The 135345-nt window shown below is 56.1% G+C and overlaps 7 protein-coding genes across 12 annotated transcripts in view; 3 read left to right on the top strand and 4 right to left on the bottom strand.

Moving 5' to 3' along the window:
- ULK3 (unc-51 like kinase 3) overlaps positions 1-3298 on the top strand; it is a 4589-nt gene extending 1291 nt beyond the window's left edge. The window contains exons 2-16 of the mRNA XM_064157276.1: positions 40-180; positions 428-548; positions 874-978; positions 1070-1213; positions 1309-1391; positions 1498-1653; positions 1730-1835; positions 1971-2011; positions 2135-2237; positions 2345-2409; positions 2529-2607; positions 2686-2726; positions 2804-2851; positions 2930-2984; positions 3195-3298. Of these exons, the coding sequence (XP_064013346.1) occupies positions 40-180; positions 428-548; positions 874-978; positions 1070-1213; positions 1309-1391; positions 1498-1653; positions 1730-1835; positions 1971-2011; positions 2135-2237; positions 2345-2409; positions 2529-2607; positions 2686-2726; positions 2804-2851; positions 2930-2984; positions 3195-3211 (1305 nt within the window). The 3' untranslated portion in view covers positions 3212-3298. The remainder of the gene's footprint in view (positions 1-39; positions 181-427; positions 549-873; positions 979-1069; positions 1214-1308; positions 1392-1497; positions 1654-1729; positions 1836-1970; positions 2012-2134; positions 2238-2344; positions 2410-2528; positions 2608-2685; positions 2727-2803; positions 2852-2929; positions 2985-3194) is intronic.
- A 5712-nt stretch (positions 3299-9010) lies between these two features.
- On the bottom strand, positions 9011-13360 carry CPLX3 (complexin 3). Its single transcript, XM_064157275.1, has 4 exons — positions 12818-13360; positions 11958-12193; positions 11557-11644; positions 9011-10185 (listed from the first exon to the last, which is right to left on the bottom strand). The coding sequence occupies exons 2-4, from the start codon at positions 12116-12118 to the stop codon at positions 9961-9963; spliced, it is 474 nt and encodes a 157-aa protein (XP_064013345.1). The 5' UTR covers positions 12119-12193; positions 12818-13360; the 3' UTR covers positions 9011-9960.
- A 12528-nt stretch (positions 13361-25888) lies between these two features.
- On the bottom strand, positions 25889-41898 carry CSK (C-terminal Src kinase). The gene is made up of 13 exons (XM_064157273.1): positions 41746-41898; positions 34181-34259; positions 33233-33346; positions 32585-32697; positions 31503-31722; positions 31016-31109; positions 30870-30935; positions 30634-30733; positions 30347-30437; positions 30001-30074; positions 29702-29897; positions 28849-28935; positions 25889-28733 (listed from the first exon to the last, which is right to left on the bottom strand). Exons 2-13 carry the CDS (start codon positions 34193-34195, stop codon positions 28551-28553), a joined length of 1353 nt encoding a protein of 450 aa, XP_064013343.1. The 5' UTR covers positions 34196-34259; positions 41746-41898; the 3' UTR covers positions 25889-28550.
- Positions 41899-51783: 9885 nt separating this feature from the next.
- LOC135182809 (cytochrome P450 1A5-like) lies at positions 51784-59553 on the bottom strand. The gene is made up of 7 exons (XM_064157271.1): positions 59480-59553; positions 57533-58399; positions 57023-57149; positions 55704-55793; positions 55483-55606; positions 54241-54327; positions 51784-52197 (listed from the first exon to the last, which is right to left on the bottom strand). Exons 2-7 carry the CDS (start codon positions 58376-58378, stop codon positions 51891-51893), a joined length of 1581 nt encoding a protein of 526 aa, XP_064013341.1. The 5' UTR covers positions 58379-58399; positions 59480-59553; the 3' UTR covers positions 51784-51890.
- Positions 59554-63743: 4190 nt separating this feature from the next.
- Positions 63744-71228, top strand: LOC135182810 (cytochrome P450 1A4-like). Its single transcript, XM_064157272.1, has 7 exons — positions 63744-63774; positions 64692-65557; positions 65797-65923; positions 66466-66555; positions 66646-66769; positions 68301-68387; positions 69687-71228. Exons 2-7 carry the CDS (start codon positions 64712-64714, stop codon positions 69991-69993), a joined length of 1581 nt encoding a protein of 526 aa, XP_064013342.1. The 5' UTR covers positions 63744-63774; positions 64692-64711; the 3' UTR covers positions 69994-71228.
- A 2411-nt stretch (positions 71229-73639) lies between these two features.
- EDC3 (enhancer of mRNA decapping 3) lies at positions 73640-109366 on the top strand. Of its 5 annotated transcripts, none has more exons than XM_064157263.1 (7): positions 73640-73765; positions 79609-79790; positions 81253-81566; positions 87018-87353; positions 101072-101225; positions 103680-103897; positions 106018-109366. In XM_064157263.1, exons 1-7 carry the CDS (start codon positions 73718-73720, stop codon positions 106350-106352), a joined length of 1587 nt encoding a protein of 528 aa, XP_064013333.1. In that variant the 5' UTR covers positions 73640-73717; the 3' UTR covers positions 106353-109366. The 5 variants fall into 5 exon arrangements, with proteins under 5 accessions (XP_064013333.1, XP_064013336.1, XP_064013334.1 ...); XM_064157266.1 differs by having other exon boundaries at positions 73748-73765; positions 79587-79790; XM_064157264.1 differs by lacking the exon at positions 73640-73765 and adding an exon at positions 75361-75425.
- A 193-nt stretch (positions 109367-109559) lies between these two features.
- Positions 109560-129620, bottom strand: CLK3 (CDC like kinase 3). Of its 2 annotated transcripts, none has more exons than XM_064157269.1 (14): positions 129523-129620; positions 128886-129037; positions 122069-122276; positions 119414-119507; positions 118984-119050; positions 116849-116965; positions 114705-114871; positions 114472-114566; positions 113311-113440; positions 111697-111779; positions 111307-111386; positions 111071-111161; positions 109911-110108; positions 109560-109738 (listed from the first exon to the last, which is right to left on the bottom strand). In XM_064157269.1, the coding sequence occupies exons 2-13, from the start codon at positions 129035-129037 to the stop codon at positions 109923-109925; spliced, it is 1470 nt and encodes a 489-aa protein (XP_064013339.1). In that variant the 5' UTR covers positions 129523-129620; the 3' UTR covers positions 109560-109738; positions 109911-109922. The 2 variants fall into 2 exon arrangements, with proteins under 2 accessions (XP_064013339.1, XP_064013340.1); XM_064157270.1 differs by having other exon boundaries at positions 129528-129620.
- Between the last annotated feature and the right edge of the window lie 5725 nt (positions 129621-135345).

The following is a 135345-nucleotide window of genomic DNA, read 5'->3' as shown; positions in this document are numbered from 1 at the left end:
GGGGTATGGGGGTGCTGTAGAGTTGGCTGCTCCTGGCAGAAGGACACACGTGAGGTGGTGGCCATCAAGTGCGTGAGCAAGAGGAGCCTCAACCGCGCGTCAGTGGAGAACCTGCTGACGGAGATTGAGATCCTGAAGACCATTCGGCACCCACACATTGTGGAGCTCAAGGATTTCCAGGTGGGGCCCCAGGGCTTCTCCTGGGGTGGGAGGTGGGGGATTGCCTGGTTTGGGTCCTGGGGTCCATGCTGGCTCTTCAAGGCTGGTTTGGGTTCTGGGGTCCATCCTGGCTCCTCAAGGCTGGTTTGGGTCCTGGGGTCCATGCTGGCTCCCCAGGGCTGTCCCTGCGGGGCTGCGTGAGAGCGGCTGGGCAAACCAGTCTAGGCAGGTACTCAATGGGATGGGCATGGCTGGCTCTTCTTCACAGTGGGACAGCGACCACATCTACCTGATCATGGAGTTCTGTGCTGGGGGGGACCTGTCCCGCTTCATCCGCACGCGCAGGATCCTCCCCGAGAGGGTGGCACGCATCTTCCTGCAGCAGCTTGGTAAGGCCCCCCTGCCCTGTTGCCCCTTGCCACATAAGATCACAGAGCTGTTGGTGGTTGGGAGAAGCCTTTGAGGTCATGGAGCCTGCCTTGAGCTCACAGCCTCACCGATGCTGCTAAGCCCCTGCCACTAAGCCACGTCCCTCAGCACCACATCCGTGCATCTTCTAAACACCCCCAGCAATGGTGACTCCACCAGCTCCCTGGGCAGCCTGTTCCAGTGCCTGAGACCTCTTTCAGTGCAGAAATTTCTCCTCACACCCAGCCCAAACCTCTCCTGGCACAACTTGGGGCCGCTTCCTCTTGTTCTTTTTTGCCCGCCCAGCCTGTGCCCTCAAGTTCCTCCACGACCGCAACATCTCCCACCTGGACCTCAAGCCGCAGAACATCCTCCTGAGCGCCCCGGAGAACCCCCAGCTGAAGCTGGCAGGTCAGAGCAGGTCCCAGTGGAGGGGCTGAGGCTGGCCACTCCTTCTCCCCCTGCTCCCTCCCTGAGCTCTGCTCGCCCTCTCCCCGCCCAGATTTCGGCTTTGCTCAGCACATGTCTCCGTGGGACGAGCAGCACGTCCTGCGGGGCTCCCCGCTCTACATGGCCCCCGAGATGGTCTGCCGCCAGCAGTACGACGCCCGCGTGGACCTGTGGTCGGTGGGAGTCATCCTTTACGGTGGGCTTTTGCTTTTATCCCCCACCCCAGGGCTTGGCCAGGGGCTGGTCTTCCCCTCTCCATCTCCCCCCACCGCTCCCTTTCCCTCCCTGCAGAAGCACTGTTTGGGAAGCCCCCTTTTGCCTCCCGCTCCTTCACTGAGCTGGAGGAGAAGATCCGCAGTGACCGGGCCGTGGAGGTAAGGTGGGATGGGTGGGATGGGATGGAGCTGGGTGGCTTCTCAAAGCTTGCCCCCGAGCCAGTGCTGTGATGGTGCTGGTGGTCTCATGTCCATCCTTCCCCAGCTGCCCAGCCGGCCCCTGCTGTCCACGGAGTGCCGAGACCTCTTAGGACAGCTCCTGGAGAGGGACCCTTTGAAACGCATCTCCTTTGAGGGCTTCTTTGCCCACCCTTTTGTGGATATGGAGCATGTCCCTGGCCCTGAGAGCCTCAGCAAGGCAGTGAGTGGGGTGCTGGACCCTGGGGGCGTGAAGGGGCCCAGCTCTGAGCTCCTGAGCTCTCCCTCCTCTCCCCCAGACCAACCTGGTGGTGGAGGCAGTGAAGAAGGATCAGGAGGGGGATGCTTCAGCTGCCCTCTCTCTCTACTGTAAAGCCCTGGAGTATTTTGTGCCAGCTCTGCACTGTGAGTCCACCCGGGGGGGGGACTGTGGGCACCCCAGCTGGTGCTGCCTTGCTCTTTAGGGGAATGGGCAGCCCCCCGAGGAAAGGCCAGTTTGCAGCCCACCCCCGCTAGCATCGTGTTGCTCTCTTCCACCAGATGAAAGTGACGCTCGCCGCAAAGAAGCCATCCGGGTCAAGGTGAGCCCCAGATCCCTGGGGAGGTGGGCAACATCATTCCCCTGGCTTAGCTTGACAAGGTGCCCTCCTTATCCTCTGTCCACCATGGCAAGGGTGTTCTCACCCACCCTGTGCTTTGGGCAGGTGGGGCAATACATCTCCCGAGCAGAGGAACTGAAGGCGCTGGTCACTTCCAGCAGCAAGAACCTCCTGCAGCAAGGGAACCCAGCCAGAGTGCTCCTGAGAGGTACTGAGTTTTGGGGACGTCCCCTCTGCTGTTGGTGGAGGAGGAAAAGAGGACCTGGTGGGATTTTGGGCTGAAGGGATCCCCTGCTCAGGGCACTCTCCTTGCAGAGATGGCCAAGGACAAACCTCGACTCTGTGCTGCACTGGAAATGGCTTCTGCTGCCATTGCTAAGGTGAGCCATGGATTTGGGGGTCACTTCTTCCCTTGAGAGGAAGGAAAGAGCAAATCCTGCTGAGGAGAGAGACAGAGTACATCCCCCAGCTGCAGCCCAGCCCTTGGGCTCTCTTGCAGGAAGAGGACGGCAAAGACGATGGTGACACCCTGGAGCTCTACCAGCAGAGCCTGGGGGAGCTGCTACTACTCCTGGCCGGTGGGTTGGGACTGTGGTGGGTGCGGTGGGGCAGGCACAGGTCCTGCACCCGATGCTGATCCCCTGTTCCCTCTGCAGCGGAGCCTGTGGGGAGGCGACGTGAGCTGCTCCACGCCGAGGTGAGTGCCAGCCCTGGGGCAGCAGTGTGTGTCCCTTGGCACGGCTTTGAGGACCCTTTCTTTTCTCTCTCCGCCAGATCCAGACCTTGATGGCCCGAGCCGAGTACCTGAAAGATCAGATCAAGGTATGGCTGCTTGGAGGGTGCTCTGGAGCATGCCAGGTGGGGTTTGCAGGCTGGAAAATGATCCTCTTGCCCTGACAGATGCGGGAGGCACAGTCCATGGGCAAGGAGGCGCTGGCAGAGCCTGTCCGGAGCAGTGAGTCCCCATCCCTGTCCCGCCTTGTCCCCATCAGAGGGCCTGGGGAATTGTGTACCCCTGCGGGGGTAGTCCTGCCCATGGGTTACCCTGACTCCACACACCCTCCTTCCCCTCCAGCATGGGGTCATCCGTGCCCGGGAGCATACCCAGGCTGGGTGACAATGATGTGTGCAACCACGTAACGCTGCTCTGTGCCCTCTGGCACAGCCTGTACCTTGCAGTGATGCCCAGGAGCCAGCCAGTGGGATGCTGCTTGCCGTCATGCAGACAGATGCCATCGGCAGGCTGGAGGAAGGATGAGGCTTTCATCCCTGACCCTATCGGAGTAACCACCTTAGGGAGGCCTCACCCTTGGGCTCCCACCCCAGAGGGTCCCACGGGTGGCTCCATAGGGTGATCTGTCCCTCTCCCTGGCCGTCTGCAGCCATCGCTGCCGGCGCCGGGCAGGTTATTCCACTCTAATTCCCTCTGCTGGCTGCGCCAGGCTGGGTATTTTTATCCTGGCACCAGGCTCCGGCAGAACGTGCCCCCTGCCAGCCTCGTACGGCTCTTGCCTTTTCAACTGGCTGTTCCTGCCGCCTCCCAAACGCTGGGGGAGCGTTTGCACAGACCCACGGAGTCGCCCCACAGCAGCTCCAGGCTCTTGGTGATGACAGTGGGCAGGGGGTCGAGGACGCTGCCTGTGCCTGCCCTCACCGTGCCTTTCTCACCTGGCAACTACCTCTGGGCGCCCACCGCTGCTTGGGCAAGCCTCCAGCACCCGGTTGCACTGGCCCTGCCCGGCTGTACCCTCCCGCTTGGCTGCCGGCACATCATGGGTGAGGCTTGCGCTTCTTAAACCTGCCTGCGCTGGAGCCTGGCGGGTGCTGACTGCGGTCCTTACTTGTGCCGCGAGGTGTTCCCGGTGCTCAGCGGGGATGAGTGGCTTGTGCGCCCTCCTCCGCGGGTCACCGAGTGAAAGAGAGGAGCAGAAACCGATCACCTCCAGGGCCAGTCACAGGACTGCAAACGGCGATACCTCCCCAAAGGCAGAGCCCCGGTGGCCTGCCGGCTCTGCTCCTCAGGGCTCTTGACAACCTGGACATCTCACCTAGGTTCCCAGGAGCACCCCTGCCCTGCAGCACTCACTGACCCAGGCTGGCGAGGGCCACCCCTGTCCTGCAAAGCATGGGGCTTGTCTCAATCTCTACTGGATGTCAAAGGGAATGTAATTTATTGTCTTTAATATTAAACTCTTTGGTTTCTGCGATCATTCCAGTCTTGGCTTGCTGGTTTAAGACCCAAGAAGGGTCTCCAGGCAAGCTCAGCACCAACAGCCAGGCTGGGGTGTCTGGAGCCATCAAGGAAGACTGAAGACCTCTCATTTCTGTCCTCCTGCCCAAGCTGAGCTGGAGGTGTGTGTGGGGGAGTGTGTGTGTGTGTGTGTGTTCCTTCCTACCAGCGCTGGCTGGGAGTGCCCTACCTCCCAGTCTGCCCTGGGGACACAAGGCAGCCAAAGCAAGCTTTGACCTTGTTTTCCCTTCAGATCTGTTTATTTTCCTCCGTGTGTGTGTAAAACATCAGGCAGAACAGCACAAAGGATTATGTAAAATCCCATTTTCTCCACTGGATTTTTGTGGCAGGTGGGGGACAGCCAGGCAGGAAGGAGGCTGTGGGGGAAGGTGATGGGTCGACTCTTTAATCCAACCAAAGACCTCAACGGTCTACTCCAACCCAAACAACTCAGCGATTCTGTGACGTGATGGAGTGATTTTGAAGGGGCTGTGGGGGTCCCTCTGAGCTGTGACCCCAGCAACGCTCCTCCTGAGGCCGCCTTCACCCCACACCTTGCCCTCGTAAGAGTTTCTCACTGCCACCACTCTGCCGCCAGCACCTTAGGCAGCTCCAGCCTTCGGTCCTTTGCCAGCTGCTCCGTGCCAGAGCCACTGGAGAGCTGCTGGGGGGAGATTTCTCTGTCTTTTATTATTATTCCGAGCAGAGATTATATCCGGAGGCTTTAAAGAGCTTTGAGAGCCCCTGCCCTCCCCTGGCCCGTGGCTAGCGCGGAGCCGGCGGGGCCGACTGAGCCGGCTGGCCGCGGCAGCCGGCGCGGATAATCGCATCTTGCCTTCACGCTCTGCCGAAGCCGCGGCTGGAGCCGCAGCCTTTTGAAGCTGGGAGATGCTCTGGCTGTCTCCCCGCTGAGGGGAAGGGGAGGGTGGGTGATGAAGCGGCTCGGGGTGCCCCTGCTTTGTGTCGGAGGTGAGTCGTCTTCTGCGTCGGGGTTGGCAGCCTCGAATGTCGCCGCGCTGGCGGAAGGGAAGGAGGCGCAAAGAGAGCGGCCCCCAGCCTGGCAGCGTGGCGGTGGCCTCGGTCACTTGGTGTGCGGCGTTGGCTGCCGTGATCTGGCCACCTTTTCCCTCCGGTGTCACGGCAGAGCCTTGCGGGGACGTGTGCCACGGAATCGCAGAGTGCCTGGATCCCAGTCCAACCTGGATCATCTGCTCCAGCCTTTCCACGGAATAGTATGGTTGAAATCATAGGATGATAGGGACTGGAAGGGAACTTCAGAAGATCCAAGCCTCCTGACAGAGCAGCATCACCTAGGGCAGGTCACATAGGAACATATCCAGAGGACTTGAAATTCTCCAGAGAAGGAAACTCCACAACCTCTCTGGGCAGCCTGGTCCACCACCCTTGTAGTAAAGAAGTTTCTCCTCACCTTGAGGTGGGACTTTCCACGTTCCAGTTTGTATCCATTGCCCCTTTCCTTTCACAGGACATCACTGAGCAGAGCCTGGCCCCTTCTGCTTGCCCCCCACCCTTCAGATATTTACAAACATTAATAAGCTCCCCCCTCAGGTTGCTCTTCTCCAGGCTAAACAGCCCCAGGGCTCTCGGCCTTTCTTCCTCAGACAGATGTTTCAGTCCCTTCATCATCCTCACAGCCTCTGTTGGACACTCTCTAGTGTATCCCTGTCCTTCTTGAACTAAGGAGCCCAGAACTGGACGCTATGCTCCAAATGTGGCCTTACCAGGGCAGAATAGAGGGGGAGGGGGGAGAACCTACCCTGACCTACTGGCCACAGTCTTCTTAATGCACCCCAGAACTGAGCTGGCCCAGGGCCCTGTCAACCTGAGTCTCAAAACTGTCTGCCACTTCCCTTGGGAGATGATTCCAGTGTCCAACTGTTCTCGTGAGGGAAAATTGACTTTTGAAGTCCAGTTGGAATCTCCCCAGGATCCTGCCTCTTTACACCACCCAGCACGTCTCAGAGGGTGGCTTTTGAGTTGGGGTTGTCACCTGGAGAGGGACACGGGGCTAGCAGATGGGTTTGTCACCTTCCTTGTGTCAGCCTGCGGGTTACTCGGTGATGTGAGTTCAACCACTCAATGGGCTTTGCAGCAAGGGAGGGCTGGGGAAAGCTGGGTCAGTGTGCAGAGCCTATCCTGGCCTCTCCTCCGAGCTCTTTAATCTGGATTAAAGCCACTCTCTGGACCAGTGATGCTGGGGCAGGAGGCATGGGGACATCCCTTCCCTCAGCAGCTCCCAGGGAGCTTTAATTGCCTGCCAAAAGAAAACCAAAGCACTCAACGGAGTCAGCAGAGATCTCCCACCCTTTGGTGGCCTCTTGTTTGCCTCGGTGCTTTAGCAATTACTCATTTAGGGCTTGTAGAGAAGGGTTATTGGTGGGACTTGGTGATCCTGAGGGGCTTTTCTGACCTGAGTGCTTCTGTGATTCTGAGATTGTCCTTTTGGAAAGCCACTGACATCATTCCACACCCACCAGTGGAAAGGGCATCTGACCCTGCGCCTAGGTACTGAGAGAGTTGCTCCATGGCTAGTGCAGGAGGGCAGGAGCTCTGCCCACCCACAGGCCATCTATTTCTAAGCTCCAACACCCAGCAAGTGCTTGCTTGTACAAACCTCCCCCAAACCTGGCCCTGCAGGTGAGGGAATGAGATAAAGGGTGGTGGGGGGGAAGTGTTTGGGATTTTTCATTTGTTCATTTAATTCACTCAGCTTCTCTAAGTTGTTTTAGGTCCTCTGTTGATGCCTGGAGCAGTTGTGTGGCATGCAGGAACTGGGATGCTTGGCTGCAGGGATACTTAGCTGCAGGGACACTCCACTGCAGGGATGCTCAGATGCAGGGATGCTCTGGTGCATGGATGCAAGGATACTCAGATGCAGGAATACTTGGATGCAGGGCCACTGGATGCAGGGATGCAGGAATACTCAGGTGCAGGGATACTTTGATGCAGGGATGCATTGGTGCAGGGATACTCGGATGCAGGGATGCTCAGATGCAGGGATGCTCTGATGCGTGGATGCAAGGATATTCAGATGCACAGATACTTGGATGCAGGGATACAGGAATACTGAGATACAGGGATACACTGGTGCAGGGATACTTGGATGCAGGAGTGCTCGAGGATGCAGGCAAACAGGCTGCCTATCCTTTATTCCACTCATCCCAACCTCTCTTCCCAGTATGGGGTCTGGGGCAGAGAAGGGAGCAGGAGCACAGGCTTGGAGCTTCCTCAGAGCTCCCATCACTTTTCCAGGGAGGCTTTGCTGGGAATGCTTTTCCAGGAAGGCTTTGCTGAGGCTCACCACATTGCAGAGCCGGGTGGGGGGAGTGTGTGCTGCTTGCTTTTCACATGCCTGGGGGTCATGGAGCCTCCTAAAATAAACCCGCCAAGCTTCACGCGGCCTTTGCATGGTGGCACGTGGGCCAGGGAGGAAGCTGAAGGGGAGCAGGGGTAAGGATGAAGCAAGGGGAGGGGGTCCAGGCTGCGTGCTGGTGGGGTTCTATTGGTTATGGGTGGGGATGACCCAAAGGACTTCTTCCTTGTGCCTCGTATCCCATCTCCCTCCCTGCGCTCTGGCTGGCGTCCCACTCGCCCGCAGGGTGCTTTATTGATCGTGCCTGGCCATCAGCTGGGGGATTTAAAAGCCAAGCCAGACTGGAGGGCTCAGCTTGGTCAGTGCCTGCTCTCTGCTATCCCTTTCCTGGTGGGGGATTAAATGAGCTTGGGCTGATCCTCATCAGGTATGATCTCCTTTCAGAGCTAAAGCTGCTTCTGCCAATCTTCCCTTGCCTTCCTCACCAGCCTTCAGTGCCTTGTGGGGCTGGGTTAGGGCTCTGCCTGAGACAGATGTCCCCAGAGCTGCTGGTGAGGTACCACGGGGACAAAGAGCAGCTTGCTCCCTGGGGCTGGAGGGTTGGAATGAAGGATGTCACCATGGGTGGAGCATCTTGTGAGGTTCCTCAGGACTACATGGTCCCAGCATGGTGTTACTATCTGTGAAAGCAATCTCCTTGCTGTAGCAGGCTCAGTGTGACCTCATCCAGCATCCTCGCTCTAGCAGTAATAATAATGGTAATAATAATGATGATGATGATGATAACGATGATAAAACAATTGAAAATATGATAGCAGCAGCTTCCTTGCAGCCTGAGTTTTCCTGGCTGACCCAACTCACCTGCAAAAGCCAATCTCACACTCGATCTGCTCCACTGGGATCTGGAGCAGTTCATTCCCAGCATGTGCCAAGTTTTCCCAAGAAGCCTCACCACAGGAGCCCGCCAGGATGCCGACAGGCTGCTGGAGCAGCTTCGCCTCGAAGTCTCACCTGTCCTTAGCACAATCTTGTCCCCAAAGAGACTTGTCCTTGCTCAGGGCAGGGCTGGGGACACCCTGCAGTGCTCATGAGACTGAGAGGCAAGGAGTTGATGAGGGAGTTGAAGGCTTTGGATTAAAATATCCCCCAGATCTGTGAGGGGGGTGTGTGTGTGTGTGTTTGCTTTTAAAGCCGTCTGGTGACAAAGAACAGCTCCTCACGTCCCTTCGGTCCCAAACACAGCAAAACACCTGACCACGGCTGGCCCTGCCGCCTTCTTCTGGGTGATGCTGCAAGAGGCTTGTCCTGTGAGCTCCCATCATTGCTCCACGCTATCCCCCCTGTAAAGGGGATGTGCTTGACCTGCCTGCACCCCAACACCTTTCTCAGGCAAGGACTGCTCGAGGAGAGAAATGAATGCATAGACATCTCCTGGTATTTATTCCACCGGTTATAACAGTACCATGACACGGGGACAGCATAGGAGGTGGAGAGACACTCAGCTGAGCACAGCACACAACCACAGCACGACAGTCGAGGAGGAGGATGAGATTTCCCCCCCCCCCCCCCCCCCCCCCCTTATGCCTTTGTTCTTCTCCCAGAACAAACAAGGATGCAAGTGGAACCCACCTTGGGAGAGGGCGAGTGGTGCCACAACTGCTCTGGGGAAGGGCTGGAGGAGGTCAGATCAGCACCCAGGGAGGGGTTTTATTCCTCTCAGGCTTCATCCCTCTGGTCCTCAGCACCCCCCTTCCTGCTGAGCTTAATGGGATCAAGTAGCAGGTCCTTTCTGGCTGGCTCCTTGGAGAGGGGGCCTCAAGGGCAAATTGGTTGGTGTTCCTTGCAGGGACGGGATGTTATTTCTCATGTGATGGGTATGGGGGACGGGGGAAGAGCATTTCGTGTCATGCCTCATCCTTGCAAAGCGAACTGGAGCCTCCCTGTCGCTCTCAGGAGGCAGAGACACGGCGTTATGGCTGTTGCCTTCTCATGCTGACACGGTTCAAGAACAGTCCAAGGTCACTCGAGGCTTTTCTCCCCTGCAACCCACCCTCCTCCAGCTCTTGCTGCCCCGGGCACAGGAGGAGGCGCTGGGGTATGGTGGTGAGGGGGGGAGGGGATGGGGACATGCTGGCTCTCTGCTCTAACCTCACACCGGAGAACAAAACAAAAACCACACATCAGGGACATCTGGGTCGGGGACTTGAGGCTTCACGCGGCTCAGAAGGAGAACCCGACTCACACAAGGCAAGGGTGACAACATCAGTGGGGTCCCCGCTGCAGGCAACAGCCACCGCCAGACCCTTGGCCGCATCCCCTCCCTGCTCCCCCTCCGTCAGGCTGACGGGGAGGGGAAGTTCCGCAGGGTCACATCACGGCGCACTTCTCGGCCGATTGCTTCAGGTCCTCTAGCGTGGCTGAAGCTTTGTCTTTCAAGGAATCAAGGTCCAGGTTCTGGATGTTGCTGAGCTGGCCGATCACTGAGTTCTTCTCTTCCTCCTCCTCGTTGTCCTGCTCGATCATCTTGGCCAGCTCTTTGGGCAGCTCCACGTCACCTCCCACCAGCTGGATCTGGTTGTCGTCTGTTTCGTTCTGAAACGGGACAGGAGAAGATCAGGCAGAGGAGGGGGATGCTGCAGGTGGGAAGGGGGGGTTCTGGAGACACGAAAGGCATGTGAGATCTTCACAGTGATTCCTGCACGGCCTTGTGGCTGTCTTCTCATGTTAAGGTCCATGAGGCTCAGAGGTACGCTCACGCTGTGGGCAGGATGCTGGGCCAGAGGGGACGTGGCTCAGCAGAGCCTGGGCACACACCAGCAGGCCCTCAAGAGCTGAGATGAAAACCTGAGCGTGCCAAGATGGGTAGAGATGGGCGTTCAGCTCACATCGGGGTGGCTGCATGCAGCGGGGGTGGGGGGCAGGTTAGATACCCAACGAAGCTCCGCATCTGCCTAACGACTGCGCCCACCAGAGCTGGGGGTCAGCTCTGAGCTAGAGAGCCATAGGGAGACTTTGCTGCCAAGCAGGATCAGTCATGAGCAGAAGAAACTTGTCGAGAGATGAGAAGGGACAACTGAAGCATGAGAAAGCAGCAAAAGGATCGAGGGGGATGCGTCTGAACAAATCCCCTTTTCCCCTGGAGAGAAAAAGAAAACTTAATTCTCCATCTCTTCCCTTTTCTTCCTTTTTTGATGCTTTTTGGCAGGGGGAAACAACAGCAACAACAAAATCTCCAGCTGTTTATTCCCTGGCAAGCAAAAGAGGAGGTGGGGAGCAGTGGGGTGTGCATCTAGGCTGGCTGAACACTCAAACAGCATGCAGAACGTGGCTTGGCTCTAGCTGACTTTTCCCAACTAATATTAGCCCTGCTCCAATTTAGACCATTCAGAGCTGAGAGAGCTGCTGAATGAGGGGTGGGCTCGGGGTGGTGGTGGGGGGAAAGAGCTTGTGGTGATTCCAAGAAATGAGTGAATTGCCTCTTGATGAAATTGTTTCTAGTGAATCACTCATCCGGAGGAAATTCCAAAACTGGAGTTTTAGGTAGGAAACCTTTGCCAAATAATCCAGGGAAGAGGAGCTGGCTAATCCAAGACGAGAACTCTGGCTCTGCTCCCAGCTGCGGGGCTGAGAGTCTGGGATGAAGGTGGCTTTCCCTCCTCCAGCTCCAGGCAGCAAAGGAGGGGAACAGTGGGATCAAGCAAGGCAGAAAGGGTGTGTCTGGGGTCTCGTTGTTTGGGGTTCATGGCTTATGGTGCTCAGGGGTGATGAGAAAGGGTGAAGATTTGGGTGGGAGGGTGTTTTTAAGGGAGCCGATTCGCACTTTGTAGCTCAAAACCTCACCCAGCCGAGCAGGTCCGGTGCAGGTCCCCTCCCTGCAAAGCAGGGCTGTCGATTGTGTACCCCATGGCCCCATCCACCAAGCCTCCCCGTGTGCCCCCCCCACCCAACCCAGCCTGGCCGTACCTTAGGGAGTCTGTACTTGTCTCGGAAGTGGGACCTGACCGTGGCCCTCTCCGCCTTGCGCTGGGCAAACTGGGCATCTCTCTCCATCCTGTGAACCACATCGGGCAGTTACCAGCAGCTGCTGCCCACCCCCACCCTGGGGTTTGGCCGGCTCTCCCAGCCCTCCTCCCCAAGCCAAGGACCCCCCATCTCCTCTGTTTCCCCACATTTTCCTCCCCCCCAGGGCAGCCTGAAAGGAGAAAACAGTCCCATCTCCCTGGCCAGGAAGCGGATTAAGGGATTAGGGGGTTCATTAAACTCCCTCATGGCTCGCAGCACTTGTTCTCCTCCAGCATCCCATGCATGAGACTGGGGATCCCAGCATCCAGCCTGTCCCGGTACCCGGGGCCAGGCACACTCACTTTTCCTCCACCAGCTGCCGCTGATACTCCTCGTACTCCTCGCGGGTCATGCCCTGCGCCTCGGCCGGAGACTTCTCACCCTCGCTCTTCTCCTCGCCGCCCAGGCCACCCGTCAGGTTCTTCAGCTGTCCCCCCACCATGCTCTTCACCATGAACGCCATGATCGCGGTCCCGAGGGGCCAGGAAGCCCGCGGACTGTGGTAGCCGGCGTGTGGGGCTGCTGCCGAGCTGGGGTGCTGGGAGAGGAGGGGTTAGTGGGGTGCTGGGAGGGCTGGGAGAATGAGGGATGGGGTTCTGGGAGAATGGGGGGAAAGGAGATGCTGGGAGAAGCGAGGTTAAGGGGAGTTGAGAGGGCTGGGAGAATGGGGACTGGGGTTCTGGGAGGATGGGAGGAAAGGGGGTGCTGGGAGAAGCGAGGTTAAGGGGAGTTGAGAGGGCTGGGAGAATGGGGACTGGGGTTCTGGGAGAACGGGGGGAAAGGGGGTGCTGGGAGAAGCGAGATTAATGGGGACCTGGGAGGGCTGGGAGAGTGGGGAATGGGATTCTGAAAGAACTGGGGGTTATGGAGAATGGATTTTAGGGAAAACTGGGTTTATGGAGAGCTGGGATTGTGGGTTTAATGGGAAGCTGGGGTGGTGGAGGAATCAAGATTCCCGAGGTTCTGTGAGAACCAGGGTTAAAAGGAGAGTTAGGGTTTCAGGCGAACTGGAGTTAATGAGGAATGGTGTTCGGGGTACCAAGGAGCAGGGAAACGGGAATGCTGATTTACTTGGGAGCCGCGGAAATCAGCCTAAGAGCTAGCTGAAGTGTCGGGGAGCAGAGGCATAATCGGTGCCGGGGTGCTGCTAGCAGGGAGTTACCGGGAATCAGGAATGCTGCCGGTGTGAGTTCCTGGAGAGCCGGAGCACCAGGATATCGAGGAGCCGGCGTCAGCAGAGCCGAGTTCCCGGGATGCCGGAGTACCGAGCTCCCAGGGAGTCGAGATGCTGAGAGGTGAATTCCCGGGATGCCGGGCTACGGAGATTCTGGGCAGCCGGGATGCAGGGCAGCCGAATTCCAACGGAGAGGAGGACAGCGGAGAAGAGTTCCCAGAGAGCTGGGATGCCGTGGAGCTGAGTTCCTGGAATGCCTGAGTAGTGAGCTCCCGGGAAGACGAGATAGGGTGGAGGTGATTTCCCGGGATGCCGAAGTACCGGGTGATGGAGGAGTCGGGATGCTGCTGACCCGAGTTCCCGGGAATCAGGGTGTCCGGGCTGCCGGGGGCTCAGCGCGGCCGCGCAGCCCCGTTGTCCATGGCGGGAGCGGAGTAGAGCGGAGCGGAGCTGAGCGGAGCGGAGCGGCGGGGGCTCTGCAGCACCGGGGCACGGACAGCTCCGGGGTGTGAGCGGCGGGAACCGGCACCGCCTCCCGCCCGGCCCCACCGCCCCCCGCCCGACAGAGAGGCGGAGCCGCCGCCGCCGCCCCAAGCCACACCCGGGGGCACGGAGGGTCCCTCGGCTCCGATTCACCCCAGAACACTTCTGGAGCCCCCTGGGCCCGCAGGCAGCAGCTGCAGGCGGCACCCCACACTTCCAGCCCCGGAGCACCAGCGAGGGGTGGAGGGATGGATGGATAGGTGGAAGGAGGGAGGGAGGAATGGATGGGGACTGCTGTGAGCATGGACACCACTGTGCCATGCTGTCTGGGGACAGCTAGCGATGACCCAGAGAGTTGGACAAGATGACCTTTGAGGGTCTTTTCCAACTCGATGCAATCTGTGAATCTTGTGACCTCGTCTGCTTTATCCCATGGAGAGGTTGTACTGGAGCCAACCCCCAGAACCCTCTTTTCCCCAGCCCCTCCTGTGGGTCTGGCAGGAGGAAAAGCCAGGATTTAGCCATATGGACCCCACACGACTCACAACTGTTGTTTGCTCGTCGATCTCAGAGCTTGCTCCTCTCTTTCCTAGTGACATTAATGATATTAATTAGTATCTAAGCTGCTCTCAGCCCTCAGAGGCACTGCCTCACTGATGTGCCAGAGCCGGCCCAGTGACCCACGCCTTCATCCATTCCCTAAATCAGTGGGCTGAGGAGGGAGCAGGCACCGAGTCCGTTGCGTAATGCCTGCTCTCCTAGCTCCCATCCTACCCCCGCTCCTACCGTTTCCTCTGACTGCAGCCATGAGAGAGGGCCTTGGGGAGGGAGCAATTAATGGCATCAGGAATGCACCTCCCTTCCAGATGGCCAGCCTGGCTTTAACAGGCACTTCTCCCTTTTTGCTCCTCTGCTGGTGAAAGCCCAGCGTGGATGCAACCCACCCACCCCCACTCCCAATCCCAGGATTGTGGGGAATCGTTCCATTTCTGAGATATAAAGACAATCTCTGCAGATTAAAATGATGGAACAGCTGTGAAGAGACAGAGAAAAGTGAAAAGAAGGTGGAGGAATCAGCCTGTCTTCTCCACTCTCTGCCCTCTCCCCCTCCCATCACCCAAGGTAGCATCAGACAAACATTTGCTGTTAAAAGAACATTAAAAAGAATTAATCCTGTGGGCTTTTTTTCTTGGATAACAACCTAGTCAGCAGGTAGACACTGAGCCCTGATGTCAGGGATCACAGCCTGCTTTTGGAAGTCTCTTGCTTGTTTTGAAGGCACTCACTCCAAGCAGGACGCTGAGATGCTGGAACATGGTCAGAGAAGGGCAATGAAGCTGGTGAAGGGTCTGGAGAACAGGGCTGGTGAGGAGCAGCTGAGGGTTGTTCAGCTTGCTAAAAAGGAGGCTGAGGGAAGAGTTCTGGCTTTCTACAACCTCTGAAAGGAGGTTAGAGCCAGGTAGGGGTTGGTCTCTTCTTCCCAGGAGCAAGTGACAGGACAAGAGGAAATGGCCACAAGCTGCACCAGGGGAGGTTTAGGTTGCATGTGAGGAACAGTTTCTTCCCTGAAAAGGTTATCAAGCCCTGGAACAGGCTGCCCAGGGAAATAGTGGAGTCACCATCCCTGAAAGGGTCTCAAAGCCATGTAGATATAGTGCTGAGGAACATGGTTTAGTGCTGACCTGAGAGTTAACATCTGTGTTTGATCTGAAAGGTCTCTTCCACTCTAATCCATTCTATGATTCTATATCTGAACTTGAACTTCTGGCAGCTGAGCCTTTTGATGGTCCAGACCAGGGCTGGGACTCTCCAGACCAGGGCTGGGACTCTTCAGCCAAACTGTGTTCCTGCAAGGCCCCTCTGCATTTCCCTTCCCAGGTTCCAGTGCTGCAGATAGCTGCATCACCTCCCTGGAAGGGCTTAAAAGACATGTAATGAGGCCCTGAAGGACATGACTTAACAATGGACTTGGTAGTGTTGGGTTAATGATTGGACTCACTGATCTTGGAGGTCTTTTCCAGCCTAAATGATTCTATGACTCTATGAATGAGGATCTGTCCAGGTGAAGGCTCTCTGGGGCTCCAGCTAAGCCTTAGTGAATCAGAGCCCCTCAAACGATGCCAACAGCTTCCCTGAGTTCATCTGAACGTACAAACCACCTTTGCACACAGCCACAGGGCTGAGAAAGACCCATGCCAGGCACAGACAGCACAGCTCCAGCATCACCTGCAGCGTCTCCCCGCAGCTCAGATACCCCCACGGCTGCTGCTTGCTCAGGAGCCATACCAACTGTTAGAACCAGGGACTTTTGCTTTTCACACCCATCTGCATCCCCCCCCCTAAGCGTTTTCCCATGGCCAGCCCATGGAAAATGAATTTTGACCCAGAGGGAGTTTCCACAGCCTGCTTAGAAACAGGCTGAGAGCCTCAGGCACTCTGCAGATGTGCTGCTGCCAACAGCGTGGCATTCAAGCTCTGCCTGTCAGTCAGGCGAGGACTGGATGAAATGAGGGGCAGAGAGAAGGAAAAACATCCCTGACTGAGCAGATCTGCCCTTGGATGCCGGGCAGGTTGGAGCCTCGGGTGGGTTCAGGGCTGACTTTTGATGTGGCTGGTCCTGGGAGCTTTTCCTCGGTCTGGATTTCTGGCTGAGCATTCACTAACAGCAAGAGACTCGAAGTCAGGACCGATTTTTTCCAGCTGGGTTAGATGGGTCAGCTACCATGCAGCCTCCCTGTCTGGGAAACGAGAGAAAACAGCTCCTGATGAGCAAAAGTGCTTGGCCAAAGCAGCTGAGGTGAAAACAAGCATGAGGATACTGGCAGCGACTGGCACCCAGTCACTCAAGGCAGGGATGCTCACTCACCGGGAGACAGGCGTGCTCCACAGAGGAGGGCCAGGAAAGTGACCTTTTGTAGCCTCTTGCTGCCCTGGGTGCTAGGAAAACTGATTTTATAGGGATAGGGCAAAAGGCAAAGGCCCTCGGGTGAGGTTTGGCAGCTGCTGGAAGCTCCTCCTATCCCTTTGGGACCTCAGGCTCTTCCCAGAGAGACAGGCGCCCCATCTGGAAGCAGACAACCGGAGGATGTGGAATGCTGCTGATGATCAGAGCCCACCACGATGCATCGAGGTGGTTGATTCCCCACTTGCTTTTTCCTTTGGGCAGCAGAACTGCTCCTTATCCCCGAAATATATTCAAGTAAGAATGACTCATCCTCCCTCCCAGGACTCTAACCTGCGGTAATGAGATGGAAATCCTTGCATGACCTATTATATTAGCTTATGCTATATCACACATCTCCGTGGATTAGACAGGAGGAAGATGAAACGTCCTCCAGTCGCAGGCAGCCTCAGACAAGCCAGTGGAAGTTAAGCAGATCCTCTCTCAGCCTTGACACCTGATTTGAATAGGACACAAGCAATTCGGTTCCTTCTGCCACGCTGAGAGGAAGCGGTTCAGCTATTCCTTCCAGGTGATGGGAGAAGTGGCTCCAAAGCCACAGCTGGAAGCTCTCCCCTCCATTCATGCTCCAGAGAACCCTTCAGGGAGCCAGAAGTGGGAGGGATTTCCTGGTGTTATCCCCATAGATTGCACTGGGCAGGGAAAGGGACTGCGACCTTGAGCTGCAATGTGACAGCTTGAAGGCCATCAAAGGGCAGCGACCTGATCCCTGTCAGCCTGAAATCCAGGGGGACAAAGAGGTTTAGACCTCTGAAGAGGAGGTGAGTTAATCCTGGAAAGACATCTGTGTGTGTGCTGAAGCCGCGACGGGGGAGGACAGGAGAAGGCGTTCCTGAAGAGAGCAGCAGCCTCTCTGCCTGCACTTGGCAGCTGATTGTCACTTCTTGTGATGGGGACAGGCACTGCAAACGCAGGGACCTCCACGCTCAGCTCTGACTCCGGGCACAGAGGAGCAAGGTCATCTTTGCTCTTCCCACCTGCTCCTGCGAATGATCCAACGGGATACCAGGCTGTGCCCGTTACCTGCCACTGTTGCGGGCACATGGATAAGGCAGGGTGACATCTGTCCCGTGGTCTGAGTGCCCTCTGGGCAGGGAGCTGCAGCCAGCTGTGGCGGGGCTTTTGCCTCGGGGGTGGTGAAGGACGCCTGCCTCCTTTCTTTGAGGTCTCCATCAGCAAAAAAAGCAAGAGAGCAGCCACAGATCAAACCTTGGAGTGAATTAACCTCTGCTAAAGCATCTTTTTTTCCCCCTCCTAGAGCAGCTGATGAAAGTCTGTTGTGTATTCTCACAGCTTCCTCTTGGCCGTGGGAAAGTAACCATTGCTCTGTGACTGCTCTTAAGAAGTTAAGAAAACGATGAAGTACTGAGACCTGGAAGGGGAATGCAGAGGGACCTTGCAGGGACTCAGCTTGGCTGGAGAGTCTCAGCCCTGGTCTGGACCATCAAAAGGCTCAGCTGCCAGAAGTTCAAGTTCAGATATAGAATCATAGAATGGATTAGAGTGGAAGAGACCTTTCAAGATCAAACACAGATGTTAACTCTCAGGTCAGCACTAAACCACATTCCTCAGCTCTATATCTACATGGCTTTGAGACCCTTTCAGGGATGGTGACTCCACTATTTCCCTGGGCAGCCTGTTCCAGGGCTTGACAACCCTTTTGGGGAAGAAACAATTCCTGATGTGCAACTTAAACCTCCCCTGGTGCAACCTGAGGCCATTTCCTTTTGGCCTGAGATACTGAGCACAACATGCCTTCAAAGGGCAGTGGCTTCTCTTCTGCCCAGCAGTTCTTGGGGTGAAAGTGGCACTGTGTCATTATCAGAGGGAATAATGAAAGTTTAGAGTAAGTGTGCTGTAAAGCATCAAATAAAATCACTTTCTTTCGTGTCACTTGAGTGTCACCAAAGCTAACCATGTCTGCAGCTGCTCTTGGCTGAGCAAGATGAAATGGCAATGACATCAAAGCTGCCTTTTTGTGACCCAGGGAGGCCACTTCACTGTAAAGCCTTCCTGCTCCAATAGGAGCTGGCCTCTGAGGTCCCAAAATCTCTCATAATTGCCTGAGGACAAAGAATTCCTAAAGGAGGAAGTGTCCTCTCTGCGCTCATTTGATTTTGAGCCTTGACAATACTCAGAGTGATGCATCCCATAGGCTATACATTGCATAGGTTGTATGACACACAGGGTGTATGTCACATGGGCTATGTGGCACACAGCTCACATAGCACACAGGTTACATGCCATCCAGGCTATGTGGCACAGGTGCTTGATATCACAAAGGCTATATATATCACATAGGTTACCTGTCAGGCAGGTTATACATCCCATAGGTTATATATTACATAGGCCATATGGCACAGAGGCTCTATATCACATAAGCTATAGATCACACAGGTGTTATATATATATATATATATATATATATATATATATATATATATATATATATATATCTCACATAGATTATATATATATATATATATCACAAAGGTTATATGGCACACAGGCTCTATATATCACATAGGTTCTATGTCACACAGGTTATACATCACACAAGATTATATATATACCACATAGGCTATCTATGTCCCACAGGTTCTATATCACATAGGCTATATATCACTAAGGCTGCATATCACACAGGTTATATGTCACCTAGGCTATACATCAAAGGTTATATGGCACATAGGCTCTCTATATCACATAGGTTATATGGCACATAGGCTCTATATATCACATAGTTCATCTATCACACAGGTTACATATATATCACATAGGTTGTATGGCACATAGGCTCTGTATATCACAGCGGTTATACAGCACTTAGGAGCTGTATATCACATAGGTCATATGGCACATTGGCTCCATTTCTTACACAGGCTATATAGCACACAGGTTATAGAGCACATAGGCTCCATATATCACACAGGTTCTATATATCACATAAGTTGTATGGCATATAGGCTCTATGTATTACAAAGGTTATATAGCACATAGGTTATATGGCATATAGGCTCCATTTATCACACAGGTTATATATCACACAGGTTCTAAATGGCACATAGGCTGTATATATTACAAAGGTCACATATAGCACATATGTTATGTGGTGCATAGGCTCTATATATCACATAGGTCACATATAGCACACAGGTTGTATGGCACATAGGCTCTATATACCACATAGGTTACATATAGCACATATGTTATGTGGTGCATAGGCTCTATATATCACATAGGTCACATATAGCACATATGTTATGTGGTGCATAGGCTCTATATATCACATAGGTCACATATAGCACACAGGTTGTATGGCACATAGGCTCTATATACCACATAGGTTACATATAGCACATATGTTATGTGGTGCATAGGCTCTATATATCACATAGGTTACATATAGCACATATGTTATGTGGTGCATAGGCTCTATATATCACATGGATCACATATGTTATGTGGTGCATGGGCTCTATATATCACATGGATCACATATAGCACATAGGTTATATGGCACATAGCCTCCATTTATTACACAAGTTATATATCACATAGATTGTATGGCATATAAGCTCTATATATCACATAGATCATACATAGCACATATGTTGTGTGGTGCATAGGCTCTATATATCACATAGGTCATATATAACACATAGGTTATATGGCACATAGCCTCCATTTATCACACAAGTTATATATCACATAGGTTGTGTGGCACATAAGCTCTATATATCACATAGGTCATGTATAGCACATATGCTATGTGGTGCATAGGCTCTATATATCACATGGATCACATATAGCACATATGTTATGTGGTGCATAGGCTCTATATATCACATGGATCACATATAGCACATATGTTATGTGGTGCATAGGCTCTATATATCACATAGGTCACATATAGCACATATGTTACGTGGTGCATAGGCTCTATATACCACATAGGTCACATGTAGCACACAGGTTATATGGCACATAGGCTCTATGTATCACATAGGTTACATATCACATAGGCTCTACAGCAGGTTCTATACCACACAGGCTCTACGGCACATGCCCAGTCACCTAAGGAGTCTTTAATTGAATCAACCACTGCTGCTCAGCTGCACCCCGAGCTCTGATGTGTCTGAGTGCCTGCAGAACAGCCCTCAGCAGGGATGCTGCTGCCTCTGCTTATGGCAGGGCAAGGTGGGGCTGGTGGGGAGAAGCCACAAGGTCTTTCACAGGGCCATGCCCATCTCTTCTCTTTCCCAGTATGTACCAGCTACATGGGTTGCTGTGGCTAGCATTAACTGGCTAACAAATGCCCTGCACAGTCCTGGGTGGTGTCCCACTTCAGGCTCTGTTCTGGGTGTGGACACTTGGGTCTACACCACCCACACCGTGTGTACAACAAGTTGCTCTCTTCATACCCCTGCATGCTGAATACCCTCAGAGTCCTCCATGCCCAGGTGGGTTTCATGGCAGCCCATGGAAAGGGTCAAGCCCTCCCCATTTATTTCTAGGCAGGGGCAGATGTGGCAGCCAGGTACCCTGACAAGCCCAGTACATCTGGCTGGTTGTCCTTCTCCTCACCCTAGGGTGAGCAGGAGAACATCCCCTGGGAGACCCTAATGAAGGGAAGGTAGGACTAGGAGCCCTTTTGAGATGGCCCCTCAATTCTCTCTGAGGCTGCTTGTCCCATCATGGGGTTTGGCTGAGCAGGGGGATGGAATTAGGACTTTTTTAGGGGAGGGTGAGTTGAGTGGGATGGGCATGGTCCTCCTGGAGCTGTGTGCTGCCTCTTTCCCAGGGGATGGGGGAATGGGGCTGGGTGGAGTGGGATGGGCAGGGTCCTCCTGGAGCTGTGTGCTGCCTCTTTCCCAGGGGATGAGGGAATGAGGCTGGGTGGAGTGGGATGGGCAGGGTCCTCCTGGAGCTGTGCACTGCCTCTTTCCCAGGGGATGGGGGAATGGGGCTGGGTGGAGTGGGATGGGCAGGGTCCTCCTGGAGCTGTGTGCAGCCTCTTTCCCAGGGGATGGGGGAATTTGGGAATGCTGTGAGTGCATTAGCAGCAGAGGAGGGTAAGGAGGCAGGGGAACAGGTCAGGGCACGGAGCAGGGTGGTTATCCCCACACGTGCCAGGCAGAGAGAGATGCTGTTGGAGGAGTGAGGAAGAAGAGGGACACGGTTGGGGTTGTGAGTGGGCTCCCAGGGCAGAGCCTGCACCGGAGCAGTGACACAAATACAGCCGGACAGACACACAGAGCATGTAAACAGGCACATGGGGAGGCCATGTGCTGCTCCGCTGCCGGTGGTGGAGAGCAAGCCCGGAGCAAAGGCACACGCCAGCTCCGCCACACTCACACGGCCACACGCACGGGTTTGTCCCACGGGGGATCTTTCCAGCCTTGCCTTCATTTCCTGGAGTGCTCCGAAGGAGGAAGGGGGGAGGGGGGGAGAGAAAAAGCCAGAGAGTGGAGCTGGAGAGGTGAACGGCACCGAAGGGTGACGGGAACGGCTTTGTACATCACGCTAAAAATAGTCCTGGTGATAAAGTCACTGGTGGAGGGGGAGGAGGTGCAGGCAGAGCACAGATGCTGGCGAGGTCTGCTGGGGCTCCGGGAGCCCGCACAGCGAGGATGGAGCAGAAGGAGCCTTGCTGGGCCCTAATTAGAGCTGGTAATTTGCTCCAAGCAGCGCCAAGGGAATTAAACAGCGGGCAGCTTGGGAAGGGGGTAGGGAAAGCCTTTCCGGGCACATTACACCCCCTCCTTTTGGGATGGATGCTTTGCGAGCCTGGGAAACGGGAAGAGACAAACAGATTGCTGCAGCTGGAATTGCGCTGGGAGCAGATGGGAGCTCTGGTTTCCTTCGATGAGAGCCTGGGTTTGTTGTTTGGTTAGGGAGGGGAAGGGTCTCTGCATCACTGGGGATACTCGGGGGAAGGCAGGGGCTGGGCTGCGGGGAGGGTGCTCAGGAAGAGCCGAAGGCAAAGGGAAGGTCCCCAGTGGCAAGGTGACAGCTAAGGAACGGCAAAGCACTTGTGACTTCAGAGCTTGTCCTCTCACCCCCTGCACACCAGGTCAGCACTGCTTCCAAAGCACTCTCTGGCTCAACTGGTCCCTGCACTAGCTGAGGGTCACAGAGTCATAGAATGGTTTGGTTGGACCTTACAGATCACCTCCCACTAGCCCAGGTTGCTGAAGGTGTTGTCCAACCTGGCCTTGAACACCTGCAGGGAGGTCGTGGAGCACAGAATCACCCAAGGTGATCTTTGATCACCTTGGGTGATTCTGTGCTCCACGACCTCCCTGGGCAGCCTGTGCCAGTGTCTCACTACCCTCAACCTGTGCCAGTGTCTCATCACCCTCATCCTGTGCCAGTGTCTCACCACCCTCACTGAAAGGAATTTCTTCCTAACATCCCATCTAAATCTGCCCTCTGCCAGCTAAACTCCATTCCCCCTTGTCCTCTCGCTGCCAGGGGGTTGCTGAGCTCCAGCCTGAGCTCAGTGGTGCAGAGGGACTGCTGGAACTGGAGGCTGGATTTCTGGGAAGCCTTTACAGCCCCGTGCCTTGGTTTTCCTTGCACACCATGTGTCCAAGGCACAGGGACAGGCAGGATCCAGGGACACCCTGGCAAGCAGGAATCGCTCCCTGCCTGCTGCTCCCCGTGATGATTCACGCCACGAACTGGAGGCAGGATGGGAGCTGACACAACTGGGCCCAGTGCCTATCGCCTTGTCGCCGACGGGAGGAGGAGAAGGAGGAGGAGGAGAAGGAGGAGAGCCAGCCCCTGAAAGCCACAGTAGCCCCTGGGTGTCACGCAGGAGCCAGCAGCTTGTTCCCTCTGCCCACGCTGGCGCGCCAAGTGCTGAGGGTTTAGAAACAGCCCCCAAATCCCTGGGGAGAAATATCCTGGTGGGATACAGGCTGTCCTTGGCTCTGCACCACTGGGCAGCAGCCCAAAGTGGGGGTGGACCCAGAAACAAGAATCAGGAGCAAAGCAGCCCTCGTGTGGGGGAAACTGAGGCATTGGGAGCAGGAGGGGCTTGTCAGGGTTACACTCCCATCCTCCCGGGAAAGGGAGGGATTTCTTCCCACAGTCCTCTCTCAGCAGCCTCCAGCCGCATCCTGGAGGATGCTGAGGATGTCGGTGTGACACCAAGCATCCCCCAACCCCCACCTTGCTGCCCATGAGGACTGGGCACAGCCCCAGAGTTGGACAGCTCAGTGCTATTGCAAGGCAAAGCAGAGGTCTTCATCAGTTTTGGTCGAGGGGACTGGAGGGGGTGCTCTGGTGGACCAGACCAAACCTCCTCCCTGCTGGCTGCTGCCTACCATCACGTGAGGGTGCTGGATCCTTCTCGCCATTTCCAAAGCTACGTTTCTTGCTGGCTTTGCCTCTAAATGACTTTAATCTTCATAAGCCCAAAAAGTAAAGCTGCTTATATGGCTGGGACTTGCTGGAGAGCTAGGAGGAATGGGAGGGGGGAGATCTGGAAAAGAGGAGAGGGATGCATCCCAGAGGAAATGAAGCCCTACAGCGGGTCAAGCTCCACCGCATCCCTGTCCTGTCCCATGGACACCCTGAGCTCTCGGTGCGAGGCCACCAGGAGCACTCTATCTGCTGTCCCTCTGCACCAAAGGGCTGTCTCTCCATCCTCCTCCGTCCCACCTAGACCTGAGCTGTTCCTGCTCTCCCAGCGCTTCCTGCTTTTTCCCTCTCCTCCCAGGAGGAGCCTTGGTCCCAAAGCGGAGCGAGAGCTGCCGACAGCGGCTCGCACCCCAGGCAGGCGGCGCCGCCGAAGCCCTGAGCATCGCTTAACGCTGAATAATTCCCCACGGATGAAGGGAACTATTTTAAACCTGCCGAGCCCTGCCTGCCAGACACCACCTCCACCCAGCACCCTTCCAGACAGCTGGGGCTCCGTCAGGATACCTCCTTTAGGGTGAGGGAGTCCAGCAGGATGTGGTCCTGTTGCACAGCTCCTTGGCCAAGGCAAGCAGGGTGAGGAAATAAGGTCCACAAAGTCCATGGATCATTCCCAAAATGCATCATCAGACCTTCCCCTGCCTAGTCCAAGCCAAGAGTGGAAGATGAAGCCTGGTTTAAAGGGGAACTTAGCCACCACTTGGCAGGTTCACCACTGTCACAGCCTTGCCAGTTCTCATGCATGGCATGGAGAGAAGCAATGCCCAGTCTGCTCACCCTGGAGGGGGGAGAGACAGTCATAGAATCATCGGGGCTGGAAGTGACCTCGAGGATCACCTAATTCCAACTCCCTCCCTGCTATGGGCAGGGACCCCTCACATTGCTCAGAGCCCCTGCCCTTACCTCATATGCTGACAAGGAACCCCAAGGTGCTGTGTCCTCCCAGCCAGGGCTGCAGAGTCTAGCTGGAGACCTGTAGCTTGTGGTGTTCCCCAGGAGTGAGGACTGGGTCGAGTCTTGCTCCACATCATCAGCCACGTGGTTGAAGGGACAGAGTGGAACTTCATCTGCTTTGCTGATGGTACCAAACTGGAAGGAGTAGCTGACACCCTGTCAGGCTGTGCTGCCATCCAGCATGACCCGGACAGGCTAGAGAGTAGGATGGAGGGGAACATCATGAATTTCAACAAGGGCAAGTGTAGAGTCACAACATGCCCTGCAGCAGGACAGGGGAGGAGCTGACCTCCTGGTAAGCAGCTCTCTGAAACATCTGGGAGTGCTGGTGGACAAGCTCCTCATGAGCCAGCAACGTGCACTCATGGCCAAGGCCAGTGGTCTCCTGAGGTGCACGAAGAAGAGTGTGGCCAGCAGGTTGAGGGAGGTTCTCCTCCACTCTGCACTAGTCAGGCCATTCTCCTCTCCCTCTACTCTGCCCTAACCAGGCCACAGCTGGGGCAATGGTGCTTAGTTCTGGGCTCCCTCTACTCTGCCCTAACCAGGCCACAGCTGGGGCAATGGTGCTTAGTTCTGGGCTCCCTCTACTCTGCCCTAGCCAGGCCACAGCTGGGGCAATGGTGCTTAGTTCTGGGCTCCCTCTACTCTGCCCTAACCAGGCCACAGCTGGGGCAATGGTGCTTAGTTCTGGGCTCCCTCTACTCTGCCCTAGCCAGGCCACAGCTGGGGCAATGGTGCTTAGCTCTGGGCTCCCCAGCTCAAGAGAGAAAACAAACTACTGCATAGTCCAGTGGAGGCTACAAAGCTGCTAAGGGGCCTGAAGCATGTCTGTGAGGAGCAAAGGCTCTGGGACTGGTGAGCCTGGAGAACAGCAGTCCCAGAGGGGATCTGATCAGTGCTCAGCAAGAGCTAAAGGATGGGAGGCAAGAGGATGGAGCCAGGCTAGTGGTGCCCAGTGACAAGGAGCAAAGGAGACAAGGAGGTAACATCAGAACAGGAGATTCTTTGGCGTGAGGGTGCTGGAGCTCTGGAGCAGGCTGCCTGGAGAGGCTGTGGAGTCTCTCTCCTAGAGAGATTCCAGCCCCCACAGCTGGGCAAGCTGCTGTGGGTACTCCTGGCTTTAGCAGGGGGGTTGGAGCGGACGAGCTCCCAATCTCCACCACGCTGGCATTCAGGGAACAGCAAGGCAGGCAGAGGTGGGGGCAGGGGGAGGTGAGGAAGGCTGCAAGCGGTGGTGGCTTGGTCGTCTTTATTACAGTTTTAATCTCACAGTCGGTAGCATTACATGAGAATAAAGCACTGGACAGGACTGGAAAAAAAGGCCTCTGGAGACAGCATGCAAACATTGCAACGAGTTTAAAGCAAAACGACTCCATCCCACCCCTTCCCCTCCCCCCCGAAAAAAAAAAAAACAAACCCCAAAACAAACCAAAACCGAAACAAAAAACCACCAACAAAACCCAAACCCATAATAAAATAAAATAGAAAAGCATCTGGCAGGGCCGCGGCTGCGCTGCCCCCAGCAGGCAGCCAGTCCTGCGTCTGCCCTGGAACCATCACTTCTGTCGCTGGGGTTTCCTGTTCCTCTGTCCATTTCATTGGCTTCTTTAGTTTTGCTATTATTCTTCTTCTCCCTTTTCTCTCTCTCTCTCTCTCTTTTTTTTTTTTTTAACGTTTTCTTATTTTTTTCTCCTTTTTGTCTCTTTTTTTCCTCATTTTTATCTTTTTTTTTTTCCTTTTTCTTCTACTCTTTTTAATTTTTTTTCTTTTTTTTCTTCTTTTTTTTTTCCTTTTTCTTTTTATTGTCTTTTTTTAACCTTTTTTTCCTTTTTCTTCTCTTTTTTCTTTTTTCTTTTTTTTTCCTTTTTCTTTTTTTTTTTTCTTTTTCTTATCTTTTTTTCCTTCTTTTTTTTTTTTTTACTTCTTCTTTTTTTTTTTTTCCTTTTTCTTCTCTTTTTTTTTTAATGTTTCCCCCCCCACACACCTTTTTTTTCCTTTTAATTACATTAAAAAATAAGATTCGTACTTTTTAGTAAAACACCCAGAGCTTGGCTGGGTCCTGCTTGAAATAAAACAAACAAACAAAGCCTGGAAAAGAAAATAACAACAACGACAACGACGACGACAAAAACAAACCAAAACAAACCAAAACCCAACCCCCTCCCTGCAAAAAAAAAACCAAACCCAAACCCCCAAAACTGAGAAAACTAGAAACAAACAAAAAGAAATCACCCAAAAATAAAACAAAGAAAAAGAAACCACCCCAAAATAAGACAAATGAAACCACCCCAAAATAAGACAAAAGAAACCACCCCAAAATAAGACAAGAGAAACCACCCCAAAATAAGACAAATAAACAGAAACAAACCACCCAAAAATAAAACAAACAGAAAGAAACCAGCCCAAAATAAAACAAATAAACAAACAGAAACCATCCCAAAATAAGACAAAGAAACCACCCCAAAAGAAAACAAATAAATAAACAGAAATAAACCACCCAAAAATAAAACAAACAGAAACCACCCCAAAAGAAAATAAAGAAAAAGAAACCACCCCCAAAAGAAAACAAACAAACAGAAATAAACCACCCCAAAATAAAAGAAACCACCACAAAACAAAACAACCCCACCAAAAAAAAACCCCAAACCCCCAAAACTGAGAAAACAAAGAAAGAAACAAAAAGAAACCACCCCAAAATATAACAAACAGAAAGAAAACAGCCCAAAATAAAAGAAATAAACAGAAAGAAACCACCCCTAAATAAAAGAAATAAACAGAAAGAAACCATCCCAAAAGAAAAGAAACAAAAAGAAACCACCCAAAAAATACCCAGAAACCACCCCAAAAAAGCTCAAAAAGAAACCACCCCAAAATAAAACAAAGAGAAACTACCCCAAAATTAAAAGCAAGCAAACAAAATCACCCAAAAAATAAAAGTAAGCAAACAAACAGAAAGAAACCACTCCAAAATAAAACAAAGAAAAAGAAACCACCCCAAAAGAAAACAAATGAATAAAGAAACTACTCCAAAATAAAACAAATAAAGAAACCACCCCAAAAGAAAATAAAAAGAAACCACCCCAAAGTAAGACAAATAAAAAGAAACCACCCCAAAATTAAAAGCAAATAAACAAAAAGAAACCACCCCAAAAATACCCAAACAGAAATCACCCCAAAAACCCTCAAAACCACCCCAAAATAAAACAAAGAAACAGAAACTACCCCAAAATAAAACAAAAAAGAGGCCACCCCAAAATAAAACAAAGAAACAAAGAGAAAACCACCCCAAAATTAAAAGCAAACAAAAAGAAACCACTCCAAAAATACCCAAACAGAAACCACCCCCAAAAAAAAGCCCAAACCAGAAAGAAACCACCCCAAAAGAAAACAAAAGAAAAAGAAACCACCCCAAAATAAAACAAAGGAAAAGAAACCACCCCAAAATAAAAAGCAGACAAACAGAAAGAAACCACCCCAAAATAAAAAGCAGACAAACAGAAAGAAACCACCCCCAAAATAAAAAGCAAACAAAAAAGGAGCTTGGGAGAGTGGAAAAAAATAACCCAAACCAAACAAACCCAAACAACAGAGCTTGGGAGATAGAAAAAGGGGAGCCTGGAAGGGCCCCTCCCCCCCAAAAAAAAAGGAGACCCAAAAGAAGTCCAAACCCTTACAATCTGGAAAATGAAACCAACCAACCAAAAAAATTGATTTGGATGTTTGGAAGCAACCAGGAGAATTTGGGAGGGGAGGAAACACTCCCCCGAGGGGTTCCCGTCTGGTTGCTTCTGGTGCTGGGGTCGGGCAAGAGGGGGATGCTGCTCACATCCCTGTGCCCTCCCCGGTGTGGGTCCCCTCTGGCTGCTGGGGTGGGTGGGTGGGTGAGCCCCCCCCTCACAGGTAGAGCTCCTTCTCTTTGATATGCACTAGCTGTTCGCGGAGCTGGTGGAAGGACGGCCGGTGGCCGGGGTCCAGGGTCCAGCACTTCTTCATCACCTCGTAGACGACGGCAGGGCAACCATCGGGAGCATCCATCTTATAGCCCTTCTCCACGCGGGGTACCACGTCCTTCAGGGGCTGGGGAGGAGGGGAGATTAGGGATGAAAAGGTGTGGGCTCACCCCCTCCCCCTCCTCCTCCCCTCCCCGCTAGAAGCAGGCCGTGCGGGGGGAGGGCTGGTGGCTGTCACTCACGATTCTCGGATAAGGCACTCGCCCGAAGGAGTAGATTTCCCAGAGGAGGATCCCGAAGCTCCACACATCCGACTTGGTGGAGAATTTCTAGTGGGAGGGGAGAGAAGCCCTCTGTAAGTGAGCTCAGGCCTGGTTGGCATGGCCCTGCAGATGATGCTCCATCCATAAGCTAACATCTCCCTGCCCACATCTCTAAGCTCCTCATCCAAACAGCTTTTGAAGGCCTGCAGGGATGGCGACTCCAGCACTGCCCTGCACAGCCTGCTCCACTGCCTGATGACCCTTCTGGTGCAGAAACTGCTTTGAATGGCCAACCTAAACCTCCCCTGGTGCAACTTGAGGCCATTTCAAAACCTGCCTGCATGCATTCCTGGGAGGACTACCTGAGGGGATCCTGCCTTGGTAGAGGGGGTTGGACTTGATGATCTCTAGAGGTCCCTTCCAACCTCTTAAGGTTTTATGACTCTCTGATTTCCTCTCATCTCATCACTTGTTCCCTGGGAGAGGAGGCAGACCCCCACCTCACTACCACTCTCCACCTCACTACCACCTTCAACAATGTCTTCCTCATCTTGAGGGTAGCTGGTTTTGGAGGGGGAAGGGCTGTCAGACAGCAGCAGTTGGAGCTCCACCATCTCTCTCTCTCCACAGGCAATTCAGGGCAGGCATGCTGGCATGTGCCCCTTCCTCCAACCTCTACCACATCCCCAAAGCCCAAGTGGCATCCCAATCTCTACCATATCCCCAGAGCCCAAGTGGCACCCCAACCTCTACCACATCCCCAAAGCCCAAGTGGCACCCCAATCTCTACCATATCCCCAGAGCCCAAGTGGCACCCACTCCACTCCCTCACCTTTTCTCTAAGTGCTTCTGGTGCTGTCCACTTCACTGGCAGCTTCCCTGTGTCCTGTGTGGAGGAGGCTTCCTTGGTCAGCCCAAAGTCGCTGACCTTGGCGATGTTGTCCTCTGAGACCAGCACGTTCCTGGCCGCCAGGTCCCGGTGGACAAAGTTGTTGGCTTCCAGGTACTCCATGGCTTCACAGACATCTCTGGTTGGGGTGGGAAGGAGAACTGGGTTAGCCAGGTGTCCCCAAAAGGCTGCTGGGTGCAGGACAGGGTGGGCAGAGCCCAAGGCTTGGCCGCTGTACTCACAGGGAGAACTTCAGCAGGCAGTCTGCGCCCAGGACCGACCGCCCGCGCGACCGCAGGTAATCTACTAGGCTGCCCTGCAGGGATGGACAGAGATGGTGCCACCAGGGCCAGCAGCTCACCCACCTCCCCCTCCCACACTCAGCCACAATGCCACACCCCGTCGTGGAGCCAGCGATGCCAACCCCAAACACCATGGTGGCCCCAGGGTGACATCACCTGAGCTCGGATGACCCGGCTGAGTCTGCCAGGGTGAAGCCCTGGGACCTTGTTGGGGGTGCTGAGGGCTGCAAAGGGGGTAGAGCAGGACGGCAGGTGCCCAGGCTTGGGGGGGTGGGGTGTGTCTCACCTTGGCCATGTACTCGGTGACGATGTAAAGGCCACTCTTCTCCTCCACGATCACCCCCAGGAGCTGCACCAGGTTGCTGTGCCGGAGCTGCCTGCGTGGTGCGGGAGGGCTCAGGGCATGGTTTTGGGGAGAAGCCAGCGAGGGGGCAGGAGGTGGGGCGAGGGGGGGGGGGGGGTTGGGGGGGGCCTATGGTCCTTGCAGGGCATCAGGGACCACCCACCTCTGCTCCTAAGGACAGAGGTGCCCTCTCCCTTGCAGTGTGTCCTCCCCCCCCGGGGAACACTCACGTCATGACGGACGCCTCGGCCAGAAAGGCTTGCGCTGTGGCGTCGTTTTTAATGCACTTCACGGCGACTTTGTTCCCCCGGTAATCCCCCAGCATCACGTCTGTAGGCCACGAGAGATGGGCGTGGGAGGCACTGGGAAGCATCCCAGCCTCCCAGCCTTCACCCTAGAGGGGCTGCAGAGGAGCTCCCCTCCTCCCCTCAGGGTCACTGTGGTGCTGGGGGGACGCGGTGCTCACCTCCAAATTCTCCTTTGCCAATGATCTGCAGCAGCTTGAGGTCCTTCATGTTGAGGGCCCAGCCACCTGTGTGGGGCAGAAGGGAGAGTGAGGGGGTGCTGGGGGGGGTGGTTCCCAGGAGCAGGAGGAGGGACAGGGCCACTCACTGCGGGAGAACTCGTCCTGCGCTGCCACCGTCCCCTCCATCACCTTCGGTTTGATGAGGCGGGTGCAGAGCCCGTCTGCGTCCGTGGTGTAATGCTGGGGGAGAGACAGGGAGGAGAGGTGGTGGGAGGTGACACCCTGGCCTTGAGGGTCCCCACCAAGGCCATGCCAGACTCTGGGACCCCACCAGGTGGCAGCACGAGGCCACGGATGGGCAGGATGGGGGCGCTCAGGGGTCCCTGTCTCCTTCACATTCCGCCCTGTCCATTCGGCCACCTCCTTTACCCTACCCCTGGCTCACCGCCTTACCCCAGGGTTCTGTCCCCAGCAGCCCAAACCCAACCCACGGGGTTGGCAGAAAAGGTCCCAGCACCTCCTGAGCTCCAACCCGGCAGCCCCACGAGCTCTGACCTCAGCCTGACCTCAAACCTTCGGTTCCCAGGCTGCCTTGGCAACCACCAGGTGCGGTGGCAGCAGGCGAGACCTCACCTCCACCAGCTGCATGAGGTTCTCGAAGTAGACCTCCTCATCGATGCTGAGCTTGCTGGAGGAGTAGATGATGCGGTAGTGCTCCACCTTGCCCTCGCAGCTGACACAGAGGGTGTAGTCCCCAGGGTAGTTGGTGCTCTCCCGCACCAGGAACAGCCCCGTCTCGGGGGGGTACAGCAGCCGCTCCGCCTGCTCCCGCGTGATCTTCCCGTGGAACCACCTGCAGCGGGCACGGAGGGCAGCTCAGGGGCTGCCCATGTGCTGGCTGGGCCTCCACGGGGCTGCCTCTGGGGCTGGATGGGGATGTGGAGCAGCCTTCACCTCTGCCTGCACTGGGCCAGCTTGCCCGTGCCCCCTCCTTGCTGCTCATCCACAACCCCATGACACAGCTGCTGCCAGTGTCCTGCTTCTCCTGGTCTCCAACCCAGGACTTGGCCTCTCTGCACACCTGTGGAGGACTTCCCCGTGGCAACCCTGGTTCCTCCAGACCCTAGCCTGGGTCTCCCCAGGGACCCCAGGGATTGCTGGTGGCTCTGGGATGCAACAGGTTCATCTAAACCAACCAAACATCCTTGCTTGCTCCCTCCCTCCCTCCCTCCCTCCCTCCCTTCCTTCCTTCCTTCCTTCCTTCCTTCCTTCCTTCCTTCCTTCCTTCCTTCCTTCCTTCCTTCCTTCCTTCCTTCCTTCCTTCCTTCCTTCCTTCCTTCCTTCCTTCCTTTCCTTCCTTCCTTCCATCCATTCATCCATCTGCCTGTTCCCTCCAGCTCCTTCTCCAACCCCTCTTCTTTCTCCCAGCAACTTTGGGTATGACACCCACTCTGGACTGCAGTCCAACCACCCAGCATCTTCCCAGCTCTGCAGGCAGCTCCAAACAGGCTCAGAGCTTTCCCCAGCAGCACTGAATCCCAAATCAGCACTGCTGGGAAAGCTCCAGCCCCTGCCCCTTCTGCCTTTCACTCTCACCAAGCCCTGCAAGGGATGTAGCTTCTGGTGGGACACGAGGTCAACTGGATCCTTGTTCTAACTCCGTGGGCATGCTCCAGACCAAATCAGCTCCCACCAGGTTCACCTTGGATACTCACGGCATGAGGCTGAGCTTGATGCCAGCTTTCACTCCTTCCCTCTTCTGCACATAGTTGGCAGGGATGATGCCCTCCCGGCCCACCTTGTTCTTTGCCTTGTACCAGTTGGGATCCTGTGGGGACAGCAGAGAAGCTACAACGAGCCTATGGCTCCTGGAGGTGACAGCATCCCACCAAAGGAGCCCAGGCAGGTGTCAGAGCTGTCCCTCCTTTCCCAGGCACACCACCACCCTGGCTGCAGGCAGGATGAGATGGGCAAGGGAAGAGAATCAGTGCTGAGGCTACCAAACACCAATGCTGGTGGCACCGTAGGGGTCACCATGATCCCCATCCCGGGCTGCTGGGCATCCCAGTGCTTCCCAATCCATCTCTTTTCCTCCCCTGGTGCTGCACACATCCTTGCTGCCTGACTGTGAGCCTCTCCCCTCCCAGGAGGCTCTCGGAGCCTTCCATTTCGATGCAACCTTAACTAACGAGGCTGTGAGTTAATTACCCAAACCGCCTGGCCCCATTCCTGCCCCTGCTGGCTCTGACGGGACTTCCATCGGGAGCAGCCCATCCCAGCGGCAGGGCCAACACTGGGACGCAGGGAAGTCGCTGGTGGAAAACCCCAGGGTGGGGAGGAGCCTGGAGAAGCGGTGGCCTTACCTTGGTGACAGCCACGATGGTGAGGACATCTCCTTTGCTGAAGGGCAGGTCCTGCTCGGCCGTACCGTGGAAGTTGTACTTGGCAATACATTCTGTACCGGACGGCCAAACGGCCTGGGCGGGGAGAGGGGCAGCCTGTCAAAGCCTGGGTGGCCACATCTCCCACCCCCCTCCACCCGTGGGGACCCCCTCACCATGGCCAGGCAGGCGTTTTGCCCCTCTGCTGCAAACCTAACTGGGGTTCGCTTACACCCCCAGGGTTCTGGAGCCCCTGGGCCAAGAGGGCTGTGGAGATGCTGGAGAGTGTCCAGAGCAGGGCCAGGAGGATGCTGAGAGGCTGCAGCAGCTCTGCTGTGAGCACAGCCTGAAGGAGTTGGGGCTGTGCAGGCTGGAGCAGAGGAGGCTCCCAGGTGACCTTCTTGTGGCCTTGCAGGGTCTGAAGGGGGCTCCAAAAAAGCTGGGGAGGGACTTTTGAGGCTGTCAGGGAGCGTCAAGAGTGGGGGGAATGGAGCAGAGCTGGAGGAGGGGAGAGTGAGGCTGGAGGTGAGGAGGAAGTTGTTGAACAGGAGAGTGGTGAGAGGCTGGAATGGGTTGCCCAGGGAGGGGGTTGAGGCCCCATGGCTGGAGGTGTTTGAGGCCAGGCTGGCTGAGGCTGTGGTCAGGCTGCTCTAGGGTAGGGTGTCCCTGGGCATGGCAGGGGTTGGCACTGCCTGCTCCTTGTGCTCCCTTCCAACCCTGCCTGATTCTATGATTCTATGATCTCTGTGGTTTGGGGGGTTTGGGACAGTGTTTTCCAGCTGGGATGGGGCCATGCAGGTAAAAACACTCAGTTGGGGCTTCTGCAAGGGCACAAGGAGTGTCCCCATGTCCCTCCTAAGCCCTGAGGACATGGCTGAACAGCTGAGGAGCCTGGCCCATCCCTGCCTCTCCTCCTCAGGCAGCACTTACCTGCATCCCTGACATCTTCTCAGGTCGGGGGGGAGGAGTGAATCTCACAGTGGGGACACTTCACTCGGTACCATGAGACCTGCAGAGGGAAGGGACAGCTGTCAGAGGAGCATGGAACTGAGGGGGCTGTGTAAGGACAACGTGCAGGGAGCAGACCCCCCCACAAAGGATGGTCCCCAGGCCATGCCAGAGTCTCTTCTACCAACAAGTAGGGAACAGGTCTTGTCCCAGATGCTGCTTCCAAAACGTCCTCCCCGAACTGATGGGAAAGTAGTCCCTGCTGCACCCAGGGACAGGATGGCTGAGAAGCCCCCTCCTCGGAGGCTGCCAGCCCCCCCAGGTGGGCTCATGTCCCTGCAGCACCACGGGGACAACAGAAGCACAGGGCAGCGAGGAGACGCAAGCAGCGAGGAGCAGTTCACACCTCCCTGGAGCATCCCAGTCCCCTCCCCAGCAGCACTGGGACAGGGCAGGACACAGCCTCAGCCTTGCTCTCCCACGGTGCCTGGTGACCCACATGTGGAAACATCCAGCCCTGGGAGCTTCCTGGGCCCAGCATCCCACAGAAACACACATCTGCTCCCAGCAGGATAAAGCCCTTGGGTGCTCTGGGACGCAGGAGCTCCTGGTGGCTCCTAAATCCCAGGGGGGATGCCCTGACTGGGGGTGCTGGCCTCTGCCCCACCCCCCTTGCAGCACCCCGAGGCCCCAGGCTGGGTCACATCCTGCCCCGGCGCGTAGGAGGGGAACAAACCCAGCTTTATTCTTCCCTGCTGTGACCCCTGGGAAGAGATGAAGTCACCAAGCCTGGCACCAAACCAGGCTTTTTTCGGGCCGGGGCGCTGGGGTCAGAGCGGGCTGGGGACATGGAGCAGGACGCAGGCAGAGCGCCCCCCAAAACCCACCCAGGGATTCATTCATCCATCCTATGGCTCTGGGGTCACCAGCGGCCACCACTCCCAGACCAGCTGCTGCCAGCAGCCTGGGAGTATTTTGGGAAGGAGGAACCGAAACCAAGGGCAAAGGCAGGAGGAGGAAGAAGATAAGGGGCAGAGCCAAGGGGAGGAAGAGCGGGTGTGAGAGCAGCCCCATTCCCACCGCTGCCACGGCCAGCCCCCTCTGCAGAAGGAATCACACTGCCTCCACCTCCTTCACCTACCCTCAGCCTGGGGACGTGCCAGAAGTCACCTTACTTCCTGGTATCAGAAGGGAGGGGAAACTGAGGCTGAGAGGCTCACCCTAAGGACAGCCTGGGGAAGGTGAGTGCCCACTTCCAGTGAAGTCCACCACCGCGGCACCTGGGCCCTGTCTGCTGGCTTGGTTTGGGGCAGCAGATGAGGAAAAGCCTCTGGAGATGGCACCCAAAGCTCATGAGGCTGGGAACACTGCCAGAGAAGTGGCCAGGCCATAAAGGAGGGCACTGCTGGATGCCCCCTCCCTGGAGGTGCTCACAGTCAGGTGGGATGAGGCCTTGAACAACTTGGTCCAGTGGGAGGTGTCTCTGCCCATGGCAGGGGGATTGGAACTGGATGATCCTTAAGGTCCCTTCCAACCTAAACCATTCTATGGTTCTATGCTGCTGGAGCAGAGAGCATCAATCTGGGAAGGCAGCCCCCTGCAGTGGCCCCAGCTCAAACTCTCCTGCTTTTCAAGCTGATTTTTGGTTAAATTCTGAATTTTCAAGCTGATTTTTGGATACATTCTGAATTTTCAAGCTGATTTTTGGTTAAGTTCTGAATTTTCAAGCTGATTTTTGGTTAAGTTCTGAATTTTCAAGCTGATTTTTGGATACATTCTGAATTTTCAAGATGATTTTTTGTTAAGTTCTGAATTTTCAAGCTGATTTTTTGATACATTCTGAATTTTCAAGCTGATTTTTGGATGAATTCTGAATTGACCCCTGGTGCAGAGCAAAAATCTCAGCCAAGAGTCTGGATACCAAAATGCAGCCCGAGGAAAGCATCTCTGTGGAAGGTTTTCCTGCTCCATTCCAACACGGGGCACATTCCAGCCAGAGCTCAGCCTCAAAGCGCTGAGTCAGCACTTCCTGCCATCCAGGTGGGACATTAACCAAAGGAGATTGGGTTGGAAGGGACCTTAAAGATCATCCAGTTCCATTTCCCTGCCATGGGCAGGGACACCTTCCACTAGCTCAGGTTGGTCAAGGCCTCATCCAACCTGGTCCTAAACTCCCCTCCAGGGATGAGGCATCCACCACTCCTCTGGGCACCTGCTCCAGTGCCTCTCCACCCTCAAAGTAAAGAGCTCCTTCCTAGTATCCAGTCCAAATCTACCCAGCTCTAGTTTTAAGCCCTTGTCCTTCGTCCTGTCACCACAAGCCCTGATGAAAAGTCCCATCCCAGCTCTCCTGCAGCCCCCTTCAGATGCTGGAAGGCTGCTGCAGGGTCTCTCCAGAGCTTTCTCTTCTCCAGGCTGCACAGCCCCAACTCTCCCAGCCTGTCCTCACAGCAGAAGTGCTCCAGCCCTCTGATCAACTTTGTGGCCTCCTCTGCACCTGCTCCAGCAGATCCATGTCCCTCTTACGCTGGGGGCTGCAAAGATGAGCACAGTATTCCAGGTGGGGTCTCACCAGAGCGGAGCAGAGGGGCAGAATCAGGGAGTCACCACCCTGCAGATGATTTGATGCAGCCCAGGACGTGGTTGGCATTTTGGGCTGCCAGCTCACGTCAAAGCACCTCTGTCACCCAGCACCCCCAAGCCCTTCTCTGCAAGGCTGCTCTCAGTCCAGAAATGAAGCAGTGGGATGCAGGTTTCATCCCAGGTGAAATCCTGAGCAAGGAGCTGGATGAGGACGGTAGGAAGCTGGAAGGGATGCTCAAGGTTCCAGCCCAGGACTGCAGCCTAGCTGCAGGCTGCAAAACCCATCTTCCACCTCGCGTGAGAGCGGGATCTTTCCAGCCCCAAAGGGAGGTTGCTTGGGCTTTCAGCTCATGAATGCCACCAGCATTTATATTTCATGAGCACAGAGGGGATACAAAATTGATGGCCTGCCTTCGGGCTCTCGAGCAGGGCAAAGAGTCACTTTTGTCTCTCTGACAGAGGGAACTGTCCCAGTAAACCCTGCCAAGAGGAACGCACCAGGCCTGGCATTTTTACCTTCTCAGACCTTGTGGCATCAGATGACAGAATCAGGCCCTCTCCTGACCTCTAAGACCCTCGAGTCCGACCACCACGGTGCCCACCAAACCACACCCCCAGGTGCCACAGCGATGGGGACTCCGCCACCGCCCCTGGGCAGCCTGTTCCAATCCCTGGCCACGCTCTCGCAGCGAGGAACTTCTTCCTGATACCCAACTGGAACCTGCCCTGCTGCCCTTTGAGGCCAGTTCCTCACGTTCTGCCACCTGATACTAGGGAGAAGAGACCAACTCCAACCTCCCTGCAGGTAGATGGGCTGCCCAGGGAGGGGGTTGAGGCCCCATGGCTGGAGGTGTTTGAGGCCAGGCTGGCTGAGGCTGTGGTCAGGCTGCTCTAGGGTAGGGTGTCCCTGGGCATGGCAGGGGAGTTGGCACTGCCTGCTCCTTGTGCTCCCTTCCAGCCCTGCCTGATTCCGTGATTCTAGCTGGTGGCATGGTGACAGCTGTAGCCTCAAAACCCCTTGCCTACCAGCCTTTCAAGGGTATGTGGTTCATGCCAGGGGACACCGAGCTCCTGGCGCCCCCCTCCACCTCTCCTCCCGAGGACGACTTCCCAGCAGCAGCCTGATTTTGGGCCGTGCCCGATCGTTACCTACTCTCTGCCTGGAACCACCCGCCCACCACGGGGTGCCCAGCTCCGGGGCCGCTGCCAACTGTGCCCCCCTCCCCCAGGAGGCATCGCTGCCTGTGGTGGCCTCATGTGACAGACGGCAGTTCCTGCCCAGCTCGTCACCCACCGCCGGCACCCAGCCCGGCCCCAGCCTCGCTTCCGCCAGCCTGGCTCGTCCAACCCCCCCCGCCCCGCCGCGGGATGCTGCGGATGCTGCTGCTGCTGCCTTGGGTGAAGCAGGAGGCGATGCCGGCGCGGATCCGGAGCCTAAGGACAGCGTTTCCCACCGGGTGAGCTCCAGCACATCCACTGCCGTCCCCCTGCAGCAAAGGGGCTTCCCCCAGGGAGGATGTGGAGTGGCAGAAGTCAGCTTGAAAACGATAAGTAAGCATTTAGAGGAGCACCCAAGGGAGCAACCCAACCAACACAGCAGAGCCCAGGGCCAGCTTCGGCTATGGGTAGCCCTGCTCCTGCTGGGAACTTCCCATCCCCAACTTGGGGCTCAGGGAAGCAGCTGGGGTGTGTAGGGGAAGCCACTGAAGTCCACCTCCCTTTCCTTCCCCACCTTCTACCTGAGCAGCTTTTGAAGCTCTCTGCACTCCAGTGAGGAACCTCAGCCCACTGCTGCACCATGAGAAGGACCACTAAGGTTTGTGTTCAGCCCCCTCACAGGACCACAGGATGTCAGAAGTTGGAAAGGACACAAATTGATCATCCAGTCCAACCCCCCCTGCCAGAGCAGGACCACACAATCCAGCTCAGGGCACACAGGAACACATCCAGACAGGCCTGGAAAGGCTCCACACAAGGAGACTCCACAACCTCTCTGGGCAGCCTGTGCCAGGGCTCTGGGACCCTTCCAGGCAAGAAGTTCCTCCTTGTGCTGAGCTGGAACCTCCTGTGCTGCAGCTTCCATCCATTGCTGCTGGTCCTGTCCCAGGGAGCAGTGAGCAGAGCCTGTCCCCCCCTCCTGACCTCCAGCCCTCAGATAGTTATAACCATTGATTAAATCTCCTCTCAGTCTTCTCTTCTCCAGAATAAACAGCCCCAGGGCCCTCAGCCTCTCTTCATCAGGTGGTGCCCTCCAGTCCCCCTCATCATCCTCGTAGCCCTCCGCTGGGCCCTCTTCAGCAGATCCCTGTCCCTCTTCAACTGGGAAGCCCAAAACTGAAGGCAGTATTCAAGATGAGGTCTCAGCAGGGCAGAGCAGAGGGGCAGGAGAACCTCCCTTGATCTGCTGGACACACTCTGCTGAATGCCCCCCAGGACCCCATTGGCCTCTTGGCCCCCAGGGCACATTGCTGTGCCATGGATGCTCTCCCCAGCACTCCCAGCTCCCTCTCCACAGGGCTGCTCTCCAGCAGATCACCTCCCAACCTGTACTGGTGCAGTTTAGTATCAGTACAGGTCCTGCTCCTGGATTTCCCTCTGGGAAGAGCTGCTGAGGAGCCAAGAGCCAGGGAAGGTGAACAGCTCTGCCACTGTGATAATCCAAAGGGCACCAGGGAAATGAGCCAGGGAAAACTCTCCTCTTACTTTACCATGAGGGCAGTGGAACACCAGAACAGGTTGCTCCGGGAGGTTGTCGAGGCCCCATCCCTACAGACACTCAAGGCTGTGGGCAACCAGACCTAGCTGAGGATGCCTCTGCTGACTGCAGAGGGGGTTGGACTGGATGACCTTTGTAGGTCCCTCCCAAGCCAGGCCATTCAGTGATTCTGATCACCAGCCAAAACTGTGCCGTGCCAAAGCCGCAGGCAGGCTCGGAGGGAGAAATCTCTGACCCCTCCAGAGAGACAAAACACCCAAAGAGCACCAGCACCACGGGACAAGCTGGGGGAAAGCCATTTCAGTCCCATGGGGGCAAGTGGAGAGCAGCTGCTCAGCACCAGGTAAGGTACTTCAGACCCAGGATAGGTGGGAGACAGCGGGAAAGCTCCACTCCATCCTCGCTCATCCATCTCACCCCTCATCTCCCAGCGCTCAACCACCCGAGTGCCTCTCAACTCCATGAAAACAAAACACAAACCCAACAACAACCAAACCCAAGCCAACACCGCCCGACCAGGCAGCCCCAAGCAGACAACATCCTGGCTGTCTCCAGCAGATCTTATCTGCTGCTGTTACAAGTAACACCTACGATTACTCTAATCGAAAGAAAACCGTTCCGCCTTCAGCGGCTGCCGGCGCTCGCACCCAGCCTTTCGCTGCCTCACCCCCGGCACAGCCTCGCCTGGCTGCCCTCCCCAGGGTGAAGGCAGGGGAGGAGGGGGTGGGGGTTGTGTGTATGTGTGGGGGGGCTCTTCCTCTTTCTTCACCTCGAGAAAAAGAGAAGACGGTGCTGCCTGGGCTGGTGGAAGGCACCTGGGGGACAATGGGAGGCTGGTGGAGATGCTGTGCCCGTCGGGAAGGGGTCTCCCTCTTTTCCTACAAGAAACCTCAGCAGGGTGATTTCTTCCCTCCCCCCACGCTCCCCTTCCCCTTTTGTTACCCAACAAATCAAAGCCTGGAGGGTGCCAGGGTGTCCCTGGGGATGGGTGGCTGTTGGTGGAGCTGCCCTGGCACAGGCTTGGGGCACGCTAGGATGCAGCTGAAAGGTTTCCTCGCAAATCAAAAAGGCCACAGCAGGAGGTAGCAGCAGGAAGGCAAAGTGCACCCCAAAGCTCCCTGGGATCACAGAACCACAGAGAGGTTTGGGTTGGAAGGGACCTTAAGGACCATCTAGTTCCACCCCCAGCCAGGGATCACAGGGACAGCATCCCTGCGGCCAGGCTCTGCTCCATCCCCACGGTGCTCAGTGAGGGATGGGAGAACAGGGATGCTCCTAAAACCTCCTGCATCCCTCCCACGGACCTCTCCGGCCACTCCTTATCAGGATGGGGCCCTGCCTGGGGTGGGTGGCACCGCATCCCATGGGAGCGTGGGAGGGGTGAGGTAGCCTCCACGGCAGGAGGAAGGCCGCCGTCCTCTTCCTCCCTCCCTCTCTCTCTCTCCAGCCTTCGCCCCCTGGGGTTTGCCGGTTGGGGGTGGTTTTTTTGGGTACTTTTTTTTTTGTTTCCGCAGGATGGCACAGCCCCTTTCGCTCTCCATACAGCTCGGAGCAACAAGCCCGGGCTATAAATAACCCGTCGCCGCCTTACTGACCACAATACGAAATAATGAGCACCCCCCTCATCCTCACACCCCCCTCTCCCTCCCCCTCCCTCTCCCTTTCCATCCTCTGCCGCCAACCACCTTTTTTTGACACCCTGCTCCCTCCCCCTGCCCCAACCGGCTCTCAAAAACCCCGCCAGCAGCTCGGCCTTTCTAGATGGGATGAGGACAGAGGTTTTGAGTGTGTGTGTGGGGAGGGGAGGAGGCGACAAGGCGACAACCAGCTCCCCCCCCCCCCCCCCCTTCCTTCCATCACCAAGAGCAAAGGATGCTGCTGGCGTTCCTGGCTCTTTGCAGAAGAGGCAGGACGTAGTCCTCCCCGCATCCCAAACCCCGGGTTGGGTGGAAGGGGGTGTCCCTGGGGGGGCCTGTGCTGGGGTCACCCCGTAGGTCAAGTAGCACGGAGGTGACCGTACCCCCCGCTCCGCCCCCCCCTGCCCCGAAGCCTCTCACCTCTGCATCCCCCACCCCGCATCTCCGGCCCGCCCCGCAGGCCCCATTGTCTGCGCTCCCCGCCAAGCACCGGGGGGGATGCGGGGAGGGGCGGGGACAGGGTGGGTGACACCCAAGCAGCCCCCGGTGTGTGTCCCCCCCCCGCCTTTCCCCGGTGTCCGGTGCGGCGGGCCCGGGCAGCCGGTACTCACCTCCCTCCGGGCACGGGCTCAGCCCGCCGCCGGCTGCTCCATGCGGCGCCACCGGGGGCCTCCGGGCTCGGCTGGGCCGGCGGGGGGGGAGAGGGGGGCGGAAGGGGCGGAGGAAGCCGGAGCCGCCGGAGCAGCAGCCGCCGCCGCCCGCTCGCCCGCCCGGCGGGGCCGAGCCCGGTGCGGCGGGGAGCGGCCGGCCGGGGGGTGGGAGGGAGGGCGGTTGAGGGGTCCGGGGGCGGGCGTAGCGGGGGTGTGAAGCGGGGAACACGGCGTCCGCCGCCCAGCTGGGGCCGGGCGAGGGGCGCGGGGTCCGCCCGGGGCGGCGGGGCCTGCTGGGAGGAAGCGGGGCCCGGAACCGGAGCGGCCCGAGCAGCGCGCCTGCGCCGGCACGGCTCGGAACGGAGCGGAACGGAACTGGGCAGCGGGCAGCGGCGCTGGGCTGCCACCTGCCGGGGACTGACTGACCGCCGCGCCGCGCCGGCACCGCCACCCGCACCGGCAGCGGCCCCGGCAGCGAGACCAGGAGCCGGGCTCGCAACCGGCAGGCGGACCAGCAGCCGGACTCGCCCCGTGCCCGCCGCCGTGCCGTGCAACCCGGGCTCGACCCCGACCCCAGCACCCACCCGGCGCCGTCCCCTCGGTTCCTGCAGGCTCGGTGGACAAAGCGGTACCGAACGAAGCCCCTCGAATAGTGGCGGAATAACCCTGGTCGTTAACAAAGATGCTAACGGTGCAGTCGTTAACACTGCTCCAGAGCAAGCAGTTAACCCCCCAGTAATTAGTGACAGGGACACCGACACCCTGCATCGTATCACAGAGGGGGACGCGGCGTTTCATCTAGAAACACAGCAGGGAAGACCCCCAGGGTTGTCGGGTCCAACCCGACACCGCCAGGTCGCCGCCAAACCCTGCTCCTCGGAGCCTACACGGCTTTGGATCCCTCTGGGAATGGGGATCCAACCACCCCCGCCCCGGGAAGCCTGTTTCAGCATTTGAGAACCCTTTTAGTGAGGAAGTTTCTCCTAATGTCCAACCTGAACCTTCCCTGGTCCCTCTTGTCCTGTTGCTTTTTCCTAGGCAGAAGAGACCAAGCCCCATCTGGCTCCAGCCTCCTTTCAGGGAGCTGTGCAGAGCAATGAGGTCTCCTCTCAGCCTCCTTTTCTCCAGGATGAACAAAATTCCCTCGGCTGCTCCTCACCAGCCCCTGTTCTCCAGACCCTTCACCAGCTCTCATGCCTTTCTCTGGACCTGTTCCTGTTCTCTGTACTCTCAATGTCCTTCTTGGAGTGAATGGCCCAAAACTGAACTCAGAAGTTAAAGTGTGGCCTCACCAGCGCTGAGTACAGAAGTACAATCCCTGCTTTGGTGCTGCTGGTCACACTCTTGTTGATCCAGGCCAGGATGCTGTTGGCCTTCTTGGTATGAGGCAGTGCAGTATGATGTGATGTAATAAATCCATTACAGTGAATACCAGGTAAGAGAGAATCCAGTCTAAGGTGCAGAGCTGTGGTGCTAAGGGACATGGTTCAGCACCAGGCTTGGTAGAGTTAGAGAATGGTTGGACTCAATGGGTCTTTCAGATCCCCTCCATCCCAAACCATTCTCTGATTCTAATACCAACAGTGACAGTGATGACGACAGCATGAGAGTGGTGGGACCTGGCTGCTGCAGGGTGACAGAGCAGGAGGGTGGCCCTGGGCCAAGCAATCCTCCATCATCCACCTCCCTGGCTGGCTGCAGCGTGTCAGTGTCTTTGGGAGGATGGGAGAGGGGGAAAGAGCATTTGGGCTTCCCAGTGCCTTTCCTTAGCCTCCTCCTGCTCTCTTGGGATGGCCTCATCCATTGACTCCCCCATCCACCCCCAAGGACAGGCACAGGCTCACGGAGTGACAGAACCGTTTAGCTTGGAAAAGACCTTCAGGATGATCGAGCCAAGCATTATGCAACTCTGCCAAGTCCACCCCCAAGCCACATCCCCAAGCAACACATCTACACAGCTTCTAAACACCTCCAGGGAGGATGGCTCCACCACCTCCCTGGGCAGCCTGCTCCCATGCCTGGCCACCCTTTTCGGTGGCAAACTCCTCCCTAGCGTGCAGCCTAAACCTCCCCTGGTGCAGTTTGAGGCCCTCCCCTCTCGTTCTATGTCGCCAGTTACTTGGGAGAAGAGACCAGCACCCACCTCAAGATAACCTCCCTCCAGGTAGCTGCAGAGAGGCTGCTGCCCAGGCAGTGAGGCCAGCGGGGACCAGAGCTGCCCCTTTCCCACCCAGAGGCCAGGCTGGCTGCGGGGCGCTGGAGCAGCGAAGCGCTGGTGCCTCACCGCCACCCAGAGCGTTGTCACTTCCTGCCCCAGCGCTGCCACCACCATCTACCAGGAAGCACGGGCACTGGCCTCCCTCTGCTTTTTGGCTACCCCTCGCTTCTCCCCGTGCTTTGGCATCCCCTCACTGAGTCGTGGGGGGACCAGAAGCCTGCCCAGCTAGGAGCAGCTAGATGCCGGCAGCTCCACTATGCCAGGGAGGCTCTGGGGAAGGTCGTTGCGTGGGAAGAGATTGTGGCTGACTGCCCTGCATTGTGCTTGGTACCTCCAGGGACTGGGGAGGGGGGGTCAGGAACACTTCCCAGCCACCTCCACCTCTCTGGAGGCTCAAAAACTGTGAAGCACGGCCCTGCATAGCTAGGAGGGGAGGATGTTGTCCCTTGGATGAGAGAACCAAAAAGAGGCCATGGAGATGTTTGTGAAGGGGACAAAGGCACAGCGAGGGGTGGTGGAAGTTAGGAGACAGAGCCAGGCTGATCCCAGTGGCCAAGAGAGCAGGTTACCAGGGCCCAGCTTGTTTCTGGGGCTCACATCCTTGCTCCTAACAGCACATGGGGTAGAGCCTGGGACCTACTGCTGGAGATGGGCACCCTAAGGCCTGTGTGGGCCTTGCTGCGTGCCTTCAGCATCAGGGAGGTGAGGAACAGCCCCAAGCAGAGCAGTCCTGGGAGGAAATGAAACCATCTCATGCCTTTGTTTGCACCAGAAATGCACCCACAGATGCAAACCCACCCACGCACGCATCAGTGCACCCACCCATGTCACTGCACCCAGGCACGCTCTCCGGCACAGCCACGGGCACCAGAGACCCAGGAGAAGGGGGTGGGACTCAGGGTTTTCCCTCCAGGCTGTTTCCATCAGGATGTGGGAATTTCAAGTGTGTCTTTTGGTGCAATGGCAACTGAAAGTCACTGTCTTGGATGGATGGAGGGATCGAGGGATGGATGGAGGGATGAAGGGATGGATGGAGGGATGGATGGGTGGATGGATGATGGGTGAGTGGATGATGGGTGGATGGATGGGTGGATGGGTGAGTGGATGGATGGATGGGTGAGTGGATGGATGGGTGAGTGGGTGGAGGGAGTCACCATCCCTGGAGGTGTTTAACAGCTTGGATGAAATGCTTAGGGCCGTGGTCAAACAGTTGTGTATAGGGAGATATTAGGTCCTCAGGGCCTTTCCCAACCAGGCAATTTTAAGTCCAGGAAAAAAATCCTTCCCCCCGACCCCAGCAGCTCTGCACCTGGGAGTTCTCCCTCCCCAGGCCTAGGGAGCAGCACAGAGCTGCTGGGTCTCAGCTTTTGGATGAAAGTACCTGGCATGAACCCAGCCTGGTGGGGAATCATGACAGGTCCCAGGCTTTCTCAGTCCATCAGGCTCAGGAAGAAGGAAATACCCCAGTGACAGCATAGCCATAAATACTCAGAGCTGCTCTTAGGGTGAGGTTTTTTTTTCCCCCTCACCTCCAAAAGTCTATCCCTGAAGCAGCCTGTCCAGGGGACCACCATCATCCCCGGTGTCAGCTGGAAAGGTGGAACAGATGATGGTGGCCAACATTGGGCCACGCTGGAGACCTGCAGAGGATTACCAGTGAGAGCTGGGATTTCTCCTGGGAAGGGCTTTGGTTTGTGGAGAGCTGGGAAGGATGGATTTATCCAGCTGGGATGAGATGTGGGCAGCCATCTCCTTGTCTTGCACCAGAAGAGGAGGCCTTTCAGCAATGGGAATTGGCAGGAATAGAGAAAATAAAAGGGGGGCAAATGCAACAGAGGAGGAGCTGGGAATGAAGCCCCAAGCAAGGAGATATTCCTCTGCTGAAGGAAGCACAGTGTGGGCAACCAGCTGCCCTGGCCATCTTCTCTGCAACTCCTGGCTGGTTTAGTCCCTGTTGGGGGGCAAGTCTGGTTCGTCCAAGGGCTTGGTGCAGCACTTTTGGTGATTCCAGGGCTAGGTGAGAAGGAGTGGGCAGGGAAAAGGGGAGGATTGCTGCCTTGGGTGTCCTAGAGAGTGGAGGAGACTCTTCAGGCAGTGGCTGGGAACATCAGAGGAAAGCTGACATGGAAGCTCCAGATCATTTGACCCTGGAGAATTCAACTTTAAGCTGGGGGGGTGGGGGGGTGGGGGGGGTGGGAAATGCCCTGAAAGGAGCCAGGTTTGGTTGTTTCTGTGGCTCCCAGAGCTCTGGAGGTGATGTGGGACGCTCTGCAGGGGGATCGTTATGCCGTAGATGCCCAGCTCGGAGCTGGGACGAAACCGCTGGCAGCGGCCGGCGCTGGCGGAGTTGGTGCCGCAGCTGCCACAGGAGGGCGCTCACGGCCCAGAGTGCAGCGGCAGGGGCCAGAGCTGCCGCGGAAGCACCGAGGCGAGCTCGGATCCTGCTCCCCGCTCACTGCTGGCTCTTCAGGAGGCTTCTTCCTCCCGTGCCAGCCCTCAAAGCCCTCTGGATGCCAGGAGCAGCCTCATCTCGGAGGCTTCACTAGAGAGCACTCCTTTCCAGGACGGTTCTCATTACAGCAGAAGAGGAACAGGTTGAAGATGCTGCCACTCGGTGGGGTGCATCAGGCTGAACCCCCCCTGCTCTGCCTGCATCCCCCTTGCCGGCACCGGGTGTGAGGGTCAGCACCGCCCTGAAGGGATTCTGGCAGCTGATTTTAGGGGGTGTGAGAGTGGATTGGTCGTCTGAGAGACAGTTAACTCTGTGCCCCGTCCCTCCAGACCTACCCTTGCTCTACAAGAGCCGCTGCTGCCCTGCCGCCAGCAAACCCAGCAGCAGCTTTGGGGACAGAGAGGTGACTGTCAGCCCTGAACACAGCCCAGCTGTCCCTCCTGCACCCTGCCGTTTGAGGAGCACCCAAAATCCCGGAGGCACTTGGTTCTTGCAAGACCCCCATCTCCACGGGATTGTGTCTCCACGCCTGCCCTCCATTTCTCCCCTCTTTTCCTTCCCCACGCTGGAAAACCACGCAGGAGTGGGTGGACAGCCAGGTGTGAGGCTGGTCCTGGGAGCCTGGAGCTTTCCTTGGTGTACAGGGAGCAGTTATCTTGGCATGTCTGTTGGTGCCTTCTCAAGCCAGGGCCAAGCTCTGTCCTTCCTGCTGTCGTGTTCTCTGATCAGAAGGTACCTTGAACGTCTCATGACGCAGGGCAATCGATCAGCCCAAACACCGTCTGCTTGCCAGAGGGAAGAGAGAGGTGAGGGCTGGGAGGAGGAAGAAGGTTTCGTAATCGTTTTGGAGCACTCACAGCACGAGGGCAGAGCTATCTGCTGGGTTTAATGTGTCCTCCATCCACAGCTGCAGCCTGGCTTGAGCAGAGGACCAGCATCTCCTCCAACTCACTGCAGAAGGAAATGCACCATAGAACCACAGAGATAAGTTGGAAGAGATCTCCAAGATCAAGTGCATACTGCTGGCTCCTGTGGAGCTTCTCCTCCAGCAGCACCCCCAAGTGCCTCTCCTCAGGGCTGCTCTCCAGCCTGGCACTGCCCAGCCTGCATTGCTGCTTGCCATTGCCTCCACCCAGCTGCAGGACCTTGCCCTTGCTCTTGTTGCACCTCCTGAGCTTGGCTTGTGCCCACCTCTGCAGCCTGCCCAGCTCCCTCTGCATGGATCCTGCCCTCCAGCCTGGCTGCTGCACCACACAGCTTGGTGTGGGCAGCAAACTTGCTGAGGCTGCACTCAGTGCCTCTGCCCATGGCACCCACAGAGATGCTGACCAAGCCTGGGGCCAGGACTGATCCCTGAGGGACTCTGCTTGTCCCTGGCCTGCACTTGCCCATGGAGCCATTGACAGCCACTCTTTGGGTGCAACCATCAAGCCACTTCTGTATCCATCTCATAGGAGGACAAACAGCCAAAGGAAATGAGAAATGCAGGAGCTGCTTTTAATGAGGGGGGGTCATTAGTGTTGGGGCAATTCCCCTCTTCCTTCTGTCCTGGAGGAAAAGCCACAGGTGGTTCCACCAGCCTGTTTTGGAGCTGGGGACAGAGTTTCATGGCAAGGAGCTGCCACAACCCTGGATGCCAGCATCAGGCAGGTATCTTTGCTCAACAGAGAAGGTGTGTGGCTGCCTGGATCTTTCCCTGTGGGAATGGAGGAGCTGGAAGAGGAGCTGGAGCACTGCTGCCTTGTCTGGTCTGCTCACTCGCTTTAAAACCAACAATAAAAGCAGCTGGCCAAGGAGTGATGAAAGGTCCCCTGGTTTGTCACTGCCCTGCTTCCTGCAAGGGCATCTGCAGGGTACCTGGGAGTAATTAGAGGGATTCATTAAGGAAAGCTTTAGGGAAAGCAGAGTAGGGGAGCTGGAGGCCCTCACCTCCTGGGAGCAAACAGGGCTTTGAAGACATGGAGGAAATGGGGAAGAGGAGGTGGAGAAGAGCTGAGATCCTGCTCCTCCAAAAGGAGCAGGGTGCCCCTTCCTATCAGAGGGTCACTGGTCAGGGGATCAGGGCTGCAGCTCTGCTCCAGAGCAAAGAGCACTGCAGAGCTGGAGGACTTTACTTGGTGTTCAGCTCATGCTTGCTGTCCTTCCACCCTCCTGGGGGCTGCCAAGATACTCAGCAGGGTAAACATCTGGTGAAGGAGCCTGCTCAGCTTTGATCTTCCAACTGTATTGTCCAGGAACGGGTAGGATTCCAGGGCTTGGGACTGGGGTGGTTGGGACTGAAGGGAGAGTTTGAATGCAGCAGCCCCAGAAAGAAAGCTGGGACCTCACCTGGGATCTCTAGGCTGTTGGATGGGCCAGGATGTCCAAGGAGATGTGGAGATCTGTGCAGACTAAGGTCTCAGGTAGTCCTGCTGCCTGTGCAAGACGTCTGGAGAGTGATATCTCCTGCAGCCACAAGGGTGTCTCCGTTGGTGTGGGGAGGGAGAGCCGCCAAGTGGAGATGGGGCTCTGTGCAGTGGGATGGTTTGCCCCCCACGCCGGGAAGGGCTGCATGGGGAAGGTTAATCACCTTCCCCTTCTCTAGCTGGCACTGGGGTGGCTTTTCCTCCCAAAGCCTCTAGTCTCCAGGCTGCACCCGATGCAGGATGGCAGCAGCACCCCCAGGGGAGGCAATCAGCCCTTGGTAAAGGTATCTTGGAGAGACCTTCCACCAGTCAAGGGCTGTTTCACCTCACTAATGTTAATATTAATCTGCTTATCTGCCCCAGGGCCATAAACCACTCATCTCCAGAGGGAAAAATCAATTCCCACTGTTCTTCCTTCCTATCTGCTCTTGCTTATTGCACTTGCACTTGCTTATCAGCAGCCACAGCCAGTCTGCAGGGCAAGGAGTCACGCAATGGCTCCAGCAAACAGATCCCTGGTCCTCCAGTTCTCATTGCAGCTGGAGTCACTGGGCGAAGCCCATGAGACCATCTCCACCTCATGGGAATGACTTGGCATACTGCTGCTGACCTGGCTGTCCTGGTGCTCTTTGGAATCATTGAATTTATTTGGTTGAAAAATGGCAGTCACAGAATCAAGCAGGTTGGAAGAGAGCTCCAAGCTCAGCCAGCCCAACCTAGCACCCAGCCCTGCCCACTCAACCAGACCATGGCACTAAGTGCCCCAGCCAAGCTTGGCTTCAACACCTCCAGCCACAGCCACTCCACCACCTCCCTGGGCAGCCCATTCCAATGCCAATCACTCTCTCTGCCAGGAACTTCCTCCTCACAGCCAGCCCAGACCTGCCCTGCCACAGCTTCAGCCTGGGTCCCCTTCTTCTGCTGCTGGCTGCCTGGCAGCAGAGCCCAACCCCAGCTGGCTACAGCCTCCCTGCAGGCAGCTGCAGGCAGCAATGAGCTCTGCCCTGAGCCTCCTCTGCTGCAGGCTGCACCCCCCCAGCTCCCTCAGCCTCTCCTCACAGGGCTGTGCTCCAGGCCCCTCCCCAGCCTTGCTGCCCTTCTCCAAACACCTTCCAGCACATCAACATCTCTCTTGAACTGAATAAGGATCATTGGATCCAGCCATCAACCTAAGACCACTATGGCCATTAAGCCACGTCCCAGAGTGCCATGTCCACAGGTCTGTTGAACATCTGCAGGGATGATAACTCCACCACAACATCATGATAGGCACTGAAGGACCCCAATGCACAGCCAGGATGATCCTGCTTTCCTTTGAAGGAGATGAATGCCAGCTTTGGGATGTCCCTCATGCAAAGGTGGCTCATGACTCTGTTGCCTTGACCCATAAGTAGTGGTATCCCTTGCCATAGGTAGTGGAGATGTTTAGAATCACAGAATCAGTTTGGTTGGAAAAGATCTTTGAGATCATTGAGTCCAAATGTGATCACTGAGTCCAACTGTTGACCTAACACCACCATGGTCACTAAACCATGCACCATGGCCACATGTTCTTTGAACATCTCCAGGGATGGGGACTCCATCACCTTCCCAGGCAGCCTGTTCCTGTGCCTGACCACTCCTGCAGGAAAGGAATTTTCCCTACTATCCAACCTAAACTCCCCCTGGTGCAACTTGAAACCATTTCCTCTTGTCCTATGACTGCTCATTCAGGAGAAGAGACCAACACTCACCTCACTACCACCTCCTCTCAGGGAGTTGTAGAGAGCAAAAAGGTCTCCCCCTCAGCCTTCTCTTCTCCTGCTTCTTCAGCCACTCCTCACCAGACATTCTCCAGAGCCTCACCAGCTTTGTTGCCTGGGCTGATGGATCTCAAGGCTTGTGCTAAACCATCTTTCCCCCTCTCCTCCAAGGCCTCTGTCAGCCTGCAGCCATGGTTTGAACATCCCAATCCTCACCCTTGTCCTTCCTGCAATACTGGGATTATGACATTAAGTGATGGAGACAAAGCCAGCATGACACAACTGAAGTTGCTCAGTGAATTTCAGTGGGTCTGAGGTGTTATCAGCTCAGTCTTTCATCACAAATTGGTGACCAGGCAGGACCTGGACACATGGAAACCAAGAGTTGCTCCTTTTCCTTCAGGCTTGTTCAACGGGTCTGAACAGCTCCCAGCTCCAGCTGGGATCTCCCTAAATTCTTGGGCAATCACCTTCCCCATCTTCTTCCCTCAAGTGCTCTTTTATTTCTGGCTCTTCTTGGAAGTTTTTGTGCAATGCATGATGAGTGATGGGCATTGAGACCTGAAAGCAGCTCCCATTGGCCAGGGGCTGGGGCTATGGCTGAGCAGATGGTGCCCATGGGAAGAGGTTTAAGAACAGTGCAGGTTGCACAGGATACTTGTTCCTGTGCTGTTGTTGCGTGCAAGCTGAAGAGAAGGAGGCACCTGGCTCTGCTGCCATGGATTGATTGGCAGCCAGTATAAACTCTGCAGTTTGAGTTGGTGACAACACCTTTAGAATCATAGAATCACAGAATCAGGCAGGGCTGGAAGGGAGCACAAGGAGCAGCCAGCGCCAACCCCCCTGCCATGCCCAGGGACACCCTACCCTAGAGCAGCCTGACCACAGCCTCAGCCAGCCTGGCCTTAAACACCTCCAGCCATGGGGCCTCAACCCCCTCCCTGGGCAACCCATTCCAGCCTCTCACCACTCTCCTGCTCAACAACTTCCTCCTCAGCTATCAAAGAGTGATTCTCAAAGAGTACAGCCCAGAGGATCTGTTTTGGAGCACATTCCCTTTCTCTTCTAGCAGAAGACAGTTCACATCCACCCCACAGAGCTGCTTGGTGGTTTCAAGACACAAGACACAAGAAATGCTGCAAGACGAAAGCAGCAGCAAGAAATGCTCCAAAGCAGTCAAGGTAAGAGAGGAGCTTCAATGGCTTTGGTTTATTGCCTTGTCCCATAAAGCAGTGGCAGACCCAGATGTGCTAGAGAGCCACTTATTGGCCAACAGATCAGGCCACTGCTCAGGCCATGCTCTTCATGGGGAAGCGCTGCCTGACCTGGAAGTGCTGACACCTTTTGTGCTTCAGGGTCAGTCCATAGAGAGGGGTCATGTCCACCTGCTCACCAGCACAGATGCTGAACTCCAGCTGCTGCAGCAAGGTGGACAGGAAGAGGAAGACCTCCCAGCGGGCGATGTTTTCCCCGATGCATCTCCTTTTGCCCAGGCCAAAGAGCAGCACCTTCTCCCCATCCTCTTTGTTCACTTTGGTCCCATCAGCACTGAGGAAACGCTCTGGGTTGAAGGTCAGTGGATCCTTCCAAAGTTTCCTGGAAGGGAGAACATCAGCTGCTGAGATGGCCACAGCGGGAGGGGGGACGCTGGAAAGTGGCTGGAGCAGTGAGAATCATCGAATCACAGAATCATTCAGGCTGGGGAAGACCTTTTAGAGCCATAGAAGCATTGAATCATGGAATCATTCAGGCTGGGGAAGATCTTTCAGCTTCAAAGAAGCATTGAATCATTGAATCAGGCTGAGAAAGACCTTTTAGATTCATAGAATGATTGAACCAATCAGGCTGGAGAAAATCTTTTTGATTCATAGAATCATTGAATCAATCAGGCTGGGGAAGACCTTTTAGATTCATAGAAGCATTGAATCATTGAATCAGGCTGGGAAAGATCTTTCAGGTTCAAAGAAGCATTGAATCATTGAATCATTCAGGCTGGAGAAGACCTTTAAGAGTCATAGAATCATTGAATCATTCAGGCTGAGGAAGACCTTTTAGATTCATAGAAGCATTGAATCATTGAATCAGGCTGGGAAAGATCTTTCAGGTTCAAAGAAGCATTGAATCATTGAATCATTCAGGCTGGAGAAGACCTTTAAGAGTCATAGAATCATTGAATCAATCAGGCTGGGGAAGACCTTTTAGATTCATAGAGGCATTGAATCATTGAATCATTCAGGCTGAGAAAGACCTTTTAGATTCATAGAATGATTGAACCAATCAGGCTGGAGAAAATCTTTTTGAATCATAGAATGATTGAACCAATCAGGCTGGAGAAGACCTTTTAGAGTCATTGAATCATTGAATCATTCAGGCTGGAGAAGACCTTTTAGAGTCATAGAAGCATTGAATCAATCAGGCTAGAGAAGATCTTTTTGATTCATAGAATCAATGAATCAATCAGACTGGGAAAGACCTTTTAGATTCATAGAAGCATTGAATCAACCAGGCTGGAGAAGACTTTTTAGATTCAAAGAATCATTGAATCAGGCTGGAGAAGACCTTTTAGATGCATTGAATCAATAAATCAATCATAGAATCATAGATTAGTAGAACACCAGGTTGGAAGGAACCTCAAGGATCATCTGGTCCAACCTTTCAGGATAAGCACATAGTTTAGATGAGATGGTCCAGCACCATGGTGCAACCATTAACCCAACACTGCTAAGTCCTCAGCACCACATCTGCACAGCTTTTACATCTTTCCAGGAACCACAGAATTGTCAGAGCTGGAAAGGACCTCAAGCATCATCCAGTTCCAACCCCTCTTCCTTGGGCAGGGGCACCTCACACTAGATCAGGTTGCCCAGAGCCACATCCACCCTGACCTTAAAAACTTCCAGGAATGAGGCCTCCACAACCTCCCTGGGCAACCTGTGCCAGTGTCTCTCCACTCTCATGCTGAAGAACTTCTCCCTAACATCCAATCTAAATCTGCCCTCCTCTAGCTTTGTTGCATCCCCCCCCCCAAGTCCTATCCCTACCTGACACCTTAAAAAGTCCCTCCCCAGTTTTCTTGTAGCCTCCTTTAGATGCTGGAAGGCCACAAGAAGGTCTCCTCAGAGCTTTCTCCTCTCCAAACTGAACAACCCAAACTTTCTCAGCCTGTCCTCATAGGAGAGGTAAAATGATTAACCCCAAACTTTCTCAGCCTGGCCTCATAGGAGAGGTAAAATGATTAACCCCAAACTTTCTCAGCCTGTCCTCATAGGAGAGGTAAAATGATTAACCCCAAACTTTCTCAGCCTGGCCTCGTAGGAGAGGTAAAATGATTAACCCCAAACTTTCTCAGCCTGTCCTCGTAGGAGAGGTAAAATGATTAACCCCAAACTTTCTCAGCCTGGCCTCATAGGAGAGGTAAAATGATTCTACCACTTCCCTTGACAACCCTTTCAGTGGAGATACTGTTCCTAATGTCCAACCTAAATCTCCTCTGGCTCAGGATAACCCTGAATTTAGTAGATACCTTCCCTGCTCCCTTTTATCTTCAAAGGTTGGCTCCTCTTCTGCCCAGGAGGATAAATGTGCTGAAAGGGTCCTCTGTGTGACTGCAGGAGGCTTTCTGCCTCAGAAGATACTTACTCATCATGATTGACTTGCCACTGATTGACAAAGACACAGCAGTCCTTTGGGATGTAGTAGCCATTCAGCACCGTGTCCTTGGTCGTGCTGGAAAGAGAAGAGACTCTGAGAGTTGGGGAAGCAAAAAGGTTCTTCTACATCCTCATGTGATTGTTACTCTGCTCCTGATGTAAGGATGCAGACCAAAGAGTCATCCTTGAGAGGGGCAGTTCACAGGGTTACAGGATGGTAGGGGTTGGAAGGGGCCTCCTTGCATCATCGAGTCCAATCCCCCTGCCAGAGCAGGACCAGAGAATCCAGCGCAGGTCATGCAGGACCACATCCAGACAGGGCTTAGAAGTCACCAGAGAAGGAGCCTCCACAACCTCTCTGGGCAGCCTGTTCCAGTGCTCTGGGACCCTTGCAGGAAAGAAGTTCTTCTTCCTGTGCTGTAACCCCTTCTCCTGTGCCAGGGCACAAGTGGGCAGAGGTCCCTTCCTTCCTGACCTCCAGCCCTCAGATATTGATAGACAATTATTCAATCCCCTCTCGGTCTTCTCCCTTCCAGACTGACCAGCCCCAGGGCTCTCAGCCTTTCCTCATCAGGCAGTGCTCCAGTTGTGCTGTCTGTGAGCTGGACTGGACCATCCCTACCTGAGCTGAGTGCAGTATCCTCGGTGAAGTCAGGAGGAGGCAAGAATGGCTCTCTGGGAACTCCTACATTGCTCTGCACAAGAGCTGTGAGCTCCCTGTGCCCCTGATGAAGCCATGAACACAAACCCTACGAGGAGAGGCTCAGGGAGCTGGGGGGGTGCAGCCTAGAGAAGAGGAGGCTCAGGGGGGACCTCATTGCTGTCTACAACTACCTGAAGGGAGGCTGGAGCCAGGGGCAGTTGGGCTCTGCTGCCAGGCAAGCAGCAGCAGAACAAGGGGACAGAGTCTCCTCTGGGGAGCAGGGGAGGTCTAGGCTGGATGTTAGGAGGAAGTTGTTGTCAGAGAGAGTGATTTGCATTGGAGTGGACTGCCCAGGGAGGTGGTGGAGTGGCTGTGGCTGGAGGTGTTGAAGCTAAGCCTGGCTGGGGCACTTAGTGCCATGGTCTGGTTGGTTGGGCAGGGCTGGGTGCTAGGTTGGGCTGGCTGAGCTTGGAGCTCTCTTCCAACCTGCTTGATTCTATCATTCTATCATTCTACAAGCTGAGAATGACCTCCCTGCCTCTCACCACACTGCTGTCCCTCCACCTGCTTCACAGACTTGAGCCATACCTGTGTGGGATGGTGAAGGGCGGGAAGGAGGAGTGCCTGAACACCTCCAGGATGAAGGCCTCCGTGTAGGGCAGGATGCTCCGGTCCGACAGCCTCGGTCTCCTCTCCCGGCCAATGCTCTGGTCTGTAGGGGATCAAGAAGAGGGAGCAGGTTGGGAGACCAGCCCTGGACAGAGAGGGTTTTGTCCCAGAGGAGGGAGGAAGGAGGTTTGTAGACTCACCTAGTTCTTCCTGGATCTTCTTCTGGATGTTGGGGTATGTCACAAGATACATGAGGCTCCAGGACAGGGCAGTGGTCACTGTGTCAAAGCCTGGTCAAAGAGGAAGAGCAGGTAGAGGAGGTCTGCAGGATATGCAGAGCATGTGCCTGACCATCACACTGAGCAGTCCTGGGTGGCTGAGAAGGCAGAGGACATCCTGAACACCCACTAGGGCTTGGGTTTCTATCCTGTTGGAGAAAACTCTGCTAAAGTTTTTTGTTCTCCTTCCTCCCGATTCACCCCCAGCTCGTGTCAGGTTTGTACAACTTCCCTGGAATCGAGGGAGTTTCCATCGTGTACCTCAAAGATGAATCAGGAGGCTGACATCTCCCTCGACCAGGAAAAGCCACACCAGCTTGTGAAGCTCACCTGAGCTGTGAGCCATCCCCTTTGCTTTTCCCTGAAGCCTCTTTCCAGAGCTAGTGGCCCATGCTGATTTCCCAGGGCTATCCCTGGAAGGTCCAGGAAGAGCAGTGAGGAGAAAAATGCAGCCCTGAGGAGAGGGACTTAGGGGTGCTGCTGGAGGAGAAGCTCCACAGGAGCCAGCAGTGAGCACTTGCAGCCCAGAAAGCCAAGCAGAGGCTGGGCTGCAGCAGCAGCAGTGTGGCCAGCAGGGCCAGGGAGGGGATTCTCCCCCTCTGCTCTGCTCTGCTGAGAGCCCACCTGGAGTGCTGCATCCAGTGCTGGAGCCTCTGGGCCAAGAGGGCTGTGGAGATGCTGGAGAGTGTCCAGAGCAGGGCCAGGAGGATGCTGAGAGGCTGCAGCAGCTCTGCTGTGAGCACAGCCTGAAAGAGTTGGGGCTGTGCAGGCTGGAGCAGAGGAGGCTCCCAGGGGACTTTCTTGTGGCCTTGCAGCATCTGCAGGGGGCTCCAAAAACGCTGGGGAGGGACTTTTGAGGCTGTGAGGGAGTGTCAGGAGTGGGGGGAATGGAGCAAAGGTGGAGGTGGGGAGAGTGAGGCTGGAGGGGAGGAGGAAGTTGTTGAGCAGGAGAGTGGTGAGAGGCTGGAATGGGTTGCCCAGGGAGGGGGTTGAGGCCCCATGGCTGGAGGTGTTTGAGGCCAGGCTGGCTGAGGCTGTGGTCAGGCTGCTCTAGGGTAGGGTGTCCCTGGGCATGGCAGGGGGGTTGGCACTGCCTGCTCCTTGTGCTCCCTTCCAACCTGCCTGGCTCTATGATTGTATGCTTAGATGCAAGCTGAGTGTCTGGTGTTGGGCAAAGATGGGTCAGAGAGAGCTGTGACATGAGGCTCAGCAGTAGCTGGAGGACTGGTGGGAAAAGATACCTGCTCCAAAGAGGTCATTCACAAGGTTGATGATCTTCTCCTTGGGGATCTGAGTGGCAGTACTCTTGTCCACTTTGTTCTCCAGGCACTGCTGAATGAGGGAGTCAGTGATGTCCCTCACGTTGTTCTGGGAGGAAGAGAAGACAAGTCATGGAAGCAGGGCCAGTGGTACAAGCCCTGGAGAACCTCATCTCTCAGTCCCCATGGTCTCTACTGCTACCTAGTAAAAGATTGAGGTGGTCCTCTGGGGAACCTGTGGCACGAATCAGATGCTCAATCATCGAAGTGACCCTGCCACACAAGGCCACGGGGAAGGAGGGCTGCAATGCACATGGAGAGACTGCAGCTGAGTGAGACTGCAGCTGCACAAGCTGGATGCCACCATACCTGTGAGGATGCAACTGGACACCAGTGCTTGGCTGCAAGAGGAAAACCAAGCTGCTGAGAGAGAGGGGCAGGGAATGGGGATGCATCTCTGGTGGTGCAGCTGAGGGTCCTGCAACCTCTCACCTTGTCATAGGTCTGGTAGTGCTCCTTGACCCTCTTCTGCAGGAAATGCAGGAACCGCTTGTTGAAGTCTTTAAATAAGGTCATGGAGCGGCTGGGAAGGTACTGGAGCAGGGGGATGAAGTCAGCAGGGTTGCCAGAAGCAACCACCTGAATGAAATGCTCTGTTTCATTCACCACATCGAGCAGCTCCTGGTCGCTGTGGTCGTAACGCTTGCCGAAGCACATGGCGCAGATGACGTTCGCCACCGACACCACCAGGTACTGGTTAGGGTCAAAGCTCTTCTTCTCACCCATCACCTCGAGGAACTTGGTGACCAGGTACTCAGCCTCCTTGGAGACATGCTCCTCCAGGAGGCAGGTGGAAGCAGAGGTGGGGCTGGAAGTGATGGAGAAGGTCTTGAGGGCGTTCTGGGCCAGCTTTCTGCGGGCTGCCCACACCTCCCCCGAGTCAGGGCTGAAGGCCAGGCTCTGTCCATCTGCAACGTACTTGAAGCTGTGGAGGTCAGGGCGCCCCATAAACTCCTCCCCTTGCTTCACCAGGGCTTGCTTGATGGTGTCCAAGCCGCTCAGCACCACGACGGGACGGGTGCCAATCCTGATCTCCATCACGTCCCCATACTTCTGGCTCAGGCTGGTCAGGACCAGGTGCGTGTCCTTCCTCAGCTCCAGCACGTTGCCCAGGATGGGGTAGCCTCTGGGTCCTGGGGGGCTCTTCAGACCCTTGGGCACGTGCTTCTGGAGGGACTGCACAAGGAGGAAGACCAGGCAGAAGACAGCAGCCACCAGGAGGACCTCAGTGGCCGAGACAACGCCTTGGCTTCCCACCAGCGACATCCCAGCCTTCATCGCTGCCAGCACGTGGGAACCCTAAAGGAGTTAACCAGGATTGTGGCAAAGAGCCAGGGTTAGCAAGAGGTTGAGTTCTCCAGATGCTCCTGATGCTGAGGAAGGTCACCAAGTGGCCTTAAATGTCCCAGGCTGATGAATCCACCTGTGTAGCACTTGAGAGGTTTCAAGGGACAAAAGCAGGACACCTCCAAGGTGCTCCAAGCACATCCATCACCTAATGGGGACCTCAGCTCCCCAGAGCCTGCAATGGCAGATCTTCCTCTGCAGAAGATCCACAGCCATGGCTCCTGCCCAGGGGACACCTTCTGTTTGCAACAGGGCACAGAAAACTGCTGGAAGGTGGAAGGAGATGAATGGCAACTCCTCAGGGAAGCTGGCCCCATCCCCACCAAACCCTTGAGGTCTTATAGCCAGGAGGTTGGATCTGCTGGGACTTACAGCCAGGAGGCTGGATCTGCTGGGAGGCCACCAGCACAGGGCTGCCCTGAAGATACTCACAGCTCACTGAGTGGGCAGGGGAGGGAGGGAAGAGCCTGCTGAATGCCTTTCTCCTTCAATGCCAAGTCACAGAATCATTGAACCATTAAGGTTGGAAAAGACCTCTAAGATCATCAATTCAGCTCTCAGTCCATCACCACCGTGGTCATTAAACAATGCCCCCAAGTGCCATGTCCATGCTCTTCTTGAAGCCCTCCAGGGACAGTGACTCCACCAGCTCCCTGGGCAGCCCATTCCAATGCCTGACCACTCTTTCAGCAAGGAAGTTTTTCCTACTGTCCAACCTGAACCTCCCTTGGTGGAACTTGAGGCCTATCCCTTGTTACCAGGGAATAGAGACCAACTCCCACCTGGCTCCAGCTTCCCTTCAGGGAGTTGTAGAGTGTGAGGAGGTCGTCTCCCCTCAGCCTTCCCTTCTCCAGGCTGAAAACTCCCTGTTCCCTCAGCTGTTCCTCATCAGACCTGCTCTCCATACCCTTCACCACCTTCATTGCCCTTCTCTAGACCCTCCCCAGCACCTTAGTGTCTCCACCCCAGTCCTATATCCCTGCTCAGGAGCACACAGACACATACACACTCCACACTCAAGTCATCTGCTACCTGGAGGTCTTTGCAATACACAGGGCTGGATCTACTGCAGGTGGCTCCTAGCAGAAGGGGTCTGGCAGCTCCCTTCCCTGTTCTGTGAAGCAGAAGGGATGATCCTTTTCTGCCACCTGGAAGGATGGAGCTTTTTATGTGCACAGCTGGGTGCTGTGGTGGCTTATGACACAAAAGTTACCCATTAACAAAGGAGACTGAGCCTGGCTGGAGCTAGCCCAGGAAGCCAGGGAAGATGTTTCCTCAGGTCCAACAAGCTCTGGGAGATGAATGGAGACTTCTCCTCCCACCCTAGAGCCCGGGGTGGCAGGCCAGAAAGGGGTCAGGGAGGCAGAAGGGACAGGGAGAACAGAAAGTGGTCCCTAAGCATTGCTCTTGGGAGGATGGAGGATATACTCAGGGAGCTGCTGCCCCGTGGGAGCAAGAACTTCCCTCAAAGACCTTCCCTGGCCTGGCCAGACCATTCCCAGCACACAGAGAGGGAGTCTGGAGGTGTCAGGAGCTGCAGGCTACAGCTGCTTCCAGGAGTGAGAGGCTGTGCTTGCAGCAAGGCATCCACGGTGGTCTCCAGCCCTGGGGAATCACCCAGCGCGTCGAGTGCCCTGTGACTGCTGGTGGCAGGACCTTCTGGCCCGGCGGTGGAGCCAGGCTCGGGTTAACGATTGCCCAGGTTTGCGTGAGAAGGTGCTTGGCTCATGTCCCCTGGCTCGGAGCAGAGGGGAGGAGGAGAAGGAGAAAGAGGAGAGTCCAAGAGATAGGAGAGGTGAAGGGGCAAAGCTGGGGGCAGTTGATCCCTCCAAACCCAGCGCAGCTTTGCTCAACCCAGCAGGAGCTGCGGGGGTGAACGGGGCTGCTGCTGCTGCTGCTGCTGCTGCTGCTGGCATGAAACCCAAGGCTTTGGGAAGGAGCAGCAACGAGCCAGAACTGTGAGGTTTGGCCCTAAGGCTTCCTCCAGGCTTTGAAAAGCAGAGTGGGAATTTGGCCCCGGGGAAAAAGCCGAGCTAATGTTTAATAAAGGCTTTCAACACCTGGGCTAATCAGGCTCATTAATGGCAATGACGCCGTTCATTAACGTTTGGCAAGAACAGTTACACAAGCCTGGCTGCTAATATCCCTGCTGATAATTGCACCTGGCAGACCAGCCAGCCCCAGCTCCACCAGGTGGTGCCTGCCAGCGAGGAAGACCTCAGGAGGGCTTTTGTGGAGGCAGGCTGGGGTTTCACAGCAGCAGGGCAACGAAGGGCTTGCCGTGTCAGCTGGATCCAGCCAGCATCTCCAATCCCCGTGGATCGAGGGTTCTATGATTCGCCCAGCGGGGGTGGGCGAGGCAGCATTCCAGACCTTGTGCAGGTGGGAAACCTGCACCAGCCTTTCCCAGTGATAGGATGAGAGGAAACGACCTCGGAGAGGTCTAAGTTGGACATCAGGAACAATTTCTTCACTGTAAGAGTGGTCAGGCACTGGACCGGGCTGCCCACGGAGGTGGCGGCGTCACCACCCCTGGAGGCGTTCATGAAACGTGTGGACGTGGCACTTTGGGAGGTGGTTTAGTGGCCACGGTGGTCTCAGGCTGATGGTTGGACTGGATGATCTTAGAGATCTTTTCCAACCCAAACAGTTCTATACCCCAAAGCAGCAGAAAAGATGAAGAGGCTCCTGAGTCTCAGGATCTATCTACTCTCTCACACACACCCCCCCCCCCCGCCGTCCCTTCCCCTGCCTTATTAGCCTCCTGGGAACTTGCTGCCAAGCCCTGCAGGGGCAGGGTGCCTCCTATGTATGAGAACAGTGTTAAGTGCTCCTGCCTTGCGTGCCAGCCAGCCTCACGCCCCAAAACCCAGCATCACCCAGCGCTGGGCTCCCACCCTGGCCGCCGCCCTGCGCTCAGCCCTCAGCTCCCCACAGCCGGCCGGGGAGCAGGCAGTGCTGCCAAATCTCTGCACCGCGGCACGGTTTGGGTGGCCAAGGTGGTGGTGGTGCCAACACGCGTGTGTGTGTGTTCAAGGACACCCAGGGGCGAGAGGACGGCGGTGCCCCCGGGAGTGCGTGCAGCGGGGTGTGCGCGCAGGACCATGCCCAGCACACGCGTGTGAGGGCATCAGCGCGCATGGTGTGGGCATGGGAGCTGCTGGTGCCTCTCTAAGCCTGTTTGTGTCTGCTTCTGAAGAGGAGCACAAGATTGTGTCAGCTCTGCCGGCGTGCCGTGCCTGGACACGCGTGTGCACGGATGGGGTGGCACCACGGGCACCAGCTGTGGGGTGGCCGGGGAAACCCACAGCTTGGCCAGGAGCTGTGGCCAGGGGTGTCCCTGTGTGCGCGGAGAACATCCCCACCCGGGCTTTGCGGACACGCCGGTGTGTCCTGTGCGGACCTTGTGTGCCTCTCTCTTGAGCCACTGGGAAACGCAGCGTGGCCGCTGGGGGTGACAGCCCCGTGCCTGGGAGCATGGCAGGGCCCTTCGGTGTCCCCTAGAGCCCAAAGGGGACATTGGCCGTGGCGCGATCGACACCCCCGATTTCTCACTGTGGGAAACCACCCCCCTCTTCCCTACTCTGTACTGGAGAGGGATGGGTCACCTGTGTCCTGTCGAGGGAGACACAAGTGGCGGGCGGAGGCTGCTGGTATCACGCAGGTGTTGGCACTGTCCCGTTTACTGGGTGCTGGAGCCCCCCCGCCCCGAACTCAGCCAGACCGGGGGTGGTTGATGCCGAGTTGCTCCGGCGCCACCTTGACCCCGGACCGGGCTCGTGGACGTGGGGCCACCGCCCTGGTCCTTTAAAAGCCATTTCCCCCCCCACCCACCCATAGCGTGACTGCGAGTGACCGGGGCGGCCCTCCCGGGTCTGGCCGGAGCCCCTTCGCACGCGATGTCCCCAGTGTCACCTCTGGGACACCCCCAGCCCAAAGCAGGGTGAGACCCTTCGGTCCTCCTCTCATCCCGCTGAGGACAGGGATGCAGGTGGAGGCGGGGGGCAGATCTGGGGTGCAGGTTGGTCCCACTCGTTCTCCCTGAAGGGCAGGTCCTGCTGTGTCACACCGTGGGGACCGGGACTGGAGCCACAAACTCCGCTTCAGACCCCTCCCCCCCCGCCTTTTTGTCCCCCGAGCATCTCCACCATGACGTGTCCCCGACCCCCCCCCCTCCACCTGCCTCTCTTGCCCCATCGCGGTGCCACCTCGCCCTGCGGGCCGCTCTGTCCCTCGGGGACGGGAGGCGGCAGAGGGCACAGCCTCTTCTCACGCGAGCCTGGGCAAACTTTAACAGAGGTCGTGGCACCGAGGGCCGTGACCCCCATCCCACCCCGGGGTCTGTCCTACCGCCCCCACTTTCTCCGTGGGGACCTGATCCAGGCTGGGAGTCAGGAATTGTGTTCTCAGTCTGGCACCCACTGGCAGCCCCGCAGCGGGAGGCGGGCGGGGGGGGATATCGGGGACGGATTCGGTGCCCCCTTCCCGGTTTTCCTCCCTCCGCTTTACCGGGCAGCACAGGGGGAGGCAGGGGCAAAGCCGCGGGGAGGGCACTGCTCATCCCCGCGTGTTGGTGGAGCCCCGTGGCGGGGGAATCCTCGCAGCGGGGCTGCTTTCCCACGCTCCCGCTCGCCCCACGGCTTCGGACGTCGGGAACATCCCCGGGCTTCAGGCACCGGCGGCGGGGAAGCTGGGGACGGGATGGAGCCGTGCGCCCGCAGCGGGGAGTGGGGTGGGAAGGGGCGGTGGGAAACCAGCGGAACCGAGGCGCTCCCCTGGGTGGGGTGACGGCGGTTTTGGGGAGGTGGGGGGATCCGGTGCTCGGTACCGGCGCCTTTAAGATCCTGCCGGTAGCGTGACTGGAGTGACCAGGGCGGTGCGGGGTTGCCCAAACATCCCGCCCGCTTCGCACGCAATGCCCCCCCTCTCCCGGGCTGGGATTCACGAGAGGCACCGGCACGCCCCCCCACGAGCCGTCGGGACTCTTTCTCCCCCCCTTCCCCCCGAAAAAAAAACCCCACCACCCCAAAACACAAACAAGAAAACCCCCAACCAAACAACTCCCTTCCTTCACCCGCCCCTTCGCAGCCGTCTCACCGGGGCCTCGCAGGGCACCGGGGCATCCACGCCTGGGGTTGGGGCGGTGGGGAGGACCAGGGCGGGGAGGTGGGGTCCGGAGAGTTCCCGAGGAGTTTGGCCAGACGTCAGCTTTGACGGGAGGTTGCTCGGCCAATCCGGGCGAGCGGCGATGCATATAAAGCAGGAGCGAAGGGCTCAGGGGTACCTGTCGCCAGGATCGGGCCCCTCCCTGCCGCGCTGCTCCGCAGGTCAGTTATCCTCCCGGGGGGATGGAGATGAGCGGAGACGCTTCTCCAGGACCCCACCTCTACCCTCTCAAGGGATGGAAGCCCTGCAGCAGGGTGTTCCCGCTCTCTGGCTGCTCCCAGTCTCCCATGACATCCTTCCCGCAGCTGTCGGAAAGTGAATTCTGGGGGGGGGGGCGGGAGCTGTGTCTGTCCTGTGGGGGCAGCCCTTTGCTCCACAGCCTCAGCCTCTCTGAGGTGTTCACTCCATTTCCACGGGCTGGGAACAGCTCTCAGCTGGGATGCAGAGCCGCCAGCAGCCTCGCATCTCCAGGCTCTTCACTCTGTGGGAGTTTGGGGTCTTAGGGGGTTGGGGTCTTTGCGGGGGCGGCGCTGCCAAGTCCGAGGGGGGATAGGATGCCAGAGCCAGCCTTTCCCGGCTCCAGGCTCGGGAGGTTCTGCGGGGCTGAGAGCAAGGTCCCATAGCCCGCTGGTCCCACGTAGCTGCAGCCGCGGGCAGCTTTTGTGGCCAGCCTCTTTCGGAAGGTTGGTGGCAACGCTGCGCGGAGTTCGGCGGTGAGCAGAGAGGGCTGGGGTGAGCAACCAGATGACTCCAACTGGAAGGACTTAGCTCTCCAGGGGTTGAGAGCTCTGGAAGAATTAGCAGTTGAAAAGAGAGGTCCTGTGGTCGGGAGACCACATCTCCTACCCTGGAGCACAGAAGAGAAGCTGCAGGACATTCCTTTTACTTCTGGTTGGGGGTAAAAAAAAAACCACCCAAACAAGCTGCTTTCAAGTTTGATCAAGTATGGGAAACGGAGGCAGAAGTGAAGCCCAGCCTGCAGCCTGCCTTCTCAGTGGTGTCTGCTAGGATCACCTCACACTAGAGGTGCTCCCTGGACCTTCACCCCTTCATAATGTCCCTTTGCTTTATGGCTCAGGTTTCGGTGTGCTGGCAGCGATGAAGGCTGGGATGTCGCTGGTGGGAAGCCAAGGCGTTGTCTCGGCCACTGAGGTCCTCCTGGTGGCTGCTGTCTTCTGCCTGGTCTTCCTCCTTGTGCAGTCCCTCCAGAAGCACGTGCCCAAGGGTCTGAAGAGCCCCCCAGGACCCAGAGGCTACCCCATCCTGGGCAACGTGCTGGAGCTGAGGAAGGACACGCACCTGGTCCTGACCAGCCTGAGCCAGAAGTATGGGGACGTGATGGAGATCAGGATTGGCACCCGTCCCGTCGTGGTGCTGAGCGGCTTGGACACCATCAAGCAAGCCCTGGTGAAGCAAGGGGAGGAGTTTATGGGGCGCCCTGACCTCCACAGCTTCAAGTACATTTCAAACGGCCACAGCCTGGCCTTCAACCCTGACTCGGGGGAGGTGTGGAGAGCCCGCAGAAAGCTGGCCCAGAACGCCCTCAAGACCTTCTCCATCACTTCCAGCCCCACCTCTGCTTCCACCTGCCTCCTGGAGGAGCATGTCTCCAAGGAGGCTGAGTACCTGGTCACCAAGTTCCTCGAGGTGATGGGTGAGAAGAAGAGCTTTGACCCTAACCAGTACCTGGTGGTGTCGGTGGCGAACGTCATCTGCGCCATGTGCTTCGGCAAGCGTTACGACCACAGCGACCAGGAGCTGCTCGATGTGGTGAGCTTCAACAACGACTTTGGGGATGTGGCTGCCTCTGGCCATCCTGCTGACTTCATCCCCCTGCTCCAATACCTTCCCAGCCGCACCATGCAGCTCTTTAAGGACATCAATAGGCGCTTCAATGTCTTTGTGCATAAGATTGTCCAGGAGCATTACGCCACCTTTGATAAGGTAAGAGCTTGGGTGCTCTTTGGTGCTGGCTGAGATGGCTACAACTGTCAGATATGCTGCCTGTCTGGCAATGGGGGGGATAAAGCTACTGCCTTGCCCCCTCCACCTCTGCCCAGGAAAGCTCCTTGGAGCTCTCCAGTCCATAGTTAATCCCCACAGGAGCTGGGAATGGCTGGGGGAAGTTTCCCCATCTCTGGGTGTCCATGATGTGCCTGAGCAGGATCTGTGCCCTTCCCCAGGAGCTCATCCGGGACATCACAGACTCACTGATTGAGCACTGCCAAGAGAAGACTGCTGGGGAGAACGCCCAAGTCCCAGTCTCCAACGAGAAAATCATTGGCATCGTCTATGACCTCTTTGGGGCAGGTGAGAATGCTTCTGAGGGTAAAGCCTTGCCACTGGGAGGCTGCTTGGGGCAGCTGGAGCTGTTAGCGTGGCATCCTAGCCACCTTGGTTGTTTGGAACTGCTGCTGGGCTCTCAGGAGGTCTCCTGGTAGGGGTTGGTCTCTTCTCCCAGGTAACCAGCAATAGAACAAGGGGACACAGTCTCAAGTTGTGCTGGGGGAAGTATAGGCTGGATGTTAGGAGGAAGTTCTTCACAGAGAGAGTGATTGGCATTGGAATGGGCTGCCCAGGGAGGTGGTGGAGTCACCATCCCTGGAGGTGTTCAAGAAAAGCCTGGATGAGGCACTTGGTGCCATGGTCTAGTTGACTGGCTAGGGCTAGGTGCTAGGTTGGACTGGATGAGCTTGGAGGTCTCTTCCAACCTGGTTGATTCTATGATTCTATGTTGCTTCATCAGCTCTCTGTGAAGCCAGGTCCAAGGCAAGTACCTAGGATAATGGGGGTCTGTCAATAGCTACTCTCCTGTCCTCCTCTGGTAGCTAAATGCCTTTTGTCATGCCTAGGCTTTGACACTGTAACCACTGCCCTGTCCTGGAGCCTCATGTATGCTGCCTTATACCCTGACATCCAGAAGAAGATCCAGGAAGAACTAGGTGAGTCCATAAACCTGATTCCCTGGAGCCCAAAACCTTTCTGGCCAGGGCTGAGATCCCAACCTGCTCCCTCTTCTTGACCCCCTACAGACCAGAGCATTGGCCGGGAGAGGAGACCGAGGCTGTCGGACCGGAGCATCCTGCCCTACACGGAGGCCTTCATCCTGGAGATGTTCAGGCACTCCTCCTTCCTGCCCTTCACCATCCCACACAGGTATGGACTTGGTGTCTGGGGGGCTTTTTTGGAGGGGTTTGCTGGGAGGTGCCTGGAAGCTGATCCCTGCTGTAGGGAAACATTCCAAGACACAGTGTGGAAAGCTCCCCATGGCTTTTACGCTCACTGACAGTGCAGCTGCCACCTTGCTCTGGTGCCTGTGGCTGCATCATAGAGTCACAGAATGGTTTTGGTTGGAACAGCCCTTTAAGACCACCAAGTCCAACAATTCCCTGCCTCTACCAAGGTTGGTTCTAAACCAAGTCCCTCAGCACCACATCTCTGCCTCTTTGAAACACCTCCAGGGTTAGGGGTTCAACCACCTCCTTTGGAAGCCTGTCCCAGGGCTTGATAAAACTTTCAGGGAAGAAGTTTATTCTAATATTCAACCTGAACCTCCCCTGGTGCAACTTGACCCTGTTTCCTCTTGTCCTGTAACTTGTTCTTTGGGACAATAGACCAACACCAACCTGGTTCCCACCTTCTTTCAGGGAGCTGTAGAAAGAAATGAGGCTTCCCCTCAGCCTCCTCTTCTCAGACTAAACAACTCTGGTTCATAGAATCATAGGATGGTTTAGCTTGGAAGGGACCTCAAAGATCAGAGAACCATAGGATGGCTTAGGTTGGAAGTGACCTCAAAGATCAGAGAACCATAGGATGGCTTAGGTTGGAAGGGACCTCAAAGATCAGAGAACCATAGGATGGCTTAGGTTGGAAGGGACCTCAAAGATCAGAGAACCACAGGATGGCTTAGGTTGGAAGGGACCTCAAAGATCAGAGAACCATAGGATGGCTTAGGTTGGAAGGGACCTCAAAGATCAGAGAACCACAGGATGGCTTAGGTTGGAAGGGACCTCAAAGATCAGAGAATCATAGGATGGCTTAGGTTGGAAGTGACCTCAAAGATCATCCAGTTCCAAACTCCTGCCATAGGCAGGGACACTTCCCACTAGGACAGGTTGCTCAAGGCCTCATCCAACCTGGCCTTGAACACCTCCATGGAGGGAGCAACCACAACCTTCCTGGGCAACCTGTGCCAGTGTCTCACCAACCTCACTGTCAAGAACTTCTTCCTAACATCAAGTTTAAATGTCCCCTCGGCCAGTTTAAACCCATTACCCCTTGTCTTGTCATTACAAGACCTTGTCAATAGTCACTCTCCAGCTACTTTGAGGCCATTACAAGGTCTCCTCCAGGCCTTCACTCCTCTAGGCTGAAAAGCCCCAACCCTCATAGGCTGTCCTCATAGTAGAGCTGCTGCAGCCCTCTGATCCCTCAGCTGCTCCTCACCAGCCCTGTTCTCCAGACCCTTCCCCAGCTTTGCTGCCCTGCCCTGGACCTGCTCCAGCACCTCAACATCCTTCTTAGAGTGAGGGTCCCAAAAGTGGACCCAGTACTCAAGGTGCAGCTTCACTGTGCAGAGCACAGGGGCACAGTCTCTTTCCTGTTCCTGCTGGCCACACTGCTGCTGATCCAGCATCCAGCCAGGATGCTGTTGGCCTCCCTGATTTCTCCTCTCTGCCCCTTTCAGTACGACAAAAGCGGCGGTGCTGAACGGCTATTACATCCCCAAGGACACCTGCATCTTTGTCAACCAGTGGCAAGTCAACCACGATGAGTGAGTACACCAAATCCCCATCCCAAAACCCAAACAGGTTATGAAGGCAGGACAAGGCAGGCTGGACCAAAAAAAGCCTTGTGTTTGGCGTGGTGAGCTCAGCCTTGTCTCTCCTGGGCATGGAGGTGCTCCGGGTTGACTTGGTCACTGGCTCAGCATCTCCTCACCCAGCTCCAGTGCTTTTCCACGTCATAGAACCATTAAAGTTGGAAAAGATCTCTGAAATCAAGTCCAATTATCAAGCCAGCACCATTTGTGCCCACTAAACCACGTCCATCAAAGTCTGGACTTGATGATCTCAGAGGTCTTTTCCAGCCTCAGTGATTCTGTCTGGGTTTGAACACTTAAATATGTTCATGTGCAGTAAAGTGAGAAGTCCTCCATGCCCTGGGTTTACTGTGAGGACTGGCAGCTTGGGCTGTTGAATAACCAGGATTGGGTTGATCCTCTTGCCAGGCAGCCCTTGTGATCTGGATTGATGGTGCTGAATGTGCTCAATGGAACTGCCTGGTTTCTTCTGTCAGGGAGAAAATTGCCCTGGCATGACTCATTCAGTTCGACAGGCTCACATTGTGACTGCTGACAGGGGATCTGGAAACCAAAGCTCCACCTAACCCCTATGCTGCTCTCCAGTAGAGGCTCTCCTGGGGAGGTGGCAGGGGGCGGGGAGTATGTTGACTTAGGCTTGATAGGGAAGGTGGTTTCCAGATGAGGTCTTCTGGATCAGAAGGCCAAGATGTTGGCATCCAAGTAGGTCAGAAGCACAGAACCACTGCAATATCATCCCTTCTGCTCCTGCAGATGCTGGTGAGCATTGCAATAGGGACATTGTCTTCAGGGCTGGAAAGGACTCCCCATTAAGACAATGGAAAATCCCCTCCTGGTACCTCCCAGCAGCTGAGCTGAGGCAGGTTGGGAAGCTTTGCTGGGAGGACCGAAGGTGGGAAAACCCTTAGGTGTCCACCTCTCCTTTTTAAGAGCTGCTGTCTGCTCTCTGCACCCTGCTCTTGGCTGGAGCTGCAGGACCTCCAGCTACTGCACGCTGAATTAACTCCATCTCCTGTGTCTGCCCAGCCAGACCAGAGCTGGGCTTAGCAAAGGAGGATTCAGCAGCCCGAGCTGGTGGGGCTGACACACAGTTGGCATTTCAGATCAGGGACAGAGGTTGCCAAACCTTTCATCGGGTGGTGGAATGAGAAATCGCTGTGATGCTTCTCCCCTCCAGAGGCTGTTTGGATTGCTGCCCCCACCACAATGGGCGCAAGTAGCATCCTCAGGTGTGTCTCCCTTCTGCCGCAGGAAGCTGTGGAAGGATCCTTCAACCTTCAAGCCCGAGCGGTTCCTCAACGCCGCGGGGACTGAATTAAACAGGACGGAGGGCGACAAAGTGCTGGCTTTTGGCTTGGGGAAGAGGCGCTGCATTGGGGAGACCATCGGCCGCTGGGAGGTCTTCCTCTTCTTTGCCATCCTGCTGCAGCAGCTGGAGTTCAGCCTGGTGCCGGGGCAGAAGGTGGACATCACTCCTCAGTACGGGCTGACAATGAAGTACAAGAAGTGCGAGCTCTTCCAGATCAAGAAGCGGCCCCCCGTGAAGAGCTCTCCCTAAGGCACAGCAGGAAGCTTGGCTCCGCAGAAGCAAGGCAGCCCTTGGAACTGGACACTCAGCCTGCTCCTGCTGACGCTCTGCAGAAGCCAGCACAGCCTCTCGTTTGTGTTGCTTCGCTGCGGGCTTGTTCATCTCCTGGAAAAGCAGACGGGGAGGGATAAAGCCGGCTTTGTCGGGCTCCTCCTAGCCTCCCCGGCCAGCTCCGCTGCCCTTCCCCGCAAAAAAAAACAACCCTCACAAGAAGTCCAGGCTGCTCATCCTTCTCTGGGAGGTCCAGCCCTGTGCTGGGGAAAAAGGCTCTTCGGGCTGGGATACCTGGAGGAGTGTCCTCACCCTGTCGTGGGTGGCTCCCTTCATAGGTGGCTGAGGACTTGTCCCTGGAGGTGTTTGAGGCCAGGCTGGCTGAGGCTGAGGTGTCCCTGCTCATAGCACGGGGGTTGGAACTGGCTGATCCTTGTGCTCCCTTCCCACCCTGCTTGCTTCTGTGATCCACCAAACCAGAGCAAACCTGCGGGTTGCTCCCTGAGACACCTGGCCAGCCTTTTCCCATGGGATGAAAGTCTTCCAGCCTCCTTTGGCAGAGCTAAACCCTTCAGCTCCTCATGCTGATGGCAGCAGGCTCTTCCTGTTGCTCCAGCTGCCTTCTTGAAGGGCTCTTGAGGTGACACAGGGGCCAAACCCACCCTTGTGCCACCACCTGTCTCGAGTGGACCCGTTCCGGGCACACCCTCACACAGTGAATGTAGACCCATGGAATGATTCCCTGAGTGCTTCTACCAATCCTTGCTGAGATTCTCCTGGAGAAAAGGAATCAAATGTGTCCATATCCATATTTAGCACTGGGAGGAGCTGAGTTGGCTCAAGTCCTCCCAGGAAACCTCCCAGCAGACACCAAAGGGCTGAGAAGCAGGGACAAGCAGCACCAAGAGGCACAAACAGTAGAATCACTTCTGGCTTTCAGACTCTGTATTTACTGCCTCCTTTTTTTTAAAACTATATTTTTTTCCTCTCTCTCTTTCCTTTTTTTAAGCTAGAAATAAGTTTCTATATCCAGCCTGGTAAGAGGAGCAAGGGTTTGAGGGCTGCAGGAGACTCATGGTCTGCTTCAGCCAGCCTGGAGGGAGAAATCAAAGCAGCAATTCCTGCTCCTTTGGACCCAGGTGGAATGTTTCTGTAAGCTGGGACATGAACTGCACAGTCTGTCTAAAACCCAATAAAGGCTTCTCTGAATGTTCCTCAAGGTTTCTTGTTGGTCTTATTCCACTAGAAAAAGGGTGGGTTGTTTTTTTTCTTTGGGGGGTGTGTGTGGAAAGTCCTACACTTCTCTAACACTTAAAAATCAGGCTGCACCCAAAGAGTGGCTGTCAATGGCTCCATGGGCAAGTGCAGGCCAGGGACAAGCATTGTCCCTCAGGGATCAGTCCTGGCCCCAGGCTTGGTCAGCATCTCTGTGGGTGCCATGGGCAGAGGCGCTGAGTGCAGCCTCAGCAAGTTTGCTGCCCACACCAAGCTGTGTGGTGCAGCAGCCAGGCTGGAGGGCAGGATCCATGCAGAGGGAGCTGGGCAGGCTGCAGAGGTGGGCACAAGCCAAGCTCAGGAGGTGCAACAAGAGCAAGGGCAAGGTCCTGCAGCTGGCTGGAGGCAATGGCAAGCAGCAATGCAGGCTGGGCAGTGCCAGGCTGGAGAGCAGCCCTGAGGAGAGGCACTTGGGGGTGCTGCTGGAGGAGAAGCTCCACAGGAGCCAGCAGTGAGCACTTGCAGCCCAGAAAGCCAAGCAGAGGCTGGGCTGCAGCAGCAGCAGTGTGGCCAGCAGGGCCAGGGAGGGGATTGTCCCCCTCTGCTGTGCTCTGCTGAGAGCCCACCTGGAGTGCTGCATCCATCTCTGGAGCCCCTGGGCCAAGAGGGCTGTGGAGATGCTGGAGAGTGTCCAGAGCAGGGCCAGGAGGATGCTGAGAGGCTGCAGCAGCTCTGCTGTGAGCACAGCCTGAAAGAGTTGGGGCTGTGCAGGCTGGAGCAGAGGAGGCTCCCAGGGGACCTTCTTGTGGCCTTCCAGGGTCTGCAGGAGGCTCCAAAAAAGCTGTGGAGGGACTTTTGAGGCTGTGAGGGAGTGTCAGGAGTGGGGGGAATGGAGCAAAGGTGGAGGTGGGGAGAGTGAGGCTGGAGGGGAGGAGGAAGTTGTTGAGCAGGAGAGTGGTGAGAGGCTGGAATGGGTTGCCCAGGGAGGGGGTTGAGGCCCCATGGCTGGAGGTGTTTGAGGCCAGGCTGGCTGAGGCTGTGGTCAGGCTGCTCTAGGGTAGGGTGTCCCTGGGCATGGCAGGGGGTTTGGCACTGCCTGCTCCTTGTGCTCCCTTCCAACCCTGCCTGGTTCTATGATTTGTGTATGTTGCACCAGAGTGGTTTATCCTAAAGGAGTGGGAACTGGCTGGCCCTTTACTGTCAAGGCTGTGTCACCAGTGGCATTTAATCCTCCTGGATGTCAGCTGTAGTCTTCTCCCACCAAGCTGGGATTTGTGGAGGGGTGATGCCAATCTGCAGCTCAGTTCTGGACTTGGCTATCTATCCCTGACCAAACAGAAGGAATCAATGGCTTGAAAACAACCATTTGGGATCCTCAGGGAGGAAAGCCACAAAGGGATGCTTTGGGATGTCACCAGCTCCATGCATCCCAGCCTCAGAGAATGATTATTTCTGAGGCTCTTCCCCTTTTTTGGAGGGCAAGTTATGCAATAAGTATCAAATTGCCATGCTGGCAGAGCCCAATTTGCCTTACACTTCCTTACTGTGCCTACACCAGGGGCGATGAACGTGGTGAAGGGTCTGGGGAACAGGGCTGGTGAGGAGCAGCTGAGGGAACTGGGGTGGGTCAGCATGGAGAGAAGGAGGCTGAGGGGAAACCTCATTGCTCTCTGTGACTCCCTGAAAGGAAGTTGGAGCCAGGGGGGATTTACTCTTTTCTGCCTAATATCAGGTGCTTATGACAAGAGGAAAAAGGCCTCAAGTTGCACCAGGAGAGGAGATTGGGAGGGAGTGGTCAGGGGTTGGAACAGGCTGCCCAAGACTGTCGTAGCCAGGTTGGGTTGGATCTCTTCTCCCACGCACCCAGGGACAGAAGAAGGGGACACAACCTCAAGCTGTGCCAGGGCAGGTCTGGGCTGGCTGTGAGGAGGACGTTGTTGGCAGAGAGAGTGATTGGCACTGGAATGGGCTGCCCAGGGAGGTGGTGGAGTGGCTGTGGCTGGAGGTGTTGCAGCCAAGCCTGGCTGGGGCACTTAGTGCCATGGTCTGGTTGGTTGGGCAGGGCTGGGTGCTAGGTTGGGCTGGCTGAGCTTGGAGCTCTCTCCCAACCTGCTTCATTCTATGATTCTATGATTCTTTTCTCATCTAAACAGTTCCATGATTCTATGATTTGCCTCCAGCCATCACCAGGACACAAGGCTGAAAAACTGAGTGACTTTTCTAAGGGTGCCGTGGGGTCGTATTTACTCTGTGACCCTGCCCCGGGAGGGCTGTGCTGGCCAGGAGGAGTCTTTCTCCCACAGGGACCTCGCTCACCTGCGTGTTATTGTTGCCGACTGCCCTCCTAATGAGCTTGTTTTTAATCAGTGTCCCCGGCACCACCTGCGGGTCAGCTGGGGAAGGTCAGGGCAGCACCCCACCCACTTCTTCCTCCTCCAGATAATGAACAAAACAGCCTCCGGCTGCTGAGGGGGAGAAGCTGGCTTTGATGGAGCTGAGGAGAAAGCGGGAGAGGAACGCAGCCATGCCTCTGCTGGTGAGTAGGAGGGAGGTGCTGTGTTATGGAGGGGTGATGGAAGTGGGTTGGAAGGGGGATGGAGGTGGTGGAAGAGTGATGGAAGTGATAGAAGGCTGATGGAAGTGATGGAAGAGTGATGGAAGTGATAGAGGGCTGATGGAAGGGGGATGGAGGTGATGGAAGTGATAGAGGGCTGATGGAAGGGGGATGGAGGTGATGGAAGTGATAGAGGGCTGATGGAAGGGGGATGGAGGTGATGGAAGTGATAGAGGGCTGATGGAAGGGGGATGGAGGTGATGGAAGTGATAGAGGGCTGATGGAAGGGGGATGGAGGTGATGGAAGTGATAGAGGGCTGATGGAAGGGGGATGGAGGTGATGGAAGAGTGATGGAAGTGACAGAGGGCTGATGGAAGTGGGGTGGTGATGACAGAAGGGAGATGGAGGTGATGGAGAGGTGACAGAGGCGTGAAGGAGGTGATGGAATGACGATAGAGGTGATGGAGGCAATGGAAGTGTAGCAGAAGCTACAGAGCTGTGGTGAAGGTTGTAACAGAAGCAATGAGACCATCTGGCAGTGACAGCAGAGGATGTGTGCACCTGGTGTGATGGAGGTGATGAGGGTGGGGGCAGCCGATGGGAGAGGTGACAGCGGTGATGGAGGAATGAAAGAGATCAAAGAGGCAACGGAGGTGTGCTGAGGGTGGTGTGAACGTGACAGAGCCCACGTAGCTCTCACAACGTGAGCATCGGGGGGACGGAGCTAGGCTCTTCTCATAGTGCCCAGTCACAGAGCAAGTGGCAGGTGGCACAAACCAGGACCCAGGAGGCTCCACCTGAACAGGAGGAGAAACTTCTTTGCTGTAAGGGTGCTAGAGCCCTGGAGTAGGCTGCCCAGGGACGTTGTGGAGCTCTCTGGAGAGATGCCAAACCTGTCTGGACATTGTGATCCTTGGCAACTTGCCGTGGGTGACCTTGCTTTAGCAGGGGGGGGTGTGCTGGGGGAGGTCTGGGCTGGATGTGAGGAGGAAGTTGTTGGCAGAGAGAGTGATTGGCATTGGAATGGGCTGCCCAGGGAGGTGGTGGAGTGGCTGTGGCTGGAGGTGTTGCAGCCAAGCCTGGCTGGGGCACTTAGTGCCATGGTCTGGTTGGTTGGGCAGGGCTGGGTGCTAGGTTGTGCTGGCTGAGCTTGGAGCTCTCTTCCAACCTGCTTGATTCTATGGCTGGACGATGCCCAAAGTCCTCCGCAACCCTCACCGTGCTGGGACCCCGTGAGCCGCCAACAGCCCGGTCAGCCGCGGCTGCCGCGTAACGGCGCCGAGAGGCGGCACGGGGGTGACGGCGGGCACGGAAGCGCGGCAGAAGTCACGGCGGCGGTGGCCGAACCCCGTGGAACGCCGCGGGCAGGAGGCCACGGCGGTGCCTGCGCTGACCCCGCGCCCTCGCCGCAGCAGCGCGGTCCCGGCCGCGGGGGCAGGCGGCGGCGGCGGCGGCAGGCGGCAGCGGCGGCGGCAGGCGGCAGCAAGCGGCGGCGGCGCCGCTCCGCACCGCGCATGTGCCGCTGGGCCCGGGCGGCGGCGGCAGCGTCGCTCGCAGGCGGGGCGGGAAGTGACGGCAGCGCCCAGCGTCGCTGGCGGCGGAGGGGCCGCGGCTGAGGCGGGCAGCGAGCGGCGGGGGCAGGTGAGGCCGGGGCGAGCCCTCCGCTCGCCTTTCCCCGTCCCCTCACCGTGGGGAGCCCGGCGGGAGCGGGCCGGGAAGCGCCGGGGGCCTCCTCAGCCGAAGTGGCCTCGTCGGGCCCTGCCGTGAGGCGCGGCTGTGGCGCTAGGCCCTGCGTGGGGCCGCGGTGGGGGGGCTGGGACCGGGAGGTGCGGAAGCTGAGAGCAGCGCCTGCCCTCCTTGGGGCTCCGGGCGGGCAGCTTCCAGCCGGGGTCCCCTTGGCTGTGTTCTCCCGGGAGGGGGCTGTGGGCTGTGCGTGTTTCCCCTGGGGGTCCGCCCGCCCCGAGCCCGCCCGGGGAGCGGAGCCGTGCTGGGAGCACATGTCCCATCCCAGCTCAGGTGCAGGCTTGCTGCCTGTTTTCCTCCTCGGTGAGCTGCTTGAGCTTTACCTCCCCTTTTAGCTGGGGAGAACGCGTGTGGCAGCACCCCTCTTCCCCAGCAGCCGTGCCCGGTGTGCCAGGCTTGCTCATCTCATGCCAGGTTATTGTCTCAAGGGCTGCTTGTCTTTGACTGAGCTCTCTGGTTTGATTTCTCTTTGCGAACTTGCAAGAACGTCCCTGTTACACACTTAAAAGAAGAGACTTGGGGGCATATGAGGCACCTGTGGCTGCCTCGGGAGGTGGTGGAGTGGCCGTGCCTGGAGGTGCTGAAGAAAAGCCTGGAGGGGGCACTTAGTGCCATGGTCTGGTTGGTTGGGCAGGGCTGGGTGCTAGGTTGGGCTGGCTGAGCTTGGAGCTCTCTTCCAACCTGCTTGATTCTGTGACTGGCCAGGGCTGGGTGCTAGGTTGGACTGGGTGAGCTTGGAGCTCTCTTCCAGCCTGCTTGATTCTATGACTGGCCAGAGCTGGGTGCTAGGTTGGGCTGGGTGAGCTTGGAGCTCTCTTCCAGCCTGCTTGATTCTATGACTGGCCAGAGCTGGGTGCTAGGTTGGACTCGCTGAGCTTGGAGGTCTCTTCCAACCTGCTTGATTGTGTGATTCAAAGGTGTTAGGTGCTAGGTTGGACTGGCTGAGCTTGGAGCTCTCTTCCAACCTGCTTGATTCTATGATTCAAAGGTGTTAGGTGCTAGGTTGGACTGGGCTGAGCTTGGAGCTCTCTTCCAACCTGCTTGATTCTATGATACGAGGTGTATGACAAACCCCTGGGGTATAAGGTGAGATGGTGGAGGAGGTTTTGACTTTCCAGGGGTATATAAGCAAGCAAATGTGTTTATCCCCTCTGTTTCTTGTGTGTGATAAGGTAAATCATTCACTGCATGTGTAGTTTATCCCCTCTTCTGCACGCAAAGCAGGGCATCCTTTGATGGGAGAAGTTTCCCTTGTTTTAGTTTGCTTGCACATAAAGGTTGATTTATTGTCTCCCTTGGTGAAAGGAGCCTCTTATCTTTGAAGAGGGTCCTTGCAGAGCTGGTGATGTGTGCTGAGTGCTTTCCCTTGCTTTAAAGAGGAGATGCAAAAAAGAAAAGGCAGGAAGGAGAAGGGAATTTTAGTCTTGCTGCAAATGCTTTGAGATGTGTTATCTGTGTTTTGGTAGTGCCCTTTATCAGCCCTCATCTTGGAATCCAGACATTGTTGTCATAGGTTAATGTAAATACACAGAAACAGGAAAGAGAGGAGGCTGGGCCTGATGAATTTACAGCTCAGTGGCCAATTTGCTTCCCTTTGAAGCATCCTTCTCTTTTCAGTCCCCTACAAGCTAGGGGAAATGAGGTTTCTCTGGTAGCATCCTACTTACTTCCATGTATTTTTAGCTTATTATTTCTTCATGTCTTTTTTTCCAAGCAGCTCAGGACAGGAAGGGCTCCAAGAAAAATTAAAATTACTATCCCAGAAGTGTGGTTTATATTTTGATGTTAATCTTCCTGGATTATCTCCTGTGCTTCCCATTGTTGTGTTCCTGACAGTAAATATCAAGCATTCCCCTTCTTGCTGTTGATGACAGCAGGAAGAGCAAATCTGTAAGGTAGTGATCTTCATTTATGAGCTTGTCAGCTCTTTGGTGCTGCTCTGGTGCCAGCCAGCCTGTCATCTGCTTGTCTCCTTTGTCTGAAGGAAGAAATCCCAGATCAAAAGGCCTGCTTAGCTGCTTCAAAGTGGCTTGATACAAGTTCAGTCAAGCATCAAAAGGAAGGGAATTACTTGGCTCTGAACATCAAACTAAAGAAACTATGGGATTTTTTTCCCTTCTGTGCTGGTACAACTCGATGTTGGAAGGGAGTGCGACTCTCTTTTGTCATCTGTCTGATTGTAGCAGTGCTGCTTCTGGCTCTGGAGAGTGTGAGGCCTTTTGTTCTGGGCTCTTGAGTTGGTTTTCCCCTCACTTTGTGCCTTCCCTTAAAAAGTGTTTTGGTTTCATTTGTGCACTCAGAGATCAGTCTCCTCACTGCTGAGCATCCCCAAAAGATCTGCACACCAAAATCTCACAGCCTTCTCCTTTCAAATGAGAGGAGGATGCCTGCAGAAAGGGCTGTTGGAAGCTGCTAGTCTTGCTGCTGGGAGCTGCTAGTCTTGCTGCTGGGAGCTGCTAGTCTTGCTGCTGGGAGCTGCTAGTCTTGCTGCTGGGAGCTGCTAGTCTTGCTGCTGGGAGCTGCTAGTCTTGCTGCTGGGAGCTGCTAGTCTTGCTGCTGGGAGCTGCTAGTCTTGCTGCTGGGAGCTGCTAGTCTTGCTGCTGGGAGCTGCTAGTCTTGCTGCTGGGAGCTGCTAGTCTTGCTGCTGGGAGCTGCTAGTCTTGCTGCTGGGAGCTGCTAGTCTTGCTGCTGGGAGCTGCTAGTCTTGCTGCTGGGAGCTGCTAGTCTTGCTGCTGGGAGCTGCTAGTCTTGCTGCTGGGAGCTGCTAGTCTTGCTGCTGGGAGCTGCTAGTCTTGCTGCTGGGAGCTGCTAGTCTTGCTGCTGGGAGCTGCTAGTCTTGCTGCTGGGAGCTGCTAGTCTTGCTGCTGGGAGCTGCTAGTCTTGCTGCTGGGAGCTGCTAGTCTTGCTGCTGGGAGCTGCTAGTCTTGCTGCTGGGAGCTGCTAGTCTTGCTGCTGGGAGCTGCTAGTCTTGCTGCTGGGAGCTGCTAGTCTTGCTGCTGGGAGCTGCTAGTCTTGCTGCTGGGAGCTGCTAGTCTTGCTGCTGGGAGCTGCTAGTCTTGCTGCTGGGAGCTGCTAGTCTTGCTGCTGGGAGCTGCTAGTCTTGCTGCTGGGAGCTGCTAGTCTCCAGTTAGAACATCACTTCTTGCTTGAAGCAAATGCTGATGGCATCAGGACAGGTGAGGGGTTGACCTGCTGGAAAGCAGCTCTTTGGAGAAGGGCCTAGGAGTGCTGGTGGACAAGAAGTTCTCTGTGAGCCAGCAATGTGCCCTTGTGGCCAGGAAAGCCAATGGTCTCCTGGGGTGTGTGAAGAGTGTGGCCAGCAGGTCAGTGCTGGTTCTCCTGCCCATCTGCTCTGCCCTGGTGAAGCTACGTTTGGAGTATTGCAAACAGTTCAAGAGAGACAGGGAACTGCTGGAGAGAGTCCAGTGGAGGGTACAAAGCTGCTGGTGGGCATGGAGCACTTCTGTGAGGAGGAGAGGCTGAGAGCCTTGGGGCTGGTGAGCCTGGAGAAGAGCAGCCCCAGAGGGGATCTGCTCAGTGCTCAGCAAGAGCTAAAGGCTGGGGGGCAAGAGGATGGGGCTGAACTCTTCTCAGTGACAGGACAAGAAGCTGAAACCCAAGAGGTTCCATGTTCTGGTTGATTGGATAGGGCTGGGTGATAGGTTGGACTGGATGAGCTTGGAGGTCTCTTCCCATCTGGTTGATTCTATGGTGGAGGCCTGGAGCAGGCTGCCCAGAGTGGTTGTGGAGTCTCCTTCTCTGGAGAGATTCCACCTCCAGCTGCTGGGCAAAGCTGGCGACCCTGCTTTGTGATGGGGAGGTTGGACTGGATGATCTCCAAAGGTCCCTTCCAACCCCTCCCACGCTGGGATTCTGGGGTCTGTGTTACAAACAGCCATATAGGCAAAGCCCCACCCAGAGAGTTCCGTGCAGAGGGTCGTTCTCTCCACCCCCCCGAGAGGAGGGAGGGATCAGAGCCTGGGTGGGAGCCAGGTTTCTGGGCTGGGGGGGATGCAGTGGGTGGTGACTCAGGTTGTCACTTGGTGCATCTTGTCACAGGCAGGCCTGTGTCTCTCTGCAGCAGCTGTGTGCCAGCAGCATGGCTACGGACTGGCTCGGGAGCATCGTCTCAATTAACTGTGGAGAGAGCTTGGGAGTCTACCAGGGCCGAGTGTCTGCTGTGGATCAGGTCAGCCAGACCATCTCCCTGACAAGGCCCTTCCACAATGGGGTCAAGTGCCTCGTGCCAGAAGTCACCTTCAGGTTAGTGTCTCTTTTTCTCTCTTCCCTTTTTATCCTGCTGTTTTCCACACAAACCCTGTGGTGGTTTTGATCCGGATTTTGCCCCCCCAAAATGAGCTTTTTGCCTTAAATCTCTCTGCTGCTCCTGAATGTCTCTGGATGAGATGAGCCTCTCCAGTTTCCACTGCTGGTTTGTGTGCAGGAGATTGTCTCCTGGTGCTGCACTTGTGTTACAAGTGGTGTAGCTCACACTTATGGGTGAGACTGTGTGTATGCATCTCAGGATCTATGTACTCTGTGTCTGGGTAGCTGCAGGGGACTTGTATTAAGGCCTTGCCTTCGGCATGTGCCATATATGTAATTAAAGGAGAGAAAGCAGAGGGATAGATCAATGAAAATGACTGCCCTGGTACCATTAGAGGAAGGGTCTGGTGAGGAGCAGCTGAGGAAACTGGGAAGCTCTCAGTGCTTTTCTGTCCCAGCTGGACAAATGCTGCTGAAGTTCACACCACAAGATGCTAATTCCCGATGTGTTTCTTGCAATCAGTGCCAATAGAGGCCTGTGTAACCACTTCTTTGTTTCAGCTTGGCTCATGCCCAGGGCCACTTATTGTTTTCTTTCTCCCTTTTCTGAGGAAGCAGTATCCTTGTCTGAGCATGAACTGCACTAATCCAAGGGTAGCTTTCTGTAGAAATGGATGAAAAGGAAGAGGAGCCTCAAGGCTGGGATTAATGATGTTATCTAGAAACTAGGAAATGAATGCAGATTCCAGCAGAAGTCTGGGGCTGTTGTTTCCATTTTCTGCTTGGCTGGGCCCTGTTTCAGCTGGGAACAGAACCTTTCTAGCCAAATCCAGGTGCAGTGTAGTGAGACTCAAGTGGTTACTTTGAAGATTTCTTTCACTGAACTAATTCGATGCCTGTGGAAATAATCTTGTGTATCTAAGTATTAACATCTCTTTTTTTCCCCTCCCCTTTGTTTCTACTGACAATGGCATAAAAATCCTCCCTCACTATTGTTCAGTTTTTCTTGAGGCCCCTTACTTGAAAAGATTCATAGAATGGGTTTGGTTAGGAGGGACCTTAAAGATCAGCTAATTCCAACCCTCCTCCTATGGGTAGGGACATGTCCTGCTAGACCAGGTTGCAGCCTGGCCTTGGAACACCTCCACAACCTCCTTGGCCAACCCTTGTACTTCCCACGAAGGAAGAAGGATGACACAGAGCACTGCTGCAAGGACAACTAAGCCAGCATCAGCTGGAACTGATCTTCCTCACCATGTGGGGGACATAATGGCTCAAGTCCTGGAGAGATCTTGCTGTGATCAACACTGGAAGGTCACAAGCTTAGAGTAAAGTTCTTGTATGGCTTGTGTGAGTTTCAGCAGCTTACAGCTGCCTGAACACAGCCAGGCTGCTTCTGAAAAAGTTACCTTGACTGCTTAATTCCTGAATTTCTTGGTTTCTTTTCCTATTTCTTTAGGGCAGGTGACATCACCGAGCTTAAAATCCTGGAGATCCCAGGGCCTGGGGACAGCAGACAGTGCGGGGACCTGCAGCAGGCAGAAATGGGCATCCCTGGCGTCGGATGCCAAGTGGGTCCCAGTCAGAATGGCACTGGCAAGGTGTTGAAGAAGCCCATCTCCAGCAGTGCCCCTCAGAACATCCCCAGGAGGACAGACATGAAGAACCAGGAGATCATCATCTCTCCACAGCAGCAGTGCTCCAAGAGCTACATGGATCGCCACGTGGAGACGCTGAGCCAGTCCAAAGGCTTCCGCCGCAGGCACAACTCCTGTGAGTAGCTGTCTTAGTCTGCACCTTGCCTTCTGGCCTGCCCCAATTCCTTCCCTTCTTCAGTCACTAACTACAAGAAGGTCATTCAGCTGGTGGAGTGGGTCTGGAGAAGGGCAGTGAAGCTGGTGGAAGGTCTGGAGGACAGGTCTAGTGAGGAGCAGCTGAGAGAACTGGAGCTGGTTAGCCTGGAGGCTGAGAGGAGACCTCATTGCTCTCTACAACTTCATGAAAGCAGGCTGGAGTGAGGTAGGGGATCATAGAATCATAAAATTAAGCAGGTTGGAAAAGAGCTCCAAGCTCAGCCAGCCCAACCTAGCACCCAGCCCTGCCCAACCAACCAGACCATGGCACTAAGTGCCCCAGCCAGGCTTTTCTTCAACACCTCCAGGCACGGCCACTCCACCACCTCCCTGGGCAGCCCATTCCAATGCCAATCACTCTTTCTGCCAACAACTTCCTCCTCACAGCCAGCCCAGACCTGCCCTGCCACAGCTTGAAGCTGGGTTCCAGTTTCTTATCCTGTCCCTGGGCACCACTGACAAGAGCCTGGCCCCAGCCTCTTGCCCCACGGCCTTCAGCTCTTGCTAAGCATTGCACAGATCTCCCCTGGGGCTTCTCCAGGCTCACCAGCCCCAGGGCTCTCAGCCTTTCCTCTTTGCAGAGATGTTTCAGGCCCCTCAGCAGCTTTGTAGCCTCCACTGGACTCTCTCCACTATTTCCCTATCACTCTTGAACTGGGGAGCCCAAAACTGGACACAGGACTTCAGATATGGCCTCAGTAGAGAACCTTCTTTGTTTTGCATAAGCACAACAGCAGCTCAGGTTTTCTTTTGCAGACTTTAAACAAGTTAAGACTTTAACCAAGCTGTGTGGCACAGGTGACTTGCTAGAGGGCAGGGATCCATCCAGAGGGACCTGCACAGGCTGCAGAGCTGTGCCCAGGCCAACCTCATGGCATTCAACAAGGCCAAGGGTAAGGTCCTGCACCTGGGTGGGTGCAATCCCAAGCACAGCTCCAGGCTGGGTGGGGAATGGCTGAGAGCAGCCCTGAGGAACAGGCCCTGGGGATCTGGGCTGATGCAAAGGTCAACCTGAGCCTGCAGGGTGAGTGCAGCCCAGACACAACCTTGTGCTGGGCTGCAGCAAGAGCAGTGTGGGCACAGGGCAAGGGAAGGGATTCTGCCCCTTGGCTCTGCTCTCCTCAGACCCCACCTGCACTCCTGGGGGCAGCTCTGGAGCCTCCAGCACAAGCAGGACATGGAACTGCTGGAGCCAGTCCAGAGGAGGCCACCAAGATGCTGAGAGGGCTGCAGCAGCTCTGCTGTGAGCACAGGCTGAGAGAGTTGGGGCTGTGCAGCCTGGAGAGGAGAAGGCTTGGAGGAGACCTCGGAGTGGCCTTCCAAGATCTGAAGGGAGCTACAGGAAGGTTGAGGGGGGACTATTGATGAGGTCTGGTCATGACAGCATGAGGAGGAGGAATGGGTTTGAAGTGGCAGAGGGGAGATTGAAAGTGGATGTTAGGAAAGGGTTCTTTAGAGTGAGGGTGGTGAGAGACTGGCACAGGTTGAGGGTGGTGAGAGACTGGCACAGGTTTTCCAGGGAGGTGTTCAGGACCAGCTTGGATGAGGCTTTGAGTGACCTGTTCTGGTGAGAGGTGTCCCTGCCTATGGTGAGGGGCTGGAACTGGCTGAGCTTTGAGGTCCCTCCCAACCTAAACCATTCTATGACTCTAAGTTGAGCCAGGTGCTAGCTTTGGGTTAGCTTGGATTGATTTTAGGGTAAATGAGGTGGAGAAATGAACTCTTACCCTCTAAAACAGGTCTGTTTGGACATCTGGGCAGATGATCTTGGGAGGGGGATGGAGGAGGCTCTGTGGTGGGTACAGGCAGCTGGGGAAGAACTGGCTGAGATGTCATCTAGAGCTGAAGTCCTGGAGGGTTTAGCACAGCTGGAAGCTGACCTCTTGGTGCCCTTTAGCGTGCTAAGTCAGGGGCAGAGTTCCCCCTTCGGGGTTGCTGTGTGACAGGAATCAGTAAACAGCAAATGCCAAGGCAGGTTTCACAACAATGGCTTCTGTGCTGTGCTGGCACCAAGCTCCTTCATGCCAAGCATCTCACAGGAAAGCAGCCAGCTCACTAGGGACTTCACAGCTGCTTGTGTGCTCTTCATGAAGGCTTTGGGATTTTTTTTCTCCCTTAAGACACAAGAAAAGTTTGGAAAGTGTTGGTTATCTTTTGAGGGAGGTGCTTCTCTGTGTGGCCTCAAGCTGCCAGCTTGGTGGTGGAGCTGTTCTCCTGAAGAAGCTTCACACTGCCACATGCAGGGCAAAGGGGGCTGGAAGCTGCCATCTGAAGGGAGCTGGGCTAGAAGATCTGGCTTTCTGCAGTTGCTTGGGTCAGGCAGCTTTTAGGGAATGGCTTGGTCTGGTGTGGCACACTAATGCCCTGGAAAGCAATGGGCTCTTCCTCTGTTGGGCAGAAGAATCTGAGATGTGGCTAAGTTTGCTCTTCCTTTGTCCACCTTTCAGGCTCTGCTCCTCTCCCTGAGTGTGCCCTTCCTTTGTCCACCTTTTAGGCTATGCTCCTCCTCTCCTGAGTGTGCCCTTCTTTTGTCCACCTTTCAGGCTCTGCTCCTCTCCCTGAGTGTGCCCTTCCTTTGTCCACCTTTTAGGCTATGCTCCTCCTCTCCTGAGTGTGCCCTTCCTTTGTCCACCTTTCAGGCTCTGCTCCTCTCCTGAGTGTGCCCTTCCTTTGTCCATCTTTTAGGCTCTGCTCCTCTCCTGAGTGTGGCCTTCCTTTGTCCACCTTTTAGGCTATGCTCCTCCTCTCCTGAGTGTGCCCTTCTTTTGTCCACCTTTCAGGCTCTGCTCCTCTCCCTGAGTGTGCCCTTCCTTTGTCCACCTTTCAGGCTCTGCTCCTCTCCCTGAGTGTGCCCTTCCTTTATCCACCTTTTAGGCTCTGCTCCTCTCCTGAGTGTGCCCTTCCTTTGTCCACCTTTTAGGCTCTGCTTCTCTCCCTGATCTTGTCCTTCCTTTATCCACTTTTTAGGCTCTTCTCTTTCCCCTAAACAGAATCAGCTGCTACTCTTCTTGCCTGCCCAGATGGCAAGAGGAACCCCACCTGATTTCACTCAGAGTTCTCTGAAAACCTCTGCCATGTCCTCTGCAACTTCATTTAGGAGGTGGTGAGGCAGTCTGGGAGGAGCCAGCTGGGCGTGTGGGTCAGCAGCTTTAGGGAGCTGCCCACCACAATGCAGGCACAGCTCGTTTTGATGAGGTACAGCCTTGGCTCCCATTCATGGTGTCTGCAGGGGAGCCTGGGGAGCTTTCCAGCCATTGTTCTCACAGTTTTTCTAGTGAAGCTTGGTTTTTGTTCCATCAGCATTTACAGGCTGCTCACATCAGCTGCCTCTGTCCCCTGGACCCACTGTATTGTGGTGGTGCAGCTATGCCCAATGTTTTGCTTTCCAGGTCAGCTGAGGGTGGTGCAGAGTTGTTTGGGGAAGAATCTGGCAAAGTGCAAACTTGTTGTGTAAAAAAGTTTCACTGGGTGTGTTTGCTCTAGGCTCTGGCTTACTCATTTTGCCTCGGGGAGGCCCTTGGCCATTACTCCAAGCAGGAATGGGTGAGTGTTTGGAGAGCTCAGACTCGAGGGAGATGGATTTAGATGAGATACTAGGAAGAAGTTCTCCCCCATGAGGGTGGTGAAGTGCTGGAACAGGTTGTCAAGAGTGCTGGATGTGATTCCCTTGTTGGTAGCAAGCAGAGTTGGTTGATTGTTCCCTACCAGGTTCCGTGCACCTTTTGGAGTTGTTCACCTGTTAGCTTTGGTTTGGGAATCCTTCATCTGCAGCAGGAAGTTCTGTGTCAGCAAAAAGCTTTCCCTCTCTCCCAAAACTATGCATGGAAATGGCTGCTCACAGCTGGCCTGCTGGAATTGTCCCTGCCAGAAAACATCATGGAATCAAGCAGGTTGGAAGAGAGCTCCAAGCTCAGCCAGCCCAACCTAGCACCCAGCCCCAACCAACCAACCAGACCATGGCACTAAGTGCCCCAGCCAGGCTTGGCTGCAACACCTCCAGCCACAGCCACTCCACCACCTCCCTGGGCAGCCCATTCCAATGCCAATCACTCTCTCTGCCAGGAACTTCCTCCTCACAGCCAGCCCAGACCTGCCCTGGCACAGCTTGAGCCTGGGTCCCCTTCTTCTGCTGCTGGCTGCCTGGCAGCAGAGCCCAACCCCAGCTGGCTACAGCCTCCCTGCAGGCAGCAATGAGCTCTGCCCTGAGCCTCCTCTGCTGCAGGCTGCACCCCCCCAGCTCCCTCAGCCTCTCCTCACAGGGCTGTTCTCCAGGCCCCTCCCCAGCCTTGCTGCCCTTCTCCAAACACCTTCCAGCACTTCAACATCTCTCTGCAGTGGAGGATCCCAGAACTGGACACAAAGCCTTACCCTTTCCTCTCTCCCAAACCCCACGTTGTCACTAGAAGTTCTTGAGTTCTGTGAGCTGGCATTCAGTGGATTGTTGGCAAAATCCCAGCCTGGTGGAGTTTGGAAGGCAGCTCTAGGGATCATCCAGTTCAACCATGAAGAAATGGCCTCAGGTTGTGCCAGAGGAGGTTTAGGTTGGACATGAGGAATGATTTCTTCCCCAAAAGGGTTGTCAAACCCTGGAGCCGGCTACCCAGGGCAGTGGTGGTAGAAGCATTTGAAAGCTGTGTAGGTGTGGTGCTAAGGGACATAAAGGAGCTGGGGTTGTTGAGCCTGGAAAAGAGGAGGCTCTGGGCAGACCTAATAGCAGTCTGCCAGCACCAGAAGGGGACTACAGGAAGGCTGTAGAGAGACACTTTGCAAAGGCCTGCAGGGACAGGATGAGGGCAATGCCTTCAGACTAGAGCAGAGCAGATGAAGATTGGACGTGAGGAACGAGTTCTGCACTGCGAGGGTGATGGAACACTGCAGTAGGTTACCCAGGAGGTGGTGGGAGCCCTGTGCCTGGAGATATTTAAGGGTGAGGCTCAAGAGGGCTTTGGGCAAGCTGCTGTAGGTGAGGATGTCCCTGCTGACTGCAGAGGAGGTTGAGCTCTGTGACATTTGGATGTCTCTTCCGACCCAAGCCATTGTATGGATTCTGTGCTTTAGTGGTGACCTGGTGGGGCTCAATTACTGGTTGAATTTGATCATCTTCAAGGTCTTTTCCAAGCTAAGTGACTCTGTGAAACATGCAGAGGCTTTACTGCTGTGGTCAGGCTTGTTTTCCTCCCCTTGGTGCTGCTGGAAAGTCCCTGAGAGTCCCTTTCCTGCCACTCTCCTCCTGTTTTCCGTCCGCTGCTCTTGGCGTCAGGCCCGCAGCGAGTAGCTGCAGACAGAAGCTGCCCTCTTTGCCTGTCTGCTGAGTGGGGTGAGCAGAAGTGGCTTTTCCCATGCCTTCAAACTGGCTTTCATTTTCATTCAGGGTCCTCCAGCAGCCGTCACCCCAACCAAGTGACCCCAAAGAAGAGCGGCTTGAAGAACGGGCAGATGAAGAGCAAGGACGACGAATGCTTCGGGGACGACATCGACGAGATCCCCGACACGGATTTCGACTTCGAAGGCAACCTGGCCCTTTTTGACAAGGCAGCTGTCTTTGAGGAGATCGAGACCTACGAGAGGAGGAGTGGCACTCGCTCCCGGGGGACCCCTAACGAGAAACCAGCGCGCTACAGGCACGATGAGAACATCCTGGAGTCGGAGCCCATCGTCTACAGAAGGATTGTGGTGCCTCAGAACGCTAACAAGGAGTTCTGCACGGGTATGTGTGATGGTTTGGGTGTTGCCTTGACTCCTCACTCTTAGGAAATCACCCAGACTAGACTCAGCCAGCTGGAAGTTGAGGAATGGAGCTTTCTATTTACAGCTTAGCACAATATCCAAGCAGATCTTTAACCTGCATACAGCTGTAAATGTAATAGAGAAACACAACAGCCCTCCCAGAAATAAAGAGTCCCCAGGAGGGGCTCCCAACCACCCTTCCTCCCCTCTACCTTATCCCTTATGTGCACGGTGAGTTTGGAGGATCAGCAAGGAAGAGTTAGAAGCAGAAGGGTTAGTTACACAGGAGCAGCCCAGGGAGAAAGCATAGGCTCAGACAGAACCCCCACACACACACATTTTCTTACCTGTATTTGTGTTCTTGATCTCATACATCTCAGCAAGCCTGTGAGTGAAGCAGGCATCAGCATTGTTTTAACAGCCTAGCATCTATTTTTTCTCATTAAAATACTCCACTTAGCCTCAAACCAGCACAGTATGCCACCTCCTCCTCCCCTAGCCAGAAGGGTGCAGGCTCTGCTGCATTCATAGAACCAAGCAGGTTGGCAGAGAGCTCCAAGCTCACCCAGCCCAACCTAGCACCCAGCCCTGCCCAACCAACCAGACCATGGCACTAAGTGCCCCAGCCAGGCTTGGCTGCAACACCTCCAGCCACGGCCACTCCACCACCTCCCTGGGCAGCCCATTCCAGTGCCAATCACTCTCTCTGCCAGGAACTTCCTCCTCACATCCAGCCCAGACCTGCCCTGCCACAGCTTGAGCCTGGGTCCCCTTCTTCTGGTGCTGGCTGCCTGGCAGCAGAGCCCAACCCCAGCTGGCTACAGCCTCCCTGAAGGCAGCTGCAGACAGCAATGAGCTCTGCCCTGAGCCTCCTCTGCTGCAGGCTGCACCCCCCCAGCTCTCTCAGCCTCTCCTCATAGGGTTTGTGTTCCAGGCCTTTCATCAGCTTTATCACCCTTCTCCAAGCACCTCAACATCTCTCTTGACTTGAGGAGCCCAGAACTGGGCACAGCACTCAGAGTGCATGTGGTGGGTTGGTTTCCTCAAGAGTTGTCTGTCAGCTTGGTGTGGTGCCAAGGAGGCTGTGCCTTTAGCAGTGGTTTGCTTGGAAAAGGCCTCTCAGTTTATCAAGTCCAACCATCAGCCCAGCACCACCATGGTCATTAACCATGTCCCCAAGTGCCATGGCCACACATTCCTCGAATGCCTCCAGGCAGAGTGGCTCCAACAACTCCCTGGGTAGCCTGTTCCAATCCCTGACCACACCTGCAGCAAAGAAATTGTTCCTCATCTCCAGCCTAAACCTCCCTGGTGCAATTGCAGGCCATTTCCTCTCATTCTGTTAGCTGGAAGTAGGGGGAAGAGACCAACCTCACCTCCCTCCAGCCTTCCCTCAGAGAGTTGCAGTGAGGTCTCCTCTCAGCCTCCTCTTCTCCTGGCTACACAACCCCAACTGCTTCTCACCAGACCTGTTCTCTGGGCCCTTCACCAGCTCTGGGGAGGTTGGATCTGGGCCTCTTAGCTCCAAGCAAGCTTTATCTGCTGTTTTTCTGAGATAAATATACTTGGCTAGGGCTACAAAGGGGAAGTGTTTTTGTGGTAAGGAACAAAGCTGATGGTTGGATAACAGGACTGGAAGCTGAGCAGGAGCCCTTTGACTCCTTGCTTTGATTTCAAGAGCGTGACAAGCCTGTGGCCACTTGATTGGGCTGTGCAGCCTGGAGAAAAGAAGGTCTCAAGGAGATCTTAGAGCAGTCTTCCAGTATCAGAAGGGGCCTAGAGCAGAGCTGGGGAGTGACTTTTGGCAAGGACTTGTAGGGATAGGATGAGGGGCAATGGCTTTGAGCTGCAAGAAAGGAGATTGAGACAGGAGATTAGGAAGAACTTCTTTCCAGTGAGGGTGGTGAGAGACTAGCACAGGTTGCCCAGGGAGATTGTGGACATCTCATCCCTGGAAGTGTTCCAGGCCAGACTGGATGAGGCCTTGAGCAGCTGAGTGTAGCTGAGAGGCATCCCTGCTCGTGGCAGGGAGGTATCAGTAGATAATTACCAAGTCCCTTCCAGCCTAAGCTACTCTCTATTCCATCATCATAGAACCTTTAAGGTTGGAAACAGCCTCCAAGACCATCAAAAGCAGCTGTTAACCTGGCACTGCCAAGCCCACCACTAAACCCTGTCCCTCAGCACCATGTCTCCATGGCTTTTAAACCCTTCCAGGGATGGTGACTGCACCACTGCCCTGGTCAGCCTCTTCCAGGCTTTAACTACTCTTTCAGGGAAGAAATTGTCCCTCACTAAACCTGCCTTGGTGCAACTCGAGGCTGCTTCCTCTTGTCCTATCACTTGCCCCTAGGGAGGAGAGACCAACAGCCCCACCTCACTCCAAGCACCTTTCAGGAAGCTGTAGAGAGCCAGGTGGTTTCCCTCAGCCTCCTTTTCTCCATACCAAACAACTGCAGCTCCCTCAGCCACTCCTGTTCCTGAACTCCACCTTCCTGCCCTCTGGAACCTCCTGGCTGCCCATTCACAGGGCGCTGAAGGAGCAGCCTAGTGAAGGACCTGCTCTTGCCTTGTTCTGCTCTTGGTAAAGCCTGCCTGGGGAGGCTGGTAGGCAACTCCCTCTCTGTAGCTGTGGGGTCTTGGAGGCCTCATTAGCTGCTGTTGGGTGATTAGTGTCCCCTGTGGTGTCGCACAACGGGCAGGGCATTTGGCAGCTACAGTCCCCAGGCGCCTGTGCTGAGCAGGGCACATTCACAGTCCCCTCAACCGTGGCAAAAGCCTCCCAGTGCCTCTCTAGGTGTTTCTCCCACAGAGAGTGACTTCCTTTGTGTCTGCTGCTGAAGTTTGCTTCTGCTTTGGCAACAGCTGTGACCTGCCTGCTGCTTCTGGTGTTGGATCTGGAGCCCTTGGTAGCCGGTGTGAAGGACAGAGATGCTCAGTGTGCCTGACTGTCCCTTGGGAAGTAATCCTGCTGGCTTTGTTTAGTGCCTGGAAGGAGGATGCTGAGCTGTAGCAGCTCCAAGGGCTGGAATCAAATAAGTGCTGCCAACCCCCAGCCCCATGATTCTGGCTTTATCTATAGTAGGAATCTGGGGAGGTTGTGCTTCTGATTTCTCCCTGCAGGCTTTTCTCTGGACTCTTAGAGCTGTGCCTGCAGAAGCACTTCCTAGTTGGAGGAGCAATCAGTACTCTTTCATCTTTTTTATCCTAGACCAATCTCAAAGGTTAGAACAGCTCTGACTGATGCAATGATGACTCTTATCTGCTTTCACAACACAAGCAAAGTGGTGCTGGTGGTTGACAGTGAGGCTAACACCCAGCTCTCCTGACTGTGGGAGAGGAGAGAGCCTGTCAGCCTTGCTGTGCTTTTTTATGCCACCTTCCCATGTAGCCAGGAAAGAACCAGACCTGGGCAGTGGTTAAACCAGCAAGCTGCTGGTGCTGGTTCTACAAAAGATTTCATCTCCAGGGCTTCCAGTCTGGGTGAACAAAACTTGATTTGTGCAGGGTGTGGGCAAAGCTTGAGCAGCTGAGTCCACCAGGATGCTGTCAGGTAGGTGTGTCTTAGCACGGGGTTTAGAAGTGAGCAGGAAATGAGGTGTGGGGGCTTTGTTCCAAAGAGATATGAACATCTGAAGCTAAAGGAGCTTAGCAGGGCTTGGCTGGTAGGGTCTTTTAGGCTGGAAAGGACCTGTGAGGTCATCAAGTCCAACCATGAAGCCAGCACTAAACCACGTCACTTGGCACCACATCTGTGTAGCTTAGAAGTCCTTCTAGGGATGAGGACTCCACTGCTGCCCTGGGCAGCCTGTTCTAAGTTGTGACAGCCCTTTAGGGGAGAAAATCTTTCCACATGTCCAAACTAAACCTGTCCTGGAGCAACTTGTGGGCATTTCCTCTTGTCCTGTCACTTGTTACTAGGGAGAGGAGACCAACCCCCACCTGGCTCCAGCCTCCTTTCAGGGAGTTGTAGGGAGCAATGAGGTCTCCCCTCAGCCTCCTTTTCTCCAGCTGCTCCTCATCAGCTCTGTTCTCCAGACCCTTCACCAGCTTGGTTGCCTTTCTCTCGCCCTGCTCCAGCCCTTCAATGTCCTTCTTGGAGTGAGAGGCCCAAAACTGAACCCAGTACTCAAGGTGTGGTCTCACCAGTGCTGAGTACAGAGGGACAACCTCTTCCCTGCTCCTGCTGGCCACACTAGAATCACAGAATCAACCAGGTTGGAAGAGACCTCCAAGATCATCCAGTCCAGCCTAGCACCCAGCCCTATCCAGTCAACTAGACTATTGCTGATCCAGGCCAGGATGCTGTTGGCCTTCCTGGCCCCCTGGGCACACTCTGGCTCATTTTCAGCCAACTGTCAACCAGCACTCTGAGTTCCTTTTCTGCTGGGCAGTCCCCAGCCACTCTGCCCCAAGCCTGGAGTGTTCATGAGCCTGTTGGCAAGTGCAGGACCCAGTACTTGGCCTTTTTGAACCTCATCCCAGCCAGCCTGTTCAGGGCCCTCTGCAGAGCCTCCCTACCCTTGGTCATGGCTGAGCTCAGTCCATCTCCAAGGCCCCACACAGGAGCTGCTCTTCCCTCTTTTGGTCTGGCTGCTCTCTACCTGTCTCTTCACAATGCTTGAAAGAGAAAATGAACTCCTCCAAACTCCCTGGAGAGGCTGATTCTTGTGTGAGCTGTGAGCTGTCCTCTGCTTCCAGAGCTGGAGAGGCTGATGCTTGTGTGAGGTGTGAGCTGTCCTGTGCTTCCAGAGCTGGAGAGGCTGATTCTTGTGTGAGCTGTGAGCTGTCTTGTGCTTCCACAGCTGGAGAGTCTGATGCTTGTGTGAGGTGTGAGCTGTCCTGTGCTTCCAGAGCTGGAGAGTCTGATGCTTGTGTGAGGGGTGAGCTGTCCTGTGCTTCCAGAGCTGGAGAGGCTGATGCTTGTGTGAGGTGTGAGCTGTCCTGTGCTTCCAGAGCTGGAGAGGCTGATGCTTGTGTGAGGTGTGAGCTGTCTTGTGCTTCCAGAGCTGGCCAGCTAGACAATTTCCATGTGTCTGTCTCCTCCTGCTGTTGCAGTGGTCTATGTTTGTGCAGCTCCATGGCTTGAATTCAGCTCTTACAGCACCAACCTTCTGTGGGTCTGTTGGAGCTCAGAGGAGCTGGCAGTAGCTGGAGTATCTCAGGTCACCATCAGTGACTCTGTAATCCCAAGCATTCCAGGCTGTCCAAATGGTTCCTTTTCACTCTTCCTCCCTCCTTCCCTCCTAACCTTCTTCGGTTATGCTAGCACATACCACATGCATAGCTTGGCTTCCAGTTCCTGGTCATTACTGGATTAAACTCTGCCTTGCCTGCACTGTGGCCACCACTTGCAGGCTCAACACCTCCACTTCTTCTTTTCCCACGTGGCACAAGGGGTGCAAATGCCTGTCCCCCACTCCTGGCTTGTTGAGCAGTGGTGTACTGTGTGCCACTGGCTCTGATGTGCTACTGAGATGTAGTCCAAAGCAGGCATTGATGTTGGTCAGGTGGAAAATGAGATGTTTGCACCTCAGTGTCCTTGCTGGGACCTTTCAAAAGCTAGAAGTGAAGTGCAACAATGAAAGCAGGGCTGTGGATGCTAGCAGAATGTGTCCATAATTAATAGAGTCTCTAAGGTTGGCAATGACCTCTAAGATCAAGTCCAACACCCTCTGTGACCATTGTCCATCCCCAGGTGTTGTATCCACACATCTCTTCAACACCACCAAGGATGGTGACTCCACCACTTCCCTGAGCAGCCTGTTCCAGTGCCTGTCTCTGTGTTCCTCCCACCAAAACTTCAAACTTGGCCCTTCAAGAAGCCTTTTTTTTACCCCTCTAGGGTAAGGAGGTAGTGAAGGAGAACCTTGCACCTAGAAGTGAAGGCATGCAGCAGGCAGAGTTAACGTGCTGGGCTCTGACTGCAGAACTCCACTGAGCCTGCCCTGTGTGGCTTTGATAGTTTGGGGTTGGTTTTTTTTTGCTGTGCCATGTCCTTGACTGACTTTTCTACTCTCTGTAGCTTTTAGCTCTTCAGGCAATGGCTGGCTGCCTGGCAGTGATTGTCTGTGCTGAGTGTGTGAAGTGTTTCTGGGATCTCTGGGTCGGGTGCAAATGAAGTTCACTTGCTCCAACCCCAGGAGAAAACAAAGCACTCATGGGGCAAAGTGTCTTTTGTCCCTGGGATGGGGGTTTGGTGTTGTGTTGGGTGGGGGTGGGTGGTTTTTTTTTTGCTCAGCTGGAGGGAATTGTGTTGGGAGAGGCTGACAGGGGAAGGTCAGCCAGAATTCCCAGAGAATTTGCCTTAATTAAAAAATAATGATGATTAACCCTCTCTAAAATCCAACCCTTAAGGTTGTGGGGAGGGGAAAGAAATGAATCACTCCTGTTTGTGGGAGGGGGTTTTGCTGAGTCTACAAGCAGGTGGCCTCAGCTTTACAGTTAGCAAAAGCCAGCAGGTAATGTCCCAGCAGCCTGGAGGGGACAAGAGTTAGATCTGCTTCACCTAACTCTGCCTGAGATCATGAGCTGGCTCTGGAAGCTGGATTTTATTGCTGGAGGAAGGTGGTGATGTTAACTCCTAAACCAGCTTTTAGTCTGGTCCATAGAATGGTTTGGGTTGGAAAGGACTTCCAAAAGTCATCCAGTCCAACCCCCTCTGCAGTCAGCAGGGGCAGCCTCAACTAGATCAGGTTACCCACAGCTCTCTTGAGCCTCACCTTGAATATCTCCAGGGATGAGGCCTCAACCACCTCCCTGGGCAGCTTGCTGCAGTGTTCCAGCACCCTCCTGGTGCAGAACTTGCTCCATCTTCTCTGCTCCTGCAGCTTGCTTGTGGGTTAACTTCTTGGGGAAGGTTCTAAATGGTTATGGAGAGGAATCATAGAATCAACAAGATTGGAAGAGACCTCCAAGATCATCCAGTCCAACCTAGCACCCAGCCCTATCCAGTCAACCAGACCATGGCACCAAGTGCCTCATCCAGGCTTTTCTTGAACACCTCCAGGGATGGTGACTCCACCACCTCCCTGGGCAGCCCAGGGTTCTGCTATCAGTCATGCTAAGGGAAATGGGGTTGTTTAATCTGGAGAAGAAGAGGCTGAGGGGAGAGACCTCATTGCTGGAGAGCTGCAGGAGGAAAGATGAAGCTGACCCTTAGCTGCTCTAGGAGCTCAAGAGGCATTTGGGCTTCTGACAGCAGTGTTCCTCTGGAGGGGAAAAAGTTGTTGAGGGTTGGCTCAGCAGTTTTGCTGCCACAAGGTACTCAAACCCTACCAGTCCATGTCTAGCAGTGCATAGTGAGCTTGGTCATGGTTATAGTGCCCAGGACAGTGCCTCAAACACACTTGATAAGGCTTCAGCAGTAACCCACTGCGTGTCACCAAACTACTTAGTCTCTCCCTGCCTTTGTGTTTTGGTGGTAGTGGTGCTGCTTGTTGTTCCAAGCAGCTGTAGAATACATTTATTTAATATTAAAAGGCCTGGGCTAATTAATTTTATTGCCTTCATTACTGAACAATAAAAGCAGCAGTGTCCAACCCAAACATAATTAGGGCTGGCAGGAGCTCAGCTCTGCCGCGGCATTCGCATTGTTCCTGGGTTTGCACCTCGCCTCCTCCATCACTTGCTGCCAGAGTTTGTTTAACTCCCTCAGCCTGCTTTGGGTAAGCAAGTCTGACTGGTTGGGCCTTGCGTGAGTGAGTGTGAAGAGGGGAAGTTCTCTTGGCATTTCAGCCTGCTCTTCAGAGGGAGCAATTAGGCCAAAGTGTAAGCGCTGGCATGCTAAACACAAAGTTCAGCTCCTGCCTCTGCTGCCTCCCACTAACCCCCTTTCTGTTAACCCACTGGGCACCGAGCTGCTGGCTGCTGGGGGGAGCTGGGGCTTGCTGGGGAAAGGATGGAGAGAAAGCTGGAGAGCAGGCAGCAAGAAAGGCATCTGGGGGTGCTGGTAGTGTGCCAGGTGGGCAGCAGAGCCAGTGGCATCCTGGGCTGGCTCAGGAGCAGTGTGGGCAGCAGGACAAGGGAGGTTCTTCTGCCCCTTTGCTCAACACTGCTCAGGCTACCCCTGCAGTGCTGTGTCCAGTTTTGGGCTCCTCAACTCAACAGAGCTGTTGAGGTGCTGGAAGGTGTTTGGAGCAGGGCAGCAAGGCTGGGGAGGGGCCTGGAGCACAGCCCTGTGAGGAGAGGCTGAGGGAGCTGGGGGGGTGCTGCCTGCAGCAGAGGAGGCTCAGGGCAGAACTCATTGCTGCCTGCAGGGAGGCTGTAGCCAGCTGGGGTTGGGCTCTGCTGCCAGGCACCCAGGGACAGAAGAAGGGGACCCAGGCTGAAGCTGTGGCAGGGCAGGTCTGGGCTGGCTGTGAGGAGGAAGTTGTTGGCAGAGAGAGTGATTGGCATTGGAATGGGCTGCCCAGGGAGGTGGTGGAGTGGCCGTGGCTGGAGGTGTTGCAGCCAAGCCTGGCTGGGGCACTTAGTGCCATGGTCTGGTTGGTTGGTTGGGGCTGGGTGCTAGGTTGGGCTGGCTGAGCTTGGAGCTCTCTGCCAACCTGCTTGATTCTATGATTGCCTAAGTGGTTATGGAGAAGGTGCTGGTAGCAGTTGTGCTAAGTGGGGTAGGTACCCGATGTTTGTGGGAGCTGGAGTTGTTTAGTCTGGAGAAAAGGAGGATGAGGGGAGGCCTCTTGGCTCTCTACAAGTGATTCTCCCCCTGTGCTCAGCACTGGTGAGGTCACACCTCCAATACCAGTCTCAGTTTTGGGCCTCTTAGCCAAGAAGGATGCTGAGGAGCTGGAGTGGGTCCAGAGAAGGGCAACAAAGCTAATGAAGGGTCTGGAGAACAGGGCTGGGGAGGAGCAGCTGAGGGACCTGGGGTTGTTCAGCATGGGGGAAGAAAGGCTGAGGGGGAGACCTTATGGCTCTCTACAACCCCCTGAAAAGAGGTTGGACTGAGGTGGAAGGTGTTCTCTTCTCAGTAAGAAATGATAGGATGAGAACCAGCTTCAAGATGCATCAGGGCAGGTTTAGGTTGGACAGCAAGAAAAGCTTGGAGTGGTTAAGACCTGGATAGGCTGCCCAGGGAGGTGGCTGCATGCCCATCCCTGGGGGTGTTTGAAAGAGGCAGAGATAAGGTGCTGAGGGCAGAGTTGGAGTTGGCCTAGATGATCTCAAAGGTCTTTTTCCCCCCTGAAACTTTGCTGTGGTTCCACTTTGGGGGAGTTCATACAAAACTTTAAGCAGAGAATTTGTGATCAGAAGACCTCCAAAGTACAGTTTGGGAGCCTCCCTCTGTTTCAGATGAGCAGAGGATGTGTCCCACTGAACTCTTTGGAGAGATCCTGACCTCAGGTCACTCGTTCCAAGTCCTCCCTCCAGCTTGACAAACAAGAGCTGCTGAAGTGGCAGGAGCATGGATGGGAGAGGGCTGAGGCTTGCGTGACTGGGGAGGCTGCTGGGGTGTGAGCGTGGGGCAGGTGCGTGACTGCTGCTGCAGGCTCAGGGCTATTAGTGCCTTATGACTCCCAACCTTCAGCAGCTGCTATCAGGAGGCTGAAGCCACTTTGATAAGGTGCCTGCTTGCATCTGTGCTGCCTGTAATGAGGGACTGTTAGCTAAGGTAGCTTAATTGGCGTTTGGCATGCGAGGTTGGGTGTTTGGGAGCTGCTTGTGCCCTCTGGATCTGGATCACTGGCTGGTGAGGTCAGAAGTAAAGGCCAGGAGGATTCAGCAGGTTCTCTTCCCACAGTGTTTTGTTGCCTTTTTGTCTTGGGGAAGCCTTCAAAATGAACAAAAGAGAAGAGGTGGTGGAGACCCAGGAGAGGTAGTGGTGGTGGAGGTGGCCTCATCCCTGGAGACATTAAGAGTCAGACTTGATGGGGGCCCTGAGCAGCTCCATTTAGTTAAAGGTGTCCCTGCTGACCTGCCAGGGGTTTGGTTGGACAAGATGACCTTTGAGGGTCCCTTTCAACCTGTTGCACTCTGTGGCAGAACAAGAGGGAATGGTCTCAAGCTGTGACTGGGTAGGTTTAGAGCAGATACTAGGGGAAAATTCTTGCCAGCAAGGGGGGTCAGGCATTGGAATGGACTGCCCAGGCATGTGCTGGAGTCACCAACCCTGGAGGTGTTTAAAAGTCGTTTGAATGTGGTGCCTGGGGCTGTGGCTTAGAGGTGAACCTTGTCGAGTAGGGATGTTGGTTGGATTTGGTGGTCCTGAGGAGCTTCTCCAACTGAAGTGTTTCTGTGATGTCCTGGTAAAACTTGCTTGACTTGCTGCTTTGTGACTGGGCCACCCTGGGGAAGGGTGGCAGGGTGAGGAACTCCTCACCACTAAAAGAGATGCTGCAGTTCTCGTTGGAATGTGGCAGCTCTGTGGTTTTGGCCTGCAGAAGGGCCCAAGCCATCAAGGAGCTGTTGGGTTTCCTCTCACAGTGGATGTGATGGTTCCCCTCTGAGCTCCTGTCCCTGCAGAACGTCTCTACTGGGCTGTGTCATCTTCTCACCGCTCTTTGCAGTCAGCACAGGCAGCCTGAGCACCCAGGTGTCTGCTGTTGTGCCCCAGTTGAGAGGCAGAGCAGCTGCTGGGAGTCCTGCACCTTTGTGAGCCATGGGAACAGACTGCTCTGCACCTCCTGTGCCTGGAGGAGTAAATTTAGAGGTCTCTCTCAGCCTGACTCTGCTGGAACTGCTTGTTCAGCTCAGGGCAGGGCTTGGGAATGCTGGGGACACAAGTTGCTGGCAGCTGTGCTCCAGTTGTGTGGTCATTCCTGTGCTGGGAGAGAATTCAGCTGCACTGCTGCTTAGCTGCAAGGCAGTCAAGGGCATCCAGGCCTTGCAGGAAGACATTTTGGGGGAAGAAGAGCTCTTATAGGTGCAAATCCTCCCATATGGAGCAAAGACACTCAGGTATCAGAGTTGTTTTGGGGAGTGGTAGAGTTGTTTAGGCTGGAGAAGGTTTTTAAGGTCGTTGAGTCCAACTGTTAACACCACCAAGTCTATTGCTAAACCACTTCCCTCAGCACCACATCCACCCTCCTTCTGAAACCCTTCAGGAAGCATGACTCCAGTACCTCCTTGGGCAGCCTCTTCCAGGGCTTGACCACTCTTCTGGGGAAGAAATTTTTCCCAACATCCAACCTAAACCTCCTCTGGTGTAGCTTGAGCCTGTTTGCTCTTGTCCTGTTTCTTGTTACCAGGGAGAAGGGACCAATCTCACCTGTCTCCAGCCTCCTGTCAGGGAGGTGTAGAGAGCAGCTACAAACTGCCTTCCTCTGTCTGTAGGGAGCAGTTGGGATGAGCTGCTTTAGGTGGCTGAAGCTTTTCAGAGTCTCCCCTCCCTGGCCAATCGCAGACTCAAGCAGGTTGGAAGAGAGCTCCAAGCTCAGCCAGCCCAACCTAGCACCCAGCCCTGCCCAACCAACCAGACCATGGCACTAAGTGCCCCAGCCAGGCTTGGCTGCAACACCTCCAGCCACAGCCACTCCACCACCTCCCTGGGCAGCCCATTCCAGTGCCAATCACTCTCTCTGCCAACAACTTCCTCCTCACAGCCAGCCCAGACCTGCCCTGGCACAGCTTCAGCCTGGGTCCCCTTCTTCTGCTGCTGGCTGCCTGGCAGCAGAGCCCAACCCCAGCTGGCTACAGCCTCCCTGCAGGCAGCTGCAGGCAGCAATGAGCTCTGCCCTGAGCCTCCACTGCTGCAGGCTGCACCCCCCCAGCTCCCTCAGCCTCTCCTCACAGGGCTGTGCTCCAGGCCCCTCCCCAGCCTTGCTGCCCTTCTCCAAACACCTTCCAGCACCTCAACATCTCTCTTGAACTGAATTTGGCACTTCTCTCCCCACTTCACTCCACACACCACCAGAAAAATTGCTGTGCCCTCAGAGGAGGTCCTGGAATCCTCTGTTTTTATTGCCAGCAGAGCTTACAGGTCTTTGCTGCAAGGTTTATTTCTGCCAGCTCAGCCTGCTTGGAGAACGAAAAGCTCAAGAGTGCTCCAGTGCAGTGTTCCTCTTACCTGCTGGTGGCAGGCAAGGCTGCTGCTGAAGGCAGGGGGAAGGATGGTGTTGCTGACAGCTGCAGGCACTGTTCTCACCACTTCACAAAGCCTCTCTTTGTTTGTTTTGTCTCCATCCTCCTGCTGGAGTGTTTCCTGGCTGGCAGACCAGGCTGGCAGAAACGTCTGACAAGGATTTTTTTCTTTCCTGCTCTTTCAGCCACTTCCATTCCCCTTCTGCTTCCAGGGTATCACAGCTTAGCTTTCGTGCCTGAGGCCAGTTCTTCTGGCAGGCCACAGCTCGGCTGGTTGGGAGGAGTGAGGTGAGTGCTGCAGATTTAGGGCTGGTCACTGTGTGCCAGCTGTGGGAAATCTTGAGTCCCAGCTGCCCTTCTGCCTTTCACAGTGGTTAGGAAGAGTTCAGTGTCTTTGGGAAGGGGTGGGAGTTAAAGCACTGGTGGCCTGGAGAGGGTTAAGAAGGAGCTTGATTGTAGAACAAGTTGGAACAGACCTTTCAGGTGAAGTCCAACCATTCTCTCACTCTACCCAGGCTGGTGCTAAACCGTGGCTGTCAGCACCACAGCTCTGCCTCTTGGAAACAGCTCCAGGGGTGGGGACTCAAACCACCTCCCTGGGCAGCCTGTGCCAGTCTTTGAGCACCCTTTTCATCTAGTGTCCAACCTAAACCTTCCCTGGTGCTTCTGGGGCCATATCCTAACGTCTCTTCTTAGGGAGACATGAGGAAATGTCTCTTCTTAGGAATCACTTCTTCTTAGGGAGAAGAGATCAGCACCCACCCAGCTCCAGCCTCTTTTTGGGGAGCTGTAGACAGCAATGAGGCCTTCCCTCAGCCTCCTCTTCCTCAGACTAAACAACCTCAGTTTCCTCAGCAGCCCTGCTCTCCAGACCCTGCATAGAATGGTTTAGGTTGGAAGGGACCTCAAAGCTCAGCCAGTTCCAACCCCCTGCCATAGGCAGGAACACCTCCCACTAGAACAGGGAGCTCAAGGCCTCATCCAGGCTGGCCTTGAACACCTCCAGGGAGGGAGCAGCCACAATCTCCCTGGGCACTCAGCCTTGTCACTCTTCTCTGGACCTGTTCCACCCCTTCAATGTCCCTCTTGCAGTGGGTGGCCCCAAAGTGACCCCAGCACTCAAGGTGTGGCCATAGCAGTGCTGAATGTTAAGAAGTTCCTCACAGCAAGAGTGATTGGCATTGGAATGGGCTGATGGGAGAGGTGGTGGAGTCCCCATCCCTGGAGGAGTTTAAGAGGAGGCTGGGTGAGGCACTTGGTGCCATGGGTTGGTGCATTGGTGGGTGAGAGGCTGGGTGATAGGCTGGACTCGATGAGCTCAAAGGTCTTTTCCAGCCTGGCTGATTCTGTGATTCTTGGGAGAGTCCAAAAGGTCTACTCAGTGCCTGTGTTTCTGAAGTTGCCTGCTGGCTTTTGGTGGACATCTGTCCTGTCAAGGCCAGCAGCTGGTCTGTGCTGTCTGCTGCACTCAGAGGAAAGTGCTTCTGATGGAGGAGTTTGTTCTCAGAGGGAAGCTGCGTTACTGTATTAAGTCATCCCTCGGTGACAGCTACTAAACCTTCTCCCTGTCATCATACCCAAGTGCTGTCATCTAACCCCAAGCCAGTCTGCAGCATTCTGGAGGGATTTTTCTGCTCACAGCTGCTTTTGCCTCCCTGCCCTCTCTCTGAACCCTAGACTCGGGGCTGGTTGTCCCAAGCGTGTCCTACGAGCTGCACAAGAAGCTGCTGTCGGTGGCGGAGAAGCACGGGCTGACTCTGGAGAGGAGGCTGGAGATGACAGGAGTGTGTGCCAGCCAGATGGCCCTCAGCCTCCTCGGGGGACCCAACAGGTAAAGCTCTGCCCCAGCTTCTCTGTCAGCCTGATTCCAGATTGGCCAGAGAGCAAGTGTCAGGCTCAGGCTTGCTGAAGCAGGAGGACTCACGCGGCCGGGCTGCTGCGTTCCCCTGTCTAGGAAAGGGCTGGCCGAAGGTCCTGTCTTGGATCAGTGACTCACTGAGGGCTGCTCTTTGGCTCCTGTGTTCCAGATTATTCTCACCACTGCTGTGGCCTCCTCTGGCCCTACTCCAGCCATTGAACTAACACCACCATGGCCGCTAAACCCTGTCCCCGAATGCCATGGCCACACATTTCTTGAGCACCTCCGGATTTGGTGACTCCACCACTTCCCTGGGCAGCCTGTTCCAATCCCTGACCACTCTTGCAGCAAAGAAATGTTTTCCTCATCTCCAACCTAACCTTCCCCTGGCACAATTTCAGGCCCTTTCTTCTTGTTCTAGCACCTAAGAAGAGACCAATCCCCACTTGGCTCCAGCCTCCTTCTAGGGTGCTGTAGCGAGCAATGAGGTCTTGTGATGGTTTGAGTGTTCCCTGCCCCCACCTCTCTTATGAAATCACCCAGACTAGACTCAGCCCAGCTGGAAGTTAAGGAATGAAGCTTTATACTCACAGCTTAGCACAGTGTCCAAGCAGACTAGACTCAGCCCAGCTGGAGGTTAAGGAATGAAGCTTTATACTCACAGCTTAGCACAGTGTCCAAGCAGAGTAGACTCAGCCCAGCTGGAGGTTAAGGAATGAAGCTTTATACTCACAGCTTAGCACAGTGTCCAAGCAGAGTAGACTCAGCCCAGCTGGAGGTTAAGGAATGAAGCTTTATACTCACAGCTTAGCACAGTGTCCAAGCAGAGTAGACTCAGCCCAGCTGGAGGTTAAGGAATGAAGCTTTATACTCACAGCTTAGCACAGTGTCCAAGCAGAGTAGACTCAGCCTAGCTGGGAGTTAGGAATGAAGCTTTATACTTACAGCTTAGCACAGTGTCCAAGCAGAGTAGACTCAGCCCAGCTGGGAGTTAGGAATGAAGCTTTATACTCACAGCTTAGCACAGTGTCCAAGCAGAGTAGACTCAGCCCAGCTGGAGGTTAAGGAATGAAGCTTTATACTCACAGCTTAGCACAATGTCCAAGCAGATGTTTACAACATTTGCAGCTATAGTCAGAAACAGACAAGTTAAAAGTCATACAGGAACACAACAGCCCTCACAGAAACCAGAGTCTCCAGGAGAGGCTCCCAACCACCCTTCCACCTTCTTTCCACCCTTCTACCTTATCCCTTACATGCAAGGTGGCAAGGGGGAGGTAAAAGCAGAATGAGTTGAGTTACACAGCAAAAGCACAGGGAGAAAGCACAGACCCCAACAGAGACACACCCCCACTCTGTCTTACCTATATTTGTGTCCTTGGTTTTATACATCTCAGCAAGCCTGTGAGTGAAGCAGACATCAGCCCTGTTTCCTTTTCACAGCCTTACAATCCAATTTTGCTCATTAAAGTATTCCAATTAACCTCAAACTAGCACAGGTCTCTCCTCACCCTCATCTTCTCCATGCTTAACACCCCCAGTTCTGGAGTGTGCCCAGAGCAGGGCCAGGAGGATGCTGAGAGGCTGCAGCAGCTCTGCTGTGAGCACAGCCTGAAAGAGTTGGGGCTGTGCAGGCTGGAGCAGAGGAGGCTCCCAGGGGACCTTCTGGTGGCCTTCCAGGGTCTGAAGGGGGCTCCAAAAAAGCTGGGGAGGGACTTTTGAGGCTGTGAGGGAGTGTCAGGAGTGGGGGGAATGGAGCAAAGGTGGAGGTGGGGAGAGTGAGGCTGGAGGGGAGGAGGAAGTTGTTGAGCAGGAGAGTGGTGAGAGGCTGGAATGGGTTGCCCAGGGAGGGGGTTGAGGCCCCATGGCTGGAGGTGTTTGAGGCCAGGCTGGCTGAGGCTGTGGTGAGGCTGCTCTAGGGTAGGGTGTCCCTGGGCATGGCAGGGGGGTTGGCACTGCCTGCTCCTTGTGCTCCCTTCCAGCCCTGCCTGATTCTAGTTTGCTCAGCTGCTCCTCACCAGCCCTGTTCTCCAGACCCTTAGCCACCCTTGTGGCCCTTCTGTGGACCCACTCCAAGAAGGACATTAAGGCGCTGGAGCGAGGGCCCCAAAACTGAACCCAGTACCCAAGGTATGGCTCCATCAGCACTGAGTCGAGTCCAAAAGGCCTTCTCAGCACTCCTGCTCTCTGCTGTGGGTAGGAGGAGGGCTGGCAGGGAAGCTGCAAGCAGAGCAGCTGAGGTGTGCCAGCTCTGCAGAGGATGTGGCTTCCTCCTGCAGCGGCAGCGGAAGGCTTGCAGAGCACCTGGCAGCTTGCATCTTCACTGACTTTTTTTCCCCCCTCTGGCAGGAAGAAAGGGGGGGAGAGGCTTTAGTGGGGGGGGGCGTGGAGAGTTGATCAGCAGTCCCAGTCTGCTCTGTTTTTCAGGCTGAACCCCAAGAACGTGCACCAGCGACCCACGGTGGCCCTGCTGTGTGGGCCCCACGTGAAGGGGGCCCAGGGGATCAGCTGCGGGCGGCACCTCTCCAACCACGACGTCCACGTCATCCTCTTCCTCCCCAACTTCGTGAAGATGCTGGAGTCCATCACCAACGAGCTCAACCTCTTCAGCAAGACGCAAGGCCAGCAGGTGTCCAGCGTCAAAGGTATGGGAGTGAGGGGCTGAGCTGTGCTGCAGTTCTCCCTGCCCGGCCTGGTGGCGCCACCTAGCGGCAGCTCCGCAGGCTTGGCGAGGCAGCAGAGGCTGGCAGAGCTTCAGCAGCGCCACCTAATGGTGCTCCGCAGGCTTGGCGAGGCAGCAGAGAATCATTGAATAGAATCAACCAGGTTGGAAGAGACCTCCGAGATCATCCAGTTCAACCTAGCACCCAGCCCTGCCCAACCAACCAGACCATGGCACTAAGTGCCCCAGCCAGGCTTGGCTTCAACACCTCCAGGCATGGCCACTCCACCACCTCCCTGGGCAGCCCATTCCAATGCCAATCACTCTCTCTGGGAAGAACTTCCTCCTAACATCCAGCCTGTACTTCCCCTGGCACACCTTGAGACTGTGTCCCTTTGTTCTGTTGCTGGTTGCCTGAGAGAAGAGGCCACCCCCCACCTGTCTACAACCTCCCTTCAGGTAGTTGTAGAGAGAAATGAGGTCACCCCTGAGCCTCCTCCAGGCTAAACACCCCCAGCTCCCTCAGCCTCTCCTCATAGGGTTTGTGTGCCAGGCCCCTCACAGCTTTGTCACCCTTCTGTGGACATCTTCCAGCACCTCAACAGCTCTCTGCATTGGAGGAGCCCAGAACTGGACACAGGACTCAAGATGTGGCCTGACCAGTGCTGGGTACAGGGGCAGAATAACCTCCCTTGTCCTGCTGACCACACTGCTCCTGAGCCAGGCCAGGATGCCATTGGCTCTCTTGCCCACCTGGGCCCGCTGCTAGCTCAGCTTCAGCCTACTGTCTATCAGTACTCCCAGGTCCCTTTCCTCCTGAGGCTGGCAGAGCTTCAACAGCGCCACCTAGTGGCAGCTCCGCAGGCTTGGCGCAACGGCAGAGGCTGGCATAGCTTCAACAGCGCCACCTAGTGGCAGCTCCGCAGGCTTGGTGCGACGGCAGAGGCTGGCAGAGCTTCAACAGCGAAGCAGCTGGGCCGGTGCAGATGTTTGCTGGATGAACTGCTGCGGAAGAGCTGCCGTATGGCTGTGAGTCAGAGCAGCCATTCTCTGGGGACAAGGGCCTGCCTTGTCCAGCACATCAAAACTGCCACTCCACGAGCAGCTGACTGCTGCTTCCACCCAAGCAGACAGCTTTGCTGGACCAGGCCCAGCAGCTGTCACCATTAACATCTCTTGGTGTGCCCCAGCATGAACTGGTGCTCTCTCTTCTCTGAGACCTGTCTGCTCTTTGGTGGCTTACCAGCAGGAGACCTTGTAGTGGCCTTCCAATGTCTAAAGGAGGTCTACAAGAAGGCTGGGGAGAGACTATAGACAAGGTCTTGTAATGACAGGACAAGGAGGAACAGGTTTGAACTGGCAGAGGGAGATTGAAAGTGGATGTTAGGAAGAAGTTTTTTACACTGAGGGTGGTGAGACACTGGCACAGGTTGCCCAGGGAGGTGGTGGAAGCCAAGGAAGGACAAGGGAGTTTCTTCTGCCCCTTTGCTCAACACTGCTCAGGCCACCCCTGCAGTGCTGTGTCCAGTGCTGGGCTCTGCAGAGAGCTGTTGATGTGCTGGAAGGTGTTTGGAGAAGGGCAGCAAGGCTGGGGAGGGGCCTGGAGCACAGCCCTGTGAGGAGAGGCTGAGGGAGCTGGGGGGGTGCAGCCTGCAGCAGAGGAGGCTCAGGGCAGAGCTCATTGCTGCCTGCAGCTGCCTGCAGGGAGGCTGTAGCCAGCTGGGGTTGGGCTCTGCTGCCAGGCAGCCAGCAGCAGCAGAAGGGGACCCAGGCTGAAGCTGTGGCAGGGCAGGTCTGGGCTGGCTGTGAGGAGGAAGTTCCTGGCAGAGAGAGTGGTTGGCACTGGAATGGGCTACCCAGGGAGGTGGTGGAGTGGCTGTGGCTGGAGGTGTTGAAGCCAAGGCTGGCTGGGGCACTTAGTGCCATGGTCTGGTTGGTTGGGCAGGGCTGGGTGCTAGGTTGGGCTGGCTGAGCTTGGAGCTCCCTTCCAACCTTGCTTGATTCTATGGGTGCAGTGAGGCCGTGCAAGGAGGGGAAGGCTCCAAGGCTTAATGCTGTGGTTCCAGGTTGGTCCTCAGCACTCACTGTGTCCTTTCCTTTCAGATCTCCCTGACACCCCTGTTGACCTGGTGATCAACTGCCTGGATTGTCACGAAAATGCCTTCCTGAGAGATCAGCCTTGGTACAAAGCAGTCGTGGACTGGGCCAACCAGAACAGGGCACCCGTCCTCAGCATAGACCCTCCCATCAACGAGCTGGAGCAGGGCATCGATGCCAAGTGGTCACTGGCCTTGGGCCTGCCCTTGCCCCTGGGCGAGCGGGCAGGGCGCCTGTACCTCTGTGACATTGGCATCCCCCAGAAGGTCTTTCAGGAAGTGGGCATCAACTATCACTCCCCCTTTGGCTGCAAATTCGTCATCCCCCTGCACTCCACTTAGGGCCCAGCCAGCTCTGCAGAGAAGAGAGAGAGAGGCAGGAGGAAGAAGAGGAAGAGGAGGTCTGTCAAATAAGCTGTCCAAGTACGGATCCTGACCTAGTTAACTTCGTGACGCCTTAAGGATGTGAAGTTCTGGAGAGGTTTGGCTGTTCTTTGTTTATTCTTTGCCTTCCAGAAGACAGAAAACGTTGTGTATGGAAAGAAACTGAAAGCAGCAAATCATCATCGAGGGGAAAGAGGAAAGGGAAAAAAAACCCCCAGGAAAACGATGACAAAAGAGCAAACCCAAGGAGGAAGCAAAAGGGGGCACGCAGGGGTGGTGGTGCCTGTCCCTAAGCCCCACCAGGAGGCTGTTGAATGCACCCTAGAGGTTGGTGCAAGCAGCCTTGGGTGGGTTGGAGGTTTGAGACTTGTTTGGTTTGGGTTTTTTTTGGGTCCTGCTGGGGCAGAGAGACCCAACAAGGGTGTCCTGGTGGCAGCAGCCCCACCTTGGGCGTGTTAGGAATCCCTTCTGTTGCAGCTGTGGGAGGGAGGACTTGGTTTGGTTCTCTTGTTATGGTTGGGTTGGTTTGGTTTGTTCTCCCTCTCCCCTGTTTTATGTTCCTGAGGGCAGCTGTAGCTCGCTCTCCTTCCCTGCCCCTGGAGGAGAGCTTTGCCTCTTGGAATGTGTCATGAGCCAGCAGCTCTCAGGCCACACGTGCTCTGGGAGCAGTGATCTCCTCAGCTAGGCCTTACTTGCTTATCCCCTCTCCTGTTGGCTTTTTGTTGGTTGGCTTGGTGGGTGCAGCAGAGTCTGTGGGAGCCAGGTGGGGGGAAGAACTTCTCCAGAGGAGTTGTGGGTTGGGTTTGTTTCTTTCTCCCTGGCACAGCCAGTGGCTGAATCAGGGGAAAGCAGTGGCTGAAGCAGGGCAGCATCACTCCTGGCTTTGTGTGGTGTGTGTGGTGCAGGTGATGTTTGGGTAAGGTTCTCCCCAGTGCTTCCAGTGTTCCTCCTCCACTGCTTGGTGCGGTCTGGGAAGTGGATCTGCTCCTTCCCTGCCCGCGTGTAGGGTGGGCTTGTGCGTGTGTGGACCTGTGTGCTGGCACCCAGCTTGAGGAAGGGGTGGAGGTCTCAGCTCACACAGTCTTGTTTACCTGCAGGGGAGGGCTTGCAGCAGGAGGCTCTCAGCTAGAGAGAGAGATCTAGCCCAGACTGCTCTGCCAGCTGGGGGTGTGCTGCCAGCAAGCAGAGGGTTGGGTCATCTCCTGCCCTTGTGGTGTGGGCCTGGTGGAGCCTTAGAGCAGGAACAAGCCCAGCAGCTGGCCAGCTTCAGGAGGCTGTGGTGCTGGCCCTGTGTGCTTGCTAATAGACCCTGGGAAGTGCTGTGTGCTGCAGGAGGTGCTGCAAGGCTGAGCTGTTCCCTCAGGGATGCAGATGCCAAGCAGGGGCCCTGCTCTCACCAAGCAGCTCCCGGTGCTGCTGTGAGCAGGGGCAGTGCTTGAAGCTCTGCTCTTCTTCTGGTACTTTACCTGTCCCCAGAGCTCTGAAATCTCACAGAGGCCCTGTTCTGGCAGCTGGGAGAGCTTCAGACAGGGCCTTTTCTCCAGGGCAGCAGAAGGGCAATGGTCACCTCCTGCTGTAGGTGGTAGAGTCCCAGCTGGCAAAGCTGTTGGCCCACAGGTGCCCCTGGAAGTGAGGGTTTAGGGAGCAGGTGCTCAGCTTTCACTGCTTCTGCTTAGGCAAGGGCCAAAGCATGTCAGAGGAGGAGGAGAAGGAAAAGCAGCAGTGCAGTGGTTCCTCCTGCCTGCCAGTGTGGAGCGATGGGGAAGGCCTCCAGCTCCCCCAGGCCTCTTCCTGGACCAAACCGCCTGCACCTCAGCCGATCTACCTCAGCAGGACGGAGGGGTCTGGACCCCTGGCTCCCACCCCGACCTTCTCTCCCCACTGAGGGACCTGCATCTGCTGGCTTAGGCTGAGTGGTTTCAGAGGGGCCAGTGGCTGGGCAGGGACCCTCCAGCCCTCCTCCTCCCCTTGAAAGGGCACAGCCAAGGCAGCTACTCCTCAGGGAAGCCATAGCTCAGCTGGAGCTGTGGTGGCTCTGCTTGGGCTGGTTTCACAAGCCCTAGTTCCAACTCAGCCACGCTGGGGTTGGTTAAACCACCAAGCAGGAGGCTTCCCTCTGCCCTCATTTGGTCTTTTTTTTCAGCCTCATCCAGTCTTGAGCCAGGCAAAGGCGTTGCCGAGGTGGACAAGCGTGGCCTGGGGGCTGCTGCAGCACAGCATTGGCTTAAGGCCCTCTGTTTGCACTCCCCCTTGCTCCCCACATGCAATAAGAGACCTCTGCTGCCTCCAGGGCTGCTTTCCTTGGGTCAGGCTGCAACTCTGCCTCCAGCCTTTGGCTGCTGGCCTGCAGCTTGTACACACTGAGCAGCAGCAGGGTAGAAATAAGGCTTCTTCTTCACAGGCTCCCTCCCCACAGGCTGCCCAGCAGGGCACTGAACCAGGTAAAGTTGGTTTGGGTGTGGGTGGGTTTTTTTGGCACAGGGATGGCAGCTGGGCTCAGCTCTGTGTGCCCACTGCCAGCTGCCTCCAGGAAGCACTAAGGTCCCACGCAGCAATAGGGACACTCCCCTGACTGTTTAACCCTCAGCAGGAGGGTGCAAACCCTCCCCTGAGAACAGGGATTCCCAGTCCTGAGGGCACTGGGCAGTGTTTATGACCCAGCAGGCAGCTTTGGGCTGTGCTTGGCACAGTCAAACTTCACTTTCTGGAGTGTTTTGGGGCACTTGGCTGTGCTTTTCCTTCAGCTACTGAGGTTTTCCTTCAGGAGGTGCTGGCTTCACCCACACCAACCACATCTCACGTGCAGGTGTGATCTCTTCTGGAGCACTGGGAGACCCAGAATTGGGGTCTGGGTGGTTTTTCTCCCCCCTCCCCCACTCCAAAAGTGGAACAATTTGGGGTTTTTGGGTTTTGTTTTGTTTTTTAAAGCTGTGTTTGAGCCTAGTTTCTACCCACACCCTTCACCACCAGCACAGGAACTGCCTGTGAGTGCTGCTCTGGTCGCCACCAGGTGAAGCTCACTGCACTATGTCACTGCTTGATGAACTCCATTTGTGACCTGATGTTTGTAACGATTCCTGCCGCTGCTGGGGGAGGGAAGTTGGGGGGAGGGAGTGGGGAGGGAGGGTTGGGGCATGCCCTGAAATAAAAGTGCAACTATTCACGTCTGCTCCTGGCCTGCAGCTGTTTATTTGGTCCTGCAGCTGGAAAAGGCTCACGATGCTCAGAGGGAGAAGTCACTTTTGAAGCAAAGCCTCCTGGTGCCTGGGTTTTTTTTTCCCCCATCAGTTAATTTCTCCTCTCCATCTTCCTCTGCAGAAAAGGCAAAGAACCCTAACAGCTGCCTACGAGGGAAGTATCAAACAATAAGAAACACTTTTTATTTTAACTTTACAACATATAAATAGACAAATCTGTGCTTTCCAATGGAGCTTCTCCTTCCCTTTACCCCCCCCAGCCCCTCTGCCCTCTCCACCCCCATATATACAACCCCCCGCCCCCGGCAGGCCCCCGCACCCTCCCCCGCCGTCATCTGCTCAGGTCCCTGCTGGTGCCTCGCCCACACAGCAGCCGCTCCTCGGCAGACAGCCCCGCGAAGAAGGGGTGCAGGAGAGCTTCTGAGAAGGTGATCCTACGGCAGGGGTCGAACTCCAGCATCCTCCTCATAAGGTCGAAGAGCTGAGCGTGCTCCAGCGAGTCGTGCAGCATGTAGGTCTGAAAGGAAAGGGGGCAGAGGGCTGCAGCAGGCTGAGGGCAGGGCTGGGCTCAGCCTGGGCTCCCTGCAAGGACAAGGAGCAGCTGGAGTGGGTCCAGGGCAGGGGAACAGAGCTGGGGAGGAGCAGCTGAGAGAGCTGGGGCTTGGTCAGCCTGGAGAAGAGGAGGCTGAGGGGAGACCTTTTTGCTCTCTACAGCTCCCTGAAATGAGGCTGAGGGGAGACCTCATTGCTCTCCACAGCTCCCTGAGAGGAGGCTGAGGGGAGACCTCATTGCTCTCCACAGCTCCCTGAAAGAAGGCTGAGGGGAGACCTCATTGCTCTCCACAGCTCCCTGAGAGGAGGCTGAGGGGAGACCTCATTGCTCTCCACAGCTCCCTGAAAGGAGGCTGAGGGGAGACCTCATTGCTCTCCACAGCTCACTGAAAGGAGACTGAAGTGAGGTGGGGTTGGTCTCTTCTCCCTAGTACCAAGTGACAGGACAAGAAGAAATGGCCCAGGGGTGGCTTAAGTTGGATTTTTGGAAGAAACTTCTTCCCTGAAAGGGTTCTCAAAGCCTGGCACAGGCTGCCAGGGAGGTGGTTGAATCCCCATCCCTGGAGGTGCTTCCAAGAGGCAGAGCTGTGGTGCTGAGGGCCATGGTTTAGCAGAGCCAGAGAATGGTTGGACTCCATGACCTCTTAAAGGGCTTTTCCAACTGCAGTGATTCTCTGACAGGGACCAAGTCCATGGCCCCAGCAAGGCAGTGGCTGACTCTTACCCTGGGGTAGAGAGTCCTACCCCTTCCCCAGTGCCTGTCCTGCTTCAGTTCAGCTTCTTTTACTGCAGGTGTTGAGTTTGGGGGTGGGAAAAGCCAAACTCCCTGGCCCCAGCCCCCCACCAGCCACCTGGAGAAGGGACCAGCACCATGGTTGAGCCTCATCAGGCACCCAAGCCCTCCAGCAGCCACACAGCAGCACCTACCCGCAGGGGCTTGCAGTTCTCCTGCACATATCTCCCATCAGAGGTGTTCTCATCCCACACCAGATTCCCATTGTGGAAATACTTCTGCTTCCTGCAAAGGAAAGGTGGGGGTGAGGAGGGCTGCTCAGGGGAGGTAGCTCCAGCACATCTGTCACTGAGGTGAGACCTGGTGTGAGGACAGAGCCTTGGTGGCCTGAGTGAAGTGGGCACAGAGAGCTGAGGGAGAAGCTCCTCACCGAGTTTTGTGGATCATGTGGGACGGAATTGGCCCGAGGATCTTCTCCATCATCACCAGGTGCTCCCGGTTCTCATGGGTCTGCAAAGCACAAGGGGGAGTGTTACATCCAGTCACAGCTTGGAGAGCTGACAGCCAGCTGTGGTACAGCAGGCTCCAGCAGGCTCCTGTCCTCCTCTGCTTCCCCTCTCCAAAGGCAGAGCGAAGGAACCAAAAGCGATCTGAGCTTTGGCTGGGCAGCACGGCACAAGTCCTCAAAGCAGGAGTTCTCCTGAGCTGCTTTTCAGACTCAGCTTCTGCTTCCCAGTGCCTGGCTCTGCCTTTCCCTTCCCCTGGGTGAGAGCACTTTTCAGACAGGGAGGGCTAGGAGGGGCTGCTGCAGGGCTCCTACCTGGAAGAGCGTGAAGCCGCGGTAGTACTCGAAGAGGATGCAGCCGGTGCTCCAGACGTCGCAGGGCTGCGCCCAGCCCAGCTCTGCAAAGACAACCACCTCAGCCTGGGGCTCTCCAGCCTTGGCAGCACCAGGAGAGGCCCAGGGCAAGTTATCTGTGTGTGCTGCCAGCAGGACTTCTCCAGCCTCCCCACAGAGATTTCACACAATGGTCTGGCTTGGAAGGGATCTCCAAAGGTCATCCAGTCCAACCCCCTCTGCACTCAGCAGGGGCAGCCTCAGCTAGACCATAGAATCAGGCAGGTTGGAAGAGAGCTCCAAGCTCAGCCAGCCCAACCTAGCACCCAGCCCGGCCCAACCAACCAGACCATGGCACTAAGTGCCCCAGCCAGGCTTGGCTGCAACACCTCCAGCCACAGCCACTCCACCACCTCCCTGGGCAGCCCATTCCAATGCCAATCACTCTCTCTGCCAGGAACTTCCTCCTCACAGCCAGCCCAGACCTGCCCTGCCACAGCTTCAGCCTGGGTCCCCTTCTTCTGCTGCTGCTGCTTGCCTGGCAGCAGAGCCCAACCCCAGCTGGCTACAGCCTCCCTGCAGGCAGCTGCAGGCAGCAATGAGCTCTGCCCTGAGCCTCCTCTGCTGCAGGCTGCACCCCCCCAGCTCCCTCAGCCTCTCCTCACAGGGCTGTGCTCCAGGCCCCTCCCCAGCCTTGCTGCCCTTCTCCAAACACCTTCCAGCACCTCAGCATCTCTCTGCAATGCAGGAGCCCAGAACTGGACACAGCACTGCAGGGGTGGCCTGAGCAGTGCTGAGCACAGGGGCACAAGAACCTCCCTTGTCCTGCTGCCCACACTGCTCCTGAGCCAGCCCAGGCTGCCATTGGCTCTGCTGCCCACCTGGGCACTGCTGCCTCCTCTGCAGCTCCTCTCTCCCACCACCCCCAGCTGGTGCCTGCTCTCAGCCACTCTGGCCCCAGCCCATAGCTGCCCTGTTGAGCATCACCTTGAGTATCTCCAGGAATAAAGCCTCCACTACCTCCCTGGGCACCCTGCTGCAGTGTTCCACCCCCCTCATGGTGCAGAACTTGTTCCTCACATCCAAATCTGCTCTGAAGCCATTGCCCTCATCCTGTCACTGCAGGCCCTTGCAAACAGTCTCTCTCCAGCCTTCTTGTACCCCCATCAGGTCTATTAGGTCTCCCCAGAACCTTCTCTTCTGCAGGCAGAACACTCCCAGCCTCCTTAGCCAGTCCTGAGGTGTTCCAGCCCCATGATCATTTTCATGGCCCTCCTCTGGACCTGCTCCACCATGTGGAACAGATTGGCTTCTGTTTCAGCTTATGCTTACTCTACCTTCAGCTAGAGCTAACCTCACCACTTCCCAAGTCCCTCAGCTCCATATCAAGGCTCTGCACCACCCATGGCCACCTTCCATCCAGTCAGGATAGGACCACTGAAGCAGGGGTGCAGCAATGCACCGAGCAGCATGTCCCCAGGAACTGGGAGAGCCCTCTCAAGCCGCTTCTCTTCCAGCCAGCACCACACTACAACCTCCCTGAGCCAACTGCCGTCCTCCAGCCCCTGCGGGCTGCCCAAGGGCAGCAGCACTCACCCAGGATGACCTCGGGGGGGCGGTAGTGCCGGGTGGCCACGATGGTGGTGTGGTGCTCGTGGTCGAAGGTGGCGCTGCCGAAGTCTGCCACGCGAATGCTCGTGTTCCGGATGGACTTCTCCTCGCAGCTCTGCAAGCAAACAGGGGCTCCTTGGTGCTTCCAGCAGCTGCTCTGGGACCAAGCTGGGCTTTGAGAGGAGCCCTCTGAACCCCAGAGCTGCCAAGTCCACACTGCTAAGCAGAGGAATGATGACTCTGAAGCTCTGAGCTCTTTACAGCTCAGAGCAGACGTAAGGGAAGGCACCAAATGCTTCACTGGAGACACTTCACAGGCTCACAGGATGGTAGGGGTTGGAAGGGACCCAAGGAGATTGAGTCCAGCCCCCCCCTGCCAGAGCAGGGCCAAACAATCTAGCACAGATCACACAGGAACACATCCAGGCAGGCCTTGAAAGGCTCCAGAGGAGATTCCACAACCTCTCTGGGCAGCCTGTGGCAGGGCTCTGGGACCCTTCCAGGCAAGAAGTTCCTCCTTGTGCTGAGCTGGAACCTCCTGTGCTGCAGCTTCCATCCACTGCTGCTTGTCCTGTGCCAGGCAGCAGTGAGCAGAGCCTGTCCCCCCTCTCCTGACCCCCAGCCCTCAGTTATAAACATTGATTCAATCCCCTCTCAGTCTTCTCTTCTCCAGACTAAGCAGCCCCAGGGCCCTCAACCTCTCCTCACCAGGCACTGCTCAGTCCCCTCATCATCCTCATAGCTCTCTCCTGGACCCTCTCCAGCAGATCCCTGTCCCTCTGCAACTGGGGAGCCCCAAACTGAAGGCAGTGCTCAAGATGAGGTCTGAGCAGGGCAGAGGGGCATAAGAACCTCCCTTGATCTGCTGGACACACTCTGCTTAATGCCCCCAAGGATCCAATTGGCCTCTTGGCCCCCAGGGCACACTGCTGTGCCATGGATGCTCTCCCCCAGCACCCCCAGCTCCCTCTCCTTGGGGCTGCTCTCCAGCAGGCACCTCCCAGCCTGTCCTGCTGCAGTTTTTTTCTCCCTCCCCAGGTGCAGGACTCAGCTTCCAGGTTCTTCCCACCAACCAGACTTGGTAAGGGCCCAAGAGGGGCAGATGCAGCTTCAGCAGGGAGGGGAAGGGCATGGGCCACAACCCACCTTCTTCTCGTTGTAGAGGGTGTCAAAGTCCGAGTTGACAAAGAGGATGTTCTCTGGCTTCAGGTCGGTGTGGGTCAGCTGGTTGTCATGGAGAACTGCACGGGGGGCCAGGAGAGGGGGGGAAAAAAAGCACTTAAGAACCACAGAGTGAAGCACCCAGACAGCTCTGCCTGTGCAGGCACCAATCCCCTCCTCCTCAGCTGCCTCTTCATCCCCTGGCCAGGCTGACTTACACCTCAAGGCGTGGCAGAGCTGGTAGGCCATGTGCCGGATCTGAGGCAGGGGGTAGGGCTGGAAGTTGTTCTCCTTCAGGAACTCAAAGGTGTTCTTGCCCAGCAGCTCAAAGGCAATGCACATGTGGCCGTGGAAGTTGAACCAGTCTGACATCAGGACACACAAGCTGAGCAGACAAAGACACCAGCATTAACCTGCATGCAGTCACTCTGCCTGGGCCTGGCTACTTCAGAAGTGGTTGGTGAGCCAAAGCTCTGTGTAGGATGACTCAGAAGCAGAAGAATCCCTTGGTGTACACCAGAGACACCTCCCCACTCTGTCCACCACCCTTGGAGAGACCTTACAGTTGAAGTGGGACAGGGCAGAAAGTGGTTGCTACAGATGTTCAAAGAATCACAGAACCAAGCATGTTGGCAGAGAGCTCCAAGCTCAGCCAGCCCAACCTAGCACCCAGCCCCAACCAACCAACCAGACCATGGCACTAAGTGCCGCAGCCAGGCTTGGCTGCAACACCTCCAGCCACAGCCACTCCACCACCTCCCTGGGCAGCCCATTCCAGTGCCAATCACTCTCTCTGCCAGCAACTTCCTCCTCACAGCCAGCCCAGACCTGCCCTGCCACAGCTTCAGCCTGGGTCCCCTTCTGCTGCTGCTGCCTGCCTGGCAGCAGAGCCCAACCCCAGCTGGCTACAGCCTCCCTGCAGGCAGCTGCAGGCAGCAATGAGCTCTGCCCTGAGCCTCCTCTGCTGCAGGCTGCACCCCCCCAGCTCCCTCAGCCTCTCCTCACAGGGCTGTGCTCCAGGCCCCTCCCCAGCCTTGCTGCCCTTCTCCAAACACCTTCCAGCACCTCAACAGCTCTCTGCAATGCAGGAGCCCAGAGCTGGACACAGCACTGCAGGGGTGGCCTGAGCAGTGCTGAGCACAGGGGCACAAGAACCTCCCTTGTCCTGCTGCCCACACTGCTCCTGAGCCAGCCCAGGATGCCATTGGCTCTGCTGCCCACCTGGGCACTGCTGCCTCCTCTGCAGCTCCTCTCTGCCAGCACTCCCAGCCACTCTGGCCCCAGCCTGTATTGTTGCTTGGGGTTGTTGTGGCCAAAGTGCACAACCCTGCCCTTGGCCTTGTTCAGTCTCATCCCATTGGCCTCTGCCCACCCATGCAGCCTGGCCAGGTCCCTCTGCAGGGCTCTGATACCTTCCCACAGCTCCACAGCTGCTCCTAGCTTGGTGCCATCTGCAAACTGACTGATGCTGGACTCAATCCCCTGCTCCAGATCATCAGTAAAGATACAGAACAGGACTGTGCCCAGCTCTGGTGCCAGCTGCCAGCTGGATGTGGCACCATTCACCACCACTCTCCAGGCCCTGCCCTCCAGCCAGTTCTTGCCCCATACCAGAATGAATGAGTCCAGGCCAGGAGCTGCCAGCTCTGGTGATCTGCCAGTTCTGGTTGATCTTTCCCTGCTCTGACCTGGCAGGGCAGGTGCTGAGGTGTTCACAGCACCATGCAATCCTCAGGGCTGGGTAAGACTTTCCAAGGTCGCTAAGTCCAACCTTTCTCTAAGTCTACCCAGGCTGGTACTAAACCATGGCCCTCAGCAACACATCTCTGAGGCTCTTCAATACCTCCAGGGGCAGCCTGTGCCAGTCTTTAAGAGCCCTTTCAGTGAAGAAGTTTCTCCTCATGCCCAACCTAAACCTCCCCTGGGGCAACTTGAGGCTATTTCCTCTTGCCCTGTCGCTTGTTCCTAGGGAGAAGAGACCAACCCCACCTGGCTCCAACCTCCTTCCAGGGGAATTGCAGGGAGCAAACAGGTCTCCCCTCAGCCTCCTTTTCTCCAGACTAAACACCCCCACAGTTCCCTCAGCTGCTCTTTACCAGCCCTGTTCTCCAGACCCTTTCCCAGGATTGCTACCCTTCTCTGGACCCACTCCACCCCCTCAGTGTCCTCCTTGGAGAGAGTGGCCCAGAGCAGAGCTGCTTCTCTGCCTCCCCTCTCCCAAAACACAGAGGAGTGAGGCAGGTTTTCCCCCACCCAGAGGGTGCAAAGAGCAGGTACCTCAGTGCCTAGCCCCACATTTCTCTGGCTGTCACCCAGGCACAGACCACTTCTCTGCCCACCCAGGAGTCCTGGAGGAACTTACAACTTGTTGTCCTTGTCCTTCTCCTTGATCTTTTTCAGGACATTGATTTCCAGCCTGGCTGCTTCTCTGTACTTCCCAACGTTCTTTATGATTTTCAGAGCCACCTGAGATTTGCCTCTGGAAGGGAAGGAGGAGAGCAGAAAAGGCTGGAGTCAGAACAAACCCTCACACCCAGCACACAGGGAGAGAGGGCACATCCCAGCCACGCCAGTCACATTTTCATCTCTTCAAAGGCTTTGTCCTTCCCTGGCTCCTGACAACACTCTCATGGTCTGCCTGAGATTTCTGATCCTTCACCAGTAGCTAACTGGGAGGGAAAGGCTCTGGCCAGTTGACACTGCAGACAGCAGCAGGCACTGCAGTGACTGAGAGAGACCCCAGGCACTCCTCAACCAGGCTGACCTCAGGGCTGAGAGGCAGACAAAAGGTCAGAAAGAGGCAGGGGTCAGATGTAATCCCAGGAGGGGTTAAAGGGAGAACTGAGAAGTACCCAGGCAGATCAAGAGGTCACTTCCCCAGCTGGGGCTGGCTGCAACAGAACAGTCCCTGCCAAAGTCCTCAGCCATGGCACTCCAAAGCCTTCCTCCTCAGCCTGAGGAGTCTGAGGTGTGACCCAGGCCCCTTCCCACCTGCTGTGACAAGCAGAACTTCTCCACAGCTTTCATAGATTCACAGAACGCTTTGGGTTGGAAGAGACCATAAAAGCTCAGCCAGTCCCAACCCCCTGCCGTGGGCAGGGACACCTCCCACTAGCTCAGGTTGCTCAAGGCCTCATCCAATCCGGCCTTCAACACCTCCAGGGAGGGAGCAGCCACAGCTCCTCTGGGCAACCGGTGCCAGTGTCTCCCCGCCCTCCCTGGAAGGAATTCCTAATCTCCACTCCGAATCTGCCCTTCTCAGTAACAAGGGGAAGGTGCTGATGGTTTCGTGCAGGCAAAACCGGCAACGTTACTCCTGTACACTTGTGAGGGCCTGGGCTTGCTGCAGGAGGGGCAGAGGCGAGCGGGCAAGGGCGGCAGGGAGGAGCGGGCAAGGGGGGCAGGGAAGGAGGGCAGCGGCGGGAGCGGGGCAAGGGCGGCAGGGAAGGAGGGCAGCGGCGGGAGCGGGGCAAGGGCGGCAGGGAAGGAGGGCAGCGGGGCAAGGGGGGCAGGGAAGGAGGGCAGCGGGGCAAGGGGGGCAGGGAAGGAGGGCAGCGGGGCAAGGGGGGCAGGGAAGGAGGGCAGCGGGGCAAGGGGGGCAGGGAAGGAGGGCAGCGGCGGGAGCGGGGCAAGGAGGGAAGGGAAGGAGAGAAGGGAAGGAGGGCAGCGGCGGGAGCGGGGCAAGGAGGGAAGGGAAGGAGAGAAGGGAAGGAGGGCAGCGGCGGGAGCGGGGCAAGGAGGGAAGGGAAGGAGAGAAGGGAAGGAGGGCAGCGGCAGGAGCGGGGCAAGGAGGGAAGGGAAGGAGAGAAGGGAAGGAGGGCAGCGGCCGGAGCGGGGCAAGGAGGGAAGGGAAGGAGAGAAGGGAAGGAGGGCAGCGGCGGGAGCGGGGCAAGGAGGGAAGGGAAGGAGGGCAGGGAAGGAGGGCAGCGGCGGGAGCGGGGCAAGGAGGGAAGGGAAGGAGAGAAGGGAAGGAGGGCAGCGGCGGGAGCGGGGCAAGGGCGGCAGGGAAGGAGGGCAGGGAAGGAGGGCAGCGGCGGGAGCGGGCAAGGGGGGCAGGGAAGGAGGGCAAGGAAGGAGGGCAGCGGCGGGAGCGGGCAAGGGGGGCAGGGAAGGAGGGCAGCGGCGGGAGCGGGCAAGGAGGGCAGGGAAGGAGGGCAGCGGCGGGAGCGGGCAAGGAGGGCAGGGAAGGAGGGCAGCGGCGGGAGCGGGCAAGGGGGGCAGGGAAGGAGGGCAGGGAAGGAGGGCAGCGGCGGGAGCGGGCAAGGGGGGCAGGGAAGGAGGGCAGCGGCGGGAGCGGGGCAAGGAGGGAAGGGAAGGAGGGCAGGGAAGGAGGGCAGCGGCGGGAGCGGGCAAGGGGGGCAGGGAAGGAGGGCAGCGGCGGGAGCGGGCAAGGAGGGCAGGGAAGGAGGGCAGCGGCGGGAGCGGGCAAGGGGGGCAGGGAAGGAGGGCAGGGAAGGAGGGCAGCGGCGGGAGCGGGCAAGGGTGGCAGCTGCCCACCTGGCATGGTCCACGCACTCCACCACCTTGCCAAACGTGCCTTCGCCGAGGCTGCCGACGATCTCATCTAGGAGAGAAAACAGGAGGGGATGTGAGCTCCAGCGCCTGGCCCAGAGCTGAGGTCCTGCAACTTCACAGCGATAAAACATCAAAGCCAAACCAAACCAAAATAAAACCAAGCCAAAACAAACCCCAAATTAAGACCACTACAGAGCTGATTGTCTCTGGCTGCTACTCTCTTTTAAAACTTAAGTGTCTATGGTCTGCCTCAGGCAATTTTACTGCTCGGTCCAGTTTTTTTTTAAGCAATAAAAACACTAGAAGAGACCTCTCCAGCGCAAGGGGAGGGAGCTCTGGTCTAAGAGAGGAGGGATAGAAAGGAGGAAGAGGAAGAGAGAGAGAGGTAAAGGTTTACGAAAGGTGGCTGTACATCGCTCTTGAAGCCAATCGCCGATCCTGCACACCAGGTGACCTTCCTTGTCATCTTCCACGCTCCTGCTGCGCTTACTGCTCTGCTGGCTCCTCTGCAGGGCGCCGCCGCCACCGCCGCCAGGCCACCGCCGCCGGGCAGGCAGGCAGGCAGCCAGGGGGGGGCAGGAGGGTGGTGGTGGTGGACCGGTGCGGATGGGTTGGTTGGTTGGATGGGTTGATTGTTGGTTGGATTTTCCAGATCCCAGCATTTCATAAGGCACACAGCATATATAACGATAGGGATATTGCAAGGGACACGTCAAAGACACAAAACTAACTTCAAAACAGGAGAAAATAAAAGAAAATAAAGGGGAAAAAAACCAAAAAAAGTAATCAAACAGCTACAGGTATGTAAAAGGAGGGGGGAGGGGGGAGGGGAAAAACCAAACCAAAGGAACAAACAAACAAACGGGGGGGGGGGGGGGGGGAAAACAACCAACCAACCAAAATTCATTGGTTGATGCCTCTCAGCTAGGAAAAGCCTTCCCCTTGTCTTCTCCAGGGGGTTAAGGTTGGCTTTGGCACTGCCCTTTCCCAGCAGGGGAGCAGCTCTCCTCTGCGGCACCGCGGGTCTGAACGGCAGGGTGCTTCGGGTTGGAAGGGAGCTCAGCGAGTTCATCCACCCCGCTTATCCACCCCATCCCCCCCCACCGCCGCCGCCTCCCCCCTACTCCACAGTCAGCAGGGACATCTGCAGCTAGTGCAGGTTGCTCAGAGTGCCCCCAGACAACCCGATCTGGTGCCAGGCAAGGGGCAACCTGGAGCAGGTTCTCGCCACCCTCAGCGTAAGAAATGTCTCCTTTGATCTAGTCTGAATCTCTCTCCGTTCGTTTAAAGCATCACCTCTTGCCTTGTGGCAACAGGCCCTGCTAAAAATCTCTGTCCTCATCTTCTCAGAAGCCCCCTCTAAGCCCACCAGGCCAGCAGAAGGTCCTCCCACAGACTTCTGTCAGAGGCACAAGGAGAGCTTTGCCAAAAGAACCTCATTTTCGCTGCCGGCAGAGCCAGGGAAGGGTACAGAAGCTGTCAGTTTGGATATGCTCTCCAGCAGGAGCCAGAGGAGCAGCTGTCCCCCTCTTCATACCTCACTTAGCAGCCCACCAGCTACCCAAAGCAGTGCCCTGCCCTGGCTGACAACCAGCCCACCCCTTCCTGACACAGATCAGTGACCACGCTGAGCCCTGAATCCACCCACAGCCAAGTGGCTGCACACAGACCTGGTGTTGCATATCGGTCTCAGCAGGCAGTGTTCAGCCTGGGAAGAACTTTAGGGACGGTGCAGTTAATCCCCAGGGACCATTTCACTCTGCTGAAGGTGTGAGGTCACATTTACCTCTTCTAAGTTTCCAACCAGCCCAACATTCCTGACGGGACCTCAGGGTCCACCCAAATAAGCTGTCTAATTTCTCACCCCTTTTTCTACTCTTAACAGTCTCAACAGTCAAAGAAATTCAGACAGCAGCTTCTACATCTCCATGCCTGAGCTTCTAACAAGCTTCACCCCCACCTCCCTGCTAGTCCAAAATGATCAGCCACGACCAAAACCTCAAAAGGCCAACGGAGGAGAAGGTAGAGAGGACAGTTAGGAGAGCTGTGAGGCTTCCAAAAGGACTTGAGCTGGCACCAGCCCAAAGCTGCAGGCTGTTGCCCATCACTCACACACACAAACCCCACCAGAACCTCTGGCTCTGGCTTGAAAACTCAAATTCCAGCTGGAAAGAAATCCAGGAGGAAAGCAGCAGCCCCTCAGAAGCTCCTGGCCATGCAGGTGTCTGCTCCAGCTGCAGGGAGCAGGGCCTGCTCACACAGTTGTAGTGACACTGAAAAGCACCAAAAGGTGTGAAGGATGGAAAGGTTCCTGCCAGGAGAGGAGCAGGGAGGCACAGGTCTGATACCTCACCACGCTTTCAGGCTATTCCCAGTCTCAGCCCATTCCCCCAGGCCTCAATATTCCCTGGAAGGAACGTTGTGTGTTCCAGAGGGAAAGAACACTGTGTGTGTGTGGGGGGGTGGTGTTTTCAGGGAAGCCACCTGTGTGGAAGAAGGCAAAGAGCACAAGTGCTCATCCTCAGGAGGTGGAAGCCTTTAACTAGGGTGGCACAGGGCTCAATAACCCCTGTGGAGAACCAGGCCCAGAACACAATCCACTGAAGATGCCTCTGCAGGAGCACTGCACACCAACCCCCACCCCTGACAGGGAAGCCAAGCCCTGGCCACATTCAAAACGCCCTCCCCACCCCCACCCAAACACAGTCCCCAGCAGCCAGGCTGGCCAAAGCCAGCCCTCCTTAACCATTTGAAGCTCTCCCTTGATCCCCATCCAAAGCACAGCTCAGTTCCCTGGTGTATTACAGCTAGAAAGGGCTGAACCGGCAAAGGAAACAAACCAAACCATCACCTCCAAACGCTTCCCACTCTCCACAAGAGAAAGCTTTGGGAGCGCAGGCTGCAGGCAGTGAAAAACGCAACACAGACTGAACCAAAGGAGGAGCCGCCACGGAGAGAAGGGAGCAGAGCTTACTCACCCAGCGCCCTCGCAGCTGGAAGGAGGCAACAGCAGTTAAAGAAAACGACCACCCTGAACCTTCCTGAGCTCGTCCTGGATGCTACTCACCGAGGAGGCACTGCTACAAGACCTGCTCCTGCGTTTCCTGCAGTAGTGCTGGTGCTTCTTGGGCCGGTGCTGCTCCCTGCCCCGGGAGCGGCGCCAGTGCCGCGGGCGGCTGGGGTAAAAGTCCTCGGCAAAGGACGGGCTGTGCTCCTCGCAGCGGTAGGCTTCGCTGTCCCGCCGGTACCTCCGGTGGTAAGGCATCCTCTCGTGGCTGCGGGCACAAACGGCAGCGCCCTCAGGAGCCTGGCAGCCGCTGCGAACCGCCCGCAGAGGGACGAGTCCCGGAGTAAGGCTCTCAGCAGGTCTGCTGCCCACACCAAGCTGTGTGCTGCAGCAGCCAGGCTGGAGGGCAGGATCCATGCAGAGGGAGCTGGGCAGGCTGCAGAGGTGGGCACAAGCCAAGCTCAAGAGGTCCAACAAGAGCAAGGGCAAGGTCCTGCAGCTGGCTGGAGGCAATGGCAAGCAGCAATGCAGGCTGGGCAGTGCCAGGCTGGAGAGCAGCCCTGAGGAGAGGCACTTGGGGGTGCTGCTGGAGGAGAAGCTGCACAGGAGCCAGCAGTGAGCACTTGCAGCCCAGAAAGCCAAGCAGAGGCTGGGCTGCAGCAGCAGCAGTGTGGCCAGCAGGGCCAGGGAGGGGATTCTGCCCCTCTGCTCTGCTCTGCTGAGAGCCCACCTGGAGTGCTGCATCCAGCTCTGGAGCCCCTGGGCCAAGAGGGCTGTGGAGATGCTGGAGAGTGTCCAGAGCAGGGCCAGGAGGATGCTGAGAGGCTGCAGCAGCTCTGCTGTGAGCACAGCCTGAAAGAGTTGGGGCTGTGCAGGCTGGAGCAGAGGAGGCTCCCAGGGGACCTGCTTGTGGCCTTCCAGGGTCTGAAGGGGGCTCCAAAAAAGCTGGGGAGGGACTTTTGAGGCTGTGAGGGAGTGTCAGGAGTGGGGGGAATGGAGCAAAGGTGGAGGTGGGGAGAGTGAGGCTGGAGGGGAGGAGGAAGTTGTTGAGCAGGAGAGTGGTGAGAGGCTGGAATGGGTTGCCCAGGGAGGGGGTTGAGGCCCCATGGCTGGAGGTGTTTGAGGCCAGGCTGGCTGAGGCTGTGGTGAGGCTGCTCTAGGGTAGGGTGTCCCTGGGCATGGCAGGGGGGTTGGCACTGCCTGCTCCTTGTGCTCCCAGCCCTGTCTGGTTCTGTGATTAAGGGAGGGGAACAGCTCCTTGCTGAGGAAAGGCTGAGCGTGTTGCATCTCCAGCCCAGTCTGGAGAAGGCTGAGAGGAGAACTTATTGCTCTCTTCCAGCTACCCAAAAGGAGGCTGGAGTGAGGCTGGCGTTGGTCTCCTCTCCCAAGTAACTGATGACAGGACAAGAGGAAGTGGCCTCAAGCTGCACCAGGGGACATTTAGATTGGAGATGAGGGAAAAGTTCTTTGCTGCAAGAGCGGTCAGGGATTGGAACAGGCTGCCCAAGGAGGTGGCAGAGTCACCATCCCTGGAGGTGGTCAAGAAGTGTGTGGCCATGGCACTTCAGGACATAGCTTAGTGGTCATGGTAGTTGTGTTATGGTTGGATTTGATCCTAAAGGTCTTCTCCAAGCTCTGCAATTCTAAGGCTCTTGAGCTTGGAGCAGAGGAGCCTGAGGGCTGCCCTCACTGCCGTACTAAAGATGTGCAGGGCAGCGTGGGGAGGATGCAGCCAGGCTCTGCTCAGGGATGTTCAAGGATAGGACAAGGGGCAGTGGGTGAGAAGTGGGGCACAGAAGGTGCCACAGGAAACACTTCTTCACTGTGGGGGTGTTGGAGCCCTGGAGCAGGCTGCCCAGAGAGGCTGTGGAATGTCTTCTCTGAAGACATTCAAACCCCTCCTGAACACATTCCAGTCTGACCTGCCCTGGGTGGTCCTGCTGTGGCAGGATGATCCTTCAAGGTCCCTTCTGATCCCTAAGGATCTGTGATTCAGCAAAGAAATCGTTCCCAACATCCAACCTAAACCTCCCCTGGCACAACCAGAGGCCATTCCCTCTAATCCTATCACTTGTTACTAAGGAGAAGAGACCAACTCCCACCTGACTGCAACCTCCTTTCAGCGAGCTGTAGAGAGCAATGAGGTCTCCCCTCAGCCTCCTCTTCTCCAGGCTGACCAACCACAGCTCCCTCAACTACTCCTCAGATGATGCCCTCCAAACTCCTCACCAGCCTCACTGCCCCTCCCTGGACATGCTTCAGGACCTCAATGTCTTTCTTGGACAGCCTGGAAGCTTGAAAAGGCACAAAAGGACAAGAGTCCTGCTGGCACTAAGTGCTCTTGCTCCCTGGCAGCAGAGAAACAGCCTAGCTTCAAACCAACCCTCTGCTGTGGCTCAAATGTGGACCTCCTCTCAGGGAAGGAGGAGGTTTACAAGAGAGGACAATGTGGCACTTCCACTTCTCATGAAGCCAGCAGGAAACAACCCACTTTTTGCTCCACCTGGGCTGCCCACCTTACCTGAGCCACCTCCAGCACCACACAGAATCAGAGGGGTTGGAAGGGACCTCTGAAGGTCACAGAGTCCAACCCCCTCTGCCAGAGCAGGATCACATAGGAACACACCCCAGTGGGCCCTGAAAGTCTCCCAACTCAGAGATTCCCCAGCAGTGTTTGTCTACCACCCTTTCTCCTTCCCTTAGGAGAATCATTTTGGGTGGGAAAGAACTTTAAGATCACCCATTCCAACTGCTCCCTAACTCTACAAGGCCTGGTGCTAAGCCATGCTGCTCAGCACCACATCTCTCCAGCTTTGAAACACCTCCCAGGGATGAGAATTCAACCACCTCCATCTGAAGCCTGTTAACAGTGCTTGCAACCTTTGCAGTGATGAAGCTTCTTCTCACACCCAACCTAAACCACCTAGGGAGAGGTCACATCCAGTCTCCAACAAATGAGATTTGAAGCCAGCAGCAGTCCTCACCCCAAGGGAGAACTGGGGGCCCCTGAAGGCCAGGCCTTAGGTGCACACCTGCTCAGCAGATCGTTAGCTGAAGCCAGAAGGAAAATGTGACCTCCAGGGTACAGCTTGCAGCTCTAGCAATGATGAGGGCTGCAAGAGTGTGAGGGAAACGTTCAACCAAGCTCATCTCAGGTGGGCAGCAGAGCCAATGGCATCCTGGGCTGGCTCAGGAGCAGAGTGGGCAGCAGGACAAGGGAGGTTCTTGTGCCCCTGTGCTCAGCACTGCTCAGGCCACCCCTGCAGTGCTGTGTCCAGCTCTGGGCTTCTCTATTGCAGAGAGCTGCTGAGGTGCTGGAAGGTGTTTGGAGAAGGGCAGCAAGGCTGGGGAGGGGCCTGGAGCACAGCCCTGTGAGGAGAGGCTGAGGGAGCTGGGGGGGTGCAGCCTGCAGCAGAGGAGGCTCAGGGCAGAGCTCATTGCTGCCTGCAGCTGCCTGCAGGGAGGCTGTAGCCAGCTGGGGTTGGGCTCTTCTGCCAGGCAGCCAGGGACAGAAGAAGGGGACCCAGGCTGAAGCTGTGGCAGGGCAGGTCTAGGCTGGATGTGAGGAGGAAGTTCCTGGCAGAGAGAGTGATTGGCATTGGAATGGGCTGCCCAGAGAGGTGGTGGAGTCTCCTTCTCTGGAGCCTTTCCAGCCCTGTCTGCCTGTGTTCCTGTGTGACCTGTGCTGGATTCTCTGATCCTGCTCTGGCAGGGGGGCTGGATTTGAAGATCCCCAGAGGTCCCTTCCAACTCCTGGCATCCTGTGAGCCTGTGCTTCCCTGGCACCACTGCTATGGTGCCTCTCTTAGAGCAGAGGCAGCAAAAATGGTGTCACTGAGCAGTGCCCTGCTTCTGCCCCCAGAAGCACAACTGCCACTGCCACCTCAGCTGGCACAACTGGTCTGATGAAGCAGCTTCCACTGCTTTGCTTCACAGGTCAGCAAGCCAGAAGCTGTGGTTCAGGCACAAGATCCAACCACTCAGCAAGAGGAGGAGCTGCTGGCTTTCCAGTCATGTTTCATCTCATTTTAGATCAAGAGTAGTTCCAAGCTTCCTGCCAAGAAAGCAGCAGCTCCAGGTCATTGCTGAACTAGCCAAAATACAACATCCACCCCCTCCCTAGCCCTGTTCTGACACTGATCCTCAGCTGCAACCACACCTCTGGGAGCTTTTAAGATGAAGAAGGCTCAGAAATAAATCCCTAAAACACAGAGGAGGCCAACAGACATCTGAGAGGCCCAGAGGCTGGGAAGGAAGAGGTGAGAAGGTTTTCACCTAGTAAATCTTAGCACAAAATCACACAGTGGGTTGGGTTGGAAGGGACCTCCAAGATCATCCAGTTCCAACCTCCCTGCCATGGGCAGGGACACCTGCCACCAGTCCAGGTTGCTCAAGGCCTCATCCAGCTTGGCCCTGAACACCTCCATGGAGGAGGCATCCATAACCTCCCTGAGCAACTTGTTCCAGTGTCTCACCACCCTCACTGGAAAGAATTTCTTCCTAATTCCTGGAGGTGGGGAGAGTCAGAGTGGAGGTGAGGAGGAAGTTGTTGAGCAGGAGAGTGGTGAGAGGCTGGAATGGGTTGCCCAGGGAGGGGGTTGAGGCCCCATGGCTGAAGGTGTTTAAGGCCAGGCTGGCTGAGGCTGTGGTCAGGCTGCTCTAGGGTAGGGTGTCCCTGGGCATGGTAGGGGTTGGCACTGCCTGCTCCTTGTGCTCCCTTCCAACACTGCCTGAATCTATGATTCTAATCTCCCTTCTTCCAGCTTCAATCCCTTGCCAGTCATCCCAATAGAGCAGGTCCAAAGGAGGACCACAAAAACGATCAGGGGTCTTGAGCATCTCTGCTATGAGGACAAGCTGAGGGAGCTAGGGGTGTTCAGCCTGGAGAAGAGAAGACTCCAGGGAGACCTGATAGCAGCCTGCCAGTACCTGAAGGGGGCTACAAGAGGGCTACAGAGAGACTGTCCTGTAGAGACAGGACAAGGGCAATGGCTTCAAACTAGAGCAGAGAGATATAGATTGGATGTGAGGAACAAGTCCTGCACCATGAAGGTAGTGGAACACTGCAGCAGGTTGCTCAGGGAGGTGGTTGAGGCCCCATCCCTGAAGATATTCAAGGTGAGGCTCGACAGGGCTCTGGGCAACCTGATCTAGTTGAGGATGTCCCTGCTTGGACTGGATGACCCCTGGAGCTCCCTTCCAACCCAACCATTCCATGACTGTGTCATTACAAGGCCTTGTAAAAAGTATCTCCTCAGCTTTCCTGTTGCCTCCCTTCAGCCAGGTCCATCCTAGAAGACTCACCAGATGAAAGAGCAGCAGAGCCTACTGCATGCATCAGCTGTTGTTTCACAACCCTTCACATAAACAATAGCCAGGCTGGGAAGAGAAATTCATCTGCAGAACACTTCAGGAATGATGATCTCAGCTCTCTTCTGGCTGCACCTGCCCTGCTCAACCTGTTCTGCTGCAGCAGCCTCGGTCCCGCACAGCAGCCAGGGCTGACCGCGACCTGCCAGCAAGTGGCTACTGCCTCTATTCCAGAACCCTCACCACCACTGTCACTAAAAGGCCTCAGCCACCCTGCTTCCAGCACCTCATTGTCCCCGTGGAAAGGCTGAACAAAGAGAGGATCAAAGGTAAAATCCAGAGCTGGAGCAGGAAAGGTTAGTTAGCGACGCTCGGATCCTCGCTGGCAGCACAGGTGAGGGCAAAGTGCTGGCATTCCAAATCCAAGCTGTGCTACTTTGGGAGACTCATGGAACAGAATCACTGAAGCTGGAAAAGAACTCTGAGATCATCCAGTCCAACCATCCACCTAAAACCACTACAGCCATTAAACCACATCCCCAAGTGCCATGGCCACAGGTTCCTTGAACACCTCCAGGGATGAGGACTCCAGCACCTCCCTGGACAGCTTGTTCCAGAGCCTGACCACTCTTGCAGTAAAGAAACTATTCCTAATCTCCAACCTAAACCTCCTCTGGTGCACAGCTTGAGGCCATCACCTCTTGTCCTGCTGTCAGGAGGAGAAAGGCTTTAAAGCCTTTCATAGCATCAGAACTGGGAAAGATGATTTAGAGTCACAGGACTGCTTTGCTGCATACCTTCTAAAGAATCACAGAATCCAGCAGGTGGGAAGAGAGCTCCAAGCTCAGCCAGCCCAACCTAGCACCCAGCCCTGGCCAGTCATAGAATCCAGCAGGCTGGAAGAGAGCTCCAAGCTCAGCCAGCCCAACCTAGCACCCAGCCCTGGCCAGTCACAGAATCAAGCAGGTTGGAAGAGAGCTCCAAGCTCAGCCAGCCCAACCTAGCACCCAGCCCTGCCCAACCAACCAGCCCATGGCACTAAGTGCCCCAGCCAGGCTTGGCTGCAACACCTCCAGCCACGGCCACTCCACCACCTCCCTGGGCAGCCCATTCCAATGCCAATCACTCTCTCTGCCAGGAACTTCCTCCTCACAGCCAGCCCAGACCTGCCCTGACACAGCTTCAGCCTGGGTCCCCTTCTTCTGGTGCTGCTTGCCTGGCATCAGAGCCCAACCCCAGCTGGCTACAGCCGCCCTACAAGGAGCTGCAGACAGCAATGAGGTCACCCTGAGCAGGCTGTTATCTCTTTAATATTCAAGATATGTCTTTGGGAAGAACATTCAGCCAGATGCAGCAACATGTAAGGGAAAACAGGCACACCCCCCCCCCCCCCCCCCCACAACTAAGCCTTTTCCTTCCATCCCTGGGATTTACAGGTTTAAAACTGATCCTCAGTGAGGAAACGAAAGCTGCCACCACGCAGCCCGGCTCCGGAACGCCACCAGCACAGAGGAGGAGGGTTCGTTCGGTGACCTTCCCCTCTCCCCCTGCCCAAACCTGCTCTCACCTTCTGGATCGCGATCTCCTCGCCAGATCCCTGCGGGGTGGGTATCGCAGCCTCCCCTCATAGTAGTCTCTGCTCCGAGACCTCTTCCTCTTCCACCTGTGCCCCAGGTAGTTCTCCTGCTCCGGTGACCGGTACCTCTTACAGTGATGCATCTGGGGGGACAAGAGGCTTCCAGCTCCAAACACGCCCGCCTCTGAACGCACTCCCCCCCTGCACCCTGCCGCCAGCTCCCGGAGGGAGCCCGGGGCCGAGCCGGCGCTCCCCGCACCCCAAGGGCCGAGCGGGGCCGTGCCCAGGGCGCAGCGCCCGCCGGCTGCGCGGCCCAACGCGAGTGGCCTACCCCCGGGAGGCCCGGGCCGTGCCGGGCCCGTACCGCTCCTTTCCCCGCTGTCCCCTGCGATCACCCGGCTGCAGCCCGGCCCCTCCGCCGCCAGGCACCGGGCAGCCTGGCACGGAGCGCTCCGGGCCGCGGCACCGCACCGAGGCGTCACGAACCAGCACTGGAGCGCCGCGGCTGGGCCCAGGCCAGGCCAGGCCTGATCCCCTCCCAGCCCCTCCGCAGAGTCCCCTTCGGCCGCCCCTACCGAGGGTCCCGGCCCCGCTTCGGCGCCCCGCAGCCCACCCGCAGCCCACTCACCTCACCTCCGCTCCGCTCCCCTCCAGCCGCGCTCGGCGGCTGCGGCCCGGCCTGGCCCGGCCCCACCGGCCCAGCAGCGCCGCCGCAACGGCTTTGGCTCCGCTTCCGCTTCCGGCCCCGCCCGCCCCGCCGCTGCCTGCGCCCCGCCGCTGCCTGCGTCCCTGCCTGTGCCGCTGCCTGTGCCCCGCCGCTGCCTGCGTCCCTGCCTGCGTCCCGCCGCTGCCTGCGTCCCTGCCTGCGCCCCGGCGCTGCCTGTGCCGCTGCCTGCGCCCCGCCGCCGCCCTTAGCTCCCTCTGCCTGCGCCCCGCTGCCGCCTGCGCCCCGGCGCTGCCTGTGCCCCGCTGCCTGCGTCCCTGCCTGCGCCGCTGCCTGTGTCCCGCCGCCGCCTGCGCCGCTGCCTGTGCCCCGCCGCTGCCTGCGTCCCTGCCTGTGCCCCGCTGCCTGCGTCCCTGCCTGCGCCGCTGCCTGTGTTCCGCCGCCGCCTGCGCCGCTGCCTGTGCCCCGCCGCCGCCTGTGCCGCTGCCTGCGTCCCTGCCTGTGCCCCGCCGTTGCCTGCGCCGCTGCCTGCGCCCCGCAGCCGCCCTCTGCTCCCGGCGCACCGCCTCCGCCGCTGGGGACGGCAGGCAGGCCACAGGCGACAGGGTCAGTCCCGACACGGCCTCCCGGGCCGTGGCCTTCCCCACCATGCCCTTCCTGTCCGTGACCTTCGTCACCCTCCCCCTGCCCTTCCCCGCCGTGGGCTTCCTCACCCTCACCATGATCTTCCTCGCTGTGACCATCCTCACTGCGGCCACGGCCTTCCTCTCCATGCCCTGCTTTGCTGGGGCCATCCTTACCTTGCCTGCAGCCTCCCTCGCATCATCTGTCTCAGCCGTGGCCTTCCTCACTGTGGCCATCCTCACCCTCCCTGCCACCTTCCTCACTGTGGCCATCCTCACCCTCCCTGCCACCTTCCTCACTGTGGCCATCCTCACCCTCCCTGCCACCTTCCTCACTGTGGCCATCCTCACCCTCCTTGCCACCTTCCTCACTGCAGCCATCCTCACCCTCACCACGATCTTCCTCCCTATAGTCTGACTCAACCATGGCCTTCCTCACCAGGACCATCCTCTCGCCACGGCTTACGTTTCTGTGGCCTTACTCACTATGGCCAACCTCATTGTGCTACTTCACCCTCACCATGGCCATCCTCGCCCTCATTGTGGTCATTCTCACCCTCACCATAGCCATCCTCACCCTCAGCATCTCCCTTCCTTCCCGTGGTCTGCCTCACCATGGCCTCTTGTCTCCACGGCCGTCCCCACCACAGCTTACTCCACCACTGCCATCCTCCCCCTCAGCATGTGTCTCTTCCTCCCTGCCTCACAATGACCTTCCTCAGCAAGCTCATCCTCACCTTGGCTTCCCCCACGGCTGGCCCACGCTGGGGCCAGGCTGCTTTGCCATGGCAACCCTCACCATGAGGAAGCTTACAATGGTCTGCATCACTGTGGCCTGTGACCCTTCTCTCCCCAGGGCTTCTGCAGGCACTTTCCTTCCACCAAATGGGGCTGAGAGCTGCTGTTGCTCTCCCAGGGACCTTCCCTTGGCACGGAGAAGGAGCTGGTGGAGGAGGTTCAGTGAGTTCATCTCCATGGAGAGAGGACCTCAATCCCAATGGGCTACTACTAAGCACCACAGAGGGGCTATGAGTGGGGCTTTGCTCCCTTCAGCCCCATCAGGAGGTGCTCCTATCTCCTCCACCACTCTGGAAGACTTTCCTTACTCCTGCCTGTGGATGCTGCCAGCCTGTGGATGCTGCCAGCCTGTGGCACAGGGTGGGAAGAGTTTTGTTGGCTTCACTGCTGTGGTCATGCTCTGCTGACCTTTGTTTATGCACTGACCATTCGTCTGGGCCAGCAATGGATCCAGAATCCGTTGAACTGGCAGCAGAACCCAACCCCAGCTGGCTACAGCCTCCCTGCAGGCAGCTGCAGGCAGCAATGAGCTCTGCCCTGAGCCTCCTCTGCTGCAGGCTGCACACCCCCAGCTCCCTCAGCCTCTCCTCACAGGGCTGTGCTCCAGGCCCCTCCTCAGCCTTGCTGCCCTTCTCCAAACACCTTCCAGCACCTCAGCAGCTCTCTGCAATGCAGGAGCCCAGAGCTGGACACAGCACTGCAGGGGTGGCCTGAGCAGTGCTGAGCACAGGGGCACAAGAACCTCCCTTGTCCTGCTGCCCACACTGCTCCTGAGCCAGCCCAGGATGCCATTGGCTCTGCTGCCCACCTGGGCACTGCTGCCTCCTCTGCAGCTCCTCTCTGCCAGCACCCCCAGCTCCCTCTCTGCCTGCCTGCTCTCAGCCACTCTGGCCCCAGCAACAATGGCTCAGTTAAGATGATTTCACTGGAGCATAAAATGCTTTATGTCTGGGAGTACAGTTTGTATCTTCCCCTTTGCTGCTTCTGCTGTGCCAGCTGAGGCTGGGTCCCCTTCTTCTGCTGCTGCTTGCCTGGCAGCAGAGCCCAACCCCACCTGGCTCCAAACCTCCCTTCAGGTAGCTGCAGACAGCAGTGAGCTCTTCCCACGCTGCTGCTTTGCCGCCACTTGACCTCATCCCCTTTCCCCCTTTATCATATTCCCTGGCAGTTTACTCTCCTTACACTATTTAAACTGTAACCCCCCCCCCCCCAAAATCACTAATTCCAACTTCCCACTTCTTTTCCTGACTTTCCCACCTCTGGAGTTGGAACAAAATTAACTCTGCTGGGTGAAAAGCATCCCAGGAGGTTGCAGCGGGGGAGGGGGTAAGAAGTGAGGCTTTGTTGGGGTGGGGAGAGGGGGGGGGGGAGCAGTGAGTGAAGAGGTAGAAGTTTATTGGAATATAAACATTCAGATTAACATGTAAGATAGAATAATAAAAAAAAAAAAACCAAACAACCAAAAACAAACCAAAACCAAAACAAAACCCAACAACAACATATACAGACACTTGTTGGAAGGAGAGACCTTGAGGTATTTATCCACCGCCTAGGCTATCACATTGCATTTTGTTTTTATTCCTTTGTTTTCTTCCTTTTCTCTCTCTTTTTTTTTTTTTTTTTTTTTTTAATGTTTTCCCTCTTTTAAATAGGTTAAGAAACAAACAAAACAAACCCCAACCGAACAAGCAAGGCTGCTGCAGCTGGGTGGTGACCAAACCTTCTGATCTGAATCCATCAGGCACACAGCAGAGGTCCCTCCATCTCCCTCTCCCTCTCCCCCCCCCCCCCCCAAAATAAAACAACCCCCGATGAAACCAAACGAGACCTGGGTGTGACTTGGGTTTGACTTTGGGAGCTGAGCAGGCACGCAGCAGCCTCCCTCCCCACCACCTCCTGCTTCCTTCCCTCCATCCCCTCCCTCCCTCTTTCCCCAAGCTCTGTGCTTCCCCAGCAGCTCCCAGTTCCTGCTGGGAAGAAGAGGATGAGAGCAGGTTTGGGTTTATTGAATGGATTCCTTTTAAACGATGTTTGGTTTGGTGGTTTTATGCCCAGCTGGCAAACCTCTTCCCCTTTGGATGAGGAGCATCGAGGGGGGGGGGGGGCTGCTGGAGAGGGGTTTGGAAAAGGGTTTATTTCTTGCTGCTCACTGCAAAAATAAAACCAAACCAAAAGGAAAAAAAAAAAACCAAAAACCCAAACCCAAAACAACAAGAAGAACAACAACAAAAAAAAAGTTCACCTTGGCTGGTCTGGAGTTGAAGGAGAATTAAGCCACACTGCAAAGCAGAGCACTTCACACCAGGAACAGTCCCTACCCGCAGTATCAAAACCCCTGAGTACTATACAATCGAAGACGGTCGAGTGAAATGAAGCAGAGCTGGGGAGAAGCCACAGGAAGAGCCTCCATCCCTCCCCCTCCTCTTCTTCCTCAGCCTTATCCCCAGCTCCTTTTGCTCTGCCCCTCCTCTGCTGCTGGTTTCCATAAAAAAACAACCCTGTTCCTCCCCAAACCTGGCACAGCCTCAGTAGGAGACCCTGGAGCTCAGCAGCATCAAACCAAAACCACCTGCATGAAGCCAACTTTGCCAGGCTTCAGGAGCAGGGTTAACTCTTCACAGTCTGAAGGGCTGAGCCTCCTCACGTGGTGCTGAGCCAGGCCCAGCTTATTGTTGCAGCTTATTTTAGCTTTCTATTTCATATATACTTATTTATTTTAAACTGAGGTATCTGTTAAGCATCCCAACTTGAGTCTTTTCCCTGAATTGGATACAATCTGTTAGTCCCTGTCTAGTTCCAGTCTAGCTGTGTCAAGCTTATCAACATTAATACTCTTTAGTAGTGTCAAAGCTGTTGTTTCTTTTCTTTTTCTCTTAGCAGTTCAGTGATTTGAGTGCCTTTTCTGTGCAAGAAAACACAAATGGTAGCATGTGATATACATCAGAAAAAAAAAACCCACCCCCTGTTACTAAACCTCTGCTCCCCAGGACCAGAGAACAAAAGAGAAGCCAAAATACCCACCCCTGTTACTAAACCTCTGCTCCCCAGGACCAGAGAACAAAAGAGAAGCCAAAAAACCCACCCCTGTTACTAAACCTCTGCTCCCCAGGACCAGAGAACAAAAGAGAAGCCAAAAAACCCACCCCTGTTACTAAACCTCTGCTCCCCAGGACCAGAGAACAAAAGAGAAGCCAAAATACCCACCCCTGTTACTAAACCTCTGCTCCCCAGGACCAGAGAAGAAAGGAGAAGGAAAACCCAACAAAAAGAAACCCAGAACTGCCCCAACTCGTTAGGAAAGAGCTCCCCTCAAGCCTCCCCCCCCCCCCAGTTAAAACCCCAAACAAACAAAAGAAAACAAACAAAGAGGGGAAAAAACCCAATCTTTAGTCTGGGAAAGCCTCTTGGAGCCTGCAAGGGTGAAATGCCACAGAGGCCTTCAGGACCGGGAGCAGCTCCTGGGCATCTCATCCCTGCAAGCCAAGAGCAGCTCCAGGGCATCTCATGCCTGCAGGCCAAGAGCAGCTCCAGGACATTTCATCCCTGCAAGCCCAAGAGCAGCTCCATAGCATCTCATCCCTGCAAGCCCAAGAGCAGCTCCAGGGCATCTCATCCCTGCAAGCCCAGGGCAGCTCTAGGGCATCTCATCCCTGCAGGCCAAGAGCAGCTCCAGGGCATCTCATCCCTGCAAGCCCAGGGCAGCTCTAGGGCATCTCATCCCTGCAGGCCAAGAGCATCTCCAGGGCATCTCATCCCTGCAAGCCCAAGAGCAGCTCCAGGGCATCTCATCCCTGCAAGCCAAGAGCAGCTCCATAGCATCTCATCCCTGCAAGCCCAGGGCAGCTCTAGAGCATCTCATCCCTGCAAGCTAAGAGCAGCTCCATAGCATCTCATCCCTGCAAGCCAAGAGCAGCTCCAGGGCATCTCATCCCTGCAAGCCAAGAGCAGCTCCAGGGCATCTCATCCCTGCAAGCCAAGAGCAGCTCCAGGGCATCTCATTCCTGCAAGCCCAAGAGCAGCTCCAGGGCATTTCAGCCCTGCAGGCCAAGAGCAGCTCCAGGGCATCTCATCCCTGCAAGCCAAGAGCAGCTCCAGGGCATCTCATCCCTGCAGCCCAAAGGCATCTCATCCCTGCAAGCCAAGAGCAGCTCCAGGGCATCTCATCCCTGCAGCCCAAAGGCATCTCACCCCTGCAGCCCAAGAGCAGCTCCAGGGCATCTCATCCTTGCAGGAGCTTGCCCTGCAGCCCAAGAGCAGCTTCCCCAGGCCCAGCAGTGGCCATTGCTCCAGCTGCAAGCAGCCAGAGATGTTGGAGCAGCATCCACCTCAGGACATGTGCATCCTCACCTGCTTCTCCTTTTCCTTC

Source organism: Pogoniulus pusillus, chromosome 17 (genome assembly GCF_015220805.1).
Source record: "Pogoniulus pusillus isolate bPogPus1 chromosome 17, bPogPus1.pri, whole genome shotgun sequence".
Taxonomy (NCBI): Eukaryota; Metazoa; Chordata; class Aves; order Piciformes; family Lybiidae; genus Pogoniulus; species Pogoniulus pusillus.
The sequence above is the reverse complement of the archived record's forward strand: the minus strand, read 5'-3'. Positions and strand labels throughout refer to the sequence as shown.

Bases quoted from the DNA above. Each gene is read 5' to 3' on its own strand.
- CPLX3 (XM_064157275.1), bottom strand. From the start codon at position 12,118: ATGGCGTTCATGGTGAAGAGCATGGTGGGGGGACAGCTGAAGAACCTG. The intron at 11,645-11,957 runs GTGAGTGTGCCT...TGTGGTTCACAG, and splicing joins CGGCAGCTGGTGGAGGAAAA to GATGGAGAGAGATGCCCAGT. The intron at 10,186-11,556 runs GTACGGCCAGGC...GTCCCGTTTCAG, and splicing joins ACAAGTACAGACTCCCTAAG to AACGAAACAGACGACAACCA.
- CSK (XM_064157273.1), bottom strand. The intron at 32,698-33,232 runs GTAAGGCCACCG...CTGTCCCCACAG, and splicing joins CCATCGTGGCTGTCACCAAG to GATCCCAACTGGTACAAGGC. The intron at 31,110-31,502 runs GTGAGGTCTCGC...TCTCTCCCCCAG, and splicing joins ACCTCATGCAGCTGGTGGAG to CATTACACCACGGACGCAGA.
- LOC135182809 (XM_064157271.1), bottom strand. From the start codon at position 58,378: ATGAAGGCTGGGATGTCGCTGGTGGGAAGCCAAGGCGTTGTCTCGGCC. The intron at 55,794-57,022 runs GTATCTTTTCCC...CTCTTTGACCAG, and splicing joins GAATGACCTCTTTGGAGCAG to GCTTTGACACAGTGACCACT. The intron at 52,198-54,240 runs GTAAGTATCTTC...TCTCCCTTCCAG, and splicing joins TGGCAAGTCAATCATGATGA to GAAACTTTGGAAGGATCCAC.
- LOC135182810 (XM_064157272.1), top strand. From the start codon at position 64,712: ATGAAGGCTGGGATGTCGCTGGTGGGAAGCCAAGGCGTTGTCTCGGCC. The intron at 65,924-66,465 runs GTGAGAATGCTT...TGTCATGCCTAG, and splicing joins CTATGACCTCTTTGGGGCAG to GCTTTGACACTGTAACCACT. The intron at 66,770-68,300 runs GTATGGACTTGG...TGCCCCTTTCAG, and splicing joins CCCTTCACCATCCCACACAG to TACGACAAAAGCGGCGGTGC.
- EDC3 (XM_064157263.1), top strand. From the start codon at position 73,718: ATGGAGCTGAGGAGAAAGCGGGAGAGGAACGCAGCCATGCCTCTGCTG. The intron at 79,791-81,252 runs GTTAGTGTCTCT...CTATTTCTTTAG, and splicing joins GTGCCAGAAGTCACCTTCAG to GGCAGGTGACATCACCGAGC. The intron at 81,567-87,017 runs GTGAGTAGCTGT...ATTTTCATTCAG, and splicing joins CCGCCGCAGGCACAACTCCT to GGTCCTCCAGCAGCCGTCAC.
- CLK3 (XM_064157269.1), bottom strand. From the start codon at position 129,037: ATGCATCACTGTAAGAGGTACCGGTCACCGGAGCAGGAGAACTACCTG. The intron at 116,966-118,983 runs GTGGGCAGCTGC...CTTCCCTTCCAG, and splicing joins GAGTGCGTGGACCATGCCAG to AGGCAAATCTCAGGTGGCTC. The intron at 110,109-111,070 runs GTAGGTGCTGCT...CTTTCCTTTCAG, and splicing joins AGAACTGCAAGCCCCTGCGG to ACCTACATGCTGCACGACTC.